This window comes from Mercurialis annua, linkage group LG6 (genome assembly GCF_937616625.2).
Source record: "Mercurialis annua linkage group LG6, ddMerAnnu1.2, whole genome shotgun sequence".
Taxonomy (NCBI): Eukaryota; Viridiplantae; Streptophyta; class Magnoliopsida; order Malpighiales; family Euphorbiaceae; genus Mercurialis; species Mercurialis annua.
Genome location: NC_065575.1, coordinates 12,600,032 through 12,744,210, shown reverse-complemented (window position 1 = coordinate 12,744,210; position 144,179 = coordinate 12,600,032). Strand labels below are relative to the sequence as shown.

At 35.2% G+C, this 144,179-nt stretch overlaps 8 protein-coding genes and 1 non-coding gene across 11 annotated transcripts; 2 read left to right on the top strand and 7 right to left on the bottom strand.

Moving 5' to 3' along the window:
- Positions 1-6,627: 6,627 nt before the first annotated feature.
- LOC126687602 (uncharacterized) lies at positions 6,628-8,804 on the top strand. The gene is made up of 2 exons (XM_050382159.1): positions 6,628-7,358; positions 7,442-8,804. The coding sequence occupies exons 1-2, from the start codon at positions 6,628-6,630 to the stop codon at positions 8,802-8,804; spliced, it is 2,094 nt and encodes a 697-aa protein (XP_050238116.1).
- A 10,468-nt stretch (positions 8,805-19,272) lies between these two features.
- Positions 19,273-22,716, bottom strand: LOC126686271 (peroxidase N1-like). Its single transcript, XM_050380312.2, has 3 exons — positions 22,157-22,716; positions 20,173-20,335; positions 19,273-19,863 (listed from the first exon to the last, which is right to left on the bottom strand). Exons 1-3 carry the CDS (start codon positions 22,553-22,555, stop codon positions 19,448-19,450), a joined length of 978 nt encoding a protein of 325 aa, XP_050236269.1. The 5' UTR covers positions 22,556-22,716; the 3' UTR covers positions 19,273-19,447.
- Positions 22,717-26,431: 3,715 nt separating this feature from the next.
- LOC126687601 (uncharacterized mitochondrial protein AtMg00810-like) lies at positions 26,432-27,839 on the bottom strand. The gene is made up of 3 exons (XM_050382157.1): positions 27,002-27,839; positions 26,732-26,844; positions 26,432-26,524 (listed from the first exon to the last, which is right to left on the bottom strand). The coding sequence occupies exons 1-3, from the start codon at positions 27,837-27,839 to the stop codon at positions 26,432-26,434; spliced, it is 1,044 nt and encodes a 347-aa protein (XP_050238114.1).
- Positions 27,840-48,910: 21,071 nt separating this feature from the next.
- TRNAN-GUU (transfer RNA asparagine (anticodon GUU)) lies at positions 48,911-48,981 on the bottom strand. Its single transcript has one exon. It is a non-coding gene; the product is annotated as a tRNA-Asn (tRNA).
- Positions 48,982-74,336: 25,355 nt separating this feature from the next.
- LOC126686752 (uncharacterized) lies at positions 74,337-81,637 on the bottom strand. The gene is made up of 4 exons (XM_050380978.2): positions 81,234-81,637; positions 78,229-78,464; positions 77,003-77,816; positions 74,337-76,699 (listed from the first exon to the last, which is right to left on the bottom strand). Exons 2-4 carry the CDS (start codon positions 78,460-78,462, stop codon positions 74,541-74,543), a joined length of 3,207 nt encoding a protein of 1,068 aa, XP_050236935.1. The 5' UTR covers positions 78,463-78,464; positions 81,234-81,637; the 3' UTR covers positions 74,337-74,540.
- A 15,690-nt stretch (positions 81,638-97,327) lies between these two features.
- Positions 97,328-100,461, top strand: LOC126686088 (pentatricopeptide repeat-containing protein At2g03380, mitochondrial). Its single transcript, XM_050380116.2, has one exon. The coding sequence runs from the start codon at positions 97,462-97,464 to the stop codon at positions 99,565-99,567; it is 2,106 nt and encodes a 701-aa protein (XP_050236073.1). The 5' UTR covers positions 97,328-97,461; the 3' UTR covers positions 99,568-100,461.
- A 255-nt stretch (positions 100,462-100,716) lies between these two features.
- LOC126685933 (putative pentatricopeptide repeat-containing protein At1g69350, mitochondrial) lies at positions 100,717-103,421 on the bottom strand. The gene has a single exon (XM_050379940.2). It carries the CDS (start codon positions 103,344-103,346, stop codon positions 100,779-100,781), a length of 2,568 nt encoding a protein of 855 aa, XP_050235897.1. The 5' UTR covers positions 103,347-103,421; the 3' UTR covers positions 100,717-100,778.
- Positions 103,422-103,489: 68 nt separating this feature from the next.
- On the bottom strand, positions 103,490-107,201 carry LOC126685935 (clp protease adapter protein ClpF, chloroplastic). Of its 3 annotated transcripts, none has more exons than XM_050379944.1 (10): positions 107,123-107,201; positions 106,571-106,924; positions 106,101-106,160; positions 105,833-105,927; positions 105,505-105,677; positions 104,632-104,744; positions 104,234-104,279; positions 103,992-104,032; positions 103,724-103,905; positions 103,490-103,631 (listed from the first exon to the last, which is right to left on the bottom strand). In XM_050379944.1, the coding sequence occupies exons 2-9, from the start codon at positions 106,889-106,891 to the stop codon at positions 103,750-103,752; spliced, it is 1,005 nt and encodes a 334-aa protein (XP_050235901.1). In that variant the 5' UTR covers positions 106,892-106,924; positions 107,123-107,201; the 3' UTR covers positions 103,490-103,631; positions 103,724-103,749. The 3 variants fall into 3 exon arrangements, with proteins under 3 accessions (XP_050235901.1, XP_050235900.1, XP_050235902.1); XM_050379943.2 differs by having other exon boundaries at positions 107,083-107,156; XM_050379945.2 differs by lacking the exon at positions 103,490-103,631 and having other exon boundaries at positions 103,762-103,900; positions 107,083-107,157.
- A 4,561-nt stretch (positions 107,202-111,762) lies between these two features.
- LOC126685934 (uncharacterized) lies at positions 111,763-118,516 on the bottom strand. The gene is made up of 15 exons (XM_050379942.2): positions 118,275-118,516; positions 117,632-118,065; positions 117,139-117,216; positions 116,846-116,901; positions 116,261-116,380; positions 116,082-116,152; positions 115,676-115,769; positions 115,308-115,511; positions 113,978-114,229; positions 113,589-113,697; positions 113,337-113,404; positions 112,793-112,862; positions 112,645-112,719; positions 112,460-112,551; positions 111,763-112,064 (listed from the first exon to the last, which is right to left on the bottom strand). Exons 2-15 carry the CDS (start codon positions 117,950-117,952, stop codon positions 111,989-111,991), a joined length of 1,686 nt encoding a protein of 561 aa, XP_050235899.1. The 5' UTR covers positions 117,953-118,065; positions 118,275-118,516; the 3' UTR covers positions 111,763-111,988.
- Positions 118,517-144,179: the final 25,663 nt, after the last annotated feature.

The window sequence follows — 144,179 nt, the reverse complement described above, 5'->3', positions numbered from 1 at the left end:
ATTCACCCCCCTTAAAATAAATTTGTCCTCGAATTTAAAACTTTTGCCACGTACCTTGAGTGAATAGATATGGGTACTTCTGCCTCATATCCTCCTCTGTCTCCCAAGTGCACTCTTCTACGGACTAACTCCTCCATAGGACTTTCACCATCAGAATCCTCTTTGTCCGCAATTGTCGTATCTGCGTGTCGACAATCTGCACTGGCCGTTCTTCGTAAGTTAATTCTTCGCTTACGTCCACTACTTGTGGTTGAATTATTCGAGAAGGGTCTGGTACATATTTTCGAAGCATGGAAATATGGAAGACATGATAAACTTGCGACATCTCCGGTGGCAGGTCTAGCTTGTAGGCAACTGAGCCTATACGCTCTATAATCTGGTAAGGTCAGACATATCTCGGAGCCAACTTGCCCTTCTTTCCGAAACGAATAACTCCCTTCATCGGTGATACCTTGAGAAACACGTAGTCTCCGATTTGAAATTCTACATCCTTTCTCTTGGGATCCGCGTAACTCTTCTGTCAATTGGAAGTAGTAGTCAAACACTGCTTTATCAACGGTACTTTCTCGGACGTAATTTGGATGATCTCTGCTCCAGTGAGCTTCCGTTCGCCGACTTCATCCCAGCAGATAGGGGATCGACATTTACGCCCGTATAACGCTTCGTATGGAGCCATCTCGATGCTCGAGTGATAACTGTTGTTGTAGGCAAATCCGACTAAAGGTAAATACGTATCCCAACTACCTCCGAAGTCTAATACGCATAGTCGAAGCATATCTTCTAACGTTTGAATCGTCCGTTCAGACTGGCCGTCCGTCTGAGGATGAAATGCAGTGATGAAATTCAATCGCGTTCCTAAAGCGTCTTGTAGGCTCTTCCAGAAATGAGAGGTAAATACAGAACGTCTATCTGAAACGATTGACAAGGGGACTCCGTGTAGGCTCACGATAGTATCGATGTAAATCTGCGCTAACTTTGCAGCAGAATACGTCGTCTTGATAGGTATGAAGTGCGCTGACTTCGTCAAGCGATCCACAATTACCCAGATGGAATCAAAACCTTTCTGCGTCTTAGGTAGTCCGACTACGAAATCCATCGTGATTTGCTCCCATTTCCACTTCGGGATGGGTAACGGCTGAAGAAATCCGTAAGGTCGCTGATGTTCCAGTTTGACTCGCTGACAAGTCAGGCATTTAGCCACAAATTCCGCAATGTCCTTCTTCATTCCGCTCCACCAATACATTGTCTTGATGTCATGATACATCTTTGTAGAACCGCGATGAATGCTATAGATCGTCCCGTGAGTCTCTTCCATGATCTTCTGTCTCAAGTCTTCCACGTCTGGAACGCACATTCGAGATCCATATTTCAATATTCCGTTGACGATACTAAAATCTTGACTTTTTCCTTGTTGAACTTCCTCAATTAGATGATTTAATTGAGGGTCATCCGTTTGCAACTCTTTGATTCGATCTATCAACGTCGATCGTATTGTTAACTGGGCCATTAGATTTCCGAGTGATGAAATCTCAAACTCCACTCCTTGGCTAAACATCGTGTGAATCTCGTTAATTAACGGTCTCCGCCATGTTGTTGTAACATGCGCGAGACTTCCTGCTTAACGCATCCGCCACTACGTTGGCTTTGCTTGGATGGTATTATATCGTGCAGTCGTAATCTTTTAGCAGCTCCATCCATCTTCGCTGTCTGAGGTTCAACTCTCGCTGATCGAAAATGTACTTCAAGCTTTTATGATCGGTAAAGATCTCGCTCGTGTCGCCGTACAAATAATGCCTCCAAATCTTCAACGCGAAAATCACCGCTGCTAGCTCTAGATCATGCGTCGGATAGTTTGTTTCGTGCTTCTTATGCTGTCGCGAAGCGTACGCGATTACTCAACCATGTTGCATTAGGACACATTCTAGTCGAACTCTTGATGCATCACAATAGACTGTGAACCCATCCGTTCCTTCTGGTAATGCCAAGACTGGTGCCGTCGTCAGACACTCTTTCAGTTTCAGAAAACTGAGTTCACATTGATCTGTCCAGTTGAATTTCGCGTTCTTCTGAGTTAACTTTGTCAAAGGTACAACGATCTTCGAAAAATCCTGTACGAATCGTCTATAATATCCCGCTAAACCAAGGAAACTTTGAACTTCGGTAACTGTTTCAGGCCGCTTCCATTCTATCACAGCTTCGATCTTCTTTGGGTCAACCTTGATACCGCTTTGTGAAACCACATGACCTAAGAAAGCCATTTCCGTTAGCCAAAATTCACAATGAGAGAATTTGGCGTAAAGCTGATGCTCTCTTAGGGTCTGTAGTACTATTTGCAGATGTTGAACATGTTCTTCTTCTGTACGTGAATAAATCAAAATGTCGTCGATAAACACAATCACGAATTAATCCAAATACGGTGTGAATATTCTATTCATCAGATCCATAAAGGCCACTGGCGCGTTCGTCAACCCGAATGACATAACGAGAAATTCGTAATATCCATATCGAGTTCGAAAGGCAGTCTTCTGAACATCATCGTCACGAATTTTCAGCTGATGATGGCCTGATCTCAGGTCGATCTTGGAGAAATACTTCGCTCCTTGTAACTGATTGAATAAATCGTCGATTCTAGGTAACAGATACTTATTCTTGATCGTCACCTTATTCAGCTGTCGATAGTCGATACATAGTCTAAGCGATCCATCCTTCTTTTTCACAAATAGCACTGGTGCACCCCACGGGGATACACTCGGTCTGATGAAACCGTGATCAAACAATTCTTATAACTGATCCTTAAGTTCCTTGAGCTCTGCTGGCGCCATTCGATAAGGAGGTATCGATATCGGCTTCGTGCCAAGAGCCAATTTGATACAAAATTCAATCTCGCGATCTGGGGGTAATCCAAGTAATTCTTCTGGAAAAACGTCTAGATACTCTGATACAACTGGTACATCACTTATATTTGCACTTTTCTTCTCCAAATCTCGTACTATCGCTAAGAATCCTTGATATCCCTTCTTTAACATACGATCAACTTTAATAGCCGAAATGATACTCGTAGGAGATTCCGTCTTATCACCTTGAATTGAGACTGGTTCAACCCCAGGTGTGTTAAACGTTATCGTCTTCTTCCGGAAATCCATATTGGCGTAGTGCTATGCTAGCCAATCCATTCCTAATATGACGTCAAAACCTAATACCTCAAGTAAAATCAAGTCAACTAACAAATCTCGTCCTTGAACTCTCACAGGACAAGACGGATAAATGATACTAACTTCCACACTTTCTCCGACTGGGGTAGCTACTGACAAAGGATTCCTAAGATACGCTGGTTGCACACCTAGCTTGCTCGCAAAAGTAGGCGAAACAAAAGAATGCGTAGCACCCAGATCAAATAAAACTAAAGAGTCTTGAGAAGCGATAGGAAAGGTACCTTGCACCACAACATTGGAAGCCTGAGCCTCCTGAGGATTTAGTGCAAATACCCTGGCCTGACTCCCGCCAGCCTACGAAGCCTGACCAGTACCACGACCTCCGCCGTTTCTTCCTCCTCGATTTGTGTAACCACGGCCTCTCTGGCCAGTGAAGGTACTTCCTGTCTGATAATATCCTGAAGCTGCCTCATACGCAGTCCTCTGCTGTTGATAAGAAGGCTACATCACAGTAGTCATCGAGCCCTGAGGCATCTGCCTCGGACAATCTCTTGCAAAGTGACCCTGTTGGCCACAATTGAAGCACGCTCCAGTGACGCTGCGGCACACTCCATAATGCCTCTTATTGCAGTTCAGACATATAGGAACTCCACCTCCCATATCACTCATGGATCTGGCACTAAATCTGGTGCCTGAAGTACTAACTCTAGTTCCATATCGAGCTCTTTTATTTCTCTGCTGGCATGATGTAGGTCGAGAATGACTTCCGACATATGACTGAGTAGGTGCGCTCTGTACGCTACGAAACACATTACTTCTCACAAGCGCAACATTGGAAGGATCGGGAATCTTCCGAAAACGGATCAAAGAAACTTCCATTTGCCTAGCGTTGTCGATTAGTTGCACTAAAGTTCTTCCAATATCAGATGTCAGACTCATAAATTTAGCTCCTAGACCCTCTACAAACCTCGAGTTCACTCTAACTGGGTCTGCAGTCAGGTCAGGTGCAAACCTACTCACTCTGGTAAACTCCGTTACAAACTCTTGCACAGACCGATTGCCTCTACTCAGGGTCAGCCACTGATTACGGTAACTCTCCGTCACCGCATACGGTAAGAAAAATTCTCTAAAACGATTCACGAATTCAGCCCAGGTCATAGTGTCCATGGTTGACTGAATGTGCTGCTGAAACCAGTCTTTCGCGGGTCCTTTCATTGACATTTCCACCATGATGATGGTTTGTCTCTCATTAGCTTGTAGACATCGAGCGTTACATTCTACTTCTTTTAGGATGTTTAGAGCATCACCTGAGCCGTCAAACTTAGTTGGCTTGAGGCGCATGTACGCCAAGACGATATCTCGATCAGTAAAAGCAACATTGCGTAGCTGTTGCTGCTGTAGTTGTTCACGATGCATATTCTGCACTTCAGCCTGATTGTCTTGCATAGCCGCAATTCCTGTAAGGAACTGGTTCAGATCAAAACCCACAACATTAGGTTGCTGGGCTTGCGCTTGCACTCTAGGTGCCTGTACCTGGGCCTCTTGGCCACCGCCTCCGCCGTGAACAGAAGACTCATCTTGAGCTTCTGGATGGAAATCATGCGCCCCTTCTATAATGTTTCGTGCTGCAGCGGCAACTCGCTCTTCTTCTTGTCGATGGTCAGACATCCTGACCAAGACAAACAACGTTACTTAGCCACATAATCGCGTATCATCGCAAACGCATATCGTATTAAACGCGCATCTCATCACATGCGAACACACACGTATGACAGACTCACATCCTAGAGGGAAAGCTGAAAGTTTAAAAATCAAATGATTACATAACAAAGACAAGACTCGAGTCCTATGTGCTGCAGTAGATTTCCTAGGTAGACTCACACACAAAACAGTGGTATCCTGAACCAACTGATTGAAATCACATATTAGCAGAGGTAACTGGACCAACTGCTCTGATACCAACATTATCACGACCTAATCTCATGGGCCGAGACCGGCGCTAGGGAATGGGAGTGGTTGCTCCGAAACCCGTAGCAAGCCTAAAAACATAAAATAATTCTTCGCAAATCATAAACGTCATGCATGACAGACATAAACACGTATCATGCTAAGCATATGCCAGGTATATATACCCTCTGGCAATCACAAACATTAAAACGCAGCAAGCTTAAAACATTTAAAACTTTAAAACGTTAAAGTTATATTTACAGAAAACCATACATTACAAGCTGATTTATAAAGCACTTATCTACTGCAGCTCTAAGAGTAAAGTACTGTTTCTTTACATACTTTCAAAAATACAGACTTCTGGAAGTAGGATAGAAGTCCGTTGCTTCAAAGCGTCTTTCACCTGAAAGGAAATCAGTGAGAGGTCAGTATATGGGAATATACTGAGTGAGTTCATACATTTACTAATAAGTATTTAAATAAATCATAAAGTAATGCCATAGCATTCAAAACATATGCTGCCTAGTACAAGATCCGATTGAAATCCTAATCCTCAAACATACTAATCATATATCGTCCAATCCAATCATTAATCTCAAGTTGTGAGTCCAACTCACTGGTGGGTCCAACCCACTAGATACGGGGACTCCAGGTTACACTGTAACCGAGTGCTCACTCGTATCAAATTCATATATCCAACTTCAAATTTCATAATTGATGGATACGCAGTTGACCCCAATGCATATAGTCAAACAATAGCAGCAGACAGTAGACACCAAACAGTGGTCATTAGTCAGCAAATGCAGATTCTAACTGATATGATCTCAAGTAATTCGAAAAGATTGGGATTAACATAATCCCTATTTTCCTGCAGGAGTCCGAATTAAACACAATCACAAGAAGATGACTTGGAGTCGGTTACTGAGAGAGGATTCTATATAAATAGACAAAAGACCAAAGGTAAAACCCTAATTCATTCTCTTAAAACTACGTCATTTATCTTTGAACCTTACAAGGTATCTGACTTAGGCATCGGAGTATGGTCGGACACAACGTTCGACTCATTCTAACCTGTGTTCGTTATCTCAGGTTGACAAGAGAAGATCCTACCATTCGCAGAACCATCATTTGGCGCCGTCTGTGGGAAACGATTGTTCTTTCCTGAAAAAAAAATCAATCAATTTTGGTTCTACGAACTGAAAACAAACTCATGGACAATCATGATGAACCACCACCACCTGGAGTCGGAGTTAGAGATAGAGAGATGGCCGGATGTAGCAATCCAACTCTGATAGCAAGAACAGACGGAATAGTCTTTCCCCTCCGCCCACCTCCGGCGGGAACTGTGGGAACGACAGGTCCTGTGAGGACAAGCTCGGGAATCCCAGTGGGAACAGGAGCCACAAGTGCGGGCATCACACCATCGGTTTCCATACCCGGATCAACAGCGGGATTAATGGGCAGAGGAGCACAGCTACCAGGAACTAGTCAGGTATTTCCTCCTTAGAATTATTATACACCACAGAATATGTACTATCCATCGCCCATGTATAATCAAAACGCGACGAGCTGGCCGCAGACGTATAGCCCGTGGGGCAGCCAATATCACCAGGGATACCAAAGACCTACCGCACCAATTCCTTTTCCGTCCTTAGACGTAGAGGGAACCGTCACCGCGGAAACAGCCGGATACATCCCACCATACGTACCACCAAGAGCCCAGCTACCACCGCTCTACCATGAGGCGGTGATGAAGAGTTTTAACGACTTCCAAGATAGGCTGATTGGGATCGCGAAGGAGAAGACAGTAGAAGCAGATAAAACACCCGCTCAGAGAAGGCAACGATCTGAACCGATCCCAAGAGGACGAGATAAAGACGCACAGAAAGATAAGGAAACGGCTCCCCGGCGTGTTCTCACTGCACCACTCCCAGGAGACGCAGGGAAGGAGAAGGGAGATGACGCCGCACAGCAAGGCGAAAAAGCAAGAGACGAAGAAGTCGCGAAGAAGCAGAGAGAATACGTAGACCTAGAGAAGGATGAAGGAGGAAGCAGACGGAAGGAACGAGACGCAGAGAGCCACTCTTCAAACAGAAGAAGAGCCACAGGAGAAAGGAACACTCTGGATGAGAAGATTAAGCATGCGATGAGAAAATACCAGAAAGATAGCTACGAAGACGATGAAGGAGGGGACAATTTTTCACCACTGAAGAAGGAGGTATTGGACGTGAAATTCTCTTCTCGTTTCAAATTACCAACGTTCGAACCCTTCGATGGAACCGGAGACCCAAAAAGCCACATCTCAAAATTCAAAACGATAATGATGCTTCAAGATGTTTCAGATCCGATGCTGTGCAAGTATTCCCTGCAACACTCAAGGGATCGGCGCAGAAGTGGTACCTCGGACTGAAGTCCAATACCATCGGGACGTTTGCGGAACTGGCGACAGCATTCAAAGCGCGTTTTCGCACAAACATCCCTCTGCAGAAGAACTCAAGTGATCTGCGAAAGTGCCGACAAGGTGAAAGCGAGACGTTGAAGAACTTCGTGGACAGATTCAATAAAGAAGCTGTCCAGATAGAGCACCTAAACCATGATACAGCCATAGAAGCTATGAAGATGGGAACAAGGTTTGAACGACTGAGGGACAAGATCCTAATGAAAAAGCCTTCCACTTTCCAGGAGTTAATGGCAATAGCGCATAAGTACGTAGAGCTGGATGAAGCAAGAAGAACGCTGACAAAACAATATGAGGAAGACAAACCAGAGAAATACCGCAGTAGAGGAGGAGATGATAGAACGCAGAGATTCAGAAGAGGAAATAAGCCGTTTGACTTTACGCCTTTGAACAGAGCACCTGTAGAAATATTCAGCTGGATGAAGAACAATAGAGTCATGTACAACGCACCCAGAAAGCTGCACCCAGACAAAGAGAGAGACAAGAGCAAGTATTGTAGATTCCATGAAGGATATGGCCATGACACAGATAGATGCTGGGACCTGAAACGGGAGATAGAACAACTGATCCAGTCGGGAGTACTAAAGAAGTTCGTACGCACGGAAGGAAATGCAGAAAAAAGAAAACCCGAGCATGTGGAAAAAGAAGAGGCGAATAAAAGATTCAAAGAACCCATGGGTGTTATCAACATGATAGAAGGGGGAGAACCTTATTCAAAGTCACAGAAGAAGAAGATTCGCAAGGGCGTATACTCGATAAGTACCAGAATACCCGCAGAAGAGCTACCACTAGTTACTTTCGGACCAGAAGATGGGAGGCATGTGCAGGAACCGTACAACGACGCGCTAGTAATCAAAGCATTGATTAACAATTTTAGAGTGATGAGGATCCTAGTGGACGAAGGAAGTGCAGTTAATCTCCTAACCTTGCAAGTTTTTAGGGGGATAAGGGGATCGGTAACAGATCTCAGGCAGGTTTCCGTTCCTTTGGTAGGCTTAGGAGGAAAGCCTATCAGGCCAGAGGGAATGGTAGAACTAGAGATAATTTTGGGAGAAGCAGAAGAAGGGCCACTGAAGACCATGACAGCAGATTTCAACGTAGTGGATATCCCTTTGGCGTACAATGCCATCTTGGGAAGGCCTTTCCTATACCAGTGTGGTGCAGTGACCAGCATCAGATGGCTGACACTTAAGATTCCTGACGAAGAAGGGATAGTAACCGTGAAAGGGAGCCAGCTAGCCGCATGAGAATGCAATTTGGTAACTGAAGAAAAAGGCGAAAGTTGGAACATTGAGGCATTCCCTGAAGATCCAGAAGAGGAAGAAGGAGACAGGAATGCCCCAGTAGGTAACATGGTAGAATTCCAGATCACCCAGAAGAAGACAGTAATGATTGGAACAGAAATACCAGAGGCCGTGGCAGTAGAGATCAAAAGCGTATTACAGAAGAATGAAGACGCCTTTGCCGCAGATGCCTCAGAAGTTGTGGGAATAGACCCAGCAATAGCCTCCAATAAATTGACTGTTTACAAAGATGCCAAACCAGTAGTGTAGAAAAAGAGGCGGTTCGCAGAAGACCGAAGGAAGGTCATAGAAGAAGAGGTCAGGAAGTTGGAGGCAGCCAAGTTCATAAGGGAGGTAATGTACCCGGAGTGGGTTGCTAGCGTGGTCTTAGTGAAAAAAGCAAGTGGAGGATATCGTATGTGCGTGGATTTCATAGACTTAAACAAAGCATGCCCGAAGGACAGCTATCCGCTGCCAAATATCGATCAGCTAGTAGATTCAACGGCCTGCTACCAGCTGTACAGTCTCGCAGACGCAAAACAGGGTTATCATCAGATACCAATGAACGAAGCGGATCAGGTGAAGACAGCTTTCACTACCGACTTGGGAACGTATTGTTACAATGTCATGCCATTTGGGCTGAAAAACGCAGGAGCAACGTACCAACGGCTAGTGAATTTCATGTTTAAAGACCAACTGGGGAGGAATATAGAGGTCTATGTGGACGATTTGATCATAAAAAGCAGTACACCTGAAGAGCACGCTAAAGACTTGGAAGAAACCTTTGTGGTATTGAACAGATTTAACATGAAGTTGAATCCGGAGAAGTGCGCATTTGGCATTAAGGCCGGGAAGTTCCTGGGGTACCTAGTGAGTCAGAGAGGCATAGAGGCGAACCCAGAAATAATTCAAGCCATCCTAGACATGGTCGCACCACAAAGCATCAGAGAAGTCCAGAAATTGAACGGAAGAGTGACAGCGTTGGGGCGATTTGTTTCTTCATCTGCGAAGAGATGTCTCCCCTTTTTCAAACAACTGCGCAACATGAAAAAGTTTGAATGGAATGAGGAATGCCAGAAAGCTTTCGAAGAATTGAAGGTCTTTTTAACCAGCCCGCCGTTACTTAGTCGGCCAAAGGCGGGAGAAGTTCTGTACTTGTACCTATCAGCAGGTAAAGAAACGATCGTGTCGGTACTAGTAAGAGAGGAAGAAGAAGAGCAGCTGCCCATTTACTACTCTAGCAGGACGTTGAAAGGCGCAGAGTTAAATTACCCAACAATTGACAAGTTGGCATTGATGGTGGTAGTAGCAGCAAAGAAGTTAAGGCCATATTTTCAAGGGCATACGGTCATTATACGCACTAACCAACCTCTGAGGAAGGCATTGCAGAGACCGGAAACGTCAGGAAGGATGGTTAGCTGGTCCGTCCAATTGGGGGAACATGATATACGATATGAGCCGAGGAAAACATTAAAGGCACAAGGACTCGCAGACTTTGTAATAGAGATGACGGAGAAACCAGACACCGAAGAACCCAGAGAAGCAGTTACTTGGAATCTCTACGTAGATGGAGTGTCCAATGACCTCGGAGCTGGAGCAGGTATTGTCTTGGAAGGACCGATGGGAATAACAATCGAGTATGCAGTACACTTGGCATTTAAAGCAACCAATAACGTGGCAGGTATGATATCAGTCCATAATTTAAATATAAATACCGTTTATCGCAATAAACTAATAGTACTGCAGAATATGAAGCTCTCATAACAGGATTGTCAATTGCGAAAGCAATGAAAACCGAAGTCCTACGAGTCCATAGCGATTCCCAGTTAGTCACAGGACAAATAGGAGGACAGTTCCAAGCAAAAGAGGCAAGGATGGCAAGATATATGGAGAAAGCAAAAGAGCTCTTGAATGACATAGAGAGATTTGGAGGAGAATGGGAGATCTGCCCCATACCAGAGAAGAAAATGCAGCCGCAGATGCAATCGCCAAAGCAGCGGCCGCAAAGAACCAGCGTTTCATGGAGATGAAAATGAAAGAAGAGCGCTCGGCTTCTTCCGTAGAGGCAGAGGAGGAAGTGCTACCTATTGAAGAAGTAGACACCTGGATGCAGAAACTACTGGCATACCTAACGGAAGGCACTCTCCCAGAAAAAACAGCTGAAGCAGCAAAAATAGTTCGACAGTCAGCGTCGTACTCAGTCCTAGAAGGAGTACTCTACAGGGCATCGGCTACGCACCCATGGTCTCGATGCCTGACGAAGACAGAGGGCCTATATGTTCTGCAGGAGATTCATGAGGGGATCTGCGGGGCCCATGAGGCATCAGCAACCCTAGTTAGGAAAGCATCCTTACAAGGTTTCTACTGGCTATCCATGAAGAAAGACGCAGAAGAACTAGTACTTAAATGTGATAAGTGTCAGAAGTTCGGCGCAGTAATACGAACACCAGCATCTGAGCAACACCCCATCGGTAGTCCATGGCCGTTCATGACTTGGGGCGTAGACATACTGGGACCTTTCCCCCCAGCAAGGGGACAAGTAAAGTTCATCGTGGTAGCCGTAGATCACATTACCAAATGGGTGGAGGTAGAGCCAATGAAGACGATCACCACGGAGAAGATTCAAACTTGGCTATCAAGAGAAGTCATGGGAAGGTAGAACATTTCATTTTTTTACCATATACTCATATAGATTTGTATATTACTAATATAAATGGGCAGGTTTGGCATACCACATTCCTTAGTCACTGACAACGGGAAGCAGTTCGACTGCCGCAAGTTCAGAGCATACTGTGAAGGGTTGAACATAAAGCTGAAGTTCACCTCAGTAGCCCATCCGCAGACAAATGGACTCACAGAAGTCACAAACAGAACTATCCTCACAGGAAACAAAAAGAGACTCGATGATCTGAAGGGAGGATGGGTCGATGAACTATACAAAGTCATTTGGGCATATCGCACCACACCCAGAAAGGCCACCGGAGAAACCCCCTTTGGTTTGGTGTATGGCGCAGAAGCCGTGTTACCAGTAGAAATCGGTATGCCTTCACTTAGAGTTCAAGTTTTTGACGAAGAAAAGAATGAAGAATCCATGCGCTTATGTTTGGATCTGTTGGAAGAAAGAAGACACCAGACAGCAGTAAAAGCTGAAGCGTACCGGAGGCAGATGGCTAAATACCACAACGCTAAGGTGAAAAGAAGAAGCTTTATAGTAGGAGATTTGGTACTCCGAAAGGCAGAATTTGGTAAAGGAGCAGCAGGAGTTGGCAAGTTGGGAGCCAATTGGGATGGACCATTTCGAGTCGTAGAAGTAGTAGGTAAGGGGGCTTACAAAATCGCTCACTTAGAAGGGCAGATTCTCCCCCGAACCTGGAATATCAATGACATGAAGAAGTATTTCCAGTAGATGTAATTGCTACCATTTTGAAATTTTAATAAAGCATCGCATCTTTTTCTTTTAGCATAAAAAGCATCAGTACTTAAGAAAAATAGTAGTTCTCAAAATAGTGGGTCAGTTCAAATAAAACATAAGTGCCCCAAATGAAAGAAAGAACTAAGAAGTTTTTGTCCCAAAGACAATTACAAAAAGAAAGCTAGCTTAACGAATATAAAAAAACAGAAAGGCTTAACAGCCTAAGCAACTTCATCCTCTGAAGGGGCAGTCTCTTTAGCAGAAACACCATCCTCTTCAGCAGACGACACCTTCTCCGCAGCAGCTTCCACACGAAGAGTATCTTCTGGAACAGCATCAGCAGAACGCTCAACAACAGCAGATGGATCAGCGGTTGAAAATTCTTCAAGGTTCTCTCCTTCGATGTCATCTGCGCCCTTGATAACCGCAGTCTCTGAGGGAGGAGGTTTGTCAAAAGCCAACCCATCTTCATAAGTCGATGTAGCACCAGATGCGGATCGGGGTGTAAGCGGCGCAGAAGATGTCTTTTTGTCCACAGAAGCTTCCCCAGACAGCTTCTTCTTAGCAACCGTCTTCGCCATAACACGTTGACCCAACGCACGAAGGTCAATGGCCAAGAACTTCCCAATATCATAGTCGGGATAATCTTGACGAACCACCCCACAGCAGTAGCACAGAAGTCGGTTAAACAACCAGAGATGTAGGCATTCACATCCTTCCTATTTTCTTTTTGCTCAGACAACAACCTATCGCGAACCTTCTGCGCCTCCAGAAGAGAAGCATCGCGATCAACAACTTTTCGCTCCAAAATCTTGCCCTTATCTACAACAGCTTGCAAGGCATTTTTTAACTTCTGCGTCTCCGCTTGAGTAGATCGTCGCAGAGAGGCAAGTTCTTGTTCATGCTTTTCCAACAAATGGTTCTTCTGCTGACGCAGAACAGAAACACCTTGAACCACCTAAACAAACGGTAGACAGGTCACGATGACAGAACAGGCAAAGTAAGAAGAAGGGGAAGAAATTTACACAACATACTTACATGCATCAAAGAGGCATCAAACTTATCAAAAATATCATCAGCGGGTATTTGCCTCCAAGCATCCATATCGCCGTTCAATTGAAGAAATTGAGAATACAGACCAGATACATCCGCATCCTGAACTGACGCAGAGCCAAGATGCTCTTCAATCCAAACACGAGGATCAGGACATAATTCCAGGTCAAGCTTTCGGCGCTTCGCAGACCCCTGTTTCAACCGGGAAGAAGGCTCAGACACCTTCTTAAAAGAAGCATCCCCTTTTCGCACAGGAGGCTTGTTCGGCGCAGTCCGTGAAGCAGACATCGTCTGAGAACCCCCGGAGACAGTAGGGGTAGAGGAAATAGGAGCAGACGCAGAAGGCGTGGCACCGGGAAACTCCTCCACAACAATCTTGATATCATCTAAGTAGTTCATTTCTGTAAACACAACAGGATCAGATCAGCATATTTAAATAAAATTACAAGAAAAAGAGAAATTAGCATACCCTTTTCAGAAGAGCTTAGATCCATAAGTGACGCAGACTCAGTGGGTTCATGGGAAACAGATTGGCTACCCGCACTAGGATCTGGGGAGTCATCAGAGTCATCCGCAAGGGGAGCATATTCAGGAAACAGGCGAGCCATATAATTATTAACTAAGTCTGGGGCATTGAAACATTTGATGCGCGCAGCACCAATGAGTTGTTCCAGAAGTAGCAGATCTATCTTAGAAGGTTTAGTGACAGCAACTTTCAAAGGTTTGTCCAACCAGGAAAGGGGAAAAGAGGCAAAAGCATCTTCATGACCAACACAGAAAAACATATTTTGCCAGCCCTTGTTAAGTTTAGGGAGACCAGCAAGCAGTCGTTTACCCCAGACAAAGGGAAGATACAGATAGAATTCGTTGGCCCGTCTAGAAACATTAAAAACTTCGGCCAATAGGCCAAGGGTTGGAAAGAGATTTTTGGTATGAATCAGTTCAGGAAAAGCGCGCAACAATCGAATAGCATTTGGGTGAATTTGCCCTAGAGGAATTTTGTGGGTAATAATGAAATCACGAAGAAAAGTAGTTAGAGGGAAGCGAAGGCCGCCTCAAAGTTGTTCCTTATAGACGACGACACGATTGGCCTCAGGGCGAAAATTAGCACTAAATGAAGGATCACAAGAGTATAGAGTATAGTCAAAAGGGATGTCGTACGCTTCGCGGATGCCAGAAAGCATACCGTCGTCAATCCTAGACATAAACTCAACCAAATACCTACGATAGCCTACGGTGGTTCCGGAGGAAGGTGTAGCTACACTAGAACGAGTGCGAGTCATGATGCGAGGAAAATAAATTAAAAAGAAGCAAGAGAGTACCTGGTAAGTATGGAGAGGAACGATCGCCAAAGAAAACAAAGAGAGGAGCAAGGAATGTGCACAAATAACAAAGGAATTTTAGGAAGAAGAAAGAAAGAAGATTGCAGAAAATAAGAGTAAATTGAAAAATGAGGAAGGAGAAGAAGTTATAAATGCGTGAAAGGACACGTGGATGAGAGAGGGTGCATAGGAGAAACGGCAGAAACGGGTTTTTGATTTTGATTTTCAAATTTTTGAAAATTCAAATAATGGAACACGCGGCATGAAACGGGATAACTACTTAAGGTGACTTGGCATTAAAATTACCCGGATTTTATTTCAAACAACCATAAATGATTGCGCTACGGAATAGAGAGGGGAGGGGCTGATGATGGATACGCAGTTGACCCCAATGCATATAGTCAAACAATAGCAGCAGACAGTAGACACCAAACAGTGGTCATTAGTCAGCAGATGCAGATTCTAACTGATATGATCTCAAGTAATTCGGAAAGATTGGGATTAACATAATCCCTATTTTCCAGCAGGAGTCCGAATTAAACACAATCACAAGAAGATGACTTGGAGTCGGTTACTGAGAGAGGATTCTATATAAATAGACCAAAGACCAAAGGTAAAACCCTAATTCATTCTCTTAAAACTACGTCATTTATCTTTGAACCTTACAAGGTATCTGACTTAGGCATCAGAGTGTGGTCGGACACAACGTCCGACTCATTCTAACCTGTGTTCGTGATCTCAGGTTGACAAGAGAAGATCCTACCATTCGCAGAACCATCAATAATCATAATCAACTCATAGCTGTATCAAATCAAAACTGGTGATCACGCAGTCCTATTGCCGCTCAATAGGTAGCACGTTCCATCGGATCAATACTGGTTTCAAATCAAGCGTATGTGCAATTCATATAAAAATTTCGCAATATAAATATACAATTCAAACATAAAGCAATATAAAGTAATTACTTGAATAAATAATTTAAAAGCAAATTGTATAAACTCACAGAAAACGCTTATCCAAAAATATGCCGGGGCTTAGAAACGTCAAGCTTCCCGAGCTCCTGGTCCAGCTGCTTCTTGCCTCGCCAGATCTAAAACAATTTCAAAACATTTGACTCGAATCAGAATCCTATTCTAAGATTGACTCTAGACTCGAGACACGATATGTTATACTTTCATTAACCGTCGTGCTTCTCACGCATATCTCGTTAAACGATATCTAACTTGTTTACGAATCATATATCTTTTCTAATTCAATTCTGTATTAACCTCATTAGGTTAACTATTAAAATCAATCGATACCCAATCGTTTTCAATCGATTTTCAACCTCGACACGCGTATACAACGGGCATTAAACAACCAAAAATCGGGGTGCGAGGGTCTGGGGTGCACGTTCATGCATGGGGGTGCACGATCGTGCACCTTGGTGGTGCACGTTCGTGCATGGGGGTGCACGATCGTGCACCTTGGTGGTGCACGGTCCTGCACCATGTAAAGGTGCACGATCGTGCACCCGGAATCGTTTTCCGGGGCTTCCGACCTGCTATATGCGTAAAAACGCTCCAAACTCAACCAAAACGCGTATTCTAAACTCAAAACTCTATAAACCAATCCTATAATCGATAAAACGATAAAATCGTTTCGTGGCCTAAAACTTTGAATCAAAATAACTCAAAATATATTCGTCTAAACGATAAAACGTCAAGCTTACCGTGATACGCCACTGAAATACGATCGTTTCGAGCAATAGAACGTCGGAAACGGACGAGAAACGAAGATCGAGCGACGAGCCGCAATTGACAAACGAGAAAATGTAAAAGAGAAGTGAAGGAACTGATATGGGGTTTCTGGATTCTTCATCATGAAGAATTTATATATATTTTGGCTAATTTGCATTTTGGTCCTTGAAACTTTTCAAAAGTTTCAATTTAGTCCAAAACCTATCCGCGTTCAAATTTTAAACGGTCTCTGATTGACTCGAAACTTTTACCATAAATATTATAAATTATTTCGCGGACTTTGGCAAAATAAATTCCATTACGGGATTTATAATCTATTTTATATTAATTTTCGAAGTTATTTACTTAATTCCCGCAAAACAGCTCAATAAAATTTTATTCTAAATTTCCGATATAATTAAATTAAATTCTTCTTAATTTAATTTATCGGAAATCTCGACACGTGGCACGACTTAATTATCTTAAAATATTTTGGGGTATTATAACAGTTCTGCTGTGCGTTCGCCCTGCATTGTGCGATCGCACAGTGTGCTGTGCGTTCGCAGTCGAGCTGTGCTGCGCACAGCCGCGGGCTAGCATCCCGAGTCCAATTTCCAAATTTTCCGACGTGCTTCCGATCCCAAATTGTCGAAACGTGGCCTGATTTAATTATTTTAAAATATTCGGGGTATTACAGTTGTGGTGATGAATTTATGTGGAAAGTTTTTATTGGCAATGTACGATATAAGGTTGGTGATGGTGCCCTTGTGAGTGTTTGGCATGATAATTGGTTGGAAAATGGGATGACGATGAAATTATTTCTTAGACTTTTCAATCTCTCTAATCAGAAACACGCTTATATAGCTGATATTAGGAGCAACAGTTGGAGGTGAAGAAGGCGCTTGAGAGGATCTTAGCTGCTTCTATTATGGACTCTTCAGATTTTATTTGATGAGTTACACTTTGTTGATGGTAGAGCTGATATTATTAAATGGAATACCCCTTCATCTATTTACTCTGCAGCTTCGTTTTACAAGATTGTGTCAACTACAACTGCTTCATTGCATAGGTAGACCCACCATGCAGGCAGTAAAGATCAAGTTTCTACCGCGGTAGATGGGATTTTGTCACGTGCCAACGATCTCCACTCCAGTCGAACTGCTGAGCTAATAAACGACTTGCATTCTTCTTCTTTTAGTCGTGCTGCTGCTGAAGTTCAGGGACCTGCTGCTGTTCAGAGAAGACAGACAACAGGGGTTGAGGTTACAACTGCTATATCAGGTATATGATGAAAGGTGCAGATAATAGAGTGGCGAACACTTCATCTTTTGCTCAAGTTTGGAATTCGCAAACTCTTCCTCGTGTTAATTTTTTCATTTGGGTTGCTTTACATAATCGATTTCTGATGTAGCGGAAGTCTCAACAAAGAACAAGATATTTTAAAAGCTGTAGATAATCAAATTATGCCAACAATTAACTTCTAAAACCTATTGATTCAAATAAAAGAATACTAGGCAATAGGCATCAAATAATCATTGATTCAAAGAATACCGAAATTTGGGAAATAACAAATCAATTCTCAAAACATCAAAAACTGCCGTTCAACAATTCATAAGGTTGTTTAAATACTAAGACAAAATAAAAACCCTAAACTGGGTGTAAAACGAATTAAACTAAAAAGCCTCAAAAACTGCCGAAATCACAAGGACGCCATTTTGAGGGCCCAGATGATGGAAATCAGCCCAAAAGCGACGTAGACCATGAGCAAAGCTCATAGATATCGATCGTTGGCCCGTTTCCAATAAAGTTAGACTCCGGAACCGCCCAAATCGCACACTTTTAACTTCGGCAGAATTACGAAACTGCCACTATGCCACTTTGCGCTCCCTTTTCTCCATGAACTCAAAATCCGTCTCCGCAACCGCATTAAGTTCCCACTTTGATTTTTAACACGACGTTTTATAATTCCTCTTGATGATACGATGTGCTCTCTTTGTAATGAGCTGGAGTCACAGGATCATTTATTTATTCATTGTGTTTTTGCAAGGAGTGTTTAGTGTGGTGTGATCAGAGATTGGATATAGCTTGAGTTTTTCAGGATTCTTTTGAGGATTTTATGATTAAGCGGCAGGATATCGTTCCGAGGGGACCATACTAGAAACTTTGGCAAATCTTATGGTGTTTGGTGGTTTGGGATATCTGAAAAAGTAGAAATAGCAGAGTTTTTAGGAATGAGCATTCGGCTAAGGAGACGGTTATCTTTATTTGTTTTACGAGATTTGTTTTTCTTTTTAAGTGCCGTAATAGGAGTTTCAGTTATTCGGGTTATTATTTTTTTAGAAGTCCATTAAATATTCACCATTTTTTAGAAGTCCATTAAATATTCAATAGAGGGGTATAAAAGTAACTATCTATGTCATTATTAGTTTGTATTGGTTATTGTAATTTAGTTATTTTGTCAATTAGAGTGGGACGGAGGGAGTATGTATTTTGTACTCGAACGGTTGATTTTTTGACTCGTTTTCTATAGTCTAAGCTTTTAGTGTGCCACTTTAAGTGTGCCGCTTTTTGTGCAAAAGATATAAGTTTCGAGTTGCCATTTCTTATGGCTTTTATATAAATTTATATTCATAAAAAAAAATAACAAATGTTTTAAAATTAAGCATTACATTCTTTTAAAAAGTATTACATATAATCTAACTAAAATTAAGTATTACCTCATTGTAAATGATGTATACAATTTAGAAGAGAAAAAACCTATAATAATATAGTTACAAATTGATTTTTAACTTATTCTTAAGAAGCTAAAAAACTACATTAAAATAGATGAAATGGATAGTAACTTAAGGTAAGTTTAGTTTAGTTTTGTTTTGTTTTTTTTACTTTAGAACAACAACAGAATTTACATATTTTGTGGCACAAAACTTCCCATTGTAAATAATATATCTGGTTTATGTATACACCACACTTGAATAATATTAAAATTACTTCATTACATGTAACATATCAGCTTACGCTGAACATTATTTCCAATAACATCATAACTGAACTTATTAATAGTAATCCAGTAACAATACTAATATGAATATTTAGCCGTCCTAGTTAATTTATTGCAGAGCATATCTTTCTAATTTCGCCATCAGTGCCTGTCTTCACTTGAATGTTACTCATCTTGATCATCGACCTTCCAAATTCAACATTGAAGCTTAGTCCAGCCAATCCTCTTATACCCAAGAAACGTTGTACGATGCTTCTCGTCGAAGCATCCGTCCATAACTTTTGATCAGACTCCAGTATTCCTCGGCCATTTCTCAAGTTCGCGAAGAAATTATTGTCGAATCTGTTTGCACTGTCCGTGTCGAGTGCAATTCTCCTAGTCCCGTCGCCGTTTTGTGGACAGAGTGCTTGTAATTGAGGAAGAAACGAAGCATTAATGGAAGGGTCGGCCACATTTGCTGATGTATTGTATAATCTGTAACTAAAGAATTGGCAAGCTGTAGTCCCTATGGTGTGACCTCCTGTTTTTCAACATATTCACAAATCTTAATTTATTTGGAATTAAACTAGATCAAGTTAAATAACTTTTCATTTTAAACAATATCATAGCTCTAAATATTGATACCACATCTATTTTAGATTTTTTTTGTTTGAGCTATTCATGGTTCCGTTTTTTATTTTCAGACCGAACGATATGTTTGATTTTTTAAACTTTTGTACCAAATAATTTGTCGTTCGCGTAATTTTTTTAAAAAATTAACATAACCCTCTTTAAAATAATTATTCAATACTCATCGGTATCAAATATCTCGGATTGAAATCGAACTGACCAACAAGTACGACAAGATCTTGAGCATTAAGTCCGAGAGCAGCAAATTTTTGTTTTTGAGAATCAACAGATTCAGTAAAGCCAGGCAAAGTAGAAGCTTCAGATGCCAATGAGACACGCCCATCTCTACGTCCAGTAGGCACTGCCCAACTTATTCCACCACTCTGCATGCAAATCAATCAGACAACTACGTAATTTGTCAACAAATACTGCTACATCGTATCTACGCAAACAGACAATATTTTGATTATTAGTCAACTTTAACCTATTATAGTACAAATGCAAAGTCACCAATTTGGATTAGAACTCTGGGTGCATGGCACTTAAACTTTTGTCTTATAGTTTTTTTTTTTTTTTGAATAATTGTCTTATAGTTTAATTTAGTACTAAAATGTAATTCTAGATTTTATTTTTATTTCAAACTAAAATATTAATTTTAAAATTTTTAGATTAAAATAAATTAATGTGTCAATCAATGACAATATAATATTCTAGAAATATTTTATAATGTAAGACACATTATTGGATAACAACCACTATGATAATTGACATAACAATATATTCTAAACTATATTTCGGTATTAGATTATCATACAAGAATTGCAATGAATTTTCTTTAAAAAGTTTTATGTTTATTTTTGGTCAAGATATTTTAATTTATATTGAAATAAATTGATATGACAGTAAATGGTAGGAGTATACAAAAATCGAACCAAATTGTAAAATTAAATCGAACCAATCTAAAAATTTAACTACGGTCTAATGCTTTATAGATATCGTCCGGTTTGGATTATACTTATATAAAAATTTGGTGTCCAATTTTTTTATTTGATTTGGGTTTTTTGAAAACCAAAATAAACAAAATTAATATAAATACAAAATTTATATTTTTTGTCTTTATTCTTTAAATATAGTTGACACATAAGTTAATAAATTTCATACAATAAATAAATATGTTAATAAAATTATACGGAAAATTATTAGACAATAACTTTTTAATTTTTAAATTAATTGTAAGATACCAATAATAATAAAACAAAAGTTCAAGCTTTTTAATGCAATCCAAATTTGTAGTTCCGCTCCTTTAAATTTGAAAATTTAATAAATTTTAATTGGTCAATATCGCCCGGTTTCAAGTTTAACTAAACTGTCAGATGTGCTATATTTTAAAAGTCTAATGGTGTTAAAAAGTTAAATATATTTTACTTTTTAAAAATCTATTCAAACTTTTCAAAACCTACAAATCTATCCAAATTTGATCAATTCACTGAAAATCGATTCAATTTTCAAAATTAATTTCATTGTACCTATATGCAATTGAATATGTATTTTTTTAAAAAGAGTTGTCAATTGAAATATTACATGACCTGGTATATTAATTTGAAAATTTGAATAAATTTTCAGTGAATTGGCCAAATAAGGATAGATTTCCAAACAACGATAAAGGTCTGACTTTTCTACACCATAAAACCTATTTTAAATTGGTATGTCAAATGGCTACTTATATTATGAATGACGCGATAATATAATTTTAAAAAGGCAAAATCGATCTTAATGTCTCTATACATTCCATTTTTCTGTAATTCGTTTTTATGTGTTTTTGTTTCTTACTTGATCCATTTATTTTCGAAAACAGTTTTTATAATTTTTTTACTTGGTTATTGTACTTTCGAAAACAGTTTTACTTGATCGCTCACACTTTCGCATTTTTATTAATAACAAAAAGATTTCATAAAACTATTTTTAAACGTATAAGGAACAAGTAAAGAAACTAAAATGCTTGAGAACGAAGTAAAAAAAATGAAAAACACAAAAACGTTAAGATAAATTTTGTCTTTTAAAAATATATTAATGTAAGTATTGTTATCGTATAAAATATTAAAAAAATACCTTTCTAAAACTATTTAAATAAGACTAAAATTTCAAAATCAAATAAAATATGTACTTGAAAACCTTTAGGGGTCACGACGGATAGCGATAATTACCAAAACAACGGAATCACGGGACGCAAGAGTAAGAATATCAGCACAAGAAACAACTCCAGGACATATAGCTTCAAGCTGAGTCTTAGCGTCATCAATGACTTCAAAACCTCTCAGCCCAAGATTGGGTGGTGCAGTTCTCTCAGTGTTGGCGCCGCTAATAAGAACAGAAGCGTCGCAACCTCGAACGAAACAGTCATGGAAATGCATCCTCAGCAAACCAGGAGCTATTCCCGGGTTGCTCCTAAAATGAGTTGTAACTGTGGAGCGTACAATGGACTCAGCTCTAGGACATGAACTCGAATAGAATCCGACCCGAGTGCCTGCTTGCCCTTGTGCTGAATTAGCAGCAATGGCAATGAACATGCACATTACACTCAACACTTTAGAATATGTCTCCATTATGAAGTATTATAATATTTATGGGATAGGTTTTACTCACTCTATGGCTGTGGACTGGTGTGATATTGTAGAAGAGAGGAGTGGAGTATAAATAGGCATGTTAAAGTCAAAAACTATGGAAAACGAGTAAACTGTGGCAGCTATAAGTCTTCCACTAATGATCATGGAAGATGAGTTGGATGCCAAATAGTATGTTCTGAGTTTATAATGATAGAGGAACTAGATAAATGACCTTATTTTAGTTATTTTAAATGTAATTGGATTTTACTTAAATATCTATATAGACTATTAAATTTTAATTTAGACCTCGCTTGATTCGTTTTATAGCAATTGTTGGGAAGTAACTTCCCGGGAAGTGTAGTTCTTGGAAAGTTAACTTCCCAGGAAGTTTGTTAAATGTTACTTGTTTCAATTTTTTACTTCCCGGGAAGTACAAAATTAATTTTAATATAATATAATATATTTTTAACTAAAAGACATAAATGTCCTTTGATAATTTTTATATTATTAAACAAATAATTTTAATTTAAAAATCGAGCAATAAATAATTTAATTTTTGCTTATTATCTCTTATTTTACGATTCACGTACTATTTAGGAGAGTTTTAAATTATTTTATTGTGATGTCTTTTATAATTTTATTAATAATTTATAATTTTATTATTGTATCCAAGCTATCTTTTATATAATTCTTAAGAGATTTTTAATAGTTTATCTAGTGTTGTGGCTAACAGTTTCGTCTAATGTTACAGTTATATATTAATTTTAAGATAGTCTCATTTTTAAGAAATAATAAATATTTGGTTTTTTAAATTTTTTTATTGTGATGTCCAATTTTAACTGCATGATCTGATATTGTTACATTTTAATTATATTTTAGAAAATTAATTTGAAATAATAAGCGAAATATTAGTCTTTGATATGTAAATAATTTTTTTAACTTTTTTAATATTATTAAAAAAACCTAATGCCTTAAAAATTCATGACCTTGTAACCCCTTTTCGATCATTATCCCAATGTTGAAAAATCACCAATTTTACCTTATTTTGTATTTTGGCGTTTCAATTGTACCTATAATTGTTTAGCACACTGTGGTAGCCATGTCACCCAAAATTTGTGCAATTACCCGTATACTCACGCTGAGTCAGCAGGTGAGACCTGGCCATGGTTGGTTTACTCGTTTAATGATTATACGCAGTATTTTGAATTATTAGGACCTAGAATCTGTATCATCAACAACCGGACTTAGAGCAGTTTTCAGTGATAAACTCCCCGAAGTAGGGCTAGTCAAACTTCTAGTAGAAGGGAAAACCATTGGAGCCTCTGTTGGTGTTGTTGAACTAGAAGGAATACCAGGAAAAATCTCCGGTGTTGCTACCATAGTCGGGCCTTCTGAAATTGACGGCGGACTGGCAATAGGACCCGAAGTAGGAGCGGTCACTGAAGTTGTTGTAGGAATGGATCAGAAGGTGGGGATGATGTGGGAAATGAAACTGAAGGAGACCCACTTGGCGGCATTGTGGGTGTGAATGAAGGAGTTGGTGATGGTAAGGGTGATTGTGAAATGGGAGGATAAGACGGTGATGGTGGTGGTGTTATTTAAGGAGGATGAATGGGCGGTGATAAAGACAGTGGAGGTGATTGATAGGAGTAGAATACTCCTAGTATTTAGATAGTTTTCGCATCGCTTTATTGTGTTTTAACATGTGTTTTTAGGTGTTTCGATACCTTATTACGTGTGTTGGCGTTTCAGGTGATTTGGAGTGTTTACGGAACTATTTGGGCTAAAAAGAGTGAAGAATTAAAGAAATATCAAAGTCGGAAACTAAAGCAAAGAGTTAAAGAGAAATCAAGTCTTTAAAGCATGTCTTGGAAGAGAAGTTCATGAGCAAAAGAGAAGCTGAGAAGCAAAAGAGACATGTGTAATTTAACAAATGTCTCGACCAAGACATGAGCTTTTCGACCAAGACATGAAAGACCATTTTGCACGAAGGTTCATCAAAGGAGCTTCTCGATCGAGAAGCTCAACTTAAATGAGCTTCTCGACCAAGACATGGGAAAAAGCTGAAGACGAAATCTGTTTTGAAGAAAGAGCTTTAAGTGGCCCACTTCCTCTTTTAGCCCAACACCTCTTGTACTAGGATGTTTTTATTTCCCTTTTTATCCAGACTATATAAGACACATTATCTTTTAGGTCAATCATTCACTTTTGTAAGCAACAACTTTGAATCAATCAATTTTATTCCTTTTGCTCTCTACTTTTAGAAGAGGATCTTCATAGTTCTTGGTGTTCTTCATTTAATTTACAGCTTTTATAGTTTGGGTTTCATCTCCATTAATGCAAGCTTTTGAGTTTCTATCTTCATTATCTTGTTTATGTTATTGATTCCTTTCTCACTTGAGGTATTTACTCTAAACCTTATTATGTTGACTAATTGTTGCTTAGTAGTTAATGTTAGCTTAGTTATGAGTAGCTAAACCCCTAGTCTTGGGGTTGTTTATGATTGTTGTATATGATTGCTAGATGATTGGTTAGGGTTGTATGGGTTAGGGTTTTGTTGTGCTTAATGATCTTAATGCTTAGATTAAGTTAGTTTCTTAATTTATGATTTGTGTTTGATTAGTGAGGGCGAGAGTTAAGCTAATCAAATAGACCTAGTTGAGTACAAGCTTAAGACCTAGAAGCACGAGAGTGATTTGGGGATTTAGCGGTTGTTTGAGTTTGCGGATTAATCGGATTGATTGTTGTAGTCGCCATCCAATTGCGCGAGAGTGAGTTGGATTTCGACTCATTAATCAATTGTCGGTTCTTCAACTTCCGGCTCGAGAGAGCGGATTTAGATACCTTAGAATGGCTCGACCCGAACCAATACCCGTATACCCGACCTATTATCTAGGAATGTCGTTGGCATGATTAGCAACCCTTAGGCGCTTTTAATTATTGTTTTTAATCCTTTAATCAATTAGTTGTTTAATTCTTAATTGCTTCTTAGTCTAATTAGTGATTGCTTAAATTTAGTTCCGTTGTTATTAATCAAAAATCCAATTACTCGTTGCTTTCCGAATTGAAAATCAAAGTCAATTTCATTCACTTTAAACCTCTTGTCTCCGTGGGATCGACATCCGACTTCCGGATTACTACAAGTTGGGTTTATACTCAACAGTGATGTTAACAGAGCTGTTGGTCCAGATGGCTTCTCTAGAAGGGGGGAAGGGGGGGGGGGGTTGAGAACTTAAAAAACTTTTCAAAAATAGCTTGTAAAAATATTATGAAAGCTAATTTGAACATTTTAAAAGTTAAACTGGAAATAAGCAATAAATCATAAAGTAAAGAACACTGGATTTTTATAATAGTTCTGCAACTACATACATCCACTCCCCAAGATATCACCTCTTGGGATTTCCACTAAGACCATTTACCTTTTATATGAAGTTCTAATAACATTTTTATAGCCCATAAATCTTGACAGCCCAGTCTTGTTGTTTTTTGGATTGAATTTTCTTTGACTTTGTTTTTCTTCTGATCCCAGGATTAGCTTGGGAAAGTTTCTGCAAGTCTTATAAACTGCTGAACAAATACTGTTAAATCTTACTTGATTAAAGTTTATGGTATATCAAAATTAGGGGTAACCTTTAGCCAACAATCTCCCCCTTTTTGATAATGACAAAACTTTGAACTAGTAAAGTTAGATATATACCAAAGAGTAAATATAGATATGAATGAATGAAGTGCAATTTTTGAAAAATAGTTTATTTTCTGCTCATATTAGCCCCCCCCCCCCCCCCCCCCCCCCCCCCCCCGAATTTGTGCCAAACTAATTTTAAAATTTTCTTTAACCTTTTTCTAAGCAATAAATGCAAATGACTCCATTTCAGATTATCTTGACAATAAAAGATTTAAAGTAAGATCAGTCAGAATAAAAAGACTTATAGCAGAAAAAGCCATACTGAAAAGATTATGTAGATAATTCTGCAAGCAAATGACATTCACATATAGAAAAATTAAAAGCACATATTACTCCCCCTTTTTGTCAGACATCAAAACGAGAATGAAAGAGTAATAAAATAGCATGATCATAAAATAACAGTAAGTATAAGCAACATCAAAACGTAAAGATAACAGCTTAAAGATAAAAAGACTCATAAAGAACAACAACTAGACTTAATCTTCTAGGACATCAGGTTTGTCTTTAGAACCTATTTCACCAGGTGAGATCTTTGAGGTTTCAAACTTAGTGGTAGAACAGGTGGCTCTTTTAGAAACAGAAGGGGATATACTTGACTGAACAACTTTAGAAGGAGATGAAGAATCAATTAGAAAAGATCAAATCAAATTTAAAAAATTCAAACTCAAAAACAGGGAAGATAACAAATTTAAACAGAAAAATAAAAGATATGCAATGCATGGAGAATTATTCTTCTAGAAGCATGAGACCTAAGTCTCTACGGATCCTGCAGAAAGTTTCCTCATTTAAATCAACAAGTTGTATTTCAGTTGGAACAAAAATTAGCTCAATATCATTAGCTTGAACATGGTCTCTGATGAAATGATGTCGAATTTCTGTATGCTTGGTTCTAGAATGCATGATAGGGTTCTTGGTCAGATTAATGGCACTTGTCTTATCACACATAATAGGTATCTTAGTGTACCTTAGATTGTAGTCCTCTAGCTCCTGTTTCATCCAGATTATTTGAGCAACACAGCTTCCAGCAGCTATATACTCTGCTTCAGCTGTGGATAAGGCCACGGAGGTTTGCTTTTTGCTGAACCAAGAGATTAGTGCATGACCTAAGAATTGACATGCTCCTGAAGTGTTCTTTTTATCAGTTTTACTGCTTGCAAAATCAGCATCACAATACCCCACAAGATCAAATGAAATATTTCTTGGATACCAAAGACCTAGGTCTTGAGTACTTAAAAGATACCTAAGAATTCTTTTAACAGCAATAATATGAGATTCTTTAGGATCAGCTTGAAATCTAGCACAAACACAGACACTGAAATGAATATCAGGACGAATAGCAGTTAGGCATAGTAATGAACCAATCATACCTCTATAAAGCTTGCAATCGACAAATTTACCTTTCTCATCTTTCTCAAATTTGAAGGTAGCACTCATTGGAATCTCGGTAACTTTAGCTTCAGTCATTTTGATTTTTTTGGTAAGTTCTTTGACATATTTTGACTGAGTAATGAAGATCCCATCTTTGCATTGCTTGATTTGAAGACCCAGAAAAAAGTTCAGCTCTCCCATCATGCTCATCTCAAACCCATTTTTCATCATGTCAGAGAGTCTTTGAGCTGCTTCTTGATGAATAGAGTTTTATCAACTCTCCCTCTGGAAAATCCATTCTTGAGCATGAAGCTACTTAATCTTTCATACCATGCTCTTGGAGCTTGCTTTAGCCCATAAAGAGCATTTTTTAGCTTGAAAACATGATCATGGAACTCATAATTTTCAAAGCTTTGAGGTTGTTCCACAAACACCTCCTCGTTTAGATAGCCATTCAGAAATGCACTCTTCACATCCATTTGTTGAAGTTTGAAGTTCATGTAGCTAGCGTATGCACAAAACATCCTTATAGATTCAAGTCTAGCAACTGGAGCAAATGTTTCATCATAGTCAATACCTTCAGCCTGATTGTAACCTTTAGCCACAAGACTTGCTTTGTTCCTCATAACATTACCTTGATCATCCAGTTTTTTTCTAAACACCCATTTAGTTCCAATAATAGTCTTATTTCTTGGACGAGGTACAAGATTCCAGACTTAATTTATTTCAAACTGGTTCAGTTCTTCTTGCATAGCTAAAAGCCAGTTGTCATCTTTTAGTCCCTCTTCTATGCCTTTTGGTTCAATTTTTGAGACATAAGAAATATGAGCCACATTTGCCATCATCTTCTTTAGCTCACTTCTGGTCATCATTTTGTTAGAAGGACTTGAAAGAAGATTTTTCTGTGAATGATATTTGTGATATCTTCATTCCTTTGGTAATTTTTCATTAATGTCAGAAACAACTTCTATATGAGGATTAGCTTGATCATTTTGATCAGGAAGCTGATCTTATAATCTATCAGGCTCATTTGACTACTGACTTCTATTTTGCTCATATAAGATGTGTTGATGATGATTTCCTTCTGAATGGTTACTGTTACCTGTAAAAAGTTCATCTTCAGACAAATCTTTACTAGGTATAGGATTGTTAATTTCTTTGAAAACCACATGCATGGATTCCTCAATAAGAAGAGACCGTTTATTGAAAACTCTATAAGCCTTACTATGTTCTAAATAACCCATAAAATTAAATTCATCTGATTAAGCATCAAATTTTGCCAAATGTGTTTTATTGTTATTATGAACATAGCATTTGCAACCAAAGATTTTGAAGTAATTTACACTGGGTTTCATTTCTCTCCAAAGCACATAGGAAGTCTTTTTCAAAGTAGATCTTACCAATGCCCTGTTTTGAATGTAGCAAGCAGTGCTAACAGCTTTGGCCCAAAAATACTTTGGAAGATTAGCTTCACTAATCATTATTCTAGCCATTTCTTGTAAGGATTTGTCCTTTCTTTCTACCACTACATTTTGTAGTGGAGTTCTAGGAGCAGAGTAGTTGTGAGAGATACCTTGTGAGTAACAGAAATCCTCAAATTTTTTGTTTTCAAATTCTTTTCCATGATCACTTTTAATGAAGATGATCTTGAGCCCTTTTTGGTTTTGAATTTTTTTGCACAGAATTTCAAATTTCTCAAACACTTCATCTTTGTGTGTTAGAAACAATGTCCATGAGTACCTGGAATAGTCATCAATAACATCAAGAGCGTAGAATTTTCCTCCTAAGCTAGAAGGGGTTATAGGGCCAAACAGATCAAGATGCAGCAGTTCTAAGCATTTAGAAGTAGCAATTTGTCCAGAATATTTCAAAGAGGATCTAGCATGTACCTTTCAAGCAAGCATCACTAGGGGTGAGCTCGGTTCGGTTCGGTTTGTAAAACACTGAAACCGAACCAAACCACCTCTAATATTTGAAAACCAAATTTTTCCCCTTCGGTGCACAGTTATTTCGGTTCGGTTAACCGAAATATCGGTTTTTTCCGGTTCGGTTCGGTTCTCATATAAAGAAAAAGAAAGGAAAAACACATAAATCATGGGTGGCATTAATAAATCGGCTCGATCAATTCACCATTAAAAACCACATAAATTACAATTACAACTCTAAAATTACAATTACAATTCTAAAATTACAATTACAACAAATATTTGTGATATACTGTATTATATTATATTCAAAATTTCTAAAACTAAAATAATAAACCACAATTGCAGAAATATGAGAGTAGAATAAACAAAGCTCCTGCAAAAAAATTAAACAAAAAAACAGTTAAACCAATTCATTAAAATAAAAGATGATAACCAAAAATTAAGAAAAAAAATAAGAAATTAACCAAATTTCAGAGATATACATTAAAAAGTGAAGAAATTAACTAACAATTTGCTTTAGGGTCGAAGTTTTTGATTAAAATATCAGACTTCAGACCATAAACAAAGCACAAAAGTTAGATCTATGAACAATAAATCAATATTTATAAAAATTATAAATAACACAGATCTCATCTGTTTATTTAATTAAAACTACTCACCGCAAAATGCAAAAAACTAGAACGCTCGAGTGATTAATGTTATAATGTGTGAAGAAGTCTAAATCGAACAATAAAAGATGAAGAAGAGCAAAAGATTGAAATCGAGTAAATTATCATGTTTTAATTTTTGGGTAAGGGTGAGAAAATAGGAACAAAGGAAAATAAGAGAAATAAGGGTGTGGTTAAGGGAATGAGGGAGTGAGGCGGCAGCAGAGAGTGGGGGAATAATCAGGGTTTTCATGTATAAGAGAGTATTTATAGTAGTTAGTATAAATCATCAAAACGACGTAGTTTTAAGAGTTCGGGTTATTCGGTTCGGTTCGGTGACCGAACCTTAGTACCAAATCGAAACCGAAAACCGTGGTTTTGATATATTTTAAACCAAATCACACCATTTTAACCATTTTTATAATCGGTTCGATTTTTTCGGTCCAATTCGGTTCGGTTTTTCGATTTGGGTCGGTTTTTGCTCACCCCTAAGCATCACACACATTATTTTTCTCAAAATTTAGCTTAGGCAGACCAACTAAATCCTTTTTAGAAAGCTTAGATATGAGATGCATACTAGCATGTCCTAATCTTTTGTGCCACAACCAACTCTCATCCTCAAGAGATGCAAGACAAATATTAGAAAGAGGCATGTTATCAAAATCAACAAGATAAACATTTTCAAATCTTTTGCCAATGAAGAAAGTTTTACTGTCATGTAGATTTTGTACCTCACAGTGACTAGGCTCAAAAACAACTTTGTTCTGCTTGTTACAAAGCTGACTTACACTTAGGAGATTGTACTTTAACCCATCAACTAAAGAGACACCTTCAATAGATGGATTTTTGCTAATAGCTCCAATGCCAATGATTTTAGCTTTACTGTCATCTCCAAAACTAACTATTCCTCTATCCTTTAACTTGATATTGGTGAACTTGGACTTGTCACCAGTCATATGCCTTGAGCAAGAACTATCCATATGCCATTTTTTATCATCCTTGCTCCTTAGGCAGACCTGTAACAGCTTAAACATGTTTAGGTACCAAAACTGATCTGGGTCTTTTTGGGTCAATAGCATTTTCAGTTTTGGTTCCTTTGATAACCCAGATGAGCTTAGTTTGAGATATTCCATTTTTAGCTTTATAGAATTTTGAAATATGTCCTTTGATATTACAGTAAAAACAGATAGCATGTGACATAAAAGGAGTAAAAGCTCTTTTAGTCATGGTTCTGAATTTTGTGGGATCATACTTAAAATATGCTTCTAATTTCTTGGGTTTAGAAAAAACTTCAAAACCAATACCACTAGCATCACCATATGGACGCTGATTTCCCAAAAGCATATTGAGATTTTCATTTCCTTAGTGAATTTTGTGAGATCTTTAATGAGAGGATCAATCTTCTTTTGCATAGCATCATTTTGTTGCACAAGATTGATTCTAAGATTGTTTGATGTTTCTAATTCCTTTTTCAGGAATGAAACTTCAGTTCCAACTCTTTGAAACTTTTCAATCATTAAATCAAAATCCTTCTGCATTTTGTGTTTCTTTTCAATCTCTTCAGCTAGAGAGGTTTTTATATTAGTTTCAAAATTAACATTTATGGTTTTAGCTTTAAGTTTAAAATACATCTTTGAAACAACTTTATAAACCATAAAAATGTCATTACAGTTGTGAAGTAATTCATCATAAGTCAAATGTTTCAGATTTTCTACCTCATTGTCCGATGAATCAAGTTTATAATTATCAATATTAGCTTCACTGCTATTAGCTCCAGTCTCAATTTCCATTAGACATAGATTTTCTTTTTCCTCCGGCTTATCCTCATTTCCAGTATCTGAATCATTAGAATCACTCCAAGCTGCCAATCCTTTCTTTGGTTTTTCACTCTTTGAGGTTCTTTTTAGTTTGGGACAATTAGTTTTGAAATGTCCTGGCCTATTACAGCCAAAGCGTAAACCATCAGAACCCTCCAGATCAACTTTTCCTTTGATGAATTTCTTCATATTATTTCTGTATCGTTTATCTCCTTTTCGATACATTTTAGTAAATCTCTTAGTCATCAAGGCTATTTTTTCATTTGAGCTGATTTAATCATCACTCTCAGAATCAACTTTAAGAGCCAGATCTGGTTTCTTTTTTCTTTCCTGAGCTATTTCCTTTTCTTTGTATTTCACCATTTCATGTGTCATGAGAGATCCCATGAGTTCATCAAAGCTGTAGTTCTTTTGATTTTTAGCTTCAATGATAACAGTAGTTTTGCTTTCCCATTTTTCTGATAGAGATCTCAGAATCTTTTTCACCAGCTGTTCATCAGTGAAATTTTCTCCCAACGTTTGAGTCCATTTATAATATCAGAGAATCTGGAGCTAAACTCTGATATACACCTTCATCAGATCTCATCTGAAATAGCTCATAATCACGCAGAAGCAGATTAATCTTGGTTTTCCTTACTTGGTCAGTTCCTTCATAGGTCACTTGAAACTTTTCCCAGACTTGCTTAGCAGTGACACAGTTTCTGACGCGATTATATTCACTAATATCCAAAGTATAGTGAATCATAGTGATTGTTTTGGCATTAGTCTGTACCACTCTCCAATTAGATTATTCATTTTGTGTGTAATAATTTACCATATTTGGGGGGAAAGAAATGATTAGATCTTTAACGAGAAGTTGATGCATAGTGATCATGTTTGTAAAAACATAAAGCCTATTGTTGGTGTAAAGTGCAAAAGGCTTTCTCCGAGGGTTGTAAATAATCACCTCATATATTTTCCTAAGTTGTAATTTTGGGCTTTTTTAGGTTGGAGTTTGTGTTGTTTGCAATTCTTGTATATAAAATTTTTGTGTGTAATTCTTGTGTAATTGTTCCCTGACGATAAAAAAAATTGTTGCTTATGATACCAAAAAAACTTGGATTAAATATTTTATAGGTTACCGAACTATCAATTTATTTCATAAAGGTTATCGAAATTTGATTTATTTTAAAATTATTACTGAACTTTCGATTTGTTTTAAAAAGGATACCGGACTTTGATTTGTTTTGAGAAGGTTATCAAACTATCAATTTATTACAAAAATAATACCAAACATCATTTTTATTTTTAAAAAATTACCAAAAGTTATTTTTTCTAATCATTTGAATTACACAAGACAATTTTAAAATAATTATTCTCCACATAAACTATACGTGTATAAATCCTCAATTTAATTTAAAAGCCTTTTATTGATCAAAAAAATTATTATTTGATGACTTTTTAAAAATAAATAAAAATTCGGTATCTTTTTTGAAATAAATTGAAAGTTCGGTAACCTTTTTAAAATAAATTAAAGATCGGTATCCTTTTTGAAAATAATTGAAAGTTCCGAAATCTTTTAGAAATAAATCAAAGTTTGATAAAAAAAAATTAAAATAAATTGATAGTTCGGTAATCTATAAATTTAACCCAAAAAAACTTACTGGTTAACGATTTAAATTATTTATATTAATCTTTCTTGGTATTGATTAAATTTGAAATTTTATCACGTTCATGCGAAATATCTAAGCTAATCAATAATTTTTAATTAATATTCGCTCCATTATTACCTATCTAAATATATTAATATTCACTCTCATCAATCAATAATTATAGGTCAAATCATCAAAAGTAATTCATTTTTTTATAATCTTATCTTTCAATTTTTTTTTTAATTTTAGTCTGTTTTAATTTTCACTTATAATTATAGTAATTTATTTAAATTAAAATGTAAAAAACTTCGAATAAACCTTTTATATTGTTTCATTTTTAAAATTTATTATAATAAAAATTTAAATTGAAACAATTTAAAATAATATAAATAAAACTTTTGAATTCTTTTTTCACTTAAATTTGAAAGAATGGTTACAAAATTATAATTAATTGCATGGTCCTATATATCACGTGAAGAAGAATAATTTAATTTTAAATACTTTTGTCATTATGTATTACTTTTTCCTTTCCTGATCTGGCTGATCATGTCATTGTGTTTTACTATGGAGAGTTGATCGCACCATTTTCATTGTATTCCCATTGCTTTTAATAAGAGCAAATGAGTGGGGTATATATATATATATATAGACGCACTTTTCACTTTATAATATTTATCAAACGTGATTATTTTATATAAATTTAAAAAACTAATAAATATATCTTAATTTATATATATATATATATATATATATATATATATATATATATATTTATATTTATAAAATTATTCATAACAATAATCAATAATTTTAGACTAAATCTCTAAAAAAGGCCAAACCTTTGAAGAAAGTTCCACAAAAGTTCAAACCTTTCAATTTTATCCAATTTGTCATAAAATGTATGATTCCGTTTCAATTTTGTCCAAATCTCAATTTTGAATTGATTTTGCATATGTGGCACATATGTGGCGCTGACAACCATGCCACATGTATTCCAATTTAGCGAATGCAAGGTAAAAAGTCCAAATAAATTCTTAGATTTTTTAAAAATGACATTAAAACCATGAAAGCTTTAATCATTTCAACTTAAAAATTAAAATATTTACCAATTTTATGTTTATAATTTTTTTAAACATTTTAACCATCTTCTTCATTTATTTAATTTTTAAATAAATAAAATATATAAATTAAAACTAATTAAATAATCATCTAGTCCGGAGGAGAAGTCGCTCTTCCCCTTTCCGAAAAAATTATGTAAAAAAATTAGCATATAAATTTTAATTTTTTAAATTAGTTCGTTTAATTTAATCGAAAAATAGTGTTAGAGGTGGAACGGTCAGAAAAGACAAACGGATTTTAATTATTTAAAAAAAACTAAAAATTAATTTATATTTTAAAATTAATTTTAATTATAATATTGATTATTTAGGGTATTTTTTAAAATTTGTAAAAAAATTAAGGTGAAATAATTTAAAGTTTAAGGGTATAGATTTTTTTCTAAGTAAGAACTTAAATGAATATTTAACATAGTAATAGATATGGTGGCACATTACGTGGCACGCCACATCAGCACTCACATAAGCACAATCATGTGCTAATTGAGAATTGGACAAAATTGAAACGAAATCATGCCTTTCAGGACAAATTGGATAAAATTGAAAGATTTGAACTTTTGTGAAACTTTCTTCAAAGGTTTGACCTTTTTTGGTTATTTGGCCATAGTTTTATGTTTAACTAATTCTTCTAATCTTACGAAGTTATTTATTGTTAGTGATAAATTTAGAAAAATGACAATTAATGCTTTCTTGAACTACAATTTGATAAATATTATGGACCAAAAAATATTTCTCAAATGTTATATTATGGTCCAGAAAGAATATATATTAGGCTGATTAATTGGCTGAAAAAACTCCACCTTTTAACTCATTTTCCTTTGCACTCTAACGTTGTAAAATTATCGGTTTTACCCAAATTCGTACCTTTCATTTTCAATTGCATCCTCAAATATTAAATTGGCCTCTTTTCACTTGAAAAATAATTCACATCAATACTTATATTTTTACATATTTTAAATAGCGTTTATTGTTACATTTAAAATAAAAAATTTTCTTTTCAAAAAATTTAAAATCCAATAATAATTTTTTATGTGATACAAATAAATATTATTATGTTATAAATATAATTTTTTTTTGTTTTAATTATAACATTGAGTACTATTTCGAATATATGTTAAAATATGAAGTATTGGAAAAGACATCAATACGATGTTCGAGGGTGCAATTGAAATCAAAAGTTGTGAATGATATTTGAGGGTGCAATTGAAAATTTGGGTGAAATTGACGATTTTACAACATCGGGGTGCAAACGAAAAGGGGCTAAAAAGTGAAGGTTTTTCCAGATTATTATCGGTTATTAAAAACAAAATTTCTTCAGTGATATAACTTACCTTTAATTTTAATAATAATAATTAAAAAAATTCAAAGACTCTACAAATTACTTACCCCCGCAAAAAAATAGAGATACAGAGAATTAAACGGGCTTATTTATGATTTGAGGCCCGTACAAGCCATTAGTTTTCAGTAAGAAATTAAATCTCATATTAATAGGCCTTTTTTTTTATAAATAGGAGTTAAATTCAAATTAAGACTTTAGACTATGATAGCTATAAATAGCTCAGTATTAGTTTTTATTATTTTATCATTCGATCCCTCAATAATACAAATCAAACCATGTGCTTTTTATCTAATAATCTCCAACTTGTTTTTTATTTAGGAGTAATTTTAATATTAATTTTATTTGAGGTTTTTAACCTCCAGATTATTAAATCTCATATTAATAGGCCTTTTTTTTTTATAAATAGGAGTTAAATTCAAATTAAGACTTTAGACTATGATAGCTATAAATAGCTCAGTATTAGTTTTTATTATTTTATCATTCAATCCCTCAATAATACAAATCAAACCATGTGCTTTTTATCTAATAATCTCCAACTTGTTTTTTATTTAGGAGTAATTTTGATATTAATTTTATTTGAGGTTTTTAACCTCCAGATTAATACTTATAAATTATCAGTAAACCCTATGTGTATCTGAACACTAGTCTAGTTAAAGTATTAAACATAAACTATACCCACTTATAAATTCAAGATTTGAGTCTACATAATATTTTCTGGCAATATAAATTTTATCATAAATCATAAATAATAAACAAAAAATAAAAAAATTAGTAAAACTAATCACCAATTTTTATGTTTTTTAAAAATTGAAATATTGGTCTATTTTCTATTAAAAATATTAATATAAACATAAAAATATACAATGTCTCACAGTCGCATCATCGTGCTTTCAAAGAAAATTAAATCGGTATTTTAATTTGCAAAAATGTAAAATTAATAAATAATTTTATCAACTTTTAAATTCATATTGAAATTGTAAACATATAAAAATTCATAATTTTTGTACATTAACCTTTTATCATATCAATCATATGATGAAAATAATTATTGTACACGATATTATTTATAAATAAAATTACAATATACTAAAATATCAAATAATTATTTAGAATTTAATTATTTAATAACATATTATAATTTAATAGATTTTATCTTAAACCGATATGGTCCGCATAATTTATATAAAATCTTTCTAATTTTGTGGTGTGCCATGGTTAAGTTATACTTTAGTGAGTCAACCATTCATTAGTAAATCCTTTCCTTTGTCTTTCTCACGGGGAAACAGGGATCTTCCAAAAGATATGAAAAAAGAAAAGGAAAATCCCATTTTCAGGCCCTTAAAGTATACCTATTTTGATTTTTTAGTCCCTAAACAATTTTTTTTACTAGTCTCTAAAATATACGGATTTTCCATTTTAAGTCTCTGAATAGAAATCCGTTAAAGGCGTGTCTGCACGCTCTTCTTTTCTTGGGTGAACATAAATGAAGCTTTCACGTAGAAAGCCACATCAGATACTAAATAAATCTGACTGGGTATTGAATAAACGAACCGTTTTGCACAGAAGCGGCATCGTTTTATTTCAATTGAAAGTAAAAATAGTTTCAAAACCTATCAGTAAACCTAATTTTTTTTATCAAACGTTGTTCATACTTTTCTCCTCTCACTTTAGCGAATTACCGTCGTTTTCCTTGTTTTCTATTCTCCTTCTTTTGAATCGAAGACCCATTACGTGGTTCTGGTAGGGTATGTGCTAAATGAATTGATAAAGAGTTATCATTTTCAATCTACTTAGAATCAAAAAATTAATGGTTGAATATTATAAGGATGACAGGACTATGCCTTATATTCAATCTGGATATCGAGAGACAAAGGGATTAAAATATTATTGTAAATGGTTAAATCGGATTGTCGATATTCGTATAACTTGGGTAGTCATAATGTCTTGCTAGAGGCCACTTATGACTTATGGGCTGAAATAGGGATTTCGGGCCTACTGCCAACGTTATATGAACCTACAGGGTCGCACACTAAAAACAGGCCCAAAACAGTTATGGGTTGTACAAGCCCAATGTGATTAAGTGATTAATTATTATTATTAATATATATATATATATATATATATAATTCGTAATATATATATATATATTAATTCGAAATTAAGGATAGGTGTTTTCTTTAATTTATTATTTTTTGAAGATAATAAATATAATAATTAATATATATGGATGAGTATCAAAAAAGGAGTTTTTGATAAACATAAACTTGTAAGAATTGCAATGAGATTGAAATTCGAATTTGTCTCAAATCCTGGTGTTGTTGTATCACTATAAATACACATTAAGCAATTGGTTTGAGTATCACGAAATTCATTATTCACTAAATCACTAAAATTCGAAATTGCTTGTGAAGCAATAGTGCTAGCACACAAACACTAGTTTTGGCTAAGGTCTGTTCGTGTGGATACTCGTAGAGGACGTATTCTTTTGGAGGCGTTTCTAATCCGAGGCCAGGTATCACCAAAGTGAACCACCTCCTTCCTTCCTACATTGCTGTTGAATTCGACATACAAGTAAGTACTAATATTGTTGTTAATCTATTTATTCGAATTACATGGATCTTGGTTTGGGTTTTAGATAAATTTTTTGAAATTTCGCTGCGTTAAGAACCTAAAAAACCCAACAGTATGTGGGGTTAACTTCAATTTTCTATTGTCGTTCACTTGAAGTCAGATACCCATGTGCTTTTGGTAGGGTTAACGTTGGTGGGGTTTAAATTTAAAGCATTCTCCATTGTTGGGACCGGTGTTGCGACAAAAAGGTTAGTTCTTTATTTACGTTGTGGTCCCTGCAGTACATATGAAAATAATTTTTAGTTTTCCTAATGGTAAATTGTTAGATTAGATTATCTAGTTGTTATTTGTTAGTTTGTTACAGATTCTATTAGCTGTATAAATTCAAATATATGTTAGCTGTAAATCTTAGATAGTTAGAATCTTTATCTTTCAAGTTTAAATTTAAATCAATAGGCTTATCTTTTAGTTTTCAGTTGCCTATATATACTATACACAACATTCATAATGAATACAAGCTTTCCATTTTACATGGTATCAGAGCAAATTGCTATTCTGAATTTCTTTTTCAATGGAAGCTATTCCAACCAATCCCAAAACAGATCTTTATGCCATTCATCACTCAGATAGCCCTTCAACTGTTCTTGTCACACCTTTATTGACAGGAGATAAATATGGGTCATGGAGTCGTGCCGTAACAATGGCACTTCGTGCAAAAAGCAAACTTGGGTTTGTTGACGGGTCTCTTCCAGTTCCTAACGAGCAAGACGATATTGCTAATTGGGAACGATGCAATGACTTAGTTGGAAGCTGGATTCTCAATTCTGTTTCACCTGAGATCCGTCCAAGTATACTGTATGCTGAAACTGCAGCACAAATCTGGACAGATCTTAAGGATAGTTTTTCTCAGTCAAATGGTCCTAAGATATATCAATTGAAACAATCAATTGTTGATTTAAAACAAGAAGGGATGTCAGTTTCATTATATTTCACTTAACTCAAATCCTTATGGGATGAACTTAGCTCTATTATCTCCATCACTCCATGTATTTGTGGTAATGCCAAGAGCATAATTGATCAACAAAATCACGATCGTGCTATGGAGTTTCTTTAGGGACTTCATGATCGTTTTTCAGCTGTTCGTAGTCAAATTTTATTGATGGATCCATTCCCTCCCATTCAGCGTATATACAATTTAGTACGCCAAGAAGAAAAACAACAAGAGATCAACATTCGAGCAATTCCAAATGTTGATTCAGCTGCGCTGCAGGTATCCAAACCATCATATCGATATTCGGGAAAGCGGCAACGCCCATTTTGTGAGCATTGCAACAAGCATGGTCATACTCTTGCTACATGCTATCGCATTCATGGCTTTCCAAATAAGGAGGTGAAGAAATTTGAATTTCCACAATCTGCTCCTGTCAACTTAGCCAGTCAAATAACTCATGAACAATATGATAAGCTCCTTGCACTCCTAGCCAAAGAAGAACCAGGAGTATCATCGGCTCATTTAGCAGGTACAGCCTTCACTTCTCTATCAACTTCTTGGATTATTGATTCAGGTGCTTCAAATCATATATGTTCTTCTCTTTCAATTTTTTCTTCATATTTTACCATTCATAAAAATATATCAGTTCAATTGCCAGATGGTTCTCAAGCACCTGTGACACACATAGGCATTATTAATTGTTCACCATCACTCACTCTAACAAATGTTTTTCATATTCCATCATTTAAATTCAATTTATTATCAGTGTCACAATTAACAAAATCAAATAATTGTGATGTAATTTTTCGCTCTTCTGAATGTATATTTCAGGACCAAACAACGAAGAAGACGATTGGTCGGGGTAGTCCAAGAGATGGCCTTTATTATCTCGGTGGAAATTTAGATCTTAATTCTGCATTTTCTTTTCAAAGTTGTAATAAATTTGATCTATGGCATTGTCGCCTTGGTCATCCGTCTAAGTCTCGTTTTGATTATTTAGTTAGACAATTTTCAAGTGTTATTGCTAATAAAGATTTTGTTTGTGATGTATGTCCACGTGCTAAACAAACACGTCTTTCTTTTTCTCAGAGTAATTCATCTTCTTCTCATTGCTTTGAATTAATTCATATTGATATTTGGGGTCCTTTTTCAATACCTTCTAAAAATGGATCACGTTTTTTTTAACAATTGTTGATGATTATTCAAGATGTACTTGGATTTATTTAATGAAACATAAATCTGAAACTTTCAACATGTTAGTTCATTTTTTTAATCAAATTAATCGCCAATTTAGCAAAAATATCTCTCGCATTAGCTCGGGCAATGGAGATATTTTTCTTCCTCAACTCCAAACCATCCGATCGGATAATGGTTCTGAATTTCTTTCAAAACAAATGCAAACATGGTTTCATGATAATGGAATTATTCACCAACGTAGTTGCGTTGCGACTCCGCAACAAAATGGTATTGTGGAACGTAAACATCGACATTTACTTGAAGTCGCTAGAGCTTTACGATTTCAGGCAAACTTGCCTCTTTCATTTTGGGGTGAATGTACCGCTGTCTTTTTTATTAATAAACTCCCAACTCCAGTTCTAAAATATAAATCTCCTCATCAAGTTTTGCTTGGAACTGTTCCATCTTACTCATCTCTTAGAGTTTTTGGATGTTTATGTTTTGCCAAAAATATGAACATTCAACATAAATTTGATGAACGAGCCAAACCTGGTATTTTTGTTGGATATCCTTTTGGTCAAAAAGGATATCGTATATATGATATAAAATCTCATCAAATTTTTGTTTCTCGTGATGTCATATTCCACGAATCAATTTTTCCATATCATGATCTTCCATCTTCAACTCTTAAAAATCAAATATCCATTACTCCAATTGAGGATAATGAAACGTTTAACTACTCTACACCATCCAACATTCCTACTGAAATTCATTCTAATATTTCTCATGGATCTGTTCCTCTTGATAGCTCAACTCATTCTCCAGCTATTATTGAAAATTCAAATTTTGAAAATTCGGATTCAAGTACAATCCCTCCTGTGATTAGTAATCATCCGTCCCGCATTCGTAAGCCACCTAGTCATCTCAATGACTATATTTGTAATAATATTTCTTCTGTAACTAATTTTCCATTGGCTAAATATTTTTCTTTATCTAATCTTAGTCATTCACATCAGGTTTTTTTATCGAATATCATTGACAATTTAGAACCTAAAACTTATTCTCAAGCGATGAAATCTATCAAATGGCGTGAAGCCATGGCTAATGAAATTAAGGCTCTTGAATCCAATCATACTTGGACTTTATGTTCACTTCCGAAAGGAAAAACACCCATTCATTGTAAATGGGTCTATAAAATCAAATATCAATCTAATGGCTCTGTAGAAAGGTATAAAGCTCGATTAGTCGCTAAAGGTTATACTCAAGTTGAAGGAATTGACTATCATGAAACCTTCGCTCCTGTAGCCAAATTAGTTACTGTTCGTCTTCTTCTTTCTATTGCTGCCATTAAAAATTGGTCATTGCACCAACTCGACGTTAATAATGCTTTTCTCCAAGGAGATCTCAATGAAGAGGTTTACATGAAACTTCCTCCCGGATTTTCACGTAAGGGGGAGAATCATGTATGTAAATTAAATAAATCTATTTATGGTCTTAAACAAGCTTCTCGCCAATGGTTTTCTAAATTCTCAACCACCCTAATTCGTCGTGGTTTCAAACAATCAATTTCTGATTATAGTCTTTTTACTTATATTCATAATGAGACTTCTATATTTATTCTTGTTTATGTTGATGATATTATCATTACCGGAAACAATGATAATGCTATCTCTGACATTAAACAATTTCTTGGTCAATCTTTCTTGATAAAAGATCTTGGAAAACTTAGTTATTTTTTAGGAATCGAAGTCTCTCGATCGAAACAAGGAATTTTCCTATGTCAAAGGAAATATACTCTTGACATATTATCTGATTCAGGTATGACCGGTTCTCGATCGTCAGAGTTTCCTATGGAACAAAATCTTCGTTTGCAACCAAAAGATGGCACACTTCTTCCTGATCCAGGAATCTATCGTCGACTAGTAGGTCGTCTTTTATATCTCACTGTTACTCGGCCTGATATTCAATATGCCGTAAATAACCTCAGTCAATTTATGCAATCTCCATATTCCTCACATCTTGATGCAGCCAATCGAGTCCTTCGTTATCTTAAAGGAAGCATTGGTAAAGGTTTATTTCTCTCTGCATCTAGCTCACTTTCATTAACTGGTTACGCTGATTCTGATTGGGCAAGTTGTCCTACTACGCGTCGCTCTACTACTGGTTATTTCACTATGTTAGGATCAAGTTTTCGAGTCTCTTGGAAAACCAAGAAACAAGTGACTGTTTCTCGTTCTTCAGCAGAAGCTGAGTATCGTTCCCTTGTTGCGCTTATTTCCGAATTGCAATGGTTAAAATACTTACTATCTGATCTTGGTATTGCTCATTCACAACCCATTCTAGTTCATTGTGATAATCAAGCTGCAATTCATATTGCTAAAAATCCTGTCTTCCATGAACGCACCAAACATATTGAAATCGATTGTCATTTTGTTCGAGAGAAAATTCAAGCCGGTCTTCTTACTCCTTCCTATCTACGATCCAACGAAAATCTAGCTGATTTGTTTACCAAACCACTTGGTGGGGACGCCTATCGCCGACAACTACGCAAGTTGGGTGTTCTTGATATTTCAGTTCCTACTCCAACTTGAGGGGGAGTGTTAGATTAGATTATCTAGTTGTTATTTGTTAGTTTGTTACAGATTCTATTAGCTGTATAAATTCAAATATATGTTAGCTGTAAATCTTAGATAGTTAGAATCTTTATCTTTCAAGTTTAAATTTAAATCAATAGGCTTATCTTTTAGTTTTCAGTTTCCTATATATACTGTACACAACATTCATAATGAATACAAGCTTTCCATTTTACATAAATGTACTCCTCTGTGGTCCCTAGTTTAAGAACTTTTAGGTTTAAATTTTTCAATGTTTTTGTTGAGTAGTGAGCTTTTGTGATTTAGTTCCTGGTTAATTTATTAATTATACTGTTATAGGGTTTATTCAGTTTTTAGGGTTTCTGACTTATTTGATATTCAACTGCTAAAATATTGTGTCCTTTAGGGTTTATTCTGGTTTTAGGCTTTCTGACTTACTTGACATTCAACTGCTGTAAAATGTTGTATTTTATGGTGATTTATGGTGTTTTGTATAGACATGCTAAAATATTCTGGTTTTTATAGAGTTTGATTGGTTTGATATCTCTGAGCTAATGATGGGTAGCTGGTTTGTTATTATGCACTTCAGTAATGGGATGTTAGTATTTGTTGCAGGTATTATGTTGGACGTTCTCGCAACCTTGATAATACATTATGGTGGATCGTTTAGACCTAATCAGTACGAAGGAGGTCGCGCAATAACAACTGTCGTTTACTTGGATTTGGACTTATTTTCTTTCAGTGACCTAAGGAAATATATATGTTCAGCTGGTTGTAGAGACATACAGACAATTTACTACAAAGGGTTGCGACCTGGCTATGTGTTAGTGCCTAATGATACAACTTTGAAGCGCGTCATTGATGAGGAACATGAGGTCCAGAATTTCACATATATGTGAAGATTGTAGATGATGTGGAAGAAGAGATTGAGGTTAGAGAAATTATACTGCGTGAGGGTAGACAAGGGGTAGTAGACGAGGATGATGTGAATTTAGATGATGGCTTGCCTCAAGAAACATTTGATACCGTTTGTGTTAATGTGAGTATATTGACAGATGATGAAGACGATGAATTACAAGCAGCAAGAATGAATGTAAGGAAATGGAGACCTACTGGTAGGAAGAGTAAAGGGGGAGGTGGAGAGGTAGCTGGAGAGCTGGCTGGTCAAGGAGATGGTGAGGGGGCTGGTCAGGGAGATGGTGAGAGGGGTGGGGATCATGTAGGTGAGGGTAATGAGGACATTTTAGGAGGTGATGCAGAAGATGAACTGGAATCAGATAGTGGCTGTTCTGATGATAATGACAACGACAGTGTCTATTATGACAGTGACGAGTTGGGTACAGCGAAAGTGACGAGGAATGTGGGGATGATGCACTGAGGAGGGTTAGCAGCAAGGTTAATTATGATCCTGAAACCGAAATACCAATTTTTGGTTTGGGTATGATTTTCACAAATCTAGAAGAGTGTCGGTTTGCAGTTGCTTAATATGCTATTGTTAAGAAGTTGGATGTCCATTTTGTGAAAAATGACAAACAACGGGTGAGGGCACAATGTGCACCTGGAAGTTGTGCTTGTTCAGTTTCTAAATACGCTATTGATAAGAAGTTGTGCTTGTTCGTCGTCTGTAAGTCTAGTTTGAACTTGCTTTTTTGTGCCATGTTAGCTATTTTTAGGGCAGCATTGGTTAGGTGGTTTTATTCTGGAATTAGGTGTTTTTGGACATTGTTGTCTTGGTTATTTGTAGTTTGAACTTGCTTTTTTGAGCCATGTTAGCTATTCTTGGAGCAGCATTGGTTAGGTGGTTTTATTCTGAAATTAGGTGTATTTTTGGAGCAACATTAGTTCGTGGTTATGTGTCCTGCATTGTGTACTGAACGCATCAATTTTAACTTCAAATGAAATGTAACTTGGAATGAAATTTGCCCCTTTCAATTTTATCAGTTAACATTTTCATACTTTAAAGCATTCTGCAATAATAATTAAACTGAAAGCATATGTGGTAAAAGAAATTGGCACTACAAAGTGCTGAACTGAAAGCAGGCATTAAATAGAAAATTAGAGGCCAAATCCTAACAAAATAAACTGAAATCAGTCATTGTACATAATTTCCAAACATAAAGCACAACAAGCACATAAGTCATTATACATAGTTCCTAATGAGCACAAAGCACAATAAAAATAAATTTTGGAAGTGCTTTATCAGCCTTGAGTTCCCCCATTTTCTTCTTTAAGCCAAGCACCTCTCAGTCCCTTCTCCAATTCTCTGACTTCCAAAAGCAGTCCCCTATTAGCAACATACACATCTGCTAGCTCCACCTCCATATTTTCAATTTTGTGAGTAGCTTTAATAAGTTGATCCTCCACTTCAATGGCATCGATAATACTTGCCCTATCAATCAAATACTTCAGCTCGAATACATCTCCTCTAAGCTTTTCACCTTCCTTCAGTAGCTCACCATTTGCTTTCTTCATATTGTATAACATATACTTCAAGTGAGGAGCATATTCCTCATCATACCACCTAAAGAAAGGGAATTGTTTTCCCTATCGATACATACAATATTTGGCATTACACTACAGTCAAATAGAAGAATTCCCACAATGCAACTACTCTAGTCAGAATTATACTTGCTCTAATGTAATCAACAGACTCTCGAAACAGGAAAATATTAGTTAAATTGATGGCTGTAAGTAACTAATTAACTCAAACAATCAATGTGGATGGTGATCTGATAATATCAAAAAAAACCCAAAATTACTAAAAATCCCTAAAATTAAAACCCCTTAATCCACAATTTATTAAATCAAAAGCAATAAATTTCTAGGAACCACCTAAAATTAGCAACCCTAAAACAACAAATAATCAAAATCGGAAACAATAAAATTAGGTTTTATGAAACACCTAAAAATTACAAACCCTAAAATCAGAACGAATCACATCACAAACACTAAAATTACCCTACCCACCCAAGACAAAGAAGAATTTCATAGAATTAACCTTCGCATTTGGACATCGAAAGAATCGCCTCCCAGGATTCTTTTCAGTCCAAGACACCATGACCTTCGCCTACATTTCACATTTACAATTGGGAACATTGAACACGGGAAATCCATTTGCGTAATCCTCTTCTGACAATCCTTCGGCCATAACTAGGAGGAGATCGATCAGTATTTTAGCAAAAAAATTTGAAATCTGTTTGCTGCTGTTATGAGTTTTTTCTTTTGTGTTGAAATGGAACCCTAAAATCCCCAAACAAACGTTTATATCTAAAACCAGATATGACCCGTTTAACAATTTCATTTGACCCGTTGCCATGTCAGATATCATATGCAAACGTGTACTTTAAATATATCATATGTGGCTTTTTTTAAAAAATCTTGAAAAAATTACAGAAAAAGGCCAAAAATTGGCCCAGTTTTCACGCGCTGCTTTTTTCCTTCATCGTTTTACCTCCGTACCATTTTTATTACAAATATATTGATTTCCATCAATTCTTTTCACCAGCACGTACTCATTCTCGACCACGTGCATCATCACCTTCATCGAAATTCTTCTCAGAGGACACATGAAAAAGCTTTGACAAAAACGACATATGAAAGCCTTCTGTCTCCACCGCCGTTCTCACTTCCACCACCACCCTTTCTCCACTCTTACACCTACCGCCAGTGCTCGTCGCACTCTAGAAGTCGCTGTCAACCTCTCGTGGCGAAGAGCTACTGTGCAAGCAGAAATCACAGGGAACTTTGCCGGAATAGCCGTGGTGGCCGGAATTGCTGTATTGTACCGAGGGCTGTGGCGGTGATGGGATCTGTAGTAGTGTTGGCATGGTGGTTGGCGGCAGCGAAGGCGGTTACCATCTTAAATGCTCGTTCTCCCTCCTTAATGTCCTTAAAGGGACTCCATTAACTCCATTATTAGAGCTTCGAAGAAGATCCGAATTTGAAGCTTTTCCAGTAAACGATAACCGGAGAATGCGCTAAACTTTGAGTTTCAGTAAAGCTAAATTTTGAAGCAAAAGAAGAAAAATTAAGACTTCCATTTAGGGACTGTTTTAGGATATTTCTGTTATATTCTCAAAAATCTTTTAATTTATTAACGGAGCGTGCAGACTCGCCTTTAACGGACTTCTATTCAGGGACTTAAAATGACGAATCCGTATACATTAGGGACTAGTAAAAGACAAAAGACTATTTAGGGACTAGAAAATCAAAACAGGTATACTTTAAGGACCTGGAAATGGGTTTTTTCAAAAGAAAATATATCAATTATTAGGTTTAGGTTTTGTCCTCTTTTTTTTGAAAAGATTTATTGATAATATAAACACACCGGGGATACAAAAGGATTAGCTCAGTCATTACATTTGAAAAAGGCAAAAAATGCATGAAAACGGTAAGAGCGTTCTGTAAATTAGATGTTTTCAATTTTACTCATGATCGGGATTGAGATGAAATTTCCACCCAATAATAATAGGAACAACATTTATATCGACTAATATGGATGTATATGTTAACACGAATTTCTTATCCTGAAATTAACAAGAAAATATGCACAAATGTTAATTTTATTGAATTTACTTAAAAAGAGAGTACAATCTCTATGGGGTAATTTCTACACGTATAGAAATTAAATCCTTTAATGCTTTCCTTCAAAATTTGTGGATCAAAGGTTTATGAAACTTCTTCTTAAATCCGCTATAGAATCTCCTTCGATTTGGTTAAGGAAATGATTGAACCGTTGACGAGTGATGAACACGCCGTATGAAGATTTGATTTGATATGCTAAGTTGCACGGAAACAGAAACGGCGAAACCGATTTTTTCAAAATGTAGGAAACGGAAACGTGGGGGGAAACGCGTGAATAATTAAAATATAGGGGTATATTTATAAATATACTGCAAGATCCACCCGTCGAGTAGGGACGAAAGGATTTGGTGTTTCTCATATTTTACAAGAAATGCAGCTGGGCCATCCTGGACTTGAACTAGAGACTAATATCTTTTACGCATTTGTATGAAGAAAGGGGTTCATCCATACCATCGGGTAAAGAGCCCCATTCTCCATGCCTTTGAACTGTCCTGTTCCTCCCCCTCCTATGCTATTGAATGGTACCTGCCTCCCTCCCGCTTTTTGGGCTCCCGCCAAAAACTTTCGGATCAGCTTAACTATCCCCCATCAAGCTATTCGCAAGGGCCAACTTGATCCTCTTCCCCAGGGATCCCAAATGAGGGAACCCTAGGATAGGAAAAAACTTTTTTAGTATTAAAATTTTTAATAGTAATAAAAGGGTAAGGAACGATTTTGTTTTGAACAATAAATGTCTTTCACATCCAACTATAACAAAGGTAAAATTCTGGGCATGTGGATAATCCGAATCTTAAACAACTGAAATGTGATATGATGAGATGGAATGCAATAGAAAGACACAGGGAACGGATTACCACGGTCAAGGCGAATCCTTTCATTCTGAATTAAAGAATTTGGAATGAATCCAATCTCCCCAAGTAGGATTCGAACCTACTACCAATCAGTTAACAGCCGACGCTCTACCACTGAGCTACTGAGGAACAACGGGAGATTCGATCTCATAGAGTTCAATTCCCGTTCTCAACCCATAACCAATATGAGCTCGAAGTTTACTTCGTAACTCCCGGAACTTCTTTGTAGTTTCTTCGTTCCATGCCTCATTTCATAGGGAACCTCAATGTGGCTCTATTTCATTATATTCCATCTATATCCCAATTCCATCCATTTAATATCCCCTTTCCTTTGGTGTCATTGACATAAGAGATGATGTCTTTCCATGAACGTGTTTTTGTTCAAATTACCATGATTCCATATTAAAAACATGATCTTTAGCTGATTTAGCATGTTGTATTAACTGTATATTAATTGTAGTACATTCCAATGTACTTTTTATTTGTTTTGAGCATTTTTACATGAAATCCCGAGCCAAAATGACGAATTGATGCCCTCCCTGGCATTGGCGCTGTCGGCAAACACACCTGTGCTGTTGCTGGAGTACACTACCGCCACCGCCATCATGGAATGGCGCTGCCGCCACTCCCATTGGCGCCATGGTGCCCTCTTGATCCTCATCCAAGATTTGATTCCCAGATCTTCTAAACTCCAATATAAACCTATTTTCATGTTTCCGAGTTCGTTTGAACTCAGAATTGGGTCCTGTTTGAGCCCACATGTACATAATTAGTTATAGATCATAATATGTGTTGTAATGGGCCTATATAAATATTTTGGGCCCTAAAGCCAACAATTGTAATCTGCCTAGCCAATCGGGCTCTGAAGTCCATAACCAACAAAACTAGCAACTTCCAAATGCAATTACGGGTTCATCTGACCTCCTAATCAACCTTTTTGTAAACCAGTGGAGCCACGTCGAAGAGACGAAGAAATTTTGTATTCTAAACAAGTCTTGATTTCGACCACCTTAATGACCAAATCAGATCGAATGTGAGACACTATGGTCTACAAGGTTTGATAGTGTTCTAACGTTTTATGTTTATCACTTGTCCTTTGTGTATGTTGATATTGTTTAAAACATTTCCAATAGTATGTCCAAATCAAAATATTAACATGCTAAAGGACTAATCACGTTAATTTAGTAATCAGATCCAGCAAGTCCAACAAATTACCTAAAAATCATAAGATTTCCATGAAAAAGTATTTAGAAGGTTGTATAGTGTATTCAAGATAACTAATAATAAAATCAACCTCACTTAGACATCCGGTGTAGACACCTATTTTTCGGACAGGTAAAAAGTGATAAGGAATTGAAGCGTCCAATGATGATTTCTAGAGAAATATGTCTGGGTGACGAGCTTTCGATTTGCTTGCTCAAATCTAAGCATGCGTAATCTGTGCACAGTTGCAAACTTGGAGGATTAAAACGTAATTAGGCGTAAATAGCCCATAAAAATCCAAAGAAATTGTAATCTAAGTCTAGAAATTGGACTAATTGCCATATCTTAGAAGTTTTTAGGTCTATTTGCAAGTTTGACGGATTGAAGTTGATCATGACCAAGCCTATAGGGCCTAAGGAACCTTTTTTTAACACTTTTGGGCACCGAAATATACTTTTAGCACTCTTTTACTTATCCATCAAGCTTTAATACGAATTTAATTAAAAAAAATAGTGTTTTTAGCTAATCCAAATACCTAAAGGCTTATCACTGCACACTCTTTCAACCCTAGAGGATTCTAGAATATTCTAGAACATTCTAGGGAACCCTAGGTTACCCATTCCCCTATAAATACATCCTTAAGGCAGCCTGGCTAAAAGCGGCACACGAACCCTAGAAATTAGACAGTAAAATTCGGCCACCACATAGTTCTCCAAGAACGCAACATCCGCACGGATTCGAAGATGGATTCCGCATCCACTTTGGCAGCAAACGAGCCAATGACTCAGACAAGTAATTTTGAGGACCCTCAATATTGTTCTTTTGATTTTGCCATAAATTTATGTTTATAATTGCCATAATTGCTGTAATTATGTGCATAGGATGCATGTTTAGCTTATAATTGCTTGTTTTATATCAAAATTGCTACAATCAATCAATTTTATCTTTTTAATAAATCGCCATGAATTCGATGAAAAGCATGTTAATTACTATAGTTATTTGTTTTTAATGTTCAAATCCAGAAAAGACTCGATTAGGTGCCTTAGAATGCACATTTCTAGGTGTTTTTAAGCGATGTTTGCCATGAATAAGCTTATTTTCGAGTTGCTGCTCAAAAAATAACTTTCTCTAGATGAGCTTTAAACATTCCGATTATGCTTTATTTGGATTCCTTGTTCGATTTTATGCGATTTTGACTACTTTTGCATGAGAAATGGAGTTGAAACGAGTGAGAATGAAGCAAACCAAAACAACCCCTAAATTTGTCGATGAACCGCTGCCGCTGCCACTGTAACCGGCGGCGCCGCCACAACACACTGGCAGCGCCGCCAAGTCATCATGTCGGCGCCGACGGCTTAAGTTAGCGCCGTGCCCCTCCTTCAACAACTCTCCAAATTTGCCCCCAGATCCTTCCAAACGTGATCTAAACTTCAAAACGTGTTTATGGGTTCATCGGACTCCAAATTAGGCCCATTTTGTACCCAGACATAGATAATTTTGTATAGAATCATATTCTGTATTGTAATGGGCCAGACCCGATGTAAAACGGATTCAGAAGTCCAAATATATAACATAGTGTTTAAACCGGGCCTACGAGCCCGAGGCCCAGCAAGCCAGCAACTTCCAGAGTTGATTCCGGGCTAAACCAAAGTCGAAATTGACTCCGGATTAAACCACTAGAATTGGATCAACGAGACGCACAACTATCATGATATGACCGAGAGCCCATTCTAATAAGATCGATGGTAAAAACCTGCGCGAGTGCCAGGCACTCAAAGTCAACGAGATTTAAAAGTATCTCTAACCTTGTATGTATATCCAACTGCCCCTGAGTATGCTAGCACTGTTTACGGCTTTCCAAAAGCATTCCAAATCCAATAATAACCGATTAAAAGACTATTCACCTAAAATTGGCCCATTAATGCAATTCCATCCAATCACTTAGACATTGTAGGACTAATATGAAAATATAGTAACAGTTGTATATGTTTTTCAAGACTCACCTAATAAAATCAAGGCGAAAATACTGAAAACTCCCCCACCTTTGAACTTTTTTTCAATTCCACCACCACCTAGGAGAATTCTCAATTGCACCCTATTTAGGGTTTTCAGTTTTCATCTGTACCCCAAAATAAAAAAAATTGATAATTTAATTAATTTAATAATAAAATTATTAACCAACTAAATAGAGGGATTGTATCAATATTTTTTCCATTTGAAAAAAACAAATAAATTAGTATATGAAGGATTAATTTAAACTTTTTTCTAAATAAAAAGAGGTCATTTTAGTCAATTGGGGTACAGACGAAAACTGAAAACCCTAAATAGGGTGTAATTGAAAATTCTCCTACGTGGTGGTGCAATTGAAAACAAAGTTAAAGATGGGGGGGTTTTTAAGTATTTTTGCCTAAAATCAATCAATCACGCTTAAATATCCGGTTTTAGGCTTTGTGCATGTAATCAATCCAGACCAGCCAGACTTATGACTATTTGTTCGAAACCTCTAAGGTTAGATGAATGCTTAGGAGTACCTGCTACTTGCCTCAAATGCCAGTACAGATCGAGTCATATGCGCGTCAAACGTGTTTACTGCTTTCATACATGTTTATTTATAGCTTTCATATCCTGTGAACTGCATATACTGTTGAGATGAGATATAAAACGAATATGTCCAGTAAATAAAGCCGCTAACCGATAAGCCAAGCACAAGAGTCTCGGGGAGGTCCACGAACCCTAGTCTTTTGTCTGATGCACGATAGTCTTACCAGAGGCGAGTAAGGCTATCTAGTCGGTTAAAAAGAATTTCCTAGTTGAACTAGGTGGCGAATCCATTTTTCAAACCATTTCCAGATCGAGAAGTCAGCCATAAGCCTTGGGCGAGCGGCCCCTGAACCCTGCTCCGCTCACATTCGATTTTAGGTTTTCTGCATGTAAAATGATCCAGACTAGCTATTATCTAATACATGATAGAGACCATCAGGGTTAGATGTATGTTTAAGAGTACCTACTACTTGCCTCACATGTCAGATCGAGTCATATGCGCGTCTAATATGTGTCCCTTTAACACTTTCATACCTGTTTAATTTTCAACAAATTATACTTTGAATTACATGAATATCGAGATGAGAATAACCGAACATGTCTAGGAAATAACAACGTAATCGATAAAGGCAAGTACACGAGTTTTGATGGAATGCAAAAATTGGAAAGGTATCCAGATATTGGAGTTTTAAATGGTTTGGGCTACAAAAGGCAAAAAATTGGAAAGGTTAGGACTTGTTTCGTATCGTTTAAAACGTTAGGCTTAAATCGCTGAAAAGGTGAAAAGTTAGGTTTTGTTTTACCAATATCCCTACTTTTAAACTTATTATAAATAAAAACATAACATTTTTAAGTAATTTTCAACTAGTAAAATATTACAATTTAAAAACTTTAAAATAGTTTCATTTAGCAATAATAAACATAATAAATTTTAAATATTTAATTATGGGTATGTCAAATAGATATTATCCGTTATTTAAAATATAAACATTTTTATTATTAATTAATACTAAATATTTTGAAATTTGAATTACATATTCTAAATTTTAAAAATATGTATAGTTAATGGAATAAAATAGAATTCCAGTAAAAGACTTAATATATATATATATATATATATATATATATATATATATATATATATATATATATATATATATATATATATACTATATATAAAAGCACGGATGGGGGGGGGGACAAGCAAATTTACTGAATAATCCTTTTCAGTTTACTACTAAATAAAGGTTTTATAGTCATTAACTAATTAGTTATTTAATTAATCACTATTGTAATTAAAGTCCTAATTAGAATAGGTAGCTAAATTATCTCCAATTTAGTTTTTAGTATGTAAAAAATAACTAAATTGTCTCCAAATTAGTAGGAATACCTATCTTTTAGTTTGATTGAACTACAAAATTAAAATATTATATTTGGTCAATATAATATTATTTAAATTTCTATCTTATTATTTTTAAAAATATTATTAATAAAATTAAGTTAATTATTTAATTATGGTTATTATAAAACTAACAAAAGAATAAATTCAGTATGGAAAAAATTTAATAACCGAATATACTATATTTACTTTTACAAATTTTTTTAACTAATTTAATATCAATTATAAATAAAAAATTGATATAATTATAATAAATTTACTAATATGTTCATTGATGAGTTACGTTACAAGCCACGTATATATATATATATGAGATTAGGATAAGAGGTATATTATCTCAATGCTTTTTTTCTCTGGCTTGCTCTTCCAAATTTCATTTTGGCCTGCGGTAATATAATCAGGATTTCATCTCCTAAATTCTTTTTTTCTATGAACGCAAGAGATGGATGTTTTAAATTCTTCCTTATTCCATGAGATCTAGAAGAACTTCTGCAACCTTCTCTCTCTACATTTTTGTTTCCTTAGCATTTTTTTTACTTCTTTCAAAGGGGAATGAAAACCTTCCTTAGAAGTTATCGCTCGATCGAAAAGATATAATACATATGAAACCGCTCCGTGGGTTTCTTCGCTGACTTTCTGAGGTATAACCTTCGCCACGACATTAGCTGCTTAGCTCTTCGCGCTTCCCAAAAGCTTTTTTTTAATAGAGAGAAAGTAAGGGGTCGGTATGGAAGATTGGTTCGCTCCGAAAAGCTCAGATTTTCTTGCGTTCTTCACCGGCGTATATATATATATATATATATTAAGATTTTTATTGAAATTTTATTTTATTCCATTAATTATAATAAGACTAATTGTTGGGCTGGTCTCTTGACATTTTGGATGTCGACTATGTACCCGATAGAGCAGCCAGTAGCATGACTGTAAGACAATAAGTCAGCGCATGATGCATGTATGTTGCTGCATTCACTTGGGGTTAGTATGAGATACATGATATGCGTGATGCATGATATGAGGGTCAATTTAACATATGGCACGTAGCACCTAAAAGTTTAGCACGTAGAATAGTTCGATATCATAGAAACATGTTGTTCCTTCCAACCTTGTTTCTCCCACACATGTGTTCCAAGCAAGGTTTCATACTTAGGTGTTTTAGTATGCACTCTCGCATCACAATGCAAGAGTCGACGTAGACCTGCAAGCTCTCTTTAGCAGTTCTAAATAGATAAGCGGCATTAGTCGATGAAAGAATTTGTTTGTTCCCTTCCGGAGGTGTGCAAACATAGAGTGGACTTGACGTTCTGTTTTTGAATCTGGAATTGATTTAGCCTTGTGGCTGGTCAAATGCATGGACAAACACTTGACTGGACTGATATTTGGAGTCTGTAACCAAATGAAGGGGTTTCACTTGATTGAGTTTTATATTTCAGGTCTGTCCTAATAGAATGTTTTGAAAATCAAGTCTTGAAACCGGAAAATTTCTTAGGCCGGACCTAAGGCTATGATCTAAATGGTAATTTTGAAAATTGGACTTGGAATCCTTACAGCGACACTCTGCCTCAAATACATACATTATTTTGAGTATTTTCGTAAGGGGTGTCTAAGATGGAATGCATGTGGGTTAAGTCAAGTGTTTTGGTAGTAATCAATTTAAGACTCCCACAGACTAATATTACGTTTGATAAGTCTCCTCAATCACTAGTACAAGCGACCGAGTTACTGGGTTATGAGTGATGCTACTATGCATAAGAGGTTCTTTGGACGTTAGAATGCAGCGCCAATACGTAAGGTCGGCTTTGAGCATCGAGGTTGATAAGGATTTTTCCTATAGAGAACCATCTAATGCAATGCAGTAGTTAAATGCATTTGGTAAGTAAACGTAGAGGTCGATAAGACGCAAGTTGTGCGGTTTTAAGTCCATGGAAACCATTGTGAAAACAATTCTGAAAATGTTTTATGTGTATGTTTTAAAAATAGTTGATTTTATACATCCCTAGTGGGGTCGCCACTGTGAGCGGAAGCGGGGGTTTTGGGGCTCTCGTTCGCCCAAACTTATGGCAGGACTCTATTTAGGACAGGTTCTGAAATAATATAGAGACTCCATCTAGCTCAGCTAGAAAATGACTTTTGTATCGACTCGATAACCATACTCCCTTATGGGTAAGGTTACCGTACGCCGACAAAGACTGGGTTCATGGACCTATCCGACTCATACGCATGTCTTATTAGCCTCTACTTTTTACCTACTGGATGTATCGGTATCATCTCGACATTTCAATTACAGTTCATAAGATATGGTACTGAAGAAAAAAAACACTTATGAAAGCAGCAAATACGGCATATGACTCGATCTAGACTGGTCAAGTAGCAATTACTCCTGAACATTCATCTAAACCTGGCAGTTTCTAACAAATAACAAGTAATGGCTGGTCTAGATTGATTCCATGCACAAAACCTAAAACCGGATGTATACGTTTGATTGATTTTATTAAATTATTCTTGAAAATCCTATACAACCTCTAATTATATTTTACATGCAATCCTAAATGTCTAGGTGATTTGCTGGATTTAATTTGATTGGCTAATTTAATGTGGTTATTCCTTTAGCCTGTTAATATTGGATTTTCATGCTTTTGGAAAGAAATAAACATTATCGACATACACATTACGCTGTTGATGAACATACAAGGAAAGAAATACTCTCAAACCTCGTTGACTTTAGCGTCTGGAACGCATTGCGTTTTGACCGTTGGTGTGGTCAGAATTAGTTCTCAGGAAAAAAAATGGAAGTTGTTTGTCTCGTCAATACGGTTCCACTGGTTTCAATCGGTGTCGATTCCGAGTTTAGGTGGACCCGAAATCCTATCTAGAAGTTGTTGGGTTCGCCGGTTGTGGGCTCATGGGCCCGATTTATATTACGGATTATGATTTTGGGCTTCTAGGCCTAAATTAAATTGGGACTAGCCCATTGAAGAAAAAAAATATTAAAGTACATAAAAAACCCCCAAATCTGGGCTCAAACAGGGCCTAATTCTGAGATCAAACGAGTCCGGAAACCTAAAAACAAGATCAAGTCGAGTCTGGGAAGATCTGGAAGCAATTTGGGGAAGCAGGGAAGGACATGAACTCGGTGCCGGTTGTAGTGTCGACGCCGCCAGTTCTTCATGGTGACGGCGGCAGCAGCAGCGGTTGCAGTGGTAGCGGCGGCGGTTCGGGCAGAGGCAGCAGTTTTCAGTTTCGTCTGTTTTCTCATCCGTTTTTCAAGCAAACACGCTAAAAAACGATATCAAACGCAGAGGAAAGAAATGAAGATATTCTGGAATTAATTTATGGCGATTAAATCGAAATCAACACACCCCAAACTACAGTTTTCAGACAGTTTTAATAATAAGGCGACCGACACACCAAGAACACAGAGAAAGAGACAGTTGATTCTAACATACTCCCTAAGTGTAAAAATTTAACAGATTCGAATTTAATTGAATAAAAACACTAGGACGGATATAAAACATGCTTTTTAATCCAATTTCATGGCAAAGACATTAAAACAGTAGTTATGGCAATTCTACAACAGTCATGACAAAACAACAAAGCTAGTCTAAACATGCATCTTAAACACAACGATTTTGCCAGTTATGATACAAAAGTGATGCAGAGAATAAAAGGGTCCTCATAAGTACTATTCTGATTCCTTGGCTTATTTACTGGCGAAGTGGACGTGGAATCCAACTTTGAATTGCGCGTAGTAGCTTCATACTTGATTGATTAAAAGGTTTAGCTTTGTTTTTAGACTGGAATTGAGTGCAATGATTCTGTGTGAGCAGGGGAGGTTCGACCAAATAGGTGTATTTCTAGGGTTTATGTATTTGATTTTTGTGCTTCTGGTCCGACTAAATTTTCTGACCCGGTGCTACGCTCCCTAAGGGTAGTAAATATAGAGGTGAGGAAAACCTAGGGTTAGATAGAGGTTGAGTTATGTCAGGATTGTGAAAGTACGTCAAGTAATAAGTCCTTTTAATGTTTGGATTAGTAAAAATACTATTTAATTAATTAAATTCGGATTATTTCTTTAGGGTTAAGTAAAGTGTGTCTAAAAGTTATTCTTGGTGCTTGAAAGTGCATAAAAAGTCTCCTAATATCCTATGAGTTTGGGTATGGTCAATTTCAGTCCGTCAAACTTGCAAATTGGCCCATAAACTTCTAAGATATTACAATTAGTCCTATTTATGAACTTAGACTACAATCTCTTTAGATTTTTACAGGCTATTCACGGCTAATTACGCTTTAACCCTTCAAGTTTTTAGCTATGCACTGATTACGCCTGCTTGGATTCCAACAAGTAAATCGATATCTCGTCAACCGGATAAATTTTTCTAGAAATCATCATTGAACGCTTCGGTCTTTTATCACTTTTTACCTGCACGAAAATAAATGTATGCAATAATCTAAAAAATTATAAATTGTTTATATGAATATTCTCCAAGCTTTATTCGAAAATTCTATAATTTTGTGCAAAATCTATGCTATACAAGTGCTCTTTAGAGTCAACTAATAAGTTGAGTTGACACAAAATGAGTTGCATTATTGGACTAATAGCAAAAATCCATTGGCTTAATTCACATTTTATTTAGCGCCAATCGGGACTTTCTGATATCTTCCAAAACTGGGGACGTGCTGATGTGGAGTTTGACTAGTTAGTAGCCAAGCAGGAGAAATTGATATATGCTCCCTCGATTTAGTTTGACAATTTAATTTTTAAAAATATTAAATTTCGTTTAATACTTTTATTTAAAATAAATTTTACTTTCAATTTTTTCATTTTATACAATTCAATATTTATTTTTAAAATATGATGTATTTAATATAACAAAAATTAAAACAACATTTATTATTCCTCCAAAAAAAACATTTATTATTAAATCCATTGAAATATTATGTACTTAAAATTATTTACTAAAATAAATCAGAAAAAAACAGTAAAATTGGAAATACTTTAATATATGTATAATATTCGACATCATTATATTTAAAATTAATTAGTTTGAAATTGAATTACATTAAGTTTTTAAACTTATCATATTAATAAAAATTCAAAAAGTTTACATATTTATCTATATATAAAAACATTAGCAAAATACATCACAAAAAAATTAAACATTTTATTTTTATGATATTTTTACACCAATCTATAAAAGGTCTAACCAATACTTTAACTAATAAAATTGGTCAAATCAATATATTTTTCTTTTGAACTAAAAAAATACAAAAGTAGTATTTTAATCGGGAAAAGAATATTAATTGGTATAATTCTAATTTAACTAATAATATTTGTACGTAGAGTAGAAACCAATACAAAATTCTTACATTATTTATAAAACAATCATATGAAAATGATTTTAAAATGTTTAGAAATTTATTTTAATTCTATTACTTAGAAGCTATGATGCAATTCATAAGAAATAGTTCTGAAGCTGTCATGAAATCATTATGAAGCTGTCTTATTCAGGGCGAGAGGTATGTGAATTTGATATGTTCGGTTTTAGGCAGACTTATATTAGCAGTTTTGTTTTTTGGATTTTTATGAATTATTTGCAATAATTATGATTCAATCCCTCAAATCTTTTGATATTGGTCGTCTATGAATTTCTCCTAACGGTCAAATAGCTCATCACCCACACGTATATCTTAGGAAATCATCACTAGACACCTCACTTTTTTATGGCATTATTACTGTTGGATTCCCCACTCTTGGCTTTTAAAAAATATGCTCTACGCATTTTGCTTCTTTGAGCAAAACATCTTAGTTGTTTTGAAGGCCAATCAATTGTCAAAAACTGCCCAATTAAATCTAACCCGTCTTCTGAAGCAATACCTCTCAGACGGTCCTAAGGCGATTCGACTGGTTTGCATGTTCGGTAATTATCCTATCTAATGTCTCGTGGGGGGGGGGGGGGGGGGGGGGGGGGGGGGGGGGACAATATCCCTTCAACTTCTGTGAAGGCCATTCGACCGATTCAAATGCCTAATGTAAACACCTATTTTCCGGACAGATAAAAAGTGATAAGGGACTGAAACGTCCAATGATGATTTTCAGAGAAATTTGTCCGGGTGACGAGCTAGCGGTTTGCATGTTTGAATTCAAGAGGGCTAAACCAATGGACAGTGAAGAACTTAGGGGCTTGAAGCATAATTAGCCGCAAATAACCCATAAAAATCCAAAGGGGTCACAATAAAAGTCTAAAAATTGGACTAATCACTATGCCTTAGAATTCTATGGCCAATTTTTAAGTTTGACGGACTAATTTGACCATACCCAAACCCTTGTGGCTCTGTAAGTCTTCTTTTTTTTAACAATTTTAGGCGCCAAAATAGCCTTTTAGCAACTTCCAGACACCAAAACAGGCATTCAGCCACTTTTTTGTATGCCATGTACTCATAAATACAAATTTAATAAATTAATTATTTATGATAGACGTTTAACCTCACTTAAATACTCACTTGCATACTTCTAACTCAATACAAACACTAACCTAAACCCAAACTCTAACCTACTTCTATAAACTCAACCTTAATTCACCTCACTATAGGGGAGAACTAGTACGTAAGAAATCAAAGACAAAACTGTGATAAGAATCGCATATTTAGCTATGAACTGCCATAATTTCTATGTTCTTTGTTTTTATCATGATACCCATGAAATCAACTTAGAAACATATTTTTAGGATGTTTTAACCAGTTTTAATCAATATATTTTGATTTCAAAACATTCCAGTATGTTTTCTTATGCATTTTGGTGTTTTTTGCACGTTAATTGATTGAAAACCGAACCAAACAACAAACTGACATGTACAAGATTTTGGTGGCTCCATCGCCACTTTAAAGTGGCACTGACACCACTTTTCTTGGAGTCGGCTCCAGAAGTCGCTCTTTAGCTCCATGCATCTTCGAATCTTCGATTCTTAATTGTAGCACTGTTTTTGTGTTACCGAGATCTTTTGAGCTCAAAATTTGGCCCCGTTTGAGCCCACAGTTTTGTATTTAGTTGTATAATTATATTATGTGTCTGAATGGTCCAGAACCAATTTGTATCGGGCTGAAAAGCCATTTTTATTTGCTGCCACATCATACGGGGCCTGATGTCCAAGCCTGCTAGAGACCAGCAACTTCTAAAAACGATTCCAGGTTTGATTGAACTCGGAATCTACCTTAGTTTGAATTGGTGGGCTTATATCTACAAGACGAAGAACTTCCGCGTTCTGACTGAATCCATATTCTAATCACACAGACAGTCACACGACAGACGAGTGCCCGACACTCTTGTACTTCGAGGTTCAAAAGTATTCTTATCCTCGCATGTATATAAATTGTCTGTGGCTACATTTGTATTGTTTAATGGGTTAATGTCAAAAAAAATCACGAACTTTACACGTTTTGTCATTTTAACGGTTTAAATTTTCTCATTTTCATGCACGAACTACCACTTTTTCTCAAATTCATGCACGGTGATGAGGTGGCACTCATTCATTGGTGTAAAATGATCTCCACCTCAGCGAATTACACCAATGGAACCGTGACACCTCAGCACCGTGTATGAATTTGAGAAAAAGTGGTAGTTCGTGCATGAAAATGAGAAAATTTAAACTTCGTGATTAAAATGAGAAAACGTGTAAAGTTGGTGAATTTTTATGACATTAACCCTTGTTTAATCGCTTTCCAAAGAATGTCCAGATCCAGATATTAACAAGCTTAATAAGTTAACCACGTTAACTTAGCTTCAAATCTAAAAAGTCTAGCAAATCACCAAGAAATCTTAGGACTACCATGAAAATATAAATAGTGGTTCTATAGGCATTCAAAATAACTTAATTAAAATCAATATACATATACATCCAGTTTAGGCTTTGTGCATGAAAAATGACCATAAACCACCTCTATCTACTACATGACAGAAACCCAGAATTAGATGTGTCACGATCCAAATTATTGAGCCGAGACCGGCGCTAGAGAATGGGAGTGGTAGCTCCAAAACCCGTAGCAAGCCTAAAATCAGAAAAACTTTTTTGTAAAATAATTATCACACGAAATTAAACATATAACATATATACAAATATATACACTAGTTGTCTGTCAAACATATGGGCACTAGCTTCCGTACCACGTACGTAGTGGCCCCACTATACTATACATATACTAGTGTATCTAATACATATCACCGGCAACCGGTGCCATGAACAAAACACAACAAACATAGCCTACAAAAAGGTATAAACAGGGACAACAAGTAAAACAACAAACTTATGCACTGCTGTCAAGGCCACGACTCTGTCAACTCGGGACTATACGAAAATCATGAGCTATACATGCGATTGACGACTTCCGAATCTAGCCAAGTCAAAACACTAAGCACCTGAAAATGTTTAAAAACAACGGGCCAGACTATGGTGAGTGAGATTACAAATTACTAACGGTATTATAAAAATAATAACGCATTTAAAATAATCATGTATACAATATACAATATAAGCCAAGTATTTGATCCGATCGAAACCCTAATCTTATAAAAAAAATTAAACTAGGAAATTCTTTGTCACGACCCAAATTATTGAGCCGAGACCGGCGCTAGGGAATGGGAGTGGTAGCTCCAAAACCCGTAGCAAGCCTAAAACCATTAATAATTTTTCGCATTTAAAAGTATAATATTGTATATAAAACATTTTCAGAAAACTCTTTTAAATAATATAATTATAGATATTAAAATATTATATCAGAGTTTACATTAAAATCAATCATTTGAATTCAATTCACAAATCTGCTACTGACTCCTATTGACTACTGCAGCTCTAGGACCTCATACTTGTGCAAGTCCAACGACTTCTAACACAATGAATATGGTTTGTCTGATCCGACTCCGACTACCTGCAAACATCAGAGTGAGGGGTCAGTATTTGGGAAAATACTGAGTGAGTTTGCAAGTTACTAACGGTATTATTAAATTTACAACATCGCATACTCAGAATATAATTCATGGCTTTTCATTTCATAACTATTGTACTTAACCTCATCCTCCTGACATCGATAGCGAAGCCAACCGATGTATCTTACATGTCTGACATCGATAGCGAAGCCAACCGATGTATCCTATATTCCTGACATCGATAGCAAAGCCAACCGATGTATCTCATACGTCTGACATCGATGGCAAAGCCAACCGATGTATCGGATATGTCTGACATCGATAGCAAAGCCAACCGATGTATCCGATTTAACTCACACAAACCAATCTAATATATATCATGCAGGTCATAAACATCACCACAAGGTTGATGTATCAAAGCAATCAAACATAACAAAAGCCCATACAAACAAATCATATAAATGCGATGTATAGATATCAACACTCACAATATATGAAAATAACTTTTATAATAATAATAATACGCGAAAGTAAATTGCCACTCACAGTGACCGCTATCCAAAACTGCACTATTATAATCCGCAAGCGTAAGCTCCATGCATTGTCCAATCACGTAAACACTTCGGCCCAATGGCTTGGTAGCTCGTCGATACGTCAGTTACTTAGTCGAGTTACTTGTACGTTTAATCCATAAACGTAGGCTTAATATCAAAACTCTAAGTTATAAACTTAGGTTAATATAATCGTAGTTCAAATACGACTCTTAACCTTGATCGTATTCTAATACTTAGTCGAGATACTTGTTATATCTCTTAATCGTATTCCAATAAGTATGATACCTTTAAACTTTAGGGTTTAGTTTCATTCCGCTGAAGTTTCAAGTAGTTTTCAGGACAATGCGCAGGTGCTGCCTGCGCACTGACACTGTTTAGTAAAACGACGATCTCTCCCAATTGAACCGTTGGATCGAGATAAAATTGGACAGAGGCGTTCCTAAGAGGCAAATCTATAAACTGACCGTAGGATTTATCAATCTGGCAACATTTAGGTAGTGTGCGAACGCACACCCCAAAATTCAAGGAGTGTGCGAACGCACACTCAATGTGTGCGAACGGACACCCTTGACAGCCCCCGGAAAAGTCATTTTCCGGGCGCTTCGCCGCTTTCCGGTACTCCCGACATGCTTCCGCTTCATTTTAACATATAACCCAATTCGAATCTCACCAAATACGACTATAGAAACGCGATTACAATTCGTTTAATTCGTTAAAACGATATAACCCTAATTTACTAATTCTCACAATAAAAACGTCAAGCTTACCTCAATTTGAAGCTTAACGATGATAGAGAATCGAATTCTTAATTCATTGGCGTGAGAATCACTCGATTTGGACGAGAAATGGCGAAACCGCGACGGATCGAAGTGATCGCCGTTTTCTTTCTTCGTCTGCTCCTGATCATTCTTTCTTTCCTTCTTCTTAAGAAACATATATATATATATATATATCTTGGCTAATTAGCCACTTTCGTCCTTCATTTCTTTAACTTAAACCAATTCTCTTTTAAACTTTCTAATTTAACCAAACGGCTAAATTATTCTTTTAACTCGATTACTTACGTATTATTTATATTTGTATAAATAATACTAATTCAACATTATTATTTTCCGTCAAAATCCTTTGATTACTAATCTCGAAGCTTAATTGGATAATTTACACTTTAGCCCTTAAACTTCTCAAAGTTGCAATTTAGCCCAAAACGCATCCGCGTCCAAATTTTAAAAGGTCTCCGATTGACCCGAAACTTTTACCACATATACTATACAACATTTCGCAGATCTAGGCAAAATAATTTCCCTTCGGAATTTATATGGCTAAATTACCACTTTAGTCCCTATACTTTATTTTGCAACTTTCTTAACATTCTTCCTTTTCTAATTCCAATTCCAACTTTAGAATTGGAATATAACGTTAAATTCTTTGCTATAATCTCTTTTAAACCGATCTACTAAAACTTATTTATCTTACTCTTATCGGAAGACTTTCCGATATTGCCACTCTGGTGACTCAAAACTGGACACGTGGCCCAATTAGATAATTAAATATTTTGGGGTATTACATTCTCCCCCCCTTATAAAAATTCGTCCTCGAATTTTCTTATTCTTTTCTTACTTTAATTCCATTTACCTCTAGAATTCTTATTCATCGTAGGAATACCGTGTTCGTCTTGCGACACTTGTTGGTGCATGAAATCATCATTTCAATTTCTGTACTTCTTACACTTTAACGTCAGTTATCACTGACAACCTTATCTTTGATCTTTTCTTATTTATTCTATAACACAATCCTTGTGTTTGTCCTTTATCTAACATTCATTGCTATAAACTTTTATAATTGTAATTGAACTTTCAGCTTCTTACTGATGTTCAATGATAACTCGTCTTAATGATATCTTATCATTAAAGATGATAATCTTCGTCACTAGGCTTTCTCGTTTAGATGATCTGTTAATTTTCTCTATTTGGTCGTTGCCACGACTTGATCTTGGTTTCCGATATCGTCTAATCTCATCATCATTCCTTGTTGAGTGATATGGACACTCAATAACTCGTGTTTCATTACTTACGTAGTCTTTCTTATATGGCTATTATCGTCGTCTGGTTGTTATCTATAGTAGCACTAGGAGCTTATTCTACTTTCTGTTATCTCCTTTTATCTCGTTACTTCATTTCTCGTATGCAAATTCTTTCGCTATCATCTCTAATCATGGTTATCCATGAGGTGAATCCTCAGGACGTATCCTTATGAGGTCTTCACTTTTCTTGTAAAACTTACTTAACCTTCTTCTTGCATCTATATATATCGCATACCTTTATATTCGTCTGCATATCCATTGATTTATTCCTTTTATGCATGACGTACTATTCTTTAAATCTCCCTGTCTCTTCTTACCTTACATCGACCTGTTTCATCAATCTGGTTTTCAGCCAGATAGGATGGTCATATTGATCGTTGAATCTTTATCGTAATAAGACAGCGCGTGACCAATACTCTGGTAAGCTTTCTTTGCTTATAAACCTCAAATGAAGGCCTTATTTCCTTTTTAATCATATACTTACATTAGAATGTGCTCTGATGACGTCGTTACTTACTTCAAACTTGACCCTTTTATTCATCATCCTTTTTCATTTCACCTACGCCTTTCTTTTCTCCGTCATTTCTTGACATTGTTAGTCTTTTGACCTTCAAAGATGCTTCTAGCATCTATTGTCATAAACTAACTCTTTCTTATATTTCTTCCTCCCAATTCTCAATCTTAATCTGACTCTTAGCTTCCAAATCATTTATCTTCATTATCACGTAGCGTTAAGCTTATTTCTCATTACTATTCGTAGTTTTGCTATTCCACTTATTATTCCTACTTTTGTCCATATCGTAGTTGTACTTCTTCGAAATTTTTCTTTGACTTTTTGCCCTTTGTCAACCATTAGGATTCATAGTCTAACTGCTATGATTCTATGGTATTTCTCTTGCGTTCCTTATTCACGCTCTTATCGTGTTTCTTGATCATTTTCTATTGTATTCTTTGCTTTCCTCTTTAGCGCATCTTGTACATCGCATACTATTTGCTTTTACTATCTACAACATCAATCATTTATAGAGAGTTGTGGTCTTCTTAGTCTGAATTTCCCGATGTAGTGCGTTCTCAATCGTATATATATTATCTTATCGTTCTTGTACTATCATCATGGTCGTCTATGAAGTCGACCATATAATGGTATCATCTCTATTGTATTTCGTATTATCGATATTTCTTGTTTCAATACTCTGAACGTCGATCACCAATTAAATAATGGGTCGCAGTTCTTTTTGCCAGAATTATCGACGTAATACACTCTCGATTACTTATCTATTGTACTGTTGTACCTTTATTGACATCTTAACTGTCAGTGGATCCGATCCTATATCTCTGTTATCTTTATCTTTCCTTGTTTCTATGTGTTTGTGACTACATAGATTTTCATTTCTCTAATTTCTTTATCAATTCTTCACGTGACTTTTCTCTTTTTCTTTTCCTCGATCATTCTTATCGAATTCCTTGCGTCATACGCAGGTTATCCATACTTTCCTTAACTCTGATTACTTTAACCGATTTCTTATTATCCATAATTTATTTTTGCATCCTTATACTTTATCATACATATCATGTACTTTTGGCACTCTCTTGACCATACGCAGAAAGTCAGTGGAATACAGTTCCACTGGTAGCATTCCTCATGAAAAGGAGCGCATTTGCCTCCCAACCTAATCCAGAGCCACTTGTGCCTGATTGCTGGCTATCTCTGCATCCTCCCTCAGATTGCGATATTTCCGTACATTGGACCAGAAATACTCGTTCCGGTACTTCTCGACATCGAACTCGTCTGATAACTCTTCTTTCCCGAAGTCCTCTTCTTGAGGATCTCTTTTTGGGAATGTATCAAACAAATTTGATCGTGCCTAATACATCTTAATCCTTTAAGGATCATAATCAATCTTCTAAACTGATCACATCACTCTTTATTTGATCTAACTTGCAGTCTAAGGTTAACACTTCACAAACATCCATTACGTTTGTACCTTTCACAACTTACTATTCCGCTTCATAACCGAAATCTTAAGGTGGAAGTTTCAACTCTCATTTCACCGATTACAGTTCTTGTTGTTTGTCTCTTAATCTAAGTACCTTGATCTTTTCCGATTATCCTTAACCGGAACTAATAGTTGAAAGAATTTTCTAAATCGGGTCACAAACTTAGTTTATGTTATGTGGTCTTTCACCGCTCTATCTGCATGTCGGAACTAATCATAGGTTGAACCTTTCATCGACATCTTGATCAACAATACTATTTGTCCTTCTTTCACTCGATGTATACGAACATCTTACTTTATTTCTCCCAGAGAATCTAGCATATCGCTTAATCCGTTAAACTCTTTTAGTCTTAACTTATGTATACCACTATCAACTCTCTATAGGTGTTCCCTTCTTCACGTTAATATTATCTTTGTCTCCATCGTCCTATTATTGATATTCAATTCCTTATATCAGTTGCTTTTACGGCTAACTGATTCATAATGACATTGGACTACTACGGCATTCCTGATGCCTGTATATTCCCCTTTATCTTGCTAGATTCCCGTTGACCTTCATCTCGTTTCTAGCCTTTACTGGCCAATTGGACTAGGTTGTATTCGCTTTCGTTACCTCGATTTTCTTCTCGCGCCTCATACACTTGCTATGCAACAGCGCGCGTTCGCGCAGTTCTTTATTCATAGTATGGCGAATACATGAAGGAATCCTGGTGAATTCCTTAAAATATAACACCTACTAGTCACCGCAGCTGACCGCTGTCCACGTAAGTTGGACTTTAGGAACGTCTCCTTCCCTTAGGCTTTCTGGAGCGAGGTCTCTTATTGCAAGTCTTCTGAGTGCTCTGACTCATTGTAGACTTAGCAAGTTATCAAACATATACTCGCGTTGTATATGTTATACGTATATTACTATCGTAGCTATAGCATCTATATTGACCGAATTCAAGAAAACCAGTGTTCCCTAGATTTTCTTGATTACGTATCGCATCTTAAGTCTTGCGAGCATTCCACTCACATGGACTTAATCAAACATCATCAGTATCAAATCACATCATACATGTTCTATACATTATTAATCGGATATAAATTATTATCCGAACACATATATTATTCTAGCTGTGTACTAGCCTGTTTAATCAAAGCTAAGTTCAATAACTAGAGGCACAAATCCTATGTTTTTTCAATTATACGTATTCATTCGTCTCATAGTCTTGACCGCAGCTTGCTCGCGAGCACCTCACTTCCATCACAGAGTTCTGGTCTAGGTATACTTATATAAAAACAAAATTTCTTGAAAACTCTTTCAAATAAAACGACTCATTTGAAAATTTCATTTAAATCTTAGCAAAATTGTGCACTAGGGTGATGACGTCTCTCATCCACAAAGAGTTGCCACATCTCACCTCTTCGTCTGAACATAATGCATATGATGCATGTCCTATTAATGCATGTATTGATGTATGTAGTGATGCATTTCTATCAATGTCGTGGCAATCATGTATTTCTATATCGGGTCTAGGCACAATTATGCTTTCAGAATCGTTAAACAAATAACTTTTAAAAGTTATAAACTTCGAGTTTTGTAAGTTCTCTAGACCTTTAAACTCTGCTTCTGGAAAGTTCCTTAACTTCTACAACTTTGCATTCCTTCTTCACATTCTTTCTGAAATTTCGATCGATCGAATCCAATAACATATCTTACTTTATATGATATTAAACACACATACATACATATCATCAAATTACAATTCTCTTAATATATTCTATTCATAGGAGGCAATACATCTCCTAGAAGCTTCATCTCAAATGCATATCATATATGCATGTCTCATCAAAACAATATATACGTATATATCTCGTATATACGTGTCACAAGAAACAAGTAAACATTTCACAAATCACTTATCATACTTATCTCAAATCAAATCACACTAACGACTTGGATCAGACAGACTCAACTCTATCGCTGCAGTAGTTCCTAGGTCATTTAACCGACAAAACACATATTAGCAGAGGTAACTGGACCAACTGCTCTGATACCACAATTGTCACGACCCAAATTATTGAGCCGAGACCGGCGCTAGGGAATGGGAGTGGTAGCTCCAAAACCCATAGCAAGCCTAAAACCATTAATAATTTTTCGCATTTAAAAGTATAATATTGTATATAAAACATTTTCAGAAAACTCTTTTAAATAATATAATTATAGATATTAAAATATTATATCAGAGTTTACATTAAAATCAATCATTTGAATTCAATTCACAAATCTGCTACTGACTCCTATTGACTACTGCAGCTCTAGGACCTCATACTTGTGCAAGTCCAACGACTTCTAACACAATGAATATGGTTTGTCTGATCCAACTCCGACTACCTGCAAACATCAGAGTGAGGGGTCAGTATTTGGGAAAATACTGAGTGAGTTTGCAAGTTACTAACGGTATTATTAAATTTACAACATCGCATACTCAGAATATAATTCATGGCTTTTCATTTCATAACTATTGTACTTAACCTCATCCTCCTGACATCGATAGCGAAGCCAACCGATGTATCTTACATGTCTGACATCGATAGCGAAGCCAACCGATGTATCCTATATTCCTGACATCGATAGCAAAGCCAACCGATGTATCTCATACGTCTGACATCGATAGCAAAGCCAACCGATGTATCGGATATGTCTGACATCGATAGCAAAGCCAACCGATGTATCCGATTTAACTCACACAAACCAATCTAATATATATCATGCAGGTCATAAACATCACCACAAGGTTGATGTATCAAAGCAATCAAACATAACAAAAGCCCATACAAACAAATCATATAAATGCGATGTATAGATATCAACATTCACAATATATGAAAATAACTTTTATAATAATAATAATACGCGAAAGTAAATTGCCACTCACAGTGACCGCTATCCAAAACTGCACTATTATAATCCGCAAGCGTAAGCTCCATGCATTGTCCAATCACGTAAACACTTCGGCCCAATGGCTTCGTAGCTCGTCGATACGTCAGTTACTTAGTCGAGTTACTTGTACGTTTAATCCATAAACGTAGGCTTAATATCAAAACTCTAAGTTATAAACTTAGGTTAATATAATCGTAGTTCAAATACGACTCTTAACCTTGATCGTATTCTAATACTTAGTCGAGATACTTGTTATATCTCTTAATCGTATTCCAATACGTATGATACCTTTAAACTTTAGGGTTTAGTTTCATTCCGCTGAAGTTTCAAGTAGTTTTCAGGACAATGCGCAGGTGCTGCCTGCGCACTGACACTGTTTAGTAAAACGACGATCTCTCCCAATTGAACCGTTGGATCGAGATAAAATTGGACAGAGGCGTTCCTAAGAGGCAAATCTATAAACTGACCGTAGGATTTCTCAATCTGGCAACATTTAGGTAGTGTGCGAACGCACACAATGAGTGTGCGAACGCACACCCCAAAATTCAAGGAGTGTGCGAACGCACACTCAATGTGTGCGAACGCACACCCTTGACAGCCCCCGGAAAAGTCATTTTCCGGGCGCTTCGCCTCTTTCCGGCACTCCCGACATGCTTCCGCTTCATTTTAACATATAACCCAATTCGAATCTCACCAAATACGACTATAGAAACGCGATTACAATTCGTTTAATTCGTTAAAACGATATAACCCTAATTTACTAATTCTCACAATAAAAACGTCAAGCTTACCTCGATTTGAAGCTTAACGATGATAGAGAATCGAATTCTTAATCCATTGGCGTGAGAATATCGATTTGGACGAGAAATGGCGAAACCGCGACGGATCGAAGTGATCGCCGTTTTCTTTCTTCGTCTGCTCCTGATCATTCTTTATTTCCTTCTTCTTAAGAAACATATATATATATATATATATGTATATATATATATATATATATATATATATATATATATATATATATATATATATATATATATATCTTGGCTAATTAGCCACTTTCGTCCTTCATTTCTTTAACTTAAACCAATTCTCTTTTAAACTTTCTAATTTAACCAAACGGCTAAATTATTCTTTTAACTCGATTACTTACGTATTATTTATATTTGTATAAATAATACTAATTCAACATTATTATTTTCCGTCAAAATCCTTTGATTACTAATCTCGAAGCTTAATTGGATAATTTACACTTTAGCCCTTAAACTTCTCAAAGTTGCAATTTAGCCCAAAACGTATCCGCGTCCAGATTTTAAAAGGTCTCCGATTGACCCGAAACTTTTACCACATATACTATACAACATTTCGCAGATCTAGGCAAAATAATTTCCCTTCGGAATTTATATGGCTAAATTACCACTTTAGTCCCTATACTTTATTTTGCAACTTTCTTAACATTCTTTCTTTTCTAATTCCAATTCCAACTTTAGAATTGGAATATAACGTTAAATTCTTTGCTATAATCTCTTTTAAACCGATCTACTAAAACTTATTTATCTTACTCTTATCGGAAGACTTTCCGATATTGCCACTCTGGTGACTCAAAACTGGACACGTGGCCCAATTAGATAATTAAATATTTAGGGGTATTACATTCTTAGTATTCATAACAAATACGATCAATTAATCTTGATGGTAGGTTATGGGATAGTTCAACCATGTCAACCACCATCTAGTCGGGCATCAAGATAGTTTAACCATTATGCCATATACCATCTTAAGTCCAACAATACAGCGGAGTCCCGGGATAATTCAACCATGGCGATTCACTAGATACAAGCCGCGGGATAGTTCAACCATGCTGACCTCGTATCGCATTCACAAATAAGTTAGTCTTATTCTACTTGCTAAGACTTATCCGAAACTAGTGATCATACAGTCTATTGACACCCAATAGGTAGTTGTTCCCTCGGATCGAACACCAGATTCTTATACTTTAAACAATCAAGTAACGATACATTATGCAATTCAAATCATATAATATGCGATGTATGCGACAATACTATTTATAATATCTAAAATAGCTTTTATGAATAATGCACGAAAGTAAAATGTTACTCACTTGGACCACTATCCAATCTACAATGTACTTGATATGCTGATCAAACTCGGCTAATCCCAATACGCCTACCTCGTAGCTTTCCGATACGTCTGTTATATGTTCAAATCAAATACACGTTTAGTATATAAACGTGAACCTTGTAAACCTAAAACCCTAGGTTATAGATTTTGGTATTTCCATTTTATTTTTAAAACGATACGTAACTTGTTAAGTACGAACCAATATTTTATGCACGTTTAATACCCTTCGAGGTATTCTATTAACCGATTAAACTTCGTTCGGAACATCTAGTTGAAACCTAATACGAATCGTCAAGTTCGACGATCGTTTCTTACGTTTTCGGAGTCCACGGACGTGTCCGGGTTGGGGTATGTCGTGTCGGACCTCGACACGACAAGTAGGGGTCATCGGTGGCTAGGCACACTCTCTCACGTCGTGAGAGAGGGTCTCACGACATGAGAGGCTGTCTCGCGTCGCGAGACTTGGCCTCACATCGCGTGACAATGTCTCACGACGTGCGGAAACATAATCAGCCCCTCACATCACAATTTTCACACCAAATCTTGTCCAAAACCATCCCGACATGCGTAAGCACGTATATACCTCAAAACCCAACTCCGAAACGATCAAAAACAATGATTTTAACGTGTTTTACGTAAGTTCGATCCATACCGTAACGGCATAACAGAAACAGTCCTAAAACCTTCAAAATCCTAAGCCAACATCTCAATCATACCTTGTCTCGAAGCTCGGGGAAGGTAGAGGATTGAATTTCGGAGAGATTGACACCAAGAACGCGGGATTCGCATGAGAAACGGCGAAACCCTATCGATCGCAAGTTCTTCATCAGAAACCCTCACATGCAAGTTTCTTTCTTCTTGTTCTAGTTTATGATTCATATGGTTAACCTTATATATCATGGTTAAATTTCCACTTTAATCCTTCATTTCATTAACTTAAACCATTTCTCTTTCAAACTTATCCTTTTAACCAAACGTTAATTATTCATTTTAACTCATCCAAATAAATAATACTAATCCAAAATCACCAATTTCCGTCGATAATATTTTAATTGCAATTCCGGAGATTTAACTTATTATTTACCAAATTGGGATCTAAACTTTATTTTTTTTATAACTTTTCTTACCGTTCCTTTTTGTCCCAAATTTATTTCTTAAATGTATTCTAATATCAAACTTTCCGTATTAGAATTCTTAAAACTGACTTACTCGGGACTTACCTATCCAATCACTTCGATATTTTTTGTCCTATTAGCTCGGGTTATCAGAAGAAAAAAAAAAGATAAATTGCCAATTCCAGCAACGCCAAACGCACGGGGTATTACATTCTTCCTGCCTTACAAAAATTCGTCCTTGAATTCTGGGCCGTTACAATACAGAATATGATTCTCATTCTATCACAATTCTTATTCTAAGACATATGGCATCGAACGTGCCTTAAATAGCAGTGAACAATTCAGTCATTCCTTCTAGTAGAACCTCTTTCGGAGTTCGAACTAAACTTACAAAAAAAAAAAAGATCAATTGCTCATCAAACTAGATGAAAAGGTTAAATGACAAATTAAATAAACTTGTTTTCCAACAAAAAGTAAATGCTGAGGACAAGAAACTGTTGCCGAAGATTACCCAGATTGCAACCATAATTTAGTTTCAGCCTTAACCTCATTGGGAAAAGACGGCCGCTTGGACAAGAGTGGATGAAGACATGCAATGCTGTAAAACCAAAGTGCATACACAACCCAAAGTAATGCTATATCAAGGAAAAAATCATGCAACATTATTTATCAATAATACAAACACAGCTTATGGAGGGGACCCAAATTATGGACTACCAAATGTACAAAGAATCCCCAAATGCCTCGCAACCTCAGAAGTTAATCCGTCCACTTCCCTCTGTTACAGAAATAACCGACAAACCAAAGCCTCTTGCGATTATTAACTTAAAGGGAGAGCAGGAGGATTACCGGGAGGACATCTCTGTCGGCGAGGGCGTCTAGGTGTTTTCCCCCACCCTGTTAGGCTTATGTCCTCCAGTCCCACTTCAACGTTATTAAGCTGCTGTACTAGGGGAGTACAAGGTGGGGTTGCTATCACTACAGGAGGCGAGCTAATTACGGAGCGCCTCCGCCCTCTCCCACAACCGTTTCTTGTAGAGTTCCTTCTCGTTAATCCCGACTGCCACAATTGGCCTGTTGCTCTCATCAGCCCTCCAAATGTCTGAAGATCTTCTGTAACCTCGTGCCTTGATAAGGAAGCAAGGCCGGGAAGGATGTCCCTTTGGAAGTCCCTTCGCTGCCTGCCTCTTCTTGCCTGCCCTCTTCGGGCTCTAGTTGGTAATGAAGCTGTTGCTGTTTCTTCTAGTTTAAAATTCTCCGGAACCAAAGGCTTTGGCATATAATCTTCTTCCTTGGTCTCCGCCAATTTCAAAATCATAGACTCAAAGTAATCTTCTGATAATGACCCATCATCTTCTTTACCATCCTCAGTTACCAAAGCAGCACATTTGCTCTCAATATCCTCTCCAAAAGTAGAAGCAATATCCACAAACCAATGAAGAGGGTCTGTCATTGATGGATTTCCGACAGCATCATCTTGTTGTCTGCGGTATCTGGTTATAGAAATGGAAACTATTGCCTCTGCTGCTATTCTGGCAAAATCATCGGGTGGGCTTTCAGCTCTGCACTCTGATAATTGTGTAGGAACTCCATCAGCCTTTTCACCTCCAGGAATGACATCCTCTTCAGTTTCAGGAACTGCAGGAGCTTCCAAATCTATCCCGGAAATATACCTCACATTAGAGCCTGGGATACAAGGCATTAAAGAACCTTCATCCTCAGTTATACAGGAGTTCAAATCAAAATGTTGTCGGACTCTTCCTTTTTCAATTACCACCTCCTCGGCTGCAGCATCTTCACTACAGTCTGAAATTGCCGGTTCACAAGGTAAGTTAATATCAAAAACCCTACTTTTCCTGTTATTTTCTACATCTTGAGATGGCTGACATAGAGACACAGAAGGAGAGGTAAATGAAGAAGGCTCCATCTTTGAAATTTGCGGCTTTTCAAAAATAGGAAAGCCAAGAATTTTTCTGCAACTTGGATAGTCTCTTATTTCGGTCCTACTACCTTCAACAACAATGGGACAAGTTGATTTCATACCCTGAACAACTACTTTATTAAGAACTCTTCCAGCATCATTTTCATTAGACAGTAAATTTAGAGAAGATTCCGTGTCACTCGAGCACAGTGTATTCAAATCCACACCTGTATTTGTAGCCTCATCTTTACGATTTGGCTTGGCTCTTAGCCAGGCCAAAGTGACAACAGGATCCTCCTGGTTTCTTTCTAAATCAATGATCTCAGGCCCTTGCTGGGAAGACATGTTGACTGAGCGGCCATTTGGAACCGCTCCATTCAAGTGCATATCTTTTGCGGACCTCAATTCAATACAATTTGAACTCTTGTAGAGATTCACTGAATTATGACCAGTGAAATGTGCAGGGGATGCACTACTGCAGTGCAAATTATTACAGTTGCCTGCAGGAAACTGAACCAGTAGTTCCTTGGACCCTGACGAGGACCCATGGTAAAATCCATTTCGGCCAGGCATTTCAGTTCCATTTCTCAGGTTAGATGCAGAGCTGGTTGAGTAATTCCACCGATCTCCCAAAACACAATGACTCTGAGTCGATGACTGAGAACTCCTACTCAAGGTCCCAGATGAGTTCAAGTATGGGTGCATTTGAACTGGTATCGACTTCTGGCTAAAGCTTCCACTAAGCTTTTCAAAAGATGAAATAGAGCGTGACCATGACTTACTCAAATCAGAAGGATCAGTTGCATATTGATTGGGGGTATTGGAAGCAACAACTGATACTTGATGGTTATTGTCAGAGATCTCATTATTTCTGTCAGAAATTTCTGAACCATTAAACATTCTCCCTCTCAATGGATCTACCTTGCTTTGACCAGAAAGAAAAAGAGATGCAGTTTCGTTAGTTTTATTAAACAGAATTGGTATTTGCTGGGAAGATGAAGGCACCATTTCTGGCTGACGACCTTGAGAAATAGAATTCAAATTATTTTTACTGTGCCCTGCAACAAGAGAGAGCATCATATGAGGACACCAAGAACCAAAGGGTACACAATCCTAGAGGGAAATGCCTCAATTTTTTAAACTTAAGAAAAGGAAAAATAACAGCAGATATGTAATTCCACAAAGTGTATCAAAACAGTCATATATGGTCAATGGATGGTCTACCAGTAAAATGGTTTGTTAAGGAACAAACTCTTCCTCAAGATGACATTTATTATTTGCTGAGCTAACTGAAAGGACATAATTTGTATAATGAAGAATTGAAACAAAGAAACCAAAGGGCAAATTCAAAAAGACCATACCTGAGTTAAGCATCTGGGGAAACCACAATTTCTCTACATTATTTTGCGGAGGCAGAGTACTAAGATTTCCATTATTTTTCACATGGTGAGAGTTCCACGAAATTTCTTGGGGGAATCCATGAAACTGTGACTTCAACTTAGCAGCCAGTTCATGCTCTTGAGAATCGCAATGGGAGGAAGTACAGGCTAGAAGATCATTTGCAGATGCATTTGTATCTTCAAGATCAATAGGCTCATTTAAGTCGGCCAGATTATTTTTTTTCTTAAAGAATGACTCCGACTGCAATGCATCTCTGTGGCAATTATTTTTTCCAACTGTTCCAGTAAACAGACTATTTGCACTCTCATGTGCAGCTTTATGATTCTTATTTGGAAAATAACCAGAAACACCACATGCGTTATCATCCTTCTGTCGTTCACCTTCCTCGGTATCTATGTAATCATCAGCTGGAAGTTGGAGATCAAACATCTTTCTCCTCACTTTTGTGGGTCTGGACTCCAATATCTCTACATCTTTTGACGTACCGCCAGTTTGAGATAGCAATGGGCTAGCTTGTGCACTGCTTCCTTTCATAGAGCTCAGTGGAGAATGCATATCTTCAATGCCTGATGTAGATGGTCCGGTGTACGTACAGTTTCCCAATGGAAAGCTAGGGAGATGCCATTTCCGAGCATCTTCAGATGTCACTTGAGATGCTAAAGGGCTTGAAGACAATGATGTCTCAACAGGCATCCTATTTTTATATAATTCTTTCCTTTTAGCTTCATCCATCAAGTCCCTCTGTATTCTGTACAGGCGGTGAAGTTCACACAGCTAAATGGAAAAGAGTAAAAGAAAAAAGAGACATTCAGTTGTCTAGTAAGCAAAGAGAAGAAATATTGAGAATCACTGAAGTTGACTTGGACTGAATGATATAAGATAAAACAATTATTTTTTAGTTTATCATATAATTATTTAATTATGTTTTGTTTAAAAATAAGTCATTTCATATTATAAATTATTAATTAAAATAAAAAATTGAGTGGATTCTCATTCTCATCCCACATTAATTTACTGAACCAAAAGAACATATGAAATATAAACATTCTCATCCCCAACATTCAACCAAACACATCCTAAGATAGAGGAAATCTAAATTCAGATTGCAGATAACATTAATTGTGCTCATCACAAAACTACATATAACATTTCATTTATCAGAAAAGGTTTCTGAGACCAAAAGTACCTGATTCTTAAATATGGCCTCATGCTCCAGCATTGTTCGCTTTACAACATCCTTGTCGTACCCCGGATACACATCTGCAATGGACCTTGGCAAGTAACCATTGTAGTACTGCCCATTGGTGAATGTTCTATCTCCATAATATAGAGGCCAGCTACAACTGTTAGAATCCTCATTAAGATCTCTCATTGAGAAATATCCTGGAAAGAAGCTTTCACACTGCGCTTTTGTTCCCATTCCTGGTAAGCGGTAGTGAAAACATGGAAGTATTAAAAAAAATTGATATGATAGACTTCGTTGTAACATGAAGAGAATTTCATTAGAACAAGTGTTTATGAGTTTATAGTGGACAGCAAAATGACATGATTTGTACTTTGTTAGATAAGTATCATCCTTGAACCGCCGCGACCATATAGAAACTAAGAAATAACAAATTGCTAAGAGTCCACTACTTCAAAGATCCTTGTCGCTCCATAGAGAGAGAAACAACAATTACAAGCTTGCCCACAAGTATATTAGTGCATCCAAATCACTATCAAAAAATAATAGCATATCTGAGAGATGCAAAAACATAGATTAAAAAGCCATGATGCCTGAGTGACGAGAAAATTTTAGCATTGACATGTTCTAACACGTATAGTATGGCCACACAAGAAAACTGAAACGAGAATTTAATCAAAGAAGCACTTGAATAGAAAAAAAAAACAAAGAGAATACACTTCAAACATCATGTTGATTACTTGATTTGATAAAGGCCTTCTCTATATCTATTTTTTTTTTTTAGGAAAATTTTCATAACGATTCTTATGCTTAATGTGTAACACCTCGTGTTTCATTATCGGTTTCATCTATCATCATCAATATCTCTTCTATACTATAACTGCATTACCAAAAAAATGGGCTGAAAATCAATTGTATGGAATAAGCAAACTGCTTGATAACAAGAGCTTGGAGGAAAATAAGGTGTGATCACGAGACAGTCCGGGCTACCAGCAAAGACCACTTATGAAATTTGTGCTGTGAACAAAATGATCCAAGTTTCTATTGGTTTCACTGTTTTAGAAGAAGGGACTAGCATTTCAGATACTGACATAGTAGGAACCCGAAATCCTTAGTTTACATATAATCTGCACATGCAGTTTCAAATTTCATGTCTGTATATCCACAACCTAGAAGACTTGCAAGAAAAACAATGCAAGTAACCATAAATAGACCGTAAACTATCTTAATGCCAACTTTAGGTACTGAATCAACAAGCACTGACTTTTACTAAGTTTGATGCATGCTGGAATCAGAAGATCAACACTTGTAAGAACATGAACATGGAATCACACACATGTCGAACAACATTTTCCAGCTTTTTTAGGCTGAAAAGCTCCAAACTTTTCTTGTCTCACCGTCTAAACAGCATAATTAAGGATCACCCAACAGCAGAAACTACCAGATTCGGTGCTTAAATAGCCAATGAAGTCACAGATGCAGTAACTAAATAAGGAAAAGATTCCAAAGAAGGTATAAAACAACATGTATAAAAGCAATCATAGGCCCCACACCTAGGATAAAAAAGAAAGTTAAAAATTATAAAATCTAGATAAGGAAGATGTTAAGGAAAGTTAATAAGTTTGCAAAGAATTTTCAAAACAAGGATGACTATCCTTAAAAGCATATATATCGTAGACAACCAAATATTGGTTGTAAGTTGATTTGGTTTGAGTATTGTTTAATATAAATATGAGCTAAAAAGTTAAAGATAGCAGTATCTCAGAGATTTTCAGGATTGATTTCAATTTCCATATGTGGTTTGATGTAAATGAAGAAAATTTGCACACGCCATAGTTACCCTTATAGTCATAGTATTAGATAGGGACTCTAGGACCTCTAAAAATTCCTTACTAAAGGATATCTGTTTAATTCACTTCAAACTTGAAATCAAGGCTAAAAACGTCATTAATCGGCAATCTTTTTCCATGAAATCACCTCATTATCCAATAGGGAAGTCCTGACTTGAGGATTCCAAAATAGTCACATAACTGATGTAAAACATTGCATCCAAAGAAACGGAGATACAATGCCAAAATTACCATAGAGGTTTTAAGTTCCATAATGATTGCTTCAACTAAGGCTAGCCACTAGCTAGCTGAGGAGCTATCCCAAAATAGCATGAGCAACAAGAACTCTTGCTTCAGATGGCGAGATGGTAGCTTGCTTATAAATTATAGATTTCATCACATTCTTAGCTGAGAACACAAGTCATCAACATCTTTCCTGGAAATCCAAATCTTCTGATGACATAAATGACCACATTAACCGTCATGCACCCATTAGTTATAAGAAAGCTGAACGAGACTTAAACCTCCAACCAGATAACCAGAAATCATCATCACAAGTCTCCTAAGAGATTGAACTCTTCTACCGATGTTCAATTCCAACAAAACAAAAGAAATGAACTCTTTTCCCAGCCTCTCAAAGCTAAAAAAATTGAACCAACGTTCCAGTTAATTGCATTGTCAGAATGTCATTCTCGAACACTAGAAACTTCAGAATACACTAATTAAATATAGAACAAGTCTCAATCATTTCATTGCCATACAAAGACATTCTAATTGTTCCAAAGAAATAGCAGACGAATCTCTTGCAGTAATGCCCCACATACTGGAAATTTAGGAAACTCTATAAATAACTATCAATGAGAAACTCAAAGTATAAGTCCTTGTTGGTTATTCTAATGGCTAACTAGAAAGGAATTATCAATTAGTCATAGAATTACTTGCCACTACAATCTGAACTAAGCTATCATACTAAATTCTGAGCTGAATCACTTATCAAATTAAACCCCAAGTACTGAAATAAATCAAACTCAAAGTAGAATTTAAGCATTGAACAACTCAACCAATTAAGTAAAAACTTAAACACCCAATTAAGCAGATGATCAAAAATATAACAGATCAAATTAGCCACAGAACTAAATTACAAATAACTCCAAAATCAAGTTGAATTAAAAGATTTACCTCAGACCCACATCCTCTTATCCCTTCCTCCGAAGAATCCTCAAATGGATTCAATAATTCATTCATTCATTAAAATAGTTAGCATCTACATCATAACCCACAAACTAAAATTACACAAAGGAATAGAATTGAAGTTAAAAAAAACAAATGGGTACGAGTGAAACTTCAGATTATAGATCGTCCGTTGAAGAATTGAAGAAAAAGAAGAGAAAAAAAAGGAGATTTCGATCTGCTGGGGCCACTGCTACTGCTAAACTTTCTCTCTCAACAAACAAAAATTAAAAGGAAAAAAAAAGAATATGGGATTTAAATTGATTTAAAATAATTAGTAATAATAATATAGTTTGATGTAAGAGAGAGAGAGAGAGAGAGATCCCAGATAAGAAAATCTTTACACAAACAAACGACCTTCTAAGAACAGTGACATGAAATTTGTCAACATCCGGTCTCTTTTTATTCTTTTTTATTTTTCTTTTTTTGGGGTTTTAACCACATTTTTTAGGACTTGTTTTTTTCTACATTCTCTCCAACTTTTTTTTAAGTTGTAGTACTCTTTTTTTTTTATTAGTTATTAGTTTCAACTCAAACCGTATAAATGTTAGGCAGCATTTCTGTTAGATTGTGAGTTCGATTTCTTTAAAAGGCATTCATTCTTTTCTGATTATATAAAAAAATATATTCTATTGATATTGTAATTTTATATGTTCGTGAAGTATTATTGTAAATTTATGAGAGTTTTTTTTGAGAAAAAGTTTACAAGAGTTAATTCTAAGGAACTATAAACTATTTAATTTTTTTCACTTTTTAATGATCTCTTAGTATTAATGTTTTTAATGATATTAAGTCAAACAATATGTAAATAAATTATTTAGAGAATCTCAACTAGTTTTAATAATTACTACAATATTCTACTTAAAAAGTAAATAACTAATGGATGGAAAATATGTGTAGATCTTATTCTAGTTAATATATTATAAAAATATAATTAATAATATGAAACTAAAGAAATAAAGAAAGAGGTTTTAGAGTATGAAATTTATAGTTTGAATTTCTGATAAACAAATCCAACTTTTATGCAGTCTAAAGTGGAAAGATAATCTATAATATCACTTTAATTTTTGTAATTTACAAATAATTTATGGACAATTTGATGACTGGCCTGCATAGGCTTACCAACTAACTTGACACAAACAACCTTATAGAAAGTTAACAACACCCATAAGCTTGATTAAGGTTGGAAATAATTAAAAAATTAAATAAAATGAGTAATTAACTACATTTCTATAAAAAGCAGTATTGAAATGAGGGCTAAATCTAATACAGCAGACAAAAAGTGGGTCCCCATGATTACTGTGGGAAGAATGAGATTTATGGTCACACTAATAAATGCCCATCTGGGTTTACTTTATTTACAATATTAACCCTTTTTATTCCATTGGTTCATCTTCCTCAGCTGATTTGTTTTAATTAATACATTCAGAAGCTGGCCATGTGGCATCTCCTTTCAGCAATATCAAAAAAAAAATTATTGCATGCAACCGTTGCGGCATGTCATTCATGCAACAAACCAATTGTTCATTAGCCATGTGGAAAAAATTATAATAAAAAATTAAGTAATAAATAAAAGATTCCCTATCGCAAATCTTCATTGGCTTGTTGTAATTATAACATGGCACATCTAATGCATGGGATAAACACTCATATCAAAGATCTCAATCAGAATGTTGAAGTAGAATTTTATTTAATGAGAAAATCTTAATTCACATTAAGTTAACTAAACATAATTACTACTTATTTTAATGTTATGGAATACCAGTAGATTGATATTTGAGGACAAGTATAATTCATACTTTTAGTTCCCTTTCAATACAAGCAAATTTCTGATAAAAAAAAATTGATGATATAATTATTACCAAACAAATTATAATTCAAATAGTATAAAAATTATACAGTATTTTACTAAAATTGTAGGTTTATTTTTTTCATAAACACTCTGTTTTTTCAGTTATCAAAAAAAATATAATTACTAATTATATATTTGGGATCAATTCTCTTATTTAGAAAATAAACAAAGAGAAAAAAATAGAAAAATAAGCATTTATTTTCGAGTTTCGGCATTAGTTCACTTAATCTTGACATTATTTTTAGAAAATTAAAGTTTGACTTTCATTTTTAACTAAAGAGCTTTTTCTAAAAAAATATAAATAAATTCTATTTCTCTAGTTAAATTGATGTAAATACAATAATATATTTATATTTAGTTTAGTTAGTTAGTTAGTTATTAGAAATATTATTATCTCTAAAAAATTAATTAATTGAAAATAAAATATATTTTTGAAAAGTTGATTTATAAACCAAATAAAATAATTATTTATTTTCTACATATTAACGTTTTGAGTAATTATCTTTTAAAAAGTGAATAATTTCGAACTAATGTTATTTTATGGGATAATTTAAATTGAATTAACTAAACATAATTACTACTAGTAGTAGTAGTTATTCTAACGTTATGGAAAAATAGATTGATACTTAAGAACCAGTATAATTTCTTTATTAACTGATGATATATTAAAATTAATTCTCTTATTATGAAAACGGAGAAGAAATAAAAAGGAAAAGGAGCAAATAAGGGAACCGATCTTTGTCTTTATAAAGAAAAAATCTTTTTTTGACTAAAGAAAAGTTGCAAGTTAAGAATCATAAGCTATTCCTTTCAAAAGAACAAACCAAAAAACAACAATCATAAGCTATTTAGCTTCCATAAATTTGTCACTTTGTAATCTTTAATGCAACATAACTATTGTTTAGGTATATAATAGTAATTTTTTTATAATTTAGTAAAATATTCTGCTGATAATGTGGGCAAACTTTACATTCGTAAATACCTAAAATGTTTTGTTTTATACTAATATAGAATATCGATCATAATACTCTTAATTGAATCATTGTTTTAAAAACCAAACCGGTGACCAAATTGATAAAGCCATCGGTTTTTCATTCAACCGGATGAACCGGTTTAATGGCTAATTCAATCGGTTTAGTAAATTTTAAAAAAATTAAACAAATTCTTGTTTATCGGTATTTTTCATCCGGTCAAACTCAACCGTAAATTTTGGTTTTTATAGTTTTAGACCGGATCACTGGCCGGTTTTCGGTTCTACGGACAATCTCGTCCGATTTTTAAAACACTGATTCGAACTATAAAATCGGAAGAAATTTAAATGTTTATGCTAAAAACTACTCTAAATTATTATATTTTATATCATAATTTCGTTCTGAAATAAAATTATGCAGCCATAATCCATGAACATCCTCAAAGCAAGCTACGAACATAATCTCTACAAAAGATGCAATAATGAAAGGCTGCTTCGCACTTTTCTATAAAATTGCTCCTTCAACTAATAGAAATAATTCCGAAAAAACTAATAGAAATAAGTATTCATAAAAAGAACTAATAAAAATAAGTGCCAAATGTTAATTTTTTTGTAAAATACATCTAGCAAAATCGAAATCACAATATCCAATCACCTCAAGGTGCATAAGTGAGCATGCAAAAAATACATCTAGCAAAATCGAAATCACAATATCTTTTGTTTCTTGAAAGTATCTAAAAAAATTCTTTGTAGCTTTCTAATGATCTATTCTCGGATTACTTTGATATCTTCCTAAAATTTTGACAGCAAAAATGATGTTCGGTCTGGTGCAAGTTTGAGCATACATCAAACTCCCAGATGCATTAGGAATATTATTTATTTGTTCTTGTTCCAATTTATTTTTTGAACATTGCATAAGATTACGTTTGTCCCCCCTTCTGAATCTACCCCAGCTGAGCATTTGTCCATTCTAAATCTCTCTAGAATTTTATTAATATAGGCTTTTCGAGATAAGACTAATAATCCTTGTGATCTATCACGAAATATTTATATTCCTATCACATAGGTGACTTCTCTCATATCCTTCATTTCAAAACTATTAAAAAGATAAGTCATAGTTTAATGTAGCAAACCAAGATCATTAGCGGTAAGTAAAATATCATCAACATACAGACTAAAAAAAATAAACTTGCTCCCACTGAATTCTATATATATATACACGATAAACGATGTTTTCTTGAAAATCAAAGAAGTAATAATATCATTAAACTTAATAGGAAATTTGTTTAATTATGTATATTGATTTCTTTAGTTTACACACCCTATGATCATTTTTTTAATAGAAAAATTCTCAGACCGATCCATATAAACTATTTCTTCCAAATTTCCATTAACAAAGGTGGGTTTGACATCCATTTGATATAGCTCTAAATCATAATGAGCCACTTAAGCCATAATGATTCTAAGAGATTTATTTTAGATACCAGTGAAAAGCCTCTTTGTAATCAATGCCACTTTTCTGAGTTAAACCTTTGATGTGTATATTATATGAATATGGTCACAAAAATGTGTATAAAGTCTCTTCTAAATTGGTCAAACCAATTGGGGTAAAGAAGGCTCATATGCATGCTAAAAAATCTAAACCATTCTTGGTTCAAAAGGCTAAGAGCAATAAGGGTACAAGACCCTTTAGACATGTCTATGCTTCTGCATATAGTCAAAGTGGAACAATAAAACTTATAAGAACTCACATGTTCATGCATTCTCACATGCCAATACTTGTTCACATGCTTGTTCTTGTTCTCATGAGACCATTAGAGCCAAACCGCCTCAAATACAATCACATGTGAATCATAGAATTTAATGTGTATATTATATGAAATATGGTCACAAAAATGTGAGAAAAGTTCAATTAAGGTTAATCATTTTGGACTATTCAAGCATTAACTTTTAAGGATCCAAAGTTGCTTGGATACCTAAGTGAATTGCTTTGTAGGTACATTTGATGTCTATTAAACCAATTGCAAGAGTTCATATGGAGGATGATCAAAGAGTAAGGATGCATTCTATGAGCATCCAAGGAAGATTTTTGTAAAATGACAAGATATGCAACCTTAAAACCGTTTATATTATCTGTATTTTAAAAATATTTTAAATATCTTAAACATAGATTCATCTTATGCCATGTTTTCAAAAATTATTGTTTTGAAGGAGAAATTAAATTTTCATATCTTATTCTCCTATTTTTTTGATGTGTTCTAAAACCGTATTTAATGATTGGACTTTGCTTTAGTATATTCAATTTAATGAATTACAACTTAATTTTTTTATCATTTTAACCAATATAGTTCAATTAATTGAGTTCTAGGCTTGATTTGCATATCAAAGTTGTGTCTAGCGCCTCAATTGAATGAGAAACTAATATTTATTTTTAAAATCTCTTTTGATTAGCTCATTTGTCTATATGCTTAAATGCTAAATATTTTAGAAAAATTCTTACTTATGCCTTAAATTCGTTTTTATCTTATGTGCATAAAGTGAGGGGGAGCCAAAATCAATTTTGTCTCTTACTTAACTTAGTACGTTGATTGTCAAACTTAAAAAGGAAGAGAATGTTGGACTTTTGTCTTTTCATACTCCTTTGTTCCGACTTTGAACATCAACTATGAGTGTCCTAATATTGTTTACAAGTATGTAGAAACATCTAGGAACATTCGGAAGTTAATTCATAGCATTCTAGCAAAAATTGAATTTTCAATTTTCATGTTATTTAGGATTTTTGCAGCCGTGAAACTTATGTCAGGGCGCAACCTATTCAGTCATGGGCGCGATATTTATGGGTTTCACAAAACCCTAACTTCTTTTGGATGTCACGGGTGTGAAGATCATGTCATGGGCACTGGCATTTAGTGACTGCTGAAGATTCAACAAATATATTTTAAAAGCCTCAATAAAGCAATGACATGTGGCAAGAGTCGTTGAAAAAATATGTCTTCTAGTTAGGTCACGGGCACGACAAGAAATATCATGGGCGCGATATTATTGTTTCCAGCAAAGTAACTTTTGTTTGTTTGTGTTTTGCTTTGAGTTTGCAGATATAAATATAAACCCATTTGCATTGTTTTAAGTTTAATGATTTACAAAACTTGAAAAAACAAACTCTCCACTTTAAATTACTTTTATTTGTTTTAATTTTGGAGTAAATTTGTTAACTCGTAATTATTGTACGTTAGAGTTTAGTTTTGAAAGAAATCAACCCTTATAAGCTAGAGATTGGTTTTGGACAATTTTATAATTTGTGTTTAGCTATAAATCACTAAGTTTGGAGTTAGCTAAACTCTTTATAAATCTTGATTAATGGATTTTAAATTTTAATTTTTAATTGATTAGTGGAGTATGATCGACTATTGATCCGAACCACTCTAAATTCTTGTATCTATCTTCTAATCTCTTAAATTCTCCTTAAATTTTTATTCCGTTAAAACGAATTTAATTTATTTATTCATAATTAAACACTAGAAGTTTTCCATATCTTATAGGAGATTTTAAAATAGCATAATAATAATAATACATTATCAGTTATTGTAATATAGATATTAGGGTTAATTCCATAAAAAGTCACGATCTTTACACGAATTTTCATTTTAATCACGACTTTTAAAAATTGCCATATAAAACCGCGACCTTTCATTTTTTTTCAAATCTATCACCAAACCAATTTTTGGTGTATTTTTGATGACGTGGCCATCATAATCCGGCAAGTTTGAAAAAAAAATGAAAGGTAAAATTCACCGGAAAAATAGTCGGTGATAGATTTGAAAACAAATGAAAGGTCATGGTTTTATATAGCAATTTTTAAAAGTCGTGATTAAAATGAAAATTCGTGTAAAGGTCGTGACTTTTTAGGAATTAATCCTAGATATTATATAATATTAAATTATATATGAATAGTTTGTTAATATATATTATTAGTGGATCTAGAATTATTTTAGTAAAAATATAAATATAGTATGATTAGTTTTTCAATAAACACCTCATATTATATTTTTATTAGATATTGGTATTTCTATGTATATAATTAATTATTTTTTTTGGTAAAACACCAAAAAGGCCTTTATTGCTCAAACTAGCAAAAGGAATACAACCAAAGTTACAAACTAAGAGCTGCAACTACAAAGCAAGAACAGCAGAGCCAACAAACTCAAAACTAAGCTATACATACCGATCCCAATTAGGAATATCTCTTTCTTCCATCTTAATAAGAATGGCACTCTTGATATGCTTCAAGATCAGATTCTTCTCCATTTTGATTTTGTTGAAAATTTACTTATTCCTAGCAAGCCACACATTGTAAACAGTAGCAACAAAATTAATCCTTCTCAGCCCTGCAAGCCTAGATTTGCCACAACTTTCCTGCACATCCAGCTAATCATCATCTGCCAAGTTTTGATACTGCTAGGAATGTTGCAAGCTTTTGAACACAACTCCAAATTTTTTGAACTTCAACACAGTCAAACAAACAATGGTCTAAAGTTTCAGTAGCCAAATTGCACACTTCACAAATATCATCATCCACTATTCTCCATTTTTTAAGCTTGTCTTTTGTTTTTAACCTTCTTCTAAGAGCCAACATAGGATCAAGTTGAACTTAGGGATACTTTTCCTGCTCCAAACCAACTTAGACCAACTTACTTTTGGATAAACAGGGCAGAAATAATTTCAAGCAGAAGCAATACTGAAATTACCTGAACTGCTACAATTCCATCTCACTTTATCTTGCTGGTTGCTAACATAAACTTCATTTTTAATAGCCTCCCAAGCTCTCAACGTGACATCATCCATTGGGTCAGGAAAGTTCCACTGGTTATTTTTCCAGACCTCCTTAACTTTGCTATTACTTTTAATACCAGCATCTTCAGTGTTGATATTAGGGAAGCAATCCTGAATGGATTGCCCTTTAAACCACGGGTTATGCCAGAAGTAGAACTTTTTCCCATTACCAAACTGATATTTGAACATGCTCTTGATCTCCTTCCTAATCTTAAGAAGGCCTCTCCAAATCCAGCTTTTATCACAGTTTTTAGTAATACCCCAGTAACTAAGCTTCTTAAGCTTATTCTGAGTGACCCAACTAGCCCAAATGGAAGGCTTTTCAGAAATTAAATTTCAAATATTCTTAACAACAGCAGCTTTATTCTAGATTACAATATCTATTATGCCCAGGCCACCTTCATCTTTAGATTTGCAAACCTCACTCCAAGCTACAGGATTGGAATTCTTATTATCAGACTTACCAGACCAAAGGAAGTTCCTGCAAAGCCTATCAATACTATTTGTGACAGATATAGGAAGAATCACCACATCTGCCCAAAAAACATGCATGCTTCTCAACACTGATTGAATTAGTTGTAATCTACCCACGTAAGTGAGGAATTTAGAGGTCCAACAGTTGATCTTAGCAGTAATCTTAGCCACAAAATCTTTACAATCATTTTTACTAAGCCTGGAGGAGATTAAGGGGATACCCAGATACCTCACAGTAAGAACACCTTCTGTAAAGCCCAAAATCTCCAAAATCTTTGCTTTGAGGTTGTCTCTAACACCACTAAAGAAAACTTGGCTTTTATTAGCATTAATATCTAGGGTTGAAACCTTTTTGAAGTTTTTTTAGAATATTGATCAAGATCGAAGCAGAATGAAGATCACCTTTATAAAAAAGCAGCAAATCATCCGCAAACATGAGGTGATTGATCTTTAAGCTCTTGCAACCATCATGACATTGGAAAGAATCATCAAGATTAACTCTAAGGGCCCTGCTGAGATACTCCATGCTTAGAACAAACAACATAGGGGACATGGGGTCCCTATCTAAACCCTTTACCTCCAGAAAAAACTTCACCTTGGCACCCGTTCCAAATAACTCTAAAAGAGGAAGATCTCACACAAATCATAACGGTTCTAATAACTCTAGCAGAAAACCCCAATCCAGCAAGACATTCTTCAAAGAAGTCCCAAGATAAAGAATCATAAGCCTTCTTGAGATCAATTTTGAGAGCAATTTTGGCTTTCCCTTTTCTATGGTAATTTCTCAAAATCTCATGAGCCATCAGTATGTTGTCAGCTATAGTTCTGGAAGGAACAAACCCTGATTGATTAGGAGACACAACATACTTCAAAATAGGACCAAGTCTAGCTGTAATAACTTTGGTGATTATCTTGTAAACCACATTGCAACAAGCAATCGGTCTAAAATCCCCAATCTTCTCAGCATTGTGCACTTTAGGAATGACTGCAAGAGCTGTTTCATAAACAATACTGATAAGCTTCCCAGAATCAAACACATTTCTGGTAGCTTCAACTAAGTCCTCTTTAACAACATTCTAGCTATCTTTAAAAAATAAGCTAGAAAAACCATCTGGGCCAGGACTTTTATCAGAACTAATAGAGAAAATAGCTGCTCTAACTTCTTCTTCAGTAATCTGGCTATCCAACTTGCTATTATCTTTCCACAGAAACTTTCACACCAGTATCTAGAACCTTCTGATCAATATGCTCTCTGGGTCTCAAATCACTACCCAAAAGAGACTTATAGAAGCTGGTCAAAACTTTATGAATACTATCCGGATTATCAACACTCACCCTATTCTCACAAATGATTCTAGTGGTACTATTCTGCATATTTCTATTCTTCATGGCATTAAAGAAGAATCACTACTGGATTTCAGTGATTTTGCGACGGACAATTCCGTCGCAAATCACTCATATTCCGTCGCAAATGTGTATTTGCGACGGATTTGCGACGGAATTAGTCCGTCGCAAAAGCTCTGGTCGCTAAAATATTAGCGACCAGAGCGTCGCAAATATGGCGACGGCCAGCCCGTCGCCATAACCAAACACACCGTCGCCAATGTCGTCTCCCAAAAAATGAAAAGGGAGACGTATTGGCGACGGATTTGTACCATTTTGCGACGGAATTGATTCCGTCGCAAATATTGACAATTTGCGACGGAATTGATTCCGTCGCAAAATGATACAAGTTTGCGACGGAATCAATTCCGTCGCAAATTGTCAATATTTGCGACGGAATCAATTCCGTCGCAAATTGTCAATATTTGCGACGGAATCAATTCCGTCGCAAATATAGTCGCAATTTGGACAGAATTATCTATTTTCCGTCTGTTTTTCCTATTCAATTCACGACGATTAAAATCTGTAAAATCTATTATTTGCAACTCTCATTAAAACTCAATTTCCAAAAACGACCGATTTCATATAAAAACATGTTATATTTTACATATCATAAGAAAATATATAAAACAAGATAACACAAAATGTATAAAAGTGACAAAACACAAAATGTCAGAAATACAAACGTGACACTACAAAGTCGGAGTGTCGTCATCATCTGAAGGACCTGGGGGTGGGCGATACTGCGGAGGAAGAGTCTGCATCATCTTCGCCATCTCGGCCTGAATAATCTCGGCCATCCTCTCATTGGTTCTCGCCTGCTGGGCACGGAGATCCTCCACCTCAGTGGTAATCTGGCGCAGTCCGTCCTGGATCCCCGCCCGCACACGCCGCTCGATCTCCTCCTCAGTTCACTGTGACTGCGATAAAACCTACTTGTTGAAGGGCAGAACCGCAAAGAGAAGGTGAAACGTCCGGATCAATCGGAACCACGGTGCGCGGGCTATCAAGGGCTATCAACGACTGTCAGAGAATGCAAACCTATCATATTAAATAAAAACACGTATTAATAAAAAATTTCTACTAAAAACTCGGCAGAACTTCCCCTAAAAATGAGCATCACCCATTTTTCAGGGAAGTCCTGCAAGCAAATTACATAGCACAATCCAACAAATCACGCCACATATAACCTATTACTTTAATTAATATTTTAAATCTTTGACAAAAAAACTTTAAATATTTAAATGCATTCAAATAAAATTTAATTAACCTAATTAATAAACCTAATCCTAATCCTAATCAATCAATTAAACTAACTTAACAATTTAACTTAATCAACCAATTAATCTAACTTAACAATTTAACCCAATTAATCAAAATCTAAACCTAATACTAATCCTAATCAATCAATTAAACTAATTAACTTAACAATTTAACTTAATCTAACTTAACAATTTAACCCAATTAATCAATAAATCTAAAATAAATTACGTAATCAATTATTAGAACTAATTAATTTAAGTTAATTATAAATCTAGATTACACCAATTAATCAAATATAATTCTAATTCATTAATCAATTAACCTAATTTAACATAACTAATTATAAATCTAGATTAAATTAACTTAACATTTTAACCAAATTAATCAATTAACCTAATTTAACAATTTAACATAACTAATAAACTAATATAATTTAACATTTTAACCTAATTAAACTACTAACCTAATTAAACTACTAACCTAATTTAATAATTTAACATAAACAATAAATAAACTTAATTTGACAATTTAACCTAATAAATTTCTAAAACTAATTAAAAAAACTAACCTTTAAGGGAGGAATAAAGGAACCCCGGCGGCAAAATCCAGCGGCGAACTCCGGCGGCAGGGAGAGAAGTCCGGCGGCAGCAGGCTGATGAAATCCGGCGGCGGCAGGCAGACGAACGGCAGCGGCAGTGTGGTGCTTGCTGTCAGTTTATAAAAAATTAAAAAAAAATTAAAAACTAAATCTATTAATCATAACTAACCTAAAGTAGAGAGAAGAGATGAAACTGGCGGTAGACGAACGGCGGGAGACGAACGGCGGCAGGAATTAAAATAGGAGAACGGAGACGAACGGCGGTAAACAAACTGAAATAGGGGAACGGCGGTAGACGAACGGCGGTAGACGAACAGCGGTAGACGAACGGCGGTAGACGAACGGCGGTAGACGAACGGCGGTAGACGAACTGAAATAGGGGTAGGAACGGCGGTAGGAACGGCGGCAGGAATTGAGAGAATCGGTTTTGAGAGAATGGGGTAGGAGAACGATCTGAAATAGGGTAAGATTAGCGACGGACTATTGTCTGTCGCTAATCTATTAATATCCGTCGCAAATGTAAGTGAAACGCCCCGTTTCACTTACAGCCATATTTGCGACGGATATAGTGGTCCGTCGCAAATTTGCGACGGACTTATATGGCCGTCGCAAATTTGCGACGGACTACTATATCTGTCGCAATTTAGCGACGGACTTAGTAGTCCGTCGCAATATTTCGCACGCAATAAGTGGCGGGAGACTCCCCGCCAAATTTTGCGACACACTAATGACAATTGCGACGGTCTGGCCGTCGCAAAATATGGCGGGGACATTCCCGCCCAAAATTTTGATGAATTCAGCGACGGATTTACTTCCGTCGCTGAATCCGTCGCAAAATAAGCAAGTTAGCGACGGAAATTGATTCCGTCGCTAATTTCCGTCGCTAATTTGCTGTTTTCTAGTAGTGAATTTAGTATTTTGATCCCCAAGAGACAGCCAATTCACTCTAGATTTCTACTTATAGAAACTTTCTTCTTGCCATAACAAAGATCGAAGGTGCTTGAGCATAACTCTTTCTTTTTCTAACAGGATTTGGTTAAAAGGGTCTTTTTGGATATTAATTTGAACATTATCCACCAAATCCCTCTGGATTTTAACTCTATTAAAGATATCAGAGTAATCTCTTTTATTAATAGCATTAAGTCTCCTCTTGATTCTCATCATCTTTTGGTATATTCTAAACATAGCATGACCATTTATAGGTTTGTTCCACTCTTCTCTCACAATATTATGATAATCATGGTGTTTGATCCAAAAATTAAAGAATTGAAACCTTTTTGGACCAGTACCCATAATATTTTTGCAGAAAACAAGGATAGGAGAGTGGTCAGAAAGGCCAGCAGAGAGAGAGCTTCAGCATCTGAGTTATTAAATGTCTCCTGCCAATGAACGTTAACTAAGGCCCTATCCAATCTTCTCCAAATTCTATCTTCACCTTTCTGATTGTTAGTCTAGGTGTAGAAAACACCCCTGCTTCTGAGCTCCATGAGACTAGCATCTCCAACACAATCACTCATCTCAGCCTTGTGATTATTGTCACGGCTGTTACCACCAATTCTATCAATATCATTAATAATTGCATTAAAATCACCTTGAATAAGCCAAGGTCTATCTTGATTAATGCTAAAATTGACAATATGTCTCCAAAGAGGAACCCTGTCATCAAAACTAGATGCCCCATACACAACTGTCCACACAAACTCCAATACATTGATAGATACCAGACAACTTATAAACTGGGCACTTTTGTCTAGCACAGTCACTTTGGCCACACTCTTATTAACCAAAATCCATATTCTACCCAAATCAGCAAACTCATAATTGGTTATAAGCTCCCAATTGTTCAACTTTAATTGACTCCAAATTCTATCTTTATTACTAATTTTCACTTTGGTTTCAACAATACCTGCAACCCAAACTTTCTTATTTAAAAGCAAGTGCCTCACTGCACCTTTCTTTAAGGGGTCATGAAGCCCCCTAATATTCCAGCTGACTAACATCGGCCTCTATCTAGAGGCTTTATAAGCCTCTTAGACTAACTACCATCAATATTAACTCCTTTAATCAAGTTGTTGTTAGAACTCTTACCAGGTAAATTGTTATTCCTGGTGATTATGGGGATATCCTCACCTTCTTCTGATTATTAACCTTTCTCTTGGTAACCAAAGTAAATCCATCTACATCTTCTTTAGTGATCTCATTGACCACCTCTTCTTTCATTTCAGCAGGAGAGTCAGCCATTACCTGTATAGAATTAACTGCAGTCTCCTCCACTTGAAAGTTAGTCACTCCCTCCACTTGAGAGTTAGTCACATCCTCAACTTGAGTGTTAGCCTCAACCACCGTATTAGGCTCAGAGATCTCTTCCTTTTTCTTCACTTCCCAGACTTGAGTTTTGTTCACTTTGCAGTTCTTCTGACTGTGCCCAAAACTATCGCAGGAGTTACAAAATTGGGGTCTCCATTCATACTCCACCAGTTGAACCATTTGATTACCTTCTTCATCTTCCAAGGTAACCAGGTTAAAAATCCCCTTTAACATCCATCTCAATCAGCATACGGGCATAAGACAATCTTGATCTTTCCCAAGTACACTTATTAGTGAAGAGAGGTTTGCCCAATAAACTAGCAATGGTACTCAAGGAGCCAGGACTCCAATACTCCCAAGGAAGTAAGGGAAATTTCACCCATATAGGGACATAAGCAATGGTTTGAGCATCAAATCTCATATTCTTCTTCCATTCTTATAAAAAGATCATGTAAACCGTGTTGTATAAACTCCTGCAACTTGATATGTTGGTATGTTAATATGCTACCACCTCATATAACTTAAAGTACAATAAATTAAATAAAAGGAGGATACATAATTTCTTCATACAGTGATTCATATGAAGGTGCTAAGGAATAATATTTAAGGAATTATCACTCTGTGATTCATCATTTGGCTTGCTAAAGTGAAGCTAAGAGGATTAGTGGGTTATTCTACGAGAAAATTCGTGAAGTTTTCAAAAAATTCCTGAAAATACACTTCTACGGAGACTATTTCTATGTTAATTCAATCTTAAAAATTACAAAGACTTTTATTCCAATGGAAATTGTTTATGCTCTTATTATGATGCAGGGAAGGACTGATTATGGGTTTAGAGGTTAAGAAATGATGGTGGTGATGGTAAAAAATTTACTTAAAAAAAATGGGTTTCGATGGTTGAGAAATGTGGTTAAGTTAGAAATTATTTTAAGTCTATGAGATGGCAGCATATTAACATGCCAGCATATTAGATGGTTTGCAGGAAAATATTATTCTTATAAAAATATCTAAAATTAATAATTTATATATAATATGATTAAATGAAAAATATTTTTATATATATGGATAAATTAATATTAATGAAATTTTATTAAAATTTTAACGAATATACTTTTTGTTAAGATATAGATTAAATTATGCGATAAATAAATATAAAAAGTTTAATATGTTTATTTTTTTAAATATGATATTTGTTTTTCAAAAAAAATATAAGGATTATTTGTACTTTTTATTTTAAACCATAAAGGAATTAACTCTCCGTTAGCGTGAGAGTTTATTTATACCATAAAAATACAAATGTAGTATAAAGTGATATATTTATGAATCCAAAAAGTTTGATGTATTGTTTTTCGAATAGAGGATCAATTCACCCCCTCAACTTGGCACGAAATATCAAATGAGTCATTTTGAACGTTTTTGGGTTAAACAGACCCGCAACCTGCGTTTTTTGCTCAAATCAGCCCCTCTGACACAAAAACACCCTAAAACGAGTGAGATTGCTAATTAACCTGATTAATTCTAATTAACCACAATTATAACCTTAATTAAACACATTACATTTCTAATTAAACCTAATTAGTCTAATTATTTTATATAAACACTTAAATTTAAACCGCCGGAAACCACCCGACCCAATCCGTCACAGCTCCACCCCGACGCAAACCGACCCCTTCCATCAAAAATCGCTCCTCGGACGAGAAGCTCGCTGCTCCTCGCCTGAGGAGCAGCAGATCAGCAACAGCACCTCGTTGGAGGCTGCTCCTCGTTTTTTAGGAGCAGCGAGGAGCAGAGCTCCTCGCCTGAGACAACCGCTCGTCTCAGGCGAGGAGTTATGCTCCTCGCATAAACGCAGATCTGCTCTTACGAGTAGATCTGCTGCTCCTCATGCGAGGAGCTGCTGGTGTGGACGGAGGTGGTGGGGGACGGAGGCAATGGCGGCAGACGGTGGTGGTCGGAATAAAGAAAAAGAAGAAGAAAGGATGAAAAAGAAGAAGAAAAAGAAGAAGAAGAAGAAGAAGATGAAGAAGAAGAAAGGGGAGAGAATAAGAAGAAATGAAAAAGTACAAAAAGATTCTTTATTTTTGATTAAAAATTAGATTAGTTATTGAATTTTTAAAAATTAAAAGATGTAATTGAAAATTAAAATTATTAAGTATTAATTTAAAAGATAAATAAAATATTGAGGGTCTTTTAAAACTTTTTTCATTTTTCTTCGGAGAGTGTAGCACACTTGCTTAGCTGAGAGTCGGGGAGGGGTTTTTTGACCGAAAAACGCAAGTTGCAGGTCTGTTTTATCCAAAAACGTTTAAAATGACTTTTTTGATATTTGATACCAAGTTGAGGGGGTGAATTGATCCTTTATTCATTGTTTTTCACCTTTTGCCAATACAAAGTGCTTCAAACCTGATCGGAGCCTATTCCCGAACATATATATAGTTTCAAAATTTGAAAAAGGCGGGTAAAACAGGATGCAAACTCAAATGACAAAAAGATTACAAAAATGGTAAAATCAGTTATTTCCCAATTGCAAAAACACATCAACAACAAACCCTTTTACTTGCATTGCAGAAATCACTTTAATTTGACCCTGAAAGGTGTGGCCTCAGTTCAATCTGTATTTTCAAACCCAAGTTTTCATCTTCTGGGTCTCTGCAAAAACATAAGTTCCCTCAAAAATGTCCATGGATTTCTCATAGTTAATGGTCTTGTTCATGATCTTTCTTGCAGTACTAAATTGATAAGCTTATATGGTTCGTTTGGTTATGTTAAAGATGCGCGCTCCATGTTTGATAGAATGCCTGAGCCAGATTTTTATTCATGGAAAGTTATGCTAAGATGGTATTTTTTGAATGGTTTGTATTGGGAGATCATTAGGTTTTTTACCCGTATGAGAAGTTTTTTGATTGAGGTTGATAATGTTGTTTTTTCGATTGTTTTAAAAGCGTGTAGCGAATTGCGAGATATCAATGAAGGGAGGAAATTGCATTGTCTGATTATGAAGGCAGGTAATCCTGATAGTTTTGTGTTGACTGGTCTTACGGATATGTATGCGAAGTGCGGAGAGATTGAGTGTTCGTGTTGTGTTTTTGATGAAAATCTTGATAGAAATGTGGTCTCGTGGACTTCAATGATTGCGGGCTACGTACACAATGATTGCCCTGCTGAAGGATTGGTTTTGTTTAATAGAATGAGAGAGGTACAAATAGAGGCTAATGAATACACCTTAGGTAGCTTACTTACTGTCTGTACAAAGTTAGGGGCTTTGCATCAAGGGAAGTGGTTTCATGGGTTTGCAATTAAGGGTGGTGTTCAACTTAATTCTTTCTTGGTGACGTCTCTATTAGACATGTATGTCAAGTGTGGAGAGATTAGAGATGCTCGGCTTGTATTTGATGAGCTATCTAGTATTGATATCATTTCCTGGACGGCTATGATTGTTGGGTACACGCAGAGTGGCTTCCCTTATGAGGCTTTGAAGTTGTTTATGGATAAGAAACGGGCTAGTATTATGCCTAATGACGTTACAATTGCAAGTGTTCTATCAGCATGTGCGCAGATGGAGAATTTGAATTTTGGGAGGTCCATTCATGGGCTTGGACTTAAACTCGGGTTTGCGGAACGAAGTGTTGTGAATGCACTAGTGGACATGTATGCAAAATGTCATATGAATGGAGATGCAAGTTATATTTTTGAGACGGCTTCAGACAAAGATGTGGTTTCCTGGAATTCTATTATTTATGGGTGCTCTCAAAATAAGTCATCATATGAAGCCCTTGAACTATTTAATCGGATGAGAAAGGAATCTGTCTCACCTGATGCAGTTACACTGGTTAGCATCTTCTCAGCGTGTGCTTCCCTTGGTGCTCTTCGAGTTGGCTCCTCTCTCCACGCCTACTTTATAAAGGAGGGTCTATTATCTTCCAATGTGTATGTTGGCACTGCACTTTTGACCTTTTACGCAAAATGTGGGGATGCGAAATCTGCCCGTGCTATTTTTGATGGTATGCGAGAAAAGAATACTGTCACTTGGAGCGCAATGATCGGGGGTTATGGAATTCAAGGAGATGCCTGTGGGTCCCTTTCCCTTTTCGATGATATGTTGAAGGAAGAATTGAAACCGAATGAGGTAATCTTCACAACCATTTTATCTGCCTGTAGTCATACAGGGATGATAGGAGAGGGGTGGGATCTCTTCAATTCCATGTGCCAGGAATATAACATTGTTCCTTCCATGAAGCATTATACATGCATGGTTGATCTATTGGCTCGTTCCGGCAGGCTTGAAGAAGCCTGGAACTTCATCGAGAAAACACCGGTTCAACCAGATGTTAGTATGTTTGGAGCATTTCTCCATGGATGTGGGCTGCATTCAAGATTTGATCTTGGAGAGATGGCAATCAAGAGAATGCAAGAATTACATCCTGATGATGCTTCATATTATGTGCTTATGTGCAATTTGTATGCATCTGATGGGAGATGGAATCAGGTAAAGCAGGTAAGAGAGATGATGAAGAAGAGAGACCTAGTCAAATCCCCAGGATCTAGTGTGATGGAAATGGATAGTAGTGTTGATCTCTCGTTTCCTAGAGTTGCTTCTCTTGTATAGCTCACACAATTTATGTACAGATACACATTGTGCCATCTCAAGTTCCTTTTGAAAATGTTGAACCATTGAGCTGGCCTTGGGGTCTTATAGTGAAATAGTTGTCGGTAAATTAACAGTTTGAAGCAGCATGGCATATACATATCAACAGTGTGTTGGACTCTTGAATTTTCAAAACAAAACTCTGTTTGATGAAGATTTTGTGATGCTCATTGATCCTATGATTCAAATATGGGCCTCAGTAAGTGTTGTATGGATGCTGCGATGATTTGTGCTTCGTTGAGTATGAACACTAAAAACGAAGAGATGCGGCTTATTGGTTGAAATGTAACAGAGGAGGGATGGGTGTAGATAAACTCAGATGGGGGTTTTATAAGCATAAATGGTCTAACTTCAGCATGTGGTCTTATAAGAGACTGGCAGATAGGTCGGTAATTTTATCTCTAATTCGGGAATAAGGAGTGTTATGATAGCTGAACTTTGGGGCGTCCTTCTTGGTATGAGAATGGCTTGCGAGATGGATTTGAGAAAATTTATAGTTGAAGTAGATAGTTGTTGAGTTGATCTCATCGTCAAGGAATGGTGGTTGCAAGACGATGCAAGTGCTATATGAAATTCGCCATATGATTAATTGGAATTGGTCCACTCGAATCTGTCATATTCACAAGGAAGGAAACAGATGTGCTGCTTGGCTTGCAAGTGAAGGTCTTAAAACTATTATAGGGTATTATCAATTCGAATGTTCCTCGTGATTTACTAGAGATTATTAGCGAGGATAATAGAGATGTTTCGTTCCATCGTATGCGCCCTATGTATTCCTTCTCTTGGCTTTTTGCCCCCTCTTTTATTTGAAAAACACAGATGAAGCATTTATAGGATACTCTCTAATATTGTTGATGTGATCTCCAATAATGGACTCTTATAACATGGCTAAAGGTGCTCAAAATCAAACCAAACCAAACAACTGAACTTAACTGACAAATTCAATTTGATATTAAAAAAATTCAGGTTTTAGTTCATTTCAATTTGGAAGTAAAACAATCCAAAGGTTCAAATCAAAAAAACTAACTAAACTGGCTTATGCAGTTCGGTTTGAAATATTTAAATCCCTATATATTTTGTTTGGTTTTGTTTAAAAAGGTTAAAAGTATATAGTTCAATATAGCCATCAAAAACTTTATTAGGTTACAGAACCAGAAGAGAAAGAGAGAAGACTATGAATAGCTCAAAAATGTGTATTCTACTTTAGTTTCATTATTGGTCCAACATGATCCATTACATAATTGTTCCAAAGCCAAATTTGGAAATTTTTCCAGGAAGTGCCAATGAGATATATCTCCTGCTCCAAATCTATAAACTTTATTGTCAATTTGAATTGTACTGTAACCTGGAACCTTCTTTACACCAATACCTTTCATTGCTGATCTTACTTTCTTACATTCATCCCACTTACCTTCTTCTGCATATATATTAGACAATAAGGTGTAATATCCACTATCATCTGTCTTCATCTCTGATACCTCTTTTTCAATGCGTCGGATCATATCTATTCTCCGATGAATTCGACAACCATTAAGTAAAGCACCCCATATGCTAGCTTCTGCAGGGTGTGGCATTGACTTTATTATTCGGTAGGCTTCGTCGAGATCACCAGCACGACTTAACAGGTCAACCATACAAGCAAAGTGTTCCGAGTTAGGCTCAACTCGGAAATCCTGCATTGAATTAAAGTACAGCTTCCCTTCTTCCACATATCCTGAATGACTGCAAGCTGATAGAATGTTCATGAAGGTTATGTCATTTGGTTTTATTCCAATTTGAATCATTTGAGTGAACAGAGAGATCGCAGCATCTATGTTACCGTGCGTTCCGTATCCGGCAATCATTGCACTCCATGACACCACACTCTTTTCCGACATGCTATCGAAAACCTTTCGGGCTGTTGGAAGCTCTCCGCACTTTGCATACATGTCGATTAGGGCAGTGTCAATAAACAGATCATTCTTTGCACCGTAGGCAATGATTTTATGGTGCAACCATTTTCCCTTTCCAAGATGTCCCATGTGTGAGCAGGCTTGAAGAGCAGCCAACAACGTCAGCTCGTTCATGTCAAGGCAGTTTATATACATTTCATCAAAGAGACTAATGGCCTCCAAAGAATTACCATTCTGACAAAATCCAGAAATCATAGAATTCCAAGCTACAACACTCTTCCGCTCGATCCTGTTAAATACCAAGTAAGCCAAATCGACAAAACCACATTTCGAATACATGTCGATTAGCGAATTCTGTACAAACTCATCCAAAATATGTCCTTTAACTGCATAACAATGCAGTTCACGTCCAAACCATAGTAAGCCCCCATTTGCACAAGCGGAGACACAACTTGAAAGGCTATACGAGTCTGGGATCAGTCCTAGTCTTTGCATCTGCACAAATATTTCCAATGCTTCTTTAAACAACCCTCCTGATACAAACACTGATATAAGCATGTTCCATGATACAACATTTCCTTTCCCAATAGTATGGATAACCTTGTCGCAGTAACTCAGTTTACTACATTTAGCATATAATTCTATTAATGGTGGCCCTAATGAATCATCATAGAGCTCAATATGCTTAATTGAATAACAATGAACAGATTTCCCTTCTCTAAGAAGGCTAAACCCAGCACAAGAGCTTAGAACAGCCAAAATAGTAACTACATTCGGCTCTACTTTTGATTCCAGCATTTCAACAAAAACTTCTAGTGCTCTTCTAAGCCAACCTTTTCGATTGTAGCACGAAATCATAGCTGTCCATGAAGCAGTACTCTTATTCATTACATCTACAAAGATCCTCTCTGCACTGAAAATATCGTCACACTTGCTATACATTAGAACAAGAGAGTCGTTTAACGGTCCGCGAGTTCCAATTTTCTTGGTTACTATGTAACCATGAACTGACTTGGCTAGCCTCAAAAAACCAAGTTCACCACAAGCCTCTGCAATGCTAAGCATTGTTACAGAATCCAATTCGACATCATTCGCCAGTAGTAATTGAAACATTTCCAAACCTTTACTCGCCTCCCCATTATCAACATAACAAGAAATAATTGAACTCCAAGAAACCAAGTCTCTCGTAGACATATTAACAAACACCTTCTGGGCATAACTTACGCAACCTAAATCGCCATACATACCCAGAAGTGAGGTCTCAACCACTGGATCATCATCAAACCCACATTTAATAATCCTCCCATGAACCTTTAAACCAATACCCAGATCACCAAAACCAGCACAAGCTCTAATAATTGAAGAAAATATGAAGTCACTGATGGGTATTTCTTGGTGTATCATTTTATTATACAGTGAAATGGCTTCTCCAAAGAAATTAGACCAGACATGGCACTTAATGAGAACTGCCCACATGAAAGAATCTGGGGTTCGAAAGGTTTCAAAGACAAGCTTAGAAGATTGAAGACAATCCATTTGAGAATATGACTCAATGAGCTTTGTAGTTGCTTGTGGATCATGGTGGAGACCAGTGACTAAGAGATGGGAATGGAGTTGGGTTAGCGGTCTTAAACTTGTGCATGCCCTAAATAAAGGCATGTACAGTGTCATTGCTATTGTTTGTTTCGTGAACTTGACAAAATGTTGTCTGTTGTTGATTGAAAATGAAGCTCTAAGGCACCAATGGGGTTGGTTCAAGTGGTAAGCGGCTTGATATCGCTTAAGCAAGGTTTCGGGTTCGAGTCCTTGTGAATGCAGAAAATTCCCACTGGTAGACTCACCCACCATGCCAGGTGCGCGACGCGGGTCGGATCCGGATTAGTCAGGGCGAAGCCTTGGAAACCGGATGGGCTTACCAAAAAAAAAAAATGAAGCTCTAAGGCAAAGTATAAAAAAGAGCAGTTTTTTTCCTTTATCTACATACTCCGGAATTTTGCATAGACCAAAGTTTGGATCTTGTTAATTGATTTCTCCGAGTAATTTATAATTTCTTACATTGGAAACAAAATCTTAAATTGTACATTAATATAATATACAAGGTATTAAGCCACCCTCATTGCCTGAGCGAAACGCCTGCAAAATTAAGAATAGCATCATCAGAATAAGAGAATTCTATGCAACATTACGCAATTTTCTTTTTGTTTCGGACTGCATTAAAAGCTTACATGGACAAGAACCGGCAAGCTCTTATTCAAGAATCTCCTCCTCTGTCCTCATCTGGTGGATCAATCGGCACCTCATGCCGAGGTCTATTGTACTTCTCGCGTAGCTGCTTAATTGGGATAAAGTCTCCTGCTGAGTCCGCTCCGTAGAATAAGAAGGACAAATAAGGATGATCAAACCTGTCCTGCAACAGGTCACACACACTTCAGCAAACTCGAGCCAAGTAGTTGGGAACACTCGCATACATTTCAACCAATAGCAATAGCTCACCAAATCTGGTTGCTCCAAAGCTACCAAATTGTCCTCAGCAACTGGAACAAACGAGCGCCACCCAAAACATTACGAGAAAGTGTCAGCATTACCATTCAACAGAATTTATAAAATGCAAACATATCAGTTTTTACATCCAAGCCCATTGGAAATAAACAAGACAGTTAGCATTAGTTCCCAAGAAAAAGAACATCCACGAAGATGCACAGAAATGAGTATCAAAATGCAAATATGCTGATTACCATAAGCCACCAGTAGATCGGGGTCTTTGTGTACATCAACCAAAACCTGGAAAACAACTAATAATTTGATCATCCATTGCTTGATGCTAACATGAATAGAGATGTGCAGATAAGGGGAAGATTATGAGCATTTCCTTTTTTTTGTAGAGGATTGTAGGATAAAATATTGTTGTAAGTACCAAAATGTAAAATTATTTCATAGTTACAGGACCATAGCGAGACTGTTGAAAACCCAATTGTCTTGTAGTATCATAGTATTAGGGGGGAGTAAAAAAGCAGGCCCTTCCGAAACCAAAGACAAAGATGAAGATGGCATCATGTCTCCCTGGTTACATGTTCTTAAAACAAAAGGGAATCATAGAAGAAAAAAAAGACATTAAATGAATATCAGATTAAACCTGATAAAATGGCTGATTAGAGCCCCGAGTCAACTTTTCAACCTGTGCAGTTTCCATCCATGATTTTGACTCGCAACATACTGGATCCATTCCACAAATTATGGCTCGATAGCCTGAAATCACAGTATAATCTTCAGTAATCAAAAACGCAGGGAAGGAGAGAAAAATATCATCATAAGTGGGAAACAAAAAAATCCTCTAACCTACGCTAAATGTGATATCTTGAAGCATGCAAGAACTACCATATATTATCCCATACACAATTCTTTGGTCTAATTGGCAAGTGACCTAATAATTTTTAGTGTCAGCTGCAAGGCAGCCGGCTTAGTTTTGTAGCAAAATAATTCAATCACATCAATGAAGTACAAATATAAATGCCTTTATATCCTTGCGAGAGGAAATAATGCCAATACACATAAAAAGAAAAGATAACCAGAATTTATAAAGTTGATGCACAGGAAGTATCAGCTTATTAAGGTACTCCGAATAAAGAAAGCTAGCACAGAGATGTTGGAGATTGTTACAGTCTTAGAGATTAACGTTCAGTGCTGGCTGCGGATTTAATGAAACATGAAAAAGGGATGAATTGCAATCTTATCACAATGGGTCATGAGGTATGCAAATTTCCAATGTTACTGATTGCAATTTTGATTTCTGTTATCTTCAGGTGTTTAGAGAATCTTCAAACAATATGATTTCAAGTACAGGGTTTTGATTATATCATCCTATTATAAAGATGTGCTCATGATGCATACCTACAGTTTTGATGCATTTATTTTACATAGTCATGGTAGAATATTGGACCTTACATACAAAGTGAAAGTGTCAATCTCCAAACAAATAAAACAATAAATACGCAGTATGCTTAGATACCGAAAATCTTGTGAGTCACTTTCTGTCCTAAACGAAAAGCATATTGTGCATTTTCATATGCCAAAGCATTTACTGATGCAGCTAAAGACTCTGTCTCCAATTTGGAAATCCGATCGCGTAATTGAGCTGCCATAGCATAATTCTCATTCTCGATTGCATTTTGCAGGTCTGCACTGCAAGACAAGATGCAGAAGTACTTTACAGATACACTTGAGTTGAGTTATGGCATTAAAAAAATTAAAATTTAAACAAATTGTTTATTATAAAAGAGAATTTGAAACATCACTCAAGATCAAGCAAATAAAAGAAGAAAAACTGTGGAGCTCACCGTAGGCGTATGATACTTAGTGCTTTATCTTGAGCTTCACTCTTCGAGGAGGATCCTCTTTTCGCTTCGTGTTGTCGAATAATCTCTGCTTCAACCTTCAAAGTGAGAACTAATTCAGAATGTCGCATGCCAGATATATTTCTAATGACCCTATAATACCAGAACTGTTTCCATTACTTATATGTACAAATGGATGCAGTTGCAAGGGAAAGAGACAAGCTTCAGTATTTAAGGAAAACTACTAGTAGGACTTGTAATTAGAGCAAACCTCAGTTTGTTTGTTCCTCAATTGATTTGCAATGTCATACTGCTCTGTATTCAAGGCATACTACACAATTCAAAAGCACCCAACACAAGGAAATTGTGAGAATGACAGCAAAAACTAGCTATTTCATGACTCCATTAAAAGTTTTAAAATTTAAAAATAGGGCTATTGTTACTATATATCCCCACATTTCATGTTTTTTCCGATCTAAGCATAATCTAAAAAACGTGGCACCATATATCACAGCCTTTTATTTAATGGCATATATAGCCCAAGTGTCTTATACGACATTGTTTTGGTCATTTACACGGCCAAAATCGACATCATTTTTACTGGAAATAACGCATAAAACGCAAACTGGATTATAGGATGGAAAGTTCAAAAATATTGGGATGTGAGGTGACAAGTTGTTTAGATTGTGCTTAAATCGAAAAAAAATGTGAAACAACCCTTGAAAACATAAAATTTGAAACCTGAACTCGAGTAGCCAAGTCAAGCTGGAAAAAGAAAATCAAAATATCCTCATTAGCACTCTCACTGCGCTCGCAGCTCGCTTCAGCTTCCCGGTTACCTCCTCCTTGATTGAACAGCCAACCAGCCCCAGCCATTAAGTTTCTGTGTGTTGTTGATAACATTTTACTACCCAGACTCTGAGCAAACTGATGCTTATTATCACTCCCAAACCCATCACTTTTAGGATTGAAATGCCTCTTCTTCCTCCACCATGATGATGCTAAGGATCCGCATATCAAATTATTACTACAAACTGTTGTTAAAGCACCATTTTGAACCATTTTCACTTGCAAACTACCTGCTCATACCCTTATCTGCATTTAATTTTCAACAATCATCAATTCTAATGCTTTACATATAAAAAAGCTCACTAAGCTGAAACAAAACTAAAGTTAAACAGAAATACGAATTGTTCAATCAATATCAAAAATTTGGAATCAAGCATAAAAATTAAGCTAAAAGCGTTACGGACCAAAAGAACGAACTTTTGAAGTAGGAGAAACAGAACAAACCTATGGTTTAATTGGTTATGGAGGACATAATTCTGTTTTATTTTATTTTTGTGAATGAAAAATGAAACGCCTAATTGCCGGCTTAATACATAATTTGACCCCTGAACTTGTACCCTTTTACCCATCTAAACTCCAAACTTAACGTCTCACCTATTGAACCTCTGAACTTGTTAAATAACCCGATTTGACCCCCGAACTTGATAAATACGTAAACATTGAACCCCTCCGTACACAATTTCTTCTAGAACGTTTCAAGTGACAGGTGGACACGAAAGGTTCAATATTTGCATATTTATCAAGTTCAGGGGTCAAATCGGATTATTTAACAAGTTCATAGGTTCGATAGGTGAGACGTTAAATTTAGGGGTTAGATGGGTAAAAGGGTACAAGTTCAGAGGTCAAACTATGTATTAAGCCCCTAATTGCCCAATAATCATCATACTTGGCATACCTTCAAAAAAGATCATGATATTTTGCTAAGCTTTTAATTTTAGGCAAAAGGTATAAATAAACCCTTGTGGTTTCTAAATTGAATAAATAAACCCTTCCATCCATCAATGTTATAAACAGTCGTTAATTGATGACTCGGTGATAGAAAAAAGGTTCAAAAATAACCTTAATATTTAAAATATTTATCAATTTTAAATTTATAAATTTTTTAACATTTTTTTACCCACTTCTTCTTAATTAGCTCTAATTAATTAATTCTTTTTTATTAAAATCAAATTTAATCATATATAATCCAATTAAAACCTATAGGTGGCCTTTTTTCTGAAACCGCCACCGGCCCTCCTTCTCCAACATATCATTGTCGTCCCTTGCTGGAGACCACCATTGTATCGGTCTGTTTGTAACACTTTTTTTACCCTTTTTTTTTAAATATCAATATTTAAATAATATTTAAAATTAAAATATTATAAAGGAAAACAAAACAATTCCCGGCAAAGCGGAATTTTTCTCATTGCTAATTTTGTGTTGCTTCACCTAATTTTTGGTGTCTACCCATCTTTTCCGCTTTTCTCCAGCAAACAAATTTTTCCTTTCGACTTCTGCACTCATGTCCTCCTTTCACACGCCTCCATAGCCACCACCTTCACCCACCTTCAAAACTACTACCTCCACCTTGAGCTGTTGATGCCCCTTCCCCGAACCGCTGCCAGAGACATCGACCTTTGTCTGAGGCGAAGCTCATCGTCTAAACTTCATCTCAAGTGAAGGTCCGTGTCTTCGGTGGCAATTCCGAATAAGGATGGTGGCTAGTTTTGTTTAAATTAATTAAAGAGGAAAAATATCAATTGAATCCTTGATTTAAAGTTTGTTCTATAAAAAAAGTTTAAAAGACTAATTTGAAAAATATCAAAAATATAAAGATTATTTTTGATCTTTTTTTTCAAAAGATTTGGATTCTTAACAGCCTTATTTAACAAAAGACTGTGTTTGTCTGATTTTAAAATTTTAGAGAGTTTATTTGTTCAATTTAAAAACCACGAGAGTTTGTTTATGCCTATAAATATTTAAGGAATGATCTCTACTTTTGAGAAAACTATGAGAATTTTTTTATACCTTTCGCTTTAATTTTACTACCAATTAATTTGCATTTAATAAATTAATTTTAATTTTTTTTTAAATAATACTCGCATAAAGTTTTTTAAAAAATAAATAACATGATATTAGAATTTTTTTCCCAGACCTATATAAAATTTCTATGGGAATTGAAAAGGGATTTTTTTAAACCATGTGAAACAAAAATATTTACTAAAATATTGGCAAAAAAGTTAAATTTCCCAAGATATTAAAAAATATTTTTTACAAAATATCGAAAAAAAAAGCTAATAATCATCTATGACACTCCAACTAGGGGTGAGCATGAATCCTGATAACTCTAAATCTGAATAAAAGAACCGGACCGAGAATATACAGTACCTGAAAGTATTCGTTGACCATTGACTTTACTTGAACCGAACGGTACTGAAAATTTTATTGATTAGATTCTGGATCTTGGATAAATAACTGTACCGAGAACCTACCGAACTATATCGAACCGAAATATCGAACTTATAACCGAACAACTGAAATTAATTATATATATATATATATATATATATATATATATATTATTCAATTGTTAATTTGATAATTATATTCGTATTACCTTCGAATTACTAAACTTTAAAATTATTTTATAAAATTAAATAATATATATCAAAAATATTAGTTTTTATATATATATATATATATATATATATATATATATATATATATATATATAAATTATGAACTTACATTATAATTATTTATTTATTTTAATGAAAGTTATATGAATTTGTCAAAGATTTAATAATTATTAAAAACAAATTAAAAAATTGATATCAATAATTTATATATTCATAATTTTTCTATTATTAGCTAAAATTATATAATTTTAACAAAAATGATGTCCCTGGTTTTTGGTTTGGTTCCGGAGATTGGTCGGATTCCCCCGAACCGTGCTCACCCCTAACTCCAACTTAGGCACTCCAACCACCAAATCCCCTGAACTAATTTTTGGATTTAAACTTTACTTAATAGTTGACTAAAGCACTTTGACCCCAAACCCGCCCCACAAAACCGCCCCAAGCCCTTTATTTTCTCAAAAATGCCCAAAATACCTCCAAAGTCAATAAAAAAACCAGCCCAATTTAACCAAATTTAAAGTCACCCACCCAATTAAGTCAACCATACTCATCCATCCAAACAAAGCATACCTAAATCATTAATCCACCCAATTAAATCAGATCACTCAACCGGAAACTGCTACCTGTCGCTGCCGGTTTTTTCTGGCCACCACCGCCCATCGCCGAAAGAAAATTTATCCAAATAATAAATATATATATTTCAATTTTAAAATATTAAATAAACACTTGTTTTTAATTTTAATAAATTAAATAATTTTTGAATTTTTTTTAATTAATCCCGTGGTGGGTCCGTTCACCAGATTTGTTTTAAAAAAATTAAATTTTTATTTAGATTTTTAATATTAAAAAATAATTATTTATTTAATTTTTAAAAATAAAAAATAATTATTTATTGAATTTTTGAATGAATTTAGATTTGGTTAGACTATATTTGATTTGGTTGGGTTATTTTTGATTTAGGTGGGTTATGTTTGGTTTAGGTGAGTTGGTTATCTTTTAGGTTTGGTTTGATTTGTTTGTTATTTCTTATAGATTTTTGGGATATTTTGGTTATAGCAAAGAAGCTTTAGTCGATCATTAAGTAAAGTTTAGGGGGTTTAGCGGAGTAAAAATTAGTTCAGAGGGATTGGTGGTTGGAGTGCCTAAGTTTGAGTGCCATAAGTGATTATTAGCCGGAAAAACACTAAAAACACCTTAAATACATAAAAAAAAAAGCACCGGCAAAAAAAAACACAAAAAGACAAGTACTCAAACATAAACTTCATTGAAAAACACTAAAAGGCATCGAAAATTCCAAGAAAAAATATCAAAAATACATCTAAAAAATACTTAAAAAACACTCATTTATAAGAGCCAATAAAAATCAACAGTTCATACGGTCGGAGTTTTTTGAGATATTAGGTCATTTAGAAATCAAATCTAAACAATATTGTAATATATTGTACGTTTAATCATTTTTATATAAAAATAATAAATAATAAAAATGTTATCACTTTAACTAACATTAACTAACATTTTCTAATTATTATAAATGTGATACTTTTTTATCTTTTTTTTTATTAAAGAAGACGGCCAAGGCCGGAAACAAACAAGTCACTAAAACCCTCTGACCGTACGAAGGAAAGAAACCCCAGCATTATCATCAACTAGGAACATATATATGTTTTCTGAGACATCGTTGTACATCATCAGACCTAAGTCATGAGAGTAGCCAAGGTTAGCCATATGATCCGCGCACCGGTTGGCTTCTCTATGAATATGACAAATGGAAACGGATTAGTCCCTACGCATCAACTCCTTGATAGCACTACGAAGATTTTCATTAGCATTAACTGGAACGGAATCGCTTTTCAAGCTATCGACAGCAAGTTTGCTGTCCATTTTTAAGATAACGAGGCGGTAACCCTTGGTCCAAACTGCTTCTAAGCCATCAAAAGCACCTAAAGAGTCTGGTTGAACAGCCGAGCATCTGCCAATATTTCTACTAAAGCCAAAAATCCACTCTCCGGAGGACAGATGTTCAGTTCTATAATTCAAACCAAGCTTCGACAAGTTTTCATAGTTTTTCGCTGCTGTCGTATGATGCAAAATTTGAATGACGGACTGATGGAACTTCTATCTTTAGATGACAAAAGAAGCGCGACCAATTATGTTTGAATAAAAATTATTTTCAACATCATCCCAATTTTAGCATGTTAGGGGATATCATAATTGTTGAACCTAATGGAACATGATATTTTTTCAAGTAAATAATAAGAAAATTTTAAGAAAAAAAATAGTAGATCAACTGCAGATATATTTTGTTTGTTCATATGTAATTCTACCTTTTCATTGAAGAAAGATGGAGGAAATAATTAAAATAATAACTCTCAAATGGCAAAATTTGAAATAACAAATTCACATTACAAGCTACAAGCATGGAACCATCTCAGGTGTTAAGGGAGAGAGATTGCATTGTCAGAAAGCTTACAGGAACCAACAACCTTATTTCCATCTTTAGTAACCAATGTGTCATTCTACAAGAAATCAAATAAAATACTACTCGTACACCACCAGTTACAACATTTCAAAAAATCAAAGAAAAAAAGAACAGATACAATTTGTACAAAATATAAGCAAAGCTACCTCCTTTATCCAGGCAGGAATGCCAAAACTGAAGATCCACACAGTCCGAACGAACTGCATCTGACGCCTACGGTCGGTGATATACATATTTGGTTCTAGGATCCACAATCAGTCCCTTCCCACCGTTTACTTCCAGATCATGCCTTCATTAATTGCATATGTCAAATATTTTAATTTTCTATATTTGCGTGAGAAAGCAAAACTCGGACCAAAGCCGAGCACTGGACAGATTCACATAGATTGTAATATATAGGGTATGCATTCGATTCTATTCGAACCCGATAGAATTTTGATCTTTTTAACCAAACCAAACCGATTAATAAGAATTTTAAATATTTCAAACAGAATTGAGTTGTTGGCTCGGTTCATTTTATGGTTTGATGACTAGTATTAAAAGTGAACTGAAATTTATTTACTTCCAAAACCCAACGAAAACTCAAGTTTTTTTTTAAATTTCAACCAAGCCCAATTTGTCGGTTTGGTTTTTGCACACCTCTAAATATGAGCATGAGAATTGTCAAAAGGCCGAAAACTCAACTGGAAAACAAAGTCTGGGATGGTCAGCTGCTCGCGAGGAACATGTCTAAATAGCTGGAGAAGCCGATCAACATATACTACTTTTTTCCACGTCTAGGCAAAATGAAATTTTAAGATATTTAGCAATTATGAAGTACTAGAATAATGCAGTTAATGAAATGAAGCCAAAAAATCAGATGTATGTACCACACTATCAACAAATAATTGAAGAGCAAGAATTGCAGCCTTCAGTTGAAATGTAGGATGAAGAACATAAATTGCCTGCAGGAAGAAAGAAAAGGTTTCAAAATAATAACATAGACGAGTTCTTGAATAATAAAGAGATGCACCATACATGCAGATTTCTCTGGTGTTTCCGTCCGAGTATCTGCTGTAATCTTTTCATCCATCCCATGTCTGGTTGTCTGTTGATGGCATAAAAAGAAAACACAAAGTGGAAGCTGGTAAGTTACAGAAAAAGAAATTCACATACCAGGAAGAACAATATACCTGCTTAGATGCACTCGTGCAAAATCACTACTACGATTCAGTATGCAGCAAGTAATTTACTAATGAAATATTACTACTTCCACAGGATTAGAATTTTAAAATATAAATATCAGCCTCATGCAATAACAAACTCTAATCAGCATAGCAGTTGCACAAAATAGATATAAGGGGACTTATATAATTATCCAAAGGGGTGAAAGTTCTGCTTATATATTTCCATAGATTTTCATTATTGTCAGCTTAACATCAATCCACCTTTCCTCATTGTATCCTATCTTTGAACAATAAAAGTCTACCACTGTGTATCCGTTGTACATAAATCACAAAGATAACATATGAATAAATTTTAGGTATGTATTTTTCCAGGTTGACCATGCAATGGAACTTACAGCTGTAGTGATGCTGCAGAGTGGAAATACACAATAGTGAAAGGCTTCTGAATCAGGGGCTCTAATTCCTGAAATTTAGTTATTAATGTACAATATTAGTATTTGTCACCCAATAGCTAATGGTAAAAAACATGAGATAATACAAAAAAAAAAAAAAATTGGTGACAGACCCCATAAAAACTGTAATTATTCAATACTGCATCAGAATCGTTAAACTAATTGTAGGCATGAAGAAAGCGGTAACCTAATTACCTTCACCACATAAAGCACAAATCTATCCAGATCAAGGCATCGTAGCAAAAAATGTGCTCCCACAACAACCATCACAGGCCGACCCTCACTATCTACCCCACCACGGTAACTGTAAGCAAGAAAAGATTTAACACAACCATTTGCAACTTAAGCAGACAGCCGCAAAAGAACACACGAAGTTCAAAATTTTGTATGAATATGAAGTCAAAAAAAATTGTATCGATCAGGTCACAATCTTCTTTTTTTCTGAATCAGAGTGGAGAGTTCAACAGATGTGCATAAGTTAAAGATATGCATCAAACAGAAGAAATCCTTAATGTTACTTTATACACCTGAATAACAGAAATTCAAAAGTGAAGCGAGCACAGATAAGATCAGATTAAACTTACACAATTTTCATTTCTGCAATTTCTGAAAGATTAAGAGAATTTGCTTTTGCTAGGTATCTTGAGTGGAGAGAATACTCCTCGGCTACAGAAAGTGGAGGAGCACCAAGATCACCAAATCCAAGTATTTTAGCACAATTCCATCCACTCTGGGCTTGAGCAGTTTTTTCCCATTGCTCCTTGCGCCTTTGATCTGGATCTTTAATAAGAGACATGAAAGCTGGATCCAGATACGCATCCAAGTATGCTGAGTTTCTGTAAGGATAACACTAGCTCATTTTAGATCACCAACTAACTTTATATTAATCCGTCAGTAATGTTTATTCCACCTGACCCATGCTTTTAGGGAACAAAGGAAAAGGGAAAACTGATGATGAAAAATGACATTGAAGGAATGGAAAGTGAGCACAAGCCAGCATCACAAAATAACTGCAATTGCGTAGCAGTTGGAGACAGTTCGTGCTTATGAAACCAAATTGGTCTCACTACAGCTACCTGACTCTCTCTGATGAAAGAAAGAAAATAGCATTTGAAAGACATGAAAGAAGGGCCAGCCCATGTGCAAACAATACAAAAAATCAAACACGTTACTACAGCATCTACATCCAGAAATTGACTGACCAAATTTTCAACTTATTTAGCCATTAATCCTTTGAAGCCAAAGAAAAACTCTCCACTCCAAATTCCTAGATTTGTATCCCCTAAAATTGAGATACTGAACCTATCACTTTTCTCTTTCCTCTCAAAAGTGCAACATGTACCCTAATAATCACTTGCTCATTTCCACATATCCACAGGTTGCCGAACCTATTTCAGGGTAAAAAAGGTAAAAGGAAGAGAAGCTCTTATTAAAACAAATAAAAAAGTAAAAAAAAGAGTAGCTCTTATTAGGCTTAAACATGCTAAAGGCTAATCACACAGCACTAAGCTTAAAATACAGCTCGAACATCATTCCAGGAATGTTCACTTGTTATATTGTTTCTCATAATTCATTTAAAAACCCACTAAGATTATAATGTTATAAAAATATCTCTCCACATGCTGTCAAAACTTTAGAACAAACAAGGTCCTTCATCAGGGAAAAAAAGACAGAAGACAAGAGGCACCTGACTTGTGCTAGGGGCTTATAAACTGGAATTCTTTACAGATTACAAACTGGCCCTACTATTGCATATTCAACATATACATATACACATATAAGTACCTAATATCTCCTATATAACAGATATTACATAAAATCTAGAAATGAGTACAAATTAAACTGAAGGAGACATGACATATAAAATAAATTACACACAATATCTAACTCTGCAATGTAACTATGTCGACTAACCTTCGTGCCAAACCAATGTCACTGACAGGAAGGTCTACTTCAGCTTGGGGAGGTTTTGGAATAGTTTTCTTGGGTAAAGGCTTTATTCTGATCTTACGTTCATCGATTATTGTCTCACCATTCTCATCCCCCACATCAGCAGGAAGTTTTGTTATAGCTACCTCCTCTTCATGCTTGTCTCGAGGAAAGTAAAGTGGTAGCAGTCTACATATTAAACAAAATAATGACTAAAATATGCAAGGTCCCAACAACAGCATTTAAGATAGAAAAATACAAAAAAAATGCCAAATGTCATTTTAGGAATCATATCACTTTACACATAATTGCATATCCAAGCCAACAAAGAAAGAACACCTTTACAAAAGTACCTTTTATATATTTCAGTATCAGTTGTCGTGCTTGTACAAAAAACAACAGCTTTTATTTTATCTTTCTGCTTTTCAAGAAAACGCCTTACAGTCCCTGGACAAAAGGAAATAAATCAACCTGACAGCACAAGATGGTGAAATAAAACGCAGCTTCAATGTAGACCATTTTGATGAATATTAACATTTAAAGATGATGTGGACAGATGCATGGCCAAATTATGAGCAGTGCAGTAGTTAATTCCATCCATAAAACATGAGTTTTCTCTGGTAATATAGAATGAAAATGCAATAAAAATTCATCAGGAGCAAGAAAAGTTTCTTTTGGCATATATCAATAAACAGATCATATTAGGGAGATTGAAAAAAGAACAGATAGACGTGAAGGAATAGAAGAAAGAAATCTTACTTATAGCCACATGTGCCGCCGGCTCACGTGGATAGTTTTTAGCTTCTGTATATATACAGCCCATGGCAATACTACGAGTTTTAGATGACAAGAAATTAGTTTCATGTTCGAAAATCATAGAAGCCACAACAAATAAACAAAATATAACAAAAATGAAGTAGCATGCGCCACTAAACAACCTTTGAAGCCCATTTTCAATGAGAAGCTCAAGACAAGATCGATAGCAGTGACTCAAAGCATTCTCTGCAGCAGTATGATACTTCACTGCATATTTTGGACCAACCGTATGAATGACTCTCCTGATATAACAGCGGATAAAAGTTAGCCTCAACTGGGTGGAATAATGTATCCTAGTGAAGACTTTGAAGCAAACACAACGAAGAAAAAAGTCACCTAAAAGCATAGGTTGAAAGAGCAATTTTATAAAAGATTTAAGGTATTATGACGGTAAACATTAATTATGAAGCTTGGACTGCCTAGTACAAAAACATACTCTCACTGAAACCTAACAATTCATTTATGATAGAATTAACTGGTGAAGACCTTCAATATTTACTTAGTCTTCCCATACTTCTAATTATTCTTTCCTTCTCATTCCCAAATTAAGGAATTGAACGAACAATAAATAATAAGGGTAATTTAAGAATTTTATTATATATTAATTGTTCTCTAAATTAGTGTATCTCACTCTAAAATGACATATAAATAAAAATGGAGGGAATATTTCATTAACAGCATACATAAATGTGCAAATATATACACACCTAGCAGGAAGGTCATATGCGTTCGTAGCTTTAGCCATCCCTGTTCGACATCCACCCTGTCAGAAATTTGTACACTGAATCATCATACTCTTGACTTCTCATCTCCAAAGCTATCTAGTAACTAAACAGCCTACTTTGCCAACTACAAACAAATTGAGCAGGCTCAACACAAAGTGACATTACTCATCAGCTTTTTTATGCAATAATCAATCCTCAAGATCAGCCTTATCCTTGCATTTCATATCAAATCAGTAAAACAATTCAAGTAACTCCACACATACTCAATAGCATACCAGTGTAGAACATTCTTCTGCAAGGCCAGGTCCAGCTGCTGCATGAAGACCGGGACTACTGTGTGCTTCATCGAGGTTCTGTAAACCAGCAATTGAAAAGCTTATTAGAGATAATATTAATCCTTATTTGAAAAAGTCAGTGGCTATTATTATGTCGGTGTTTCCAGTTGAATGCAACCAAATTCTACACATTTTTTAACTCTTTTTTTGGAAAAAGGTTTGAGCTTCAAGGGCTCCGACATGAGCTTAGGATATTCTTACCAATAAATATATTGGTGATTGACTCACCAAAGTAATGAGCAGTAGAAACTAGAACGAATAAAGTTAACAAAATGAAAATTACTTGAAAGAATTTGCTGGAAACATTGTACTTTCACATTTAGATGATATGTATATGTTTGACACGGATGTAAACTTGTACACTCAACAATTATCAACAGCACAATAGAGCATTTCAAAAGAATCAAGTAATAGTAAAATATTTGACTGTCACCTCATTAGTAGAATTCACGACAGCATCCACCTCGAGATTCCATGGGTTTCCCCTCCATAAATATATCTTAGAGTTGATTTCATGATCCACAGGGAACCTTGATACCATCCCATTGCCACTACTTTCGCCCTCAACAGCAGATGTCAAAGGGTCAGGAAAATATGCATTTAAAGATGAAGGGTCGTCATTGTCATATCCAAACGACAGTCTACTTTCTGCATCACTCCATCGCGGAACTTGATCCAGAGTTACAACAGAATCGCCATTATCAGTAGGCGACCCACCTCGAGTTGTGGTAGCTGTAGGCGCACCCCAGTACATAATTCCGAAACTGCGTGTTACAATCCCTCGCTATTTATTGAGCTAATATTTTATTGTTCAATTCTTCAGAATCAAAACATGATGGACAAGATATCACTAATCAAAGCATTACCCTGGAAAAACAAACCCAAATCAAAGAAATCAACAAGAACAAAAAACAAATGCATTTGCATAGAACAAGCTAGCATAACTGAATTATCATTTAATTTCAAGATTCAATTTCAAATTACTCTAATACGAGAAGCACCACCGAAAAAACAAACAATCAAATCATCAATTGAACTCAATAATAATTGAAAAATCAAATATTTTTTTTATTTACCTCGGTTATTATCTGAACGAGCAAGCAACCAGACACGGGCGAATTGCGATGGTTTCAAAACCCTTCATTCGAAACTTCGCGAGAAAAATGAAATTTGACTGTTACCAAAACAAATGAAGAAGGTGACAAATCAGAATTTATCGAGCTCAAAAATTGGGAAATAGAATTTTATTCATTCATTATAATTATAAATATTCAATTTTATTATTTCGATAAGAAGAAACAAGTATTATTGTCTTATTACTATTCAACAAAAATATTGCAATGAGCTTGCAAAATTTGCGAAGCTCTATTATTTTTGGCCAGACATGCATTTTGGGTGTCAATTATTTTTCTTTTTTTAAAAAAAACTTCGTTAGTTTTTTCTTTGCCAAATTTTCAAAAATACCAAATTTTTAAAATTTTGGTCGGTTATAACCAAATTTTTTAAAATTGATAAATATAGCCCATTTTTAAAAATTGTTTCTTTTATAGCCAAATTTGAATCAAATTAATTCTTTTACCAACATAAAAACCGTGTATATAAGACTAAAAAAGATTTAATCACAGTAAAATATAAAATATTTGCGTCATTTGTCACAATAAAATAGCAAATCGGTTCAAAAATGGCATAAAAGAAAAAACGGGTTATATTTGCCAATTTTGAAATGTTTGGTCATAACTAATAAAAATTGTAAAAGTTTGGTATTTTTTTGGGGTTTGTCTTTTTCCTTTACTTGTTCGATACCAAATATCAAAATTGTCCTTCAATGTTTCTTTTATTTCAATCTAATGTAAGTATTTGACTTAATTTTATTTTTGCTTAATACATCGCTTGGTCCTTGAACTTATACCATTTTACCTATCTAACCCCATTAACTCAACATATCTCCTATTTAATCTTTGAACTTGTAAAATAAACCCACGTGAACCCTAGATTGGAGAAAACAGATAACATTAAACCTTTCGTGTCCACGTGGATTCAACGACTGAATTCAGACACAAACTGGCGCGTCATGGATTAAATGAAAGCTTATGTAGATAAAATGTAATACACGTATTGTACCTCCAACCCTTTCTTTTCTTAAATTCCTTTTCTCATCTTAAATCCTAATTTTGTTAATCTTTGAAATTGAAACTTCAATCCCTAACTTTTTCTTCAATCTCTTTTCAGTTTTCTCTTAAAATCCGTAATATGTTTCTTGTTTTTGTTACTTATTTTTTCGAGCTCAAAACTTCAAACTTAGTATCGTGAAGATGGAAGGAAATGTCTCGCTACCTATGTGTAATTATGGCCAAATTGCTATCGTGAAAACCGCATGAACGAATGCAAATCTGGGACATCGATTTCTTGGCTGTTCGCGTTACGGGGTAAGTTCAATCAAATTTTTAGGTCAAAAATATTGGGGTTAAAATTGATTTGTTAATTGTTAATTTTGTTGTAAATATACAATGGAAGCTTGCAACTACTTTGCGTAGTTTGGTAATAATATTTCTAAGGCTTATCCCCTTAAAATCCCCCCACCTTTTACCCCCAATTCGTTTGCACCCTCACGTTGTAAAACCACCAAATATACCCAAATTACGACCTTTCACTTTCAATTGTACCCTCAAACATTAAATTGATCTCTTTTCACTTGAAAAATGTTCAAATCAATACTTTAAATTTTAGCATATATTTTAAAATAGGACTTAATATTTTATTTAAAACAAAAATAAACCTATTTTTTCAAGTGAAATGAGATCAATTTAATGCTTGAGGGTGCAATTGAAAGTGAAAGGTCGTAATTTGGGTATATTTGGTGGTTTTGCAACGTGAGGGTGCAAACGAATTGGGGATAAAAGGTGAGGGTTTTTTAAGGGGATAAGCCTATTTCTAATCAATCAAGGTTTGTGATTTTGGGATTTCTGAAAAAGCTAAGAGGATGTGCACTTAAAGTAGACAAAGCAAAAGAGAAGCAAAAATAAAATTATTGTTGTATTTGTTATGGTTTTTGTTGCCTTCATTTTAGAAATTTTAATATAATTAAAACTGGCTCATTCGTAGAGCTTGTTGTAATCAAAATTTTACAAGAGTTATCACAATTTCATTTCCCTCAATTTGTTATTGATTTCTTGATTTGTTTGCTTGTTAATCATGTCTCAATTTGTTAATGAAACGGTTAAAAAGAAAAAAAAACATTGACTAAAAACACAGGAAACAATACTTTAGTAAAAGCCTTCATTTCGTACCAAAGCCAAAGGCAATTACATCTGTTATTGAAGTCATGTAATTACAACCAAAATATACAAAATGTCAAGGCAATTACAGTCAAACATAAATAAAATGCCAAAGAAGACTACTAACATCTATTAAGCCAAGTGTAAATACCCCGTAAGTCTAAATTACTCAATTGGACCACGTGTCGAGTTTTGGGCCAACGAAGTGGCGGTAACGAAGAAATTATAAAGAGAATTAAAATAATAATTATGGATTAGTGTTATTTATTTGGGTATAAATAATACATATGTAATTGAGTTAAAACGGGTAATTGACCGTTTGATTAAAAAGAAAGTTAAATGAAAGATTTGTATTGATTAAGAAGGTGAGGGACTAAAACGACATTTAGCCATCATATATATATATATATATATATATATATATATATATATATGAATTCATATTGAATTCAAGAGATCGGGAATAAGAAATTTCTAAAGAAATAGAGTGGAAACGATGAAAATGGCGATCAACTTCGTTTCAATGCGGTTTCGCCGTTTCTCATCCAAATTGCGTGTTCTTTATATCGATTTGTTCAGAATTCATTCCTCTACCATATTCAAGCATCAAAACAAGGTAAATTTGATGTTTTGGATTAGGGTTTTGATGATTTTTGACTGTTTTGTGTTGAGTAACATTACGGTTGTATCGAATTCACTTAAATCATTGTTTTTTATGCTTTTGAAGAAACTATGAAATGAGTGTGGCTAGAAATAGTGTTTAGATGGTTATGGAGCATCGGTTCGCGTCAGAAGCAGCTCGGAATATGATTTCTGAGGCTGTGCGAACGCACAGCATGGTGTGCGATCGCACATCAATTGTGCGAACGAACAGCGGTCGCACAGCCAACGAGCATACCTATTGGGCATTTTATCCCCGTTACGACCCAGTCTTCCGACTTCAAGTATGTCGGACATTGAAAATGAATCACGTATTCCGAAAACATGAAATCTGGGATATAGAAGATGACGTGTACGACTAGGGTTTTGATATGTATAAAACCTATAGTGGAAATTGATAAAAGGAATATAACAAGTATCTCGACTAAGTACAAGAATACGATTAAGAGGTTATCGAAGTTAAGATTCGTATTTGGAATAAGATCATGTTATCCTAAGTTCATAACTTAGGGTTTTAACACTAAGTCTACGTTTACGAATTAAACGTACAGGTAATTCGGATAAGTAACTGATGTACCAATAAGCTACCAGGCCGACGAGCCGGAATAGCTACGAGATCGAACGACACATGGAACCTACGTGATCAGATGATGATATTGTGGTTTCTGGAATAACGGTTTTCAGTGAGTTGCATTTTACTTTCGCATATTATAAAAGTTAATTTCATACATTATGAATATTATTATTATCAGATACATCGCATTTATACGATTTGATTGTATGATATGCCGTTTTGTCGATTGTTTTGAATATATGAATCTAGTGTGTGATCTGAAGAAACTAATTACCTATTGGGTGTCAATAGGTTGTGTGATCACCAATATTTGAGTCAGTCTAGCGTGTCTAGATTGTTACTGATGATATGAATGCGCATGATATGAACATGAAAGATGGAATATGAATGAGAGATACGAGGTTGAACTCGGTGGAACTATCCCGGAACCCGTATCTAGTGGGTTGAACTCGGTTGAACTATCTCGGGACCCACGACTTGGGATTAAGTGATTGGTCGTGGTTGAACTCGGTTGAATTATCTCGCGACTGGACCATTTGGATTGAAATGATTCGATATGAATATGATATAGTAAGATGAGTTAGAGCTTAAGATTAGGGTTTCGATCGGATCCAACGCTTAGAACATAATATTATTTTCTTATATCATGTATTGATTTTATACACGTTTTGAGCATGCGATGTTATGTTTTTATAATACCGTTAGTAAGTTTGCAAACTCACTCAGTATTTTCCAAAATACTGACCCCCTCACTGTTGATGTTTTCAGGTAATCGGCGTCGGATCAGACAGACCATCTCCTTTGTGTCAGAAGTCGCTTGGCTTGCACAAAGTACGAGTTCTTATAGAGCTGCAGTAGTCAGTAGGTGTCAGTATAAGAGTAATATTGTGATTTCAAACGAAATTTTAATTGTAACTCTGATGCGTTAATAGATGATATTTGTTTATAAAAGGTGTTTTATCCGTTTGATTTCGATACCAATTGCCACAAGTGGAATTGGTTGTGATTATGAATGGAAACAGAGCGATGCTGGATAAGATATCGCTTGGTAAAACCCTGGTTTTTATAAATCGTTTTGTAAACGTTTTCAGGAAAGAAATATGATATTTTAATTTCTATAATTATATTATCTAAAAAGGTTTTATATATAATATATTTTATTTGCGAAAAATTTACAGTGGTTCTAGGCTTGCTACGGGATTTGGAGCTACCACTCCCATTCCCTAGCGCTGGTCGTGGCTCAATAATTTGGGTCGTGACACCAAGATAGGCAACTAACATCCAAAAAGCCAAGATAGGCAACTAATAACTAAAAAGTCAAGTCAGCCAGTTAATAACCAAAAAGTCAAGTCAGGTAGTTAACAAGCAAACATATAAAACTTCCACACAAAAATTCAAAACTCAGAGGCAATGCAATTACATCCAACTACAGAGTCATTCAAAACAGCTAACGAGTGTTCAAATGTTGTTGTTAGAGGAACTAGTCATTCGAATCTCATCTCTTTATTTTGTAAATTTCTTGAGCTTATAGAGTTCTTCCCATTCCATCTCAAACCAGGAGGTTTAAATCCCAAGTCCCCGGTGACGATTGCAAAACTCTTAATTTGAGGTGGCACCTGAAACACTCTAGATGACAGTGTCCCAATCTGTTACAAAGGATGTAACAAGATGTTATTTAACAAGATATCATAATATCATAATATAATACCTCTAGAAAAATATAGAAGTCACTTACATTCTGAACTCCAACTCCATTATCCAAGTATGTAATTCCATATTCAGGGAAATTCTTTTTGGCATTTGATGATTGAGTTGGAGCAGCGAACCTTTTTGAACCAATTGAAGCATGCTCTATTGCAGAATCTATGACTCTCCCCCTTCCTATACATGTACCTCTTCCTCCCTCCTTACTATTCCTCTACCTCTTCCCGAACCTCTACCATATACATCTCCTCTGTCTCCAAAGGGTGGAGCTGGTAGAGGCCTTGTGCTTTCAAAAGCTAGGACATGTACAGGTACATCCGGTGCAAGCCTTGTGCTTTCAGAAGGCCTGTTTTTAGAAGCTAAAGCAGGTCTTGTGCCTCTAGTAAACATTATGATTTCATAAGCTGTATGAGGTGCAAGCCTTGTGCCTCTAGAAGCTGATGTAGTGCCAGACTCTCTACCTCTAGAAGATGGGGCTGGTGTAGACCCTCTGCCTCCAGAAGCTGGAGCAGAAGCAGAACTACATTCCCCTCGGTTCACCTGCCATAACAAACACATTCAAACGACAATAAAGTAAATCATATTGATCCAAATATAACAAACATAACTACTTTAAATCATAACCAAACTAGTCTAAATCACAAATATTATAAACATAAAGAAAAATAGTCTAAATCACAACAAAATATAACCAAAATAACAAACATAAAAAACCTACCTCATTTGTTCTTCTTTCATTGCATCCTTTCTTATTGTGGCCTTCATTATGACAGATTGAAACTGTCATTTTTCTCTTCTTGTAAACTTCCTAAATTTCTATTTTCTTGGTCCGTCTCTATCTTTTCTTCTTTATTTCTTTGGTCTCCCTGGCTTCTTAACTATCTCAGGAGGCCTGATTATTGGATGATTAGATTCTGGCCATAGTTTCATACCTCTAATTAGCTGCATAAGGTACTTGTAAGCCTTCATATATTTCTCTTTACTGAACCAATAGGAAATATAGTTGTTAGGATCCAATTTCTTATGAAACATGGCACAACAGGAATGTGCACATGGTATCCCTTTGAGCTTCCATGCTCTACAACTGCAAGTCTTCCTTAACAAGTCAACAATATAAGGTCCATCTATAATTTTAAATATGTGTCCCCCATTAAACTGCATATGACATTTAGAAGCTCTAACCTTATTTTTATCCAGCTTCATTTGAACCACATGAGATATGTCTGAAATCCAAGTGTGTGCGAAATTTCTCAGCGCCCTGATTTTATTCATTACCTTAATCCTAATATCTTCTAACATAATGATGACCATATAATGTCTTGCTTGTAAAATCCACCCGTTAAAGGACTCACTCGTGTTATTCTCCACTACATCGCACTTAACTTCTGTCCTAAAATAGACTATGCACCATTGCTCTTTTTAATAAGACAGTGCATCCTCAACAATTCCATCCCCTACATTTAATTCTTGCAACTTATTTATAAAATGAGCTTCAAATGTAGAGTATGCACACTCCTAGAATTTCTTTCTACTTCTTTTGCCAAGCAGCCCATATATGTCTGGCACACCAACGATGTTCTGCTTCAGGCAATTCATTATCCAATGGTTTAATTAATCCCTAATAAACAACAAGGACATCAATATCAAAATGAATACAAAAATATTATTAAGATACATAATGAAAATAAAAAATAAATGGAAAATATACCTTATGCATATCTGTCACAACAGTCAAGTCTTCACCCAATCCAAGGTCCAAATCATTCTTCAACTGTTGAATGAACCATTCCCAACTTCGTGTATTTTCAAGTTCCACAATTGCCCATGCAATAGGGAACATTAGGTTTTTGCTATCTTTAAAAACAACAGTAAGGACTTGTCCTTGGCAAGGACCCTTCAAAAAACACCCATCAAAACCTAAAATCCCCCTACACCCTTCTTTGAACCCTTGTTTAAGTGAACAAAAGCAAACATAAAAACTCCTAAATGTCTGAGTCCCATCATCATTTCTATTTTCCCTAACAAAGCAGGTAGTTCTTAGGTTAATACGGTTAATGTCACGACCCAAATTATTGAGCCGCAACCGGCGCTAGGGAACGAGAGTGGTAGCTCCGGAACCCGTAGCAAGCCTCAAATCACTATTAATTTTTTGCAAATAATAAATAAGTAATATCAAACAACGGAAGCAATTACATATATATCTCATATAACAAAATATTTACATTAACTGTTTAAACCTCGCGGGCTCTAGTTACCGTACCTCGTACGAACTAGCCTCGCGGTACTATATACATCAGTTAATGTCTCAAAACATCTCACCGGCATCTGGGGCCGTGGATCATATACAAAACACGTAGCTTATCAAAAAGCATATAAAACAATGACAACAGTTAATATATACAATCAAAATGAACTACTGTCTAGGCTACTATTCTGTTGACACAGGACCACTACTGCAGCATTCACAGAAGTCAGAAACTATACATACACAGCTGACTTCTGGACTTCAAAATTGGCCTCTAGCTAAGTCCACAAACTAAGCACCTGAAAGACATCAAAGGTGAGGGGTCAGTATTTGGAAAAATACTGAGTGAGTTGACATTTACTAACAGTATTAATATAGAAACATAGCATCGCATCTCAAGAAAACAATAATATAAAACATATAAACATGTATTTGATCCGTACGAAACTAATATCCTAGCATGCGACACATTTCTCGAATAATCATATATCATTTAACCCAATCGTAATTCTCAATCTATGAGTCCAACTCACTGGTGGGTCCAACCCACTAGATACGGGAACTTCCATACTACACCGTAGCCGAGTTCACTCTCGTATCGAATTCATATCATATCATATGTATCCAATCATTTCTCAGATGCAAACACACTAGACTGACTCAGTACTGGTGATCACACAGCCTATTGACACCCAATAGGTAGCTAGTTTCTTCGGATCGCATACTAGTTCTAGTATATAGAAACTAATAAAACATATAACATTTCAACCAATTATATATACAATGCGATGCGTGTAAACAATATATATATATATATATATAATAACTTTAATATAATACGTGAAAGTAAAGTGCAACTCACAGTGACCGCTATCCACTCTACAACAAGATCGATGTGGTAATATGCTCGTACTAGTACACCTTTAGAGTCCTCACTGCTCGGTCGTACGTCTGATACATATTAATTAACGTTTAATAGTCAGGCGTAAATCATGTGTTTATATGTATAATACTTTCATAATTTAAGTGTTGGTTTCATTCTTAGTATTATTCACGTAATCAGAAATTCTTAGTCGTATCCACGACTTATCGAATACCATTCCTTGTATTCGAGAATTAAATAATTTCCTTAACGTTTTTCATTATCGTTACTCGCGCAAAACGTCGAGCTAAATCTTACTTTTTAAGTTTTCGGGGTCTTAATTTTATCTTTAAAGTTCAATATTCAAAAACATCAAAAACCTTGGTTAATCGGGACAAAAGTCCATTTTAGTCCCTTCGGAATCGCCGTGCGAGCGCGTAGCTCGATTAAGCTGTGCGGTGCACAGCTTGGCTATGCGCTCGCATAGCCTGGGCTATGCGGGCGCATAGCTCCTTGGCTATGCACAGCCCTGGAAATGTCGTTTCCGGGCTGTTTCGCCGCACCCCGACTTCTCCAAAACGTCAATAACTCTATTTCCCACAAAACCCGACATTTCGTTTTCACCAAAACGCTCAAACCGAGCCAAAAACGTCGAATTCCATACCCCGCTTGAAAACAGCCTATAAATTCAAATACCGCACCAAATTTCAAGACTTTTACCCTAATTTGAAGCTTAGGATAGAGAGAGCTTTCGATTCTGAAGAAATCGCCGCGAAAATCTCTCGAATCAGACGTCGAACGGCGAAACCGCGGCGAAACGACGGTATCGAACGGATTTCTCTCGCTCTCTCACGAAGCTTCTGTGCCTCTCTGATTCAATTCTTGTTTCATATATATTCTGGCTAAAGTGTCATTTTGATCCTTGTTCTTTTTGTTTAATATCATTTATCCTTTAAACTTTTCTTTTATACGATTTAGTCCATAGCTAAATCGACAAATTCTTTTATTACGACTTATACGTATTATTTATACCCGATAAATAATACAAAGCTCGATATCAATACTTTCCCGTCAAAATCCAATATTTCTATTTCCGACACAAAATAGCTAAATTACCACTTTGGTCCCTGTTCCTTATTTTGAGTTTTTTTCTTGACATTTTTCCTTTTAATTCCAATTCTATCTTTAGAATTGAAATATAACTTTAACTTCCTCATAATTTATTTCTCAAAACAGACCTACTTAAAACTTATTTATCATGACTTTATCAGAAATCTTTCCGATTTCGCCACTCTGCCTAATCTAAACTATACACGTGGCCCAATTAGATAATTAAACATTTTGGGGTATTACAGTTAATCTCATCAACATAGTCATGTAACATACAATACTCCATAATTGGATCCCCCATTGCGCCCTCAAAAATCCCATTCTTAGCCCTTCTAATAGATGTCATACCAACATATATATTTAATTCTTCCTTCACAAGTTGATGAAGTTGATTAACCTTAATTGAAGGTTGTGATAACACTCTAGACTTGAAACAATTAGCTAGGTATTTGGCATTACAATGAACTGTTTTGTTATACTTGAAACAAGTATGCCTAGGCTCATAGGTTTTAATTATAAATTTTTGAGTTTTTTCTGTCTATGCTTACATAAAGAACTCAAGGGCAGCCTTCACCTTTGCATTTCACTCTAACCTTATCACGCTGATTAGGCTTTAACTTAAAAGTTATCCTTTTAGCGCCACCATACTTATAAACTGCCTTCCTAAATTGATCAACTGAGAAAAAAATCATACCTAATTTCGATTTAGGAATGGCGGTGGTTGGATTATAGTGGGCATGAGTGTTGACTGACCTTGGTGGAGGATCTGAGCCTTCATCATCAGAAATAACTTTATTCTCACTGCCATGCTCATCACTATCATAGAATGATTCATCCCCCACTATCTTGCCTGCAAATTTATTCCCTTCTAGTTCATTTTCTTCAAAACCAACATCATTTCCGGTACTTCCTACTGCAACTTCTTCGACAGGTTCACCAAAGTTCCTTCTTGCTCTCTTGTTCTTTATACTACCTAACTTCTGCCCTAACTTCTAAAATCTCCTCATTAACATCACTGCAATAATCCTTAGATTCACCCTCTTCTATATTACCAGAACTTGTATTCAAAGTCTTGATGCTCTCAATATCACTGTTACTCTCATCTAACCCAGTATTTAAACCAACCTCAACCTCTGCCTTTTCTTCACCTCTCTCACCATTCTGGAATACCTCAGTGTTCCCCCCTCCCTTACCTCCCTCGCCAACATGGATTTCCTCAACTTCTAAGGTTTTAATAACATGTGTCTCATCAATAACATGGGAAATATAAAAGTGAACACCTCTCCTTCTTCAAACCCATTAGTCATATTAAGTAGGACCCTATCACTATCCACAACTGTTAATTTCGCACCTCTCTCCCCTATAGTACACTCCCTCCACATTTTTATACCCATAATTGAAAGTGTACCACTTTAACTCTTCTAAAGATAAACAATTTCTTTTTCTTATCAGAGATGGATCAGATTAATTTAGTCACCTCCACTATCCCACTATCCTGAATAGTGGGAGAACGTGGCCTGATGCTAACCAAAGATCGGGGCCAAGACCCACGATCAAAAACCATAACTGGCCACGATAGACCCTATAAATAGAGGCATACCGGTGCTTGAGAAGGTAATTATCATTCAGACCCAAATACTTATACACTCATTTACTTATCAAAAAAACCCTTATTGACTTAAGTATCGGAGGCGGCCTAAATTATTTTGCCACATATAGATTACTTTTGAAGTAATAACTATATACTTCATGTACTTAATTATTAATAAGAAAGAGTCAAAAATATTGGATACAACAAATCATCTTAAATATATATCACATTAATAAAGTTCAAATCAACCAAAATTATTTAAATAACCTTACATTTTACCAGATATTTTGACTTTTGAGCAATGATATTATTTAAAAATTAATAAAAATTATTATTTCCGGTTAATTATTTTTCTCCTTTTTAATTATAAATTTAGTTTATTATAAATTTTTTGAGTAACCTAAATTAATAAAAATTTCAATAGATTAAAGTAATTTCTTTTTGTTTATTTTTATTATTTTTCAATTTTTTTGTTATATTAAATAATTGATTGATTTATTATTTTTGATAGAGAATGACAGTGACACTTTAATTGATTAATTTTATCTGATTTTTTTTAAAATTAAAATTAATAAAATCATTTTTACTATCAATTATATCACAAGAAAGATTAAACGGATTAGCCATTAATTCTATTGAGAAAAATTTAGTTTCTAAACTGCAATACAAAAATTTAATTAATAATTTTGCATCTCAAAAAGCAAAAAAGATAAATATTTGTAAAATATTTGAATGAATTCTAGGTAGTTGATAACGAGTTGGATTGCAACACAGTGAAAACTTTATTTAAAATTTTTTATTTTAAAAAGCTCTTAAACTTTATTATTATAATTATATTTTGAACTTTTATGTATTTGTTTTAATGTATCAATTTTATATTACGTGATTTTATTATTTGTAGTATAAAATATTATCAATTATCATTAAAAAAGTTAATATGTAATTTCTACATATTTTACAGCCTAGGGCCTCAATTTGTCTAAGACCGGCCCTGATGATTGGTCGAGTTATTCATTTAATGACATCTAGTTTATACATAAATTTATAGAGTTCTATGTTTCGGGTTTTCAGAAACTCTTTTGAAACTTTAGAACTTTATATTTATAACATATTATCGTAAAATATCATATTGCTCCGCCACGTTTGTCTGTTTTGGTGTTTTCATTTTAGTGCAACATAGGCAAACACTTCAAAAAAAAAGGTTCAATTGCTGAGGTTTTTGAAGCTTTAATGTTTCTAAAAGCTTTTGAAAATGGTTAAAAGATACTGAAAAAATTATATGAGTAGTACATGTCCCTCATGTTGGTGATCATCATATAAAATCGCTATATATTGCACCAAATCTGAAATGGTCCAAACCAAAGACTATAACGTAAAATGAGTTTAAAAGATGGGTAATCTACACAAATCCCCCAAAAATGCTTTTCTCTTATGTTTTTACCTCAGCTTTTCTTTTTCTTTTTTGGCAAAAACCTCGCAATTAAATAGAAGACTTTGCATAATTCCCTCATAACTCAAAAATATATTTGTTTTAACTAGGGGTGCGCAAAAAACCCGGTCAAACCGGTTAACCAAACCAAAACCGGAAAATCAAACCGAAAAATATGGTTAACCGGTCCAACGGTTTAGGTTTAGATTTTGATTTTTAATTTTCGTGGTTAAAGGTTTAGGTTTAGATTTTAGATTTCTAAAAACCGTGGTTAACCGGTTAACCGATTTATATAATATATATTTTTATATTTGTAATAATTAATAAAATATATTTTATGATTTATAAACATAATATGGATTTTATAATATACACACAATAAAATCTAAATATAAAAGTATATAACAAATATTTTATTTAGGAATATTTATATGTTTTAGAAAAATTTATATATGAAAATATTTTAAAAGAAATTTGTTTCCTTATTAAAATACTTAGTTAACAGAAATAGGAATATTTACGTCTATATATAGTAGAAAGTGGACATGAAAAACACCACAAATAATTCAAAAAATACAAACTTAGCTTTAATATTACTCATAAATTATTAGTAAATAATAATAGTTTTAAATATTTGCATTGATTTAACTATTCATAAGATAGTTTAGATTTATATTTTTTTAATATAATTTGAATTTCTATGGCTTTTTTTTGCTTGCTAAAAAAATCAAATAGAATTAAAAAAAAAAATTGTCTTTAATTTTTCTAATGGTTATATGGTCAAAAACAAAAAAACTGAACCATAAATCGGTTAACCGTTTAAAATTTAGGTTTAGGTTTTTAATTTTTGAAACCGTATTACAATGGACCGGTTTACAAATTACCCTCATGGACCGCTTAACCGGTCCATACCCACCCCTAATTTAAACTTAATATATGACATATATGCCCCCTTCTTCTTAACTGAAATATAAAAGAAGAAATTGAAGACAACTCAGAGTGTTATCTTGATCGGATCGTGGTGTTCGAACCAACTGCGCTGTGGTCACCCACCGCCGGAAAGATAAAGATCCACCGCCGGTAAGAGATGACGAGAATGGGCGATGAAACTTTAATTCATATCTGTAATTTCTTTTTCGCATGTTAATCATTCAAATGCTCTGAGGTTGGAGAAGAAGTTATTGGTAGCGATTTTAAGCTCATTTATGAAATTGACAATTATAGTTGAAAGTTGAGGGTTAAACACCGTTTGTGTCCTATTACATGTTTGAAAAAGGTGGCGGCTGTTGCTGTTACTTGACTGGAAGCTTTTGAAAGATTTGTAAATGAGATAAATGAAAGTGATTAGAAGAGCAATGAAGAAAAAAAATAGCAGCAACTTCAGGGATTTATTGGGCAGTTAGATTATTTAGAAAATTGAATTTTGTTTTTTAACTATCCCAGTTTTAAATAGAGAAGTGGAAATCTAGAGATTAAGCCTAAAGGAGGAGAAAAGAGTTTGATGTGAATCATGCTTTTAATTCTCATATTTCTACATTCTAATCAAGCTTAATCTAGCAATGATCATTTGCAGATTCTTTGATCATTTTCGAAGTTGACCGTTGTAGAATTAGTTTTAGTAGTACAAAAGTTGATTTGGCCTTTCTTTGGGTGTGTATTTTAGTAGTACAAAAATTGATTATTATTTTGTAAGGGACATGAAGTTGATTAATATCTTAGTTGGATGAAGAATGAAATGGGTGTTGTTTGGCTGTTATTCTTAAGAAAGGTTTCGCTATTTATGTATAGGGGTGTGCATCGGTCGTTTCGGTTTGGTTCGGTAGTGGTACATTGAAAATCGACGGTGCCGATTAACCATTGAATCAGAAACCATATTGCTTATTTAATTTGCAAAAATCGATTTAACCGAAATTTTATGATCAGTTCGATTCGATTTCGGTTCGGTTGTATGATTTGAGCTTTTTAAAAAGCCCATTTAAAAAGCTGAATTTTCACATTAAAAGATCATTCATTCAAAATAAATAAACATAATTAAAGCAATCAATATACAAAATAACATACAAAAGTTACAAGTTAAAGGTTACATACAAAATTACAACCCAAGTTACAACAATAAATATACAAATGAAACAGATCCCTTTAAGTTAACAATGTATATTGCTTAAAAATATACAAATTACTAATTAGGCCCTTCACAAAATATATAAAAATTACACAGATTCATTGTTAAGTGCAAAAAATAGCTAAATGAATCATTTGATATCCACCAAGCAAGAAGCAGCAGCAGTTTCTGGTTCATAAATCATAAGTATTACATATTAAAATAGAACACAAGTACTATATATTGCAATTTACAAATGGAAACAAATTTAAAAGAAAATGGGGCTGCGAAATGTGTTTATCGATTCATTTGTAAAGTGATTAAATGATATGGTGGCTTAAAAAGGTGCCAAAAACATCGTATCAAAAAATTGAAGGCCTTACAAGATCTTAATATGGTGGAAACTTCATCACAGCGCAAAAAAAATAGTTCAAAATAGTTTAGAAATAGCTATAAACTTACAATTATAAAAGTACTAAAAGCAGTTTAAAAGTAAAATAACAAGTTGAATAAAGAAAATTGAAAGTTTCAAAACATAAAGTTAAACAATTTCAAAATAACTTGAAACATTTGAAAAGAAGTATAACTTCAATAGAAATAGAAATATCAAAGTTAAAAAAATCAGACTTAAATAGCTTGAAACATTTAAAAATGAATAAAAGTTAGAAATCATACTTGCAGTTGCAAACAAAGTCAGCAATTCCTTTGGCTTCCACCGCCATAATCTGATAAGAAGGGATTGGGACAGGGACAGAAATTGATCCTTAGATCAATTTAAATTCTAAAGGGACAAGGACAAAACTTGATCCTTAGAAGTTAGATCATTTGCATTTCTTAAAGGACAGGACCATGCAGATATTCTGCTTCCACCATAAGGTCCAAACATATCATGTGTTTCCAAAAAACAAAACAACAACATTGCAATGGATTCAAGTTGCAGGTGGACCAACATTTGGCAACTCTGGATTAACAAATAAAAGAAGAGAAGTTCAGAACAAATAAGTGAAATTAAAAGTAAATAACTGATTACTATAATAAAATGAAAGAGTGCATTACCTTTCTTAAAGGAGTCCAATTCATCCAAGCATTCTTCAACAACAAGAGGGACTTTACAAGCTCTCAGCCAATCTTATGTACAGATTAAAGCCTCCACCAATTTAGGAGTTAAGGAACTCCTAAAACAATCAAGTACCTTTCCTCCAGTACTGAAGGTCGACTCAGAAGCAACGGTGGAAATGGGAACACCAAGAATATCCCGAGCAAGCTTAGATAGAATTGGAAAACGCTGAGCATTTTGCTTCCACCAGGTTAAAACCTCAAATTCATCACCATCTTCTAACAAATCCTCATTGAGGTATACCTCAAGTTCACTCTTTCGAGAACGTGCAGTTCCCATTTCCATTCTATGCTGCTTAAATCTGGCTTTGCTGACAGAAGCAGGCTTTCTGGTTCTAGTAGAACCAGGCACAAGAAGGGCCAAGGCATTGTCTCCTTGAGGTTGAGTCAACTCAGGCTGAGAACTCAAACATGATACATTGTTTCCAGATCCACCACATTTATACAACATAACATACTCACTATACAATACAATTAACTCATCAACCACAGCTCTAAACAGACTCCCACCTTTTTCAGAACCAAATATTATTTTGAGATTGTATTCCATTCCCTCCAACTTAGAGGTAGGATCAAAAATATAAGCAAATAAAATAAGCTTATTTATTTTTTCCGGATCCCCCCCAATACTGATCAAACTTTGTTTTCATTTTTCCCCTAAAAATCTAACTTCACTATCCTCACTCTCAATCATATGCACAACACTACATTTAAATCACATATTTCTTGGAAATGCATATCAGCAGTGACATACAAAGACCCAGAAATACGTAAAGTGACAGAGTAAAAGTGAGATAGACAATCAGCAAACTTTCTTACCAATTCCCAGTCAGTTGCATCAGGAACACTAAATTTCAAACCAGTTTTAAATGAAGACTCATCCTCATCATACTTTTCAAAAGCCTTTTCAAAAAAGCAAGCAGTACTTAGCATCAAAAAAGTTGCATTCCAACGAGTAGGCACATTAAGACATAAGATTTTTTTGTTTCAATCCCAACAAACTCAACAACCTCTTTAAATTTTCTCAACGTAGCAGGACTATTTCTAATATATCTAACACAATCTCTCACTTCCTTAACAGAAACATTCAAATCTTTCAGACCATCACTCACAACAAGATTTAAAATGTGTGCAATGCATCTTATATGCAAATACTCCCCCCTTAGCTACCCAGACCCTCATTCCAGTAATTTTTTTTCTAAAGGCAGCAATTGTAGTATCATTGCTACTAGCATTATCCATAGTAAGAGTAAATACATTTTTAAGACCTCAATCAACGAAACAATTCTCTAAGGACATAGAAATGTATTCACCCCTATGGCCAGTAACAGGCATGAAAGCTATTATACGTTTATGCAACACCCAAAAATCATCAATCCAATGGCAAGTAACACACATGTAATTAATTCTCTAAATACTAGTCCATGTGTCAAAAGTCGTTATACTAACCCTTTGACTATGATTTTTTAAAAGAACTTTCAATTTTAACCTCTCATCTGCATAACCTTTTAAACCCCATCCCCTCAATAAACATAAATGGAAGTTTATCAACAATGACCATATAGCATAAAGCATCCCTAACAACATCTTGATTAAATTTCCAGGCTCCCACGATAACATTTTCATTAACAACATTCAAAGGATTAGAAACAGGAATCATTGTTAACAAAGTTTGCCTAGTTTGTTTATTATGTGGGATTTTAGCAGGCAAGCATATGTGCTCTCAAAGTAGAGGTCCCATTCAGTTTAGAGTGACAGTTATAGACTCTAGCACAATACAAACATTTATCATTTAGGACTGTACCATTTTCATCACAGACCCTTTCAAAATGATCCCAGACAGGAGACCTACTTGTCATTTGCCTCCTCTTTCCTGTTTAGGGAATTCCCTCTGCAACAGGCACAGGTTGAGGGACAGTTGTGCCCTCAACCATCAACGACGCAGCTGCACCAGCAGGAGCAGGACTGGGAGAAACATTGCTCTCAGTCCCAACTTCATGAACCGTGGGCATCTGCAAAGAGCAAGAAAACACAGTTAGTATGTAAAATAATAGAGTTATACACAACATTTGAAACTTAAAAAAACACTAAACAAATTAAAGCTTACCGTTGAATATGTTGCCATTAACAAGATGCAGATCAAGAAGAAATGGAACAAATTTCAGAGACAACGAGCTTTTGGGTCCAACAGAAACAAAGGGATCAATTTTTGCTTCCACCAGAAAGCATGCAATCAGACAATGGATTTCCAATTCCTCCAGAAAGAAATAGATAAACGCTTCCACCACTTGTTTTCTCAAACAATCAGAAAAAAAAAAATTAATCAGAAACTATCAAATAGAGAAGTTTGAATCAGAAAAGAAATTTGAAACTTAAAAAATTAAACATCCACCTTTTTTAATCTGAAGTAAAATGAATCGATACTCAATGTTAGATCCATGAGAAACGGATCAAGCACCAAACAGGCAAGCATACAAGAAACATAAAGAATAAATTAGTTACAACACAACCCAGAAGTCATCACACACATATACGTGAACAAATTACTCACAAGATTCACAGTCACAACCCAGAGAATGAAACACTCACCGATTAATCTGATGTTGATAAAAGAAAGGAATTGTCTGTCAAAAGTTAGATCGATGTTCCATAAGCACGAAATATGTCAAGAAGAATAAAAAAGAAACAGTAAGAAGGAGGAACTTAATCGAAACAGGAATGATAAATGGTAAAACACTCACCGATGACATTATACACATAAACTTCAGTTTTTAATAACTGGGTGTTAATAAAAAATGGATGCATGTTCCTTTATGGGAGATCAAAGATCGAAGGATATGAACTATAACATTAATCAAGAACTAAAAATAGTGGAATCTTTATGAATGGAACCCCAAAACAATAGATTAATCGAAGTTTAGAGGATAAATTATTGTTGATTACATTATAACTAGATTTAAAAGGATCGTGTCATGAAAATTGAAGAGAAGAAGAAAATGGAGTCTGGGATTTTCAGAGAGAAAAGAAGAGTCTCGAAGAAGAAGAGAGATGGAAGGCAATCAGCAAATAAAATTAGGTTTAAGGTTTTTTTTCTTAACATGCATATAAATACCCTACGCAAAACGCATCGGTTTATGTAGGGTATTAGAGAGCTTCACACGTGCTGGAAGCATGTCCCACGTGCAGCGCTCCCCCTATCAAAACGACGCTGTTTTACTGGATTGGTTTTTAGGTTAAATCGGTTGCCTTCTACCCAAAACCAAATCGATTATCAAAAACTGAAAATTTCACCCATATCAACCCAAACGGTGCCGTTTTTCCCTTGAAACCGAATTGAAATCAAAATTCTGGTTTTATTCGATTTGATTTTTTGGTTTAATTTGATTTATGCACACCCCTACTTATGTACGTAACAAGAAGAAAGTTTGTGAATCTTTGTTTGTTCCATGTACACCTAAAGGGTGCATTGAATTATTGAACAAATTGGTGTTGAGATCAAAGGGAATAAATTAGCAATAATTGGTTGTAGCAATGTTGTTAGGATTCAAGTCATTTTGTATTGATTTCAAATTTACAGTTACTAAATAGTATATTTTTATTTATTTTGATAAGGATTTATCGAATTTACAAAATAAACAATTGAAATTAAAATGATTGCAAAGAAGAAGATTCAGAGATTGTAAATAGCAGTAAGACAATTTTTATTAAAAATTGAACTAAAGCAGTTCAGATGATATAAATTCACATCCAGTTCACATCATGTTGATTTTTGACTTTATAGATTGTCAAATACATTTCATTTAAAAAATATTCAATTTATACATTATACTAAATCTCAAAATTCTCTTTATATAAAATGTCAGTTAAGATTGGAAAAAACAGTAAGACAAAATTTATTAAAAATTGAATTAAGGTAGTTCAGTTGATATAGGTTCACATCAGGTTGACTTTTAGTTTTATAGACTGTCAAATATATTTCACTTAAAAGAGATATTCAATTTGTATAAACATTAAATCTCAAAATTTTCTCTATATAAAATGTCATTTAAGATTGCAAAGAGCAGTAAGACAAATTTTATTAGAAATTGAATTAAGATAGTTCAGTTGATATAGGTTTACATCAGGTTGATTTTTGGTTTTGTACATTGTTTAATATATTTCACTTAAAAAAGATATTCAATTTGTGATTACACTAAATCTCAAAATTCTATTTATATAAAATGTCATATAAAATTGTAAAGAGTAATAAGACAATTGTTATTAAAAAATGAATTGAGATAGTTCAATTGATATAGGTTCATGATGGATGCCGAATCCTACACTAATTATAATGGAGCTGAGTCACAGGAGATCCATTCTCAGGTGATACCGGACTCCTAACGAAAGAACGGAAGACAGCCGAGTCTATAGGATTCGCCGATGTATCATTCAACAAGACAAAGACCGAATCCCTTAGGATCCGCCCAAAGCGCGTCGATCCTGGGATCCGGATAGATTGCCAGATCTACTATAATATCTCGAAGTACCTTCCTATTTGGATACAAACTCCAACTTAGGAAGATAAGCTCTAACTTAGGAAGACGAGATTATTTAGGAAGACGTTCCTAAATAGGACTCATGTCTAAATAAGGTAGATCACGCCAAATCAGGGTCAATCCCTACAAAGTAGGATTCACTTACCTACTACAACTCTACAAGGTATGCAATCATCTACTATAAAAGGAGCATGGGGTATGCATGGAAACACAATTACATTCATATACTCAAAACGCTGCTCAAAGCTCTAAACTGACTTTAGCATCGGAGAGTCAATCGGACAACCACCGTCCGGTTAGCTTCTACCCTGTTTTGCAGGTCTCATTCACCGGTCCAGAAGGCAGACTCCATCAGTTCACATAAGGTTGATTTGTGATTTTATAAACTGTCAAATACATTTCAATTAAAAGAGTTATTTAATTCTTATAAAAGACTCTATCACAAAATCTATATATATAAATGTCAGGAGAGATTGTAAGATAGACTCAGTCTACCACGTCATCCGTGCATTAGTCTATCACATTATGACACGTCATTAAAATAATGGCACTATCGTAATTTTGTTTAATACTTATTCACACTTTTGAATAGTAATATTATGATATGCCATTTTTTAATGACATATCATAATGTGATAGTTTAGTCCATGAATGATGTGGTGGACTGAATCTACCTAAGAATTTCTTTAAATGTCAGTTTAAATTTTAAAAAGCTGCAAAATAAGTTGTATTATCAGGTTGATAAATAGTTCCTAAAATGTTATAAATCTAATAGTTTCTGTTTATGAATTGATTGCTTTTCTTGTTCTAATTCCTGCAATTTTCTTCTATCTTTCTCTCCTTAACCATTATACAAATATGCAGTTGCTTGTGCAATTTTTAGTGCCACCTTATACTTAACCGGCTAAGGAAGTGCTGCACCACCCCTCACTCCTTTCTTCTTCTCTATAAAAGAGCAATCCATGAATCAATCAAATTCCAAAATAATTAACCAAAATAAAGTAAAAATTACTCATTAATGAAGAAAACAAGTTGACATACCATGTAAATGGCGCTCTAAGCTACTACCAAAGACATACTTGTACACCAAGAACAAACTCTCTTCTGGATCAATACAAAATCCAACAAGAGGTACAATATTTGGGTTATGAAGAGAGGCACCAATTATCAATTCTCTACAAAATGCCTTTGATGATTCTTTATCATCCTTAAATTTTCAAAAATCCAATTCTCCCTCTAAAAACAAAGTTTAAAGCTCCTTTTTTCAAAACTCTACCTATCAAATAGAACAACAATGATTCAAAAACAGAATCAAAATATAATGAATATTGAAATCAAATGCTCATAACATAATATAAAAAAGATATCATCTTTATTATACCTTTAGAGAAATTAAAAGTAGTAGTAAGAATTTCACTATAACTAAATCTAAACATTGAATTAAAAAAACGATATAAATTACATAAGATCAAATCTATAAAATAATTTAATAGAGATTCAAAAGAGATATATGTACCAGAAATCTAACTTTATAAATACAAACTACTAAATTTTCATTCAAGACTTTTATCAAGCATCTAATGAGTATAAATAACAATTCAGTAAAATAAAATAATTTAAAATCTTGAGAAGACATAAATTTAACACAAAAGCAATCAGAATCTAACCATATTCATTTTCTCCTAATTCATTCTCTGAAACATTTGTCTTGAGAGCCATAGGATTTGCAAAACGGGCAAAACAACTAACAAAAAGAGAAATTCCGCTGGGTGAGTTCAGTTGTTGTGTGTAGAGACAACGATCCTACTGTATCAAGAGCTAGTGGAGAAGAAGTTTGACGGAGATCTGGTAATGGTCCGACAAGTTCCGACGGAGGTTCAGGAAAGTAATGCAGCGACAACACCAATTAAATTAGGGGCAATTTTGTAATAGTAATAGAAAGAGGTATAGCTGGAAATGTAACTTTAAAAAGGGGGAGATTTTTACAAAAAATATTTTTGTGGGTCATTAAAGTAAAGTTTTTTGATTTTGAGTTATATAGTGACATTTTCTCTTAAAAGATTGTCCTAATAATTTAAAAAAAAGATAGCACTAATAAGCCTAATTAAAAGAGAAAAAATCACTTTTACCCATACGGTGGGTAAATATTCTCAAAATTACAGGTTGACTATTCCGTGTTGATACATCACCGCGCTGACCAATTTTTCTTTTAAAATTAAACTTCTTAAATTGATAAATACTGTCTGAAGAAAAACTAACATATCATCTTATTTTCATGGCACCTATATGACATGTCTTTCGATCACAAAAGCTAATAAAGTGGGTCCAAAGAAATTATCTCTGTTAAGTGTTAACTCATGTAACTGCCACCATCATTTTCTTTTCTTCTTCTTATTTTATAACTTTAAGCAAACCACGTTACAAACTAAATAACAATAAACCCAATTTATCCCCACAAAATCAAAATTATTTAACCCACAATTATTCATTTTACAAATCGTTAAGACTTATGGAATGGGTTTCATCTTTTTCTTATCGGTGAATTAGTATTCTGGTGGGACACCTTGGTTCCGGAGTCAAAATGGAAGCTCTGATAGAGAAAATAATGGTGAAGAGGAAGAATAAGGCAAAGTTTAAGATTAAAAAGAAGAATAATTGTTCAATGCCACGAGAAGTATCTAGGCTTGCCGTCTAGTGTGGGAAGATGCAAAAAGAGCAGTTTTAAAGCTATAACGGACAGGGTAAGACAAAAACTTCAAAGCTGAAAAGATAAACTGTTTTCTTGTGGAGGCAAGGAGGTGCTCTTGAAAGCGGTGATTCAATCTATCCCCACCTACACCATGAATTGCTTCAGGTTGCCTAAATCTCTCATTACTGATATTGAGAAGCTTTGTAACAGCTTCTGGTGGGGAAGCTCGGAGGCAAATAAGAGAATTCATTGGGCCAAATGGAGTGTATTATGTGCACCTAAAAGCCATGGTGGTATGGGATTTCGAGATTTTGAGGGGTTCAACAGAAGCATGCTTGCCAAACAGGGTTGGCAAATTCTGAAACATCCTGACTCACTAGTAGCCAAGGTATTGAAACAGAGATACTTCAGTCACTGTTCTTTTCTGGAAGCTAAAGCTCCTAGACAAGCATCTTTCATATGGAAAAGTATTCTGTGGGGGAGAACTATTTTAGAATGTGGCTCAAGATGGAGGATTGGGAATGGGCAACAAGTGAGCATCTACAAAGATAGGTGGATACCCAGGGAAAGTACTTTTAAGATATTAAGCCCTCCCCATATGGGTTTTGAATCTAAAGTACACGAGCTTATGAATGAGCAAGGGAGCTGGAATAGGGAGATCATTGAGCAGAATTTTAATCAAGACGATGTTGATCAGATCCTAGGGATTCCTCTTCCTAGAAATGATCAAGCTGACACCCTGAGATGGCATTATGAGAAAGCAGGAAGATATACGGTGAGAAGTGGATACAAAGTAGCTATGCGTCTCAAAGGTAATCCATCTAATTCTTACAGCATCCATGGACTGAATTGGTGGAAAACCTTGTGGAAGTTGACTCTTCCAGCTAAGGTGAAAGTTTTTATCTGGAAGTGTTACCATAATTGGGCCCCTGTCAGATTAAACTTAATTAAAAGAGGTATGCAGATTACTTCGGATTGTCCAGTTTGCAGCCGAGAAGGGGAGTCTATTTTGCATGCTATTTGGTTCTGTCATGAAGCTAAACTAGTGTGGAAAACGTGGTCAATGTCTGAGCTTATCAAACCTGGGATGAACTGGAGTATGGGAGATTTTCTTGTTAATGCTCAGGTTAATCTTTCTCGAGAGAATTTTACTCTCTGCTGTGTTATTTGCTGGATTATTTGGAATAATAGAAATGCAGTTGTGTTTGGGAACAAACCTAAATTAGCTTGTCAAGTTCTTAATTGGGCAGAAGGCTATGTTCTGGAGTTTAAAGAATCTAAGAAGGATATGCAGGCCAATAACTATGACAAAAACAATGTTGCAGTAGATGGGAGATGGACTCCTCCAAGAGAAGGGAGATACAGTATAAACGTGGACGCTAGCTTTGACAACCAGAAAAAGTGCCATGGTATGGGAATTATTATCAGAGATTGGAAAGGCAACGTTCAAGCTGCTGCCTGCAAAAGGTACGAGTCGTGCGCTGAGGTTTGTGTTGGCGAAGCAAAGGCTATTCGAGATGGGATTCAGCTGGCGAAGGAAAGTAATCTTACCCCCTTTCACATTCTTTCAGATGCAAAAGGAGTGGTGGATACTTTCAACACTACACATGAGCTGCTGAATGAAGTTAGTTTAATTGTTCTTGACTGTCAGTTAATGCTTAATGAGATGTCTTGTGATGGGGTCTTTTATGTTAGTAGGAATACTAATATGGCTGCTCACTATTTAGCCAAAATGGCTACTAGAAACACTGATCAGTATCAAGTTTGGAGGGGGACTGTCCCTTCTGAAATTTTCTCTATTGTAATGGCTGATGCATCAGCTTTTTAGTTGAATGAAATCTGATTTTCAAAAAAAAAAAGAAGAATAATTGATTTACTAATTTTGACTAAGTAAAATCAAATGCACGTTCAAATAAAAAAAAGTCAAATACACATTAAATACTCAAGTTAATAGTTATATGGGTATGGCATGCAATGGTTTTATAATGTAGATTTTTTAATTATTTAATCTATTTGAAAATTAATTAGAAATTCTAAGTACATATATTGGTTTATTATTAGTTTAAGGTCGATATATCTACATCTTAATTATTTAGCAATTTATTTATTTTTATTTTTTGTTTTTAAAAAAACTTTTACACCTCTGTGATGTTTCTTGATTTCAGGGTGGAAATAGTATAGTTGGTGCATTTGAAGTTTTTAAAAATAGTGTTATTGAATTATAGATATAAGGTTTACTATCAGTTTAACATCGGTTTATTAAAACAAATTTACTATGAGTTTACTAAAAATAAATTTACTATTAGTTTACTAAAAATAAATTTACTATTAGTTTACTACCAGTTTAATAAAGGACAAATTTACTATCAGTTTACCATAGGTTTACTATCGGTTCACTTTTAGTTTAGTTTACTGTCGGTCTATTAACAATATTATAAACATGAGCGAAAAAAGTTTCAATTAACTTACTTTTAGCTTATTTAAATTTTTTTACTATTAGTTTAACATCGGTTTACTTAAAAAATAAGTTTATTATCGGTTTACTATCAATTTACATTCGTTTATTATTAGTTCAATTTCAGTTTACGAAAAAAATAAAATTTCTATTAATTATTATTAGTTTACTATCGGTTCACTTTCAATTAACTCAAAAAATTAGTTTTCTATTAGTTTACTATCAGTTCACTTTTAGTTTACTAACATATGTTTACTATTAATTTACTATCGGTATTATAAACATGTATGAAATTAGTTTCAATTTATTTACTTAATTTACTGAAAAGAAAGTCAACAATTATTAATTAATTAATAAAACTCCTTAAAACCAAGAGCAACTTCAATTGCAATCAAACTAAAATAAATTCAATTGCCGTTATGGAAAAAATAATTTCAACAATATCGGTTTACTAAAAATAAATTTGCTAACAGATTACTTAAAAAGCCAATTTATAACATATTAAGGTAAATTATTTCTTGGTATACTATTGGTTTATTATAGGTTTACTATCGGTTCACTAAAAGATATGTTTATTAGTAGCTTACTATCAACATTATAAACATGACGAAATTCATTTCTTTGTTTACTTTTAA

Excerpts from the sequence above, each read along its gene's own strand:
- LOC126687602 (XM_050382159.1), top strand. The coding sequence starts at position 6,628 with ATGTACTATCCATCGCCCATGTATAATCAAAACGCGACGAGCTGGCCG. Across the intron at positions 7,359-7,441 it reads TCTCGTTTCAAATTACCAAC|ATCCGATGCTGTGCAAGTAT; the intron begins GTTCGAACCCTT and ends AAGATGTTTCAG.
- LOC126687601 (XM_050382157.1), bottom strand. The coding sequence starts at position 27,839 with ATGATGAAAAATGGGTTTGAGATGAGCATGATGGGAGAGCTGAACTTT. Across the intron at positions 26,845-27,001 it reads GGAAACTTTCTGCAGGATCC|TTGTTCAGTCAAGTATATCC; the intron begins GTAGAGACTTAG and ends CTCCTTCTAAAG. Across the intron at positions 26,525-26,731 it reads GTTCTAAAGACAAACCTGAT|AATTATCTACATAATCTTTT; the intron begins GTCCTAGAAGAT and ends ATTTGCTTGCAG.
- LOC126686088 (XM_050380116.2), top strand. The coding sequence starts at position 97,462 with ATGGTAAAATCAGTTATTTCCCAATTGCAAAAACACATCAACAACAAA.
- LOC126686752 (XM_050380978.2), bottom strand. The coding sequence starts at position 78,462 with ATGGGAACAAAAGCGCAGTGTGAAAGCTTCTTTCCAGGATATTTCTCA. Across the intron at positions 77,817-78,228 it reads AGGCCATATTTAAGAATCAG|CTGTGTGAACTTCACCGCCT; the intron begins GTACTTTTGGTC and ends TTTTCCATTTAG. Across the intron at positions 76,700-77,002 it reads TCCCCAGATGCTTAACTCAG|GGCACAGTAAAAATAATTTG; the intron begins GTATGGTCTTTT and ends CTCTTGTTGCAG.
- LOC126685933 (XM_050379940.2), bottom strand. The coding sequence starts at position 103,346 with ATGGTGGGTGAGTCTACCAGTGGGAATTTTCTGCATTCACAAGGACTC.
- LOC126685934 (XM_050379942.2), bottom strand. The coding sequence starts at position 117,952 with ATGTACTGGGGTGCGCCTACAGCTACCACAACTCGAGGTGGGTCGCCT. Across the intron at positions 116,381-116,845 it reads GCATATGACCTTCCTGCTAG|GAGAGTCATTCATACGGTTG; the intron begins GTGTGTATATAT and ends CTGTTATATCAG. Across the intron at positions 115,770-116,081 it reads GGCGGCACATGTGGCTATAA|GGACTGTAAGGCGTTTTCTT; the intron begins GTAAGATTTCTT and ends CCTTTTGTCCAG.
- LOC126685935 (XM_050379944.1), bottom strand. The coding sequence starts at position 106,891 with ATGGTTCAAAATGGTGCTTTAACAACAGTTTGTAGTAATAATTTGATA. Across the intron at positions 106,161-106,570 it reads ACTTGGCTACTCGAGTTCAG|TATGCCTTGAATACAGAGCA; the intron begins GTTTCAAATTTT and ends TGAATTGTGTAG. Across the intron at positions 104,280-104,631 it reads CTAATCAGCCATTTTATCAG|GTTTTGGTTGATGTACACAA; the intron begins GTTTAATCTGAT and ends GTTGTTTTCCAG.
- LOC126686271 (XM_050380312.2), bottom strand. The coding sequence starts at position 22,555 with ATGGAGACATATTCTAAAGTGTTGAGTGTAATGTGCATGTTCATTGCC. Across the intron at positions 20,336-22,156 it reads CCCGTGATTCCGTTGTTTTG|AGTGGTGGAATAAGTTGGGC; the intron begins GTAATTATCGCT and ends ATTTGCATGCAG. Across the intron at positions 19,864-20,172 it reads AGATCTTGTCGTACTTGTTG|GAGGTCACACCATAGGGACT; the intron begins GTCAGTTCGATT and ends GTTGAAAAACAG.